The 137380-nt window shown below is 38.9% G+C and overlaps 3 protein-coding genes and 1 long non-coding RNA gene across 7 annotated transcripts; 3 read left to right on the forward strand and 1 right to left on the reverse strand.

The window, feature by feature from the left end:
• Positions 1-507: 507 nt before the first annotated feature.
• Positions 508-64903, forward strand: FAM184A (family with sequence similarity 184 member A). Its single transcript, XM_061460032.1, has 18 exons — positions 508-696; positions 23492-24346; positions 26796-26931; positions 29169-29350; positions 29962-30159; positions 33371-33493; positions 36938-37099; positions 38932-39057; positions 39255-39401; positions 50276-50488; positions 51459-51612; positions 52020-52147; positions 54406-54590; positions 55066-55212; positions 58145-58262; positions 58933-59037; positions 62596-62798; positions 64534-64903. Exons 1-18 carry the CDS (start codon positions 529-531, stop codon positions 64613-64615), a joined length of 3432 nt encoding a protein of 1143 aa, XP_061316016.1. The 5' UTR covers positions 508-528; the 3' UTR covers positions 64616-64903.
• A 6379-nt stretch (positions 64904-71282) lies between these two features.
• On the forward strand, positions 71283-116822 carry MCM9 (minichromosome maintenance 9 homologous recombination repair factor). 3 transcript variants are annotated; one of them, XM_061460033.1, is made up of 12 exons: positions 71283-71619; positions 75729-76045; positions 78097-78178; positions 79108-79308; positions 81799-81924; positions 83225-83344; positions 103122-103296; positions 105280-105482; positions 106480-106683; positions 107849-107931; positions 112791-112936; positions 114668-116822. In XM_061460033.1, exons 1-12 carry the CDS (start codon positions 71307-71309, stop codon positions 116229-116231), a joined length of 3534 nt encoding a protein of 1177 aa, XP_061316017.1. In that variant the 5' UTR covers positions 71283-71306; the 3' UTR covers positions 116232-116822. The 3 variants fall into 3 exon arrangements, with proteins under 3 accessions (XP_061316017.1, XP_061316019.1, XP_061316018.1); XM_061460035.1 differs by lacking the exons at positions 103122-103296; positions 105280-105482; positions 106480-106683; ... (1 more) ...; positions 112791-112936; positions 114668-116822 and adding an exon at positions 95367-95487; XM_061460034.1 differs by lacking the exons at positions 103122-103296; positions 105280-105482; positions 106480-106683; ... (1 more) ...; positions 112791-112936; positions 114668-116822 and adding an exon at positions 95124-95250.
• Positions 90731-100836, reverse strand: ASF1A (anti-silencing function 1A histone chaperone). 2 transcript variants are annotated; one of them, XM_061460037.1, is made up of 4 exons: positions 100365-100836; positions 96672-96787; positions 92194-92370; positions 90731-91148 (listed from the first exon to the last, which is right to left on the reverse strand). In XM_061460037.1, exons 1-4 carry the CDS (start codon positions 100471-100473, stop codon positions 90936-90938), a joined length of 615 nt encoding a protein of 204 aa, XP_061316021.1. In that variant the 5' UTR covers positions 100474-100836; the 3' UTR covers positions 90731-90935. The 2 variants fall into 2 exon arrangements, with proteins under 2 accessions (XP_061316021.1, XP_061316020.1); XM_061460036.1 differs by lacking the exon at positions 100365-100836 and adding an exon at positions 99344-99722.
• A 12100-nt stretch (positions 116823-128922) lies between the features above and the next one.
• On the forward strand, positions 128923-131306 carry LOC133273408 (uncharacterized). The gene is made up of 2 exons (XR_009744776.1): positions 128923-129506; positions 129745-131306. It is a non-coding gene; the product is annotated as an uncharacterized LOC133273408 (long non-coding RNA).
• Positions 131307-137380: the final 6074 nt, after the last annotated feature.

The following is a 137380-nucleotide window of genomic DNA, read 5'->3' on the forward strand; positions in this document are numbered from 1 at the left end:
ACTCACCCCGCTCCCCCTTGCCCGGAGCAGCGAGGCCGCCGGTAACAGATCCCAGCGCCAGCGGTCGGCGCAAGCGAGGCGGGGGAATGCAGCATAGCGCGCTCACACCTGCCGGGGTAAGGGGAAGGAACCGAGGCTCCTCGTGGCGGCGCGCGCGCTGTCGCCGTGTGGCGGTCGCGGCTCCGGCCCCTCCGGAGGCGGCGGGCGGGCCGGCCAGTGACGTGAGGGCTGCGCTGAGTAAACAGCCCGGCGGCAGCCCGGCAACCGGGCAGCGCCGCTCCCCCCGAGGGCCGGGTTGGCCTGGGCTCCCCGCCCGGTGTCGGGAAACGGACGGGGAGGAAAGGTTGGAGCCCCTTCGCTCAGCGGCCCCGGAAGGCAGTCGCCGCAGCCCGGCGTGGCTGGTGGGGGACGGTGGCAGTAGGGAGCAACCGAGGCTGGTCCTGAGGCGGGAGAAGCCGCCTCGGGCAGCGTTTCGCGTAGGGCCGGTGCCAGCGGAGCCCGATCAGCGGCGGCGGCCGGGCGGTGAAGATGGCGACCCCGGGGATGGGCTGGCAGCAACCACAGCACGGCTACAGCGGCGGCTCCGCGCCCGGCGCGGGAAAACTCGGCTCGGGCTCCGCGCAGCCGAGTCCGGGCGCTGAGCACAGCCCGGACCTGCATTTCAAAATGAGCAAGAAGATTGCCCAGCTCACCAAGGTGAGCTCCCGCCTCCAGGGAGGCGCGCCGGGTCCTGTGCCCCCTGAGCTTCTCCCTCTTATGCTCTGTTTCCCTTTGCTTCTCGCCGTCACCCGTGTGCCTGACGAGGCCGGCTCTCCTCGGGGGGGGGTGGGGGGGTGGGGGGGTGGTGTTTAAACCCGGGTGGGCTGCGGCAGGGATGTACCCGAAGGCCAGGCCCGCGGCTGCCGCCTTGCCCTGGCAGCGGCCCCGGGCCCAAAGATGAAGAGCGCCGAACCGGGGCCCTGCGGTGAGAGCTCCGGCCTGGCGCTGCGTGGGGGCAGCGGCCGCGCGGACAGGCCGGGCGCTGAAACCGCCGCAGTGCCGGTCCTCGGCTGGTTGTGTCCGAATCCGGCTGGCATGGCCGGGTACCGGGTTGTGCGGGAGGCGATCCCTGGCGCGCTTGCGGTTTATTCCATGAAAACTGTGGCTTCTCTTCTAATCCTTTAATGAGCAGTTCTCCGAGAACGGAGAAATAACGGATAAATAGAGAAATTCAAGTGATGCTTGCTGTCCTTTTGCTGAGGATAAATACCCTTATTTAAGGTATCTAGCAATATTTTAAAGCCTTAGGTGGTGAGAGCGAAGTGTTAAAATCTCTCTGATCTGTGCTTCTCACTGAACAGTTTTTCATTCTGTCATCCCCAGTATAAAAAAAAATACCTTGCATCTTTGTTAAAAGTTGGGATCAAACTACAAGGTGTTTTGAAAGCACAGTGTTAAGGCTGGTAGGCCCCATGTTTCAAATGTAGTCGTAGCTACGATTTACTTGGAATAGCTTAAAAAAATGCGTTGATGCTCTAATCTCTCTTTTGTGATGCTCAACCTGAATGTGAATAGCATTGTTTAGGAAATGAAAGACAGGCTTTCTTTGTTAAAGAGAAAGCAGAAGAAGTAATTTCTGTCAAGAATTACATGGTTAAAACATTTAAAGGTAATTTAAAAGCACTGTGGGAACTGCTGGTATTGTTCAAATATATGCAAAATGGATGAAAGTGACATTTCGTTGGAACAACTAAGAGTGAAGGCTGCTGGCAGTCTCGCAGTGGAGAAAGTTCATATTTATGCACAGTTGATGAACTGTTGACCAGTTAAAAGTAGTATTTATTGTGGCACACCTTGCACCTTAATATATTGGAAAGCTGATGACTGAGGGGTATTTTGTCTTTGAGTTCAGAGTCTAATTTCTTTATATATTAACATCAGTGGAACAAAAGTTGTAATTTCATAAGAAGACAAGTAGAATTAAGATAAGATGAAGATTCTCTTCGTCTTTACTTCATGTCCACACAAGTGATTAATTAAAATATTGAAGATATTACTATAGACTTGTGCTTCCTGAAAGGTGCAAAAACCTCCTGGAGACCATAAATGTATCTTAGACTTACCTTAAGGCCTAGTGCATATGCAAAGTAATACTTTCAAAGAATATTTTTTATTTCTGTGTGTCCTTTGATATATTTCCTTTCCTTTCTCTAGGAACTTACTGAGCAGTTTATAGATGATTTCAGAAACAGAGTTCCGCTTCACAACAGAAGTCATTTGTGTACGCCCATGAGTTCCACATCACTTGGGCATGTGCCCTGTGCTCTTTCAGTTATTATGTGTCTAGTATCTTGAGGTGGATGAGAGTTAAATATGGATTTGGATGTGTGCTGTTGGACTATTTTGAACTTCTGTATTGGAAAACATGAAGAGAGTAAAAGTAAATACTGTTTTGTTTGGGGGTTTAATTTTTTTTTTATGGTGCATAGTAGAGTTCTAAAATTGTAGAAATTATGTTCATGTCTGTTCTGCCAAAGACTTCAGAGTGGTGCAAGTAAAAGCTATGAATTGTCTTCTGCTTATGTGTTTAAAATAACTGTAAACTATGTGTTTGTATGAAGAATTTGTATGTGAATTAGGATTTTGCAGGATTGGAATATTGTATTTGTTTCCCAATGACTTGCAGATTCTGGTAAAGTTTTAGGGAGAAAACTTGGAAAATCAGCTGATCTTTGTACTGACTGATAGTCTGGAGCAAAGAATAGTATTTTTGGATGTGATACAGGGTGTGTAATAAAAATGCTTGTACCTATTGCAAGAATAAAATTAAGGGAAATAAAAAATATTCTATGACATTAATTTAATAGAGGTAGAAGTGCAAATTTTGACAAGTTTGTAGTTAGAGGGCTCAGGACCTACATTTCTGTTTACTTGACCTTTCAGAAAGGAAGGCTTAAAAGAAGTAGAGAAACTTCTGGGTAAAGTATAATCAAAACTTTCTAACCTGCCCTAGAATCTGAATCCTGATTTGATAATAGCTGCAGAAGTTAATCCTTGAGAAAGGATTCAAGCTACAGGGGGAAAATAGAAAAACAATGTTTAGTTTCTGTAAGTGAGAGTTAACTTTCAGAGAAGAATTAACTTCACTTTGCAGAAGATTTCTGGAAATAAGACCATGTGAAAAAAAATGTTAGGGTATTTGTGCTGTTCTAGCTTTGCCAAATGCTTGCTAACTTAGGTCTATAGTGTTTCACTTCAGTAATCTAGGAACTTCTTATCAAGAATGACACTTCTTAATCGTGCTTCTCAAATTGTTTAGTGTCTTATACATGACACGTCTCACACACCTTCAGTTGTTTTCCCTAATATTTTTTTTCGTCTTCCAAGTCTTCCCTGTGACGGTCTTGAGGATATATTCAGTTTCTCAGTGGATTCAGAGTTCAAGTCAGGTGCTTTACCAGGTCAAAGCAAAACCACCAATATAGTATAGGAAAAGGAAATTGAAATATGCACTGCCAAAGGGATGTACATAGTTAAATTGCCCAGACAGCTTCAGTCTCTGACAAAAAAATTGTGACTCAATAGTTTATTTTTGCTCACCCTTGTATAGTTTGTATTACAAGCTGTGAGTAGCAGCAGCAGAAAATGCTTTCCCCACAGAAGATGCTGGTCACTCCTGAAGTAAATAAGAAAATTCACAATTAGGATTTCTCTGTTTTTCTAATGCTTTCACATTACTTAGAATCTGATGTTTCAGTGAAAACAATACAGGAACTCAAAGAAAAAGGTGAAATTTGTTCCATAGCCAGATTTAATCAGTGATTCAGAGGGAGGCAAAATAAGAAACAAATCCATTTCACTAAGCACAGCATTTCTGAGGTGCTTGACTATGCTGTAACTTCTGACAAGGAGGGGAAGACTTACTTGATTTAACTTTAATATGCTTGATTCACAGGGGAAGGTAAAACAAGTAGTTAGACATGCAGCTTTAAAAAAATAAGAAGATACTCTATGTCCTGTTTAAAGACTGTGGTAAATTGTAACTGAAGCAATTTTAGGTTTTCCTCTTCAGCATAAGCTCCTTAGTTTTAGGAGTTTTGAAAGATCTGTGTCCTGGTTTGGGGATAAAGTAGCATCTGACACAAAGATTAAAGCCAAAAAGAAATAAACTGTGATTATGAGATTGCATATATATGTTTCTGCCACTGCATGCTGGAGTGCTAATGCAGTGTTGAATTATGCCTGCCACAGATGAAAATATGCATATATATATTTAATTAGCTTGCATAAGACAACTGGAATAGAAAACAAAAAGTAAGTTGCTGCTATGCCTACATTAGTAGGGGAGAATGGGATTAGTTTTTGCAATTGCCAAAAGAGTACAAGTTCAGGTGTTTTTTTTTTTTGGTGGTGTTTTTTTTTGTTTTTTTTTGTGTGTGTGTGTGTGTGTGGTTTTGATGTTTGTTTTAGCTGTTGGTTGGTTTGGTTTGTTAGATTTTTGGTGGTGTGGGTTTTTTTTTCTTTTTTTTTTTCGCTGTAGTTTTGTAGTTTGCAGATCTAGCATTTGTGATTGCGAAATCCATATCCTAAATGTGTCTGCAAAATCTGTTGTGCAAGCCTTTTGACATCAACATAAATCTTTGACTTTTATGGAACACAGCTACATGATCCACACTGGGATTATGCAATGAGAATCTTCAGCATTGATTTGGTTGCATATTAGTTGCAGAAATTTTACATTAGCTGGAAGAAGAGTCTGCATCTTCTGCCTTGCAGATGATATGTACTTTACAGTGATCATTTCTATCTATTGAATAAAAATTAAAAAATGGTACAGAACTCCGATGTTTTCTCTTAGCTGAGAGCTGGAAGGTTTTGTTCTGGAAAGGTTCCAAAAAACTGGACTAGTTCAAAGGCTAAGGCAACAAAGTTATTCAAGGCTTGTTATAATTCAGTAAACAAGAAACTAGAATTTGGGACTCCTGGGACCAGAGTTCGGTTCTCAGCTCTGCCATCAGCTTGCTGTGTAAATTTGGGAAACTGTTTTTTTTTTTTTAACAGCAGCAACAAAAAATAATTTCTGCTTTGTTTTCCTGTCTTCCTCTGTTAGAGAGAATTACTTAGAGAATAGATGTCAGTGTAGTAGTTAACTGAGTTGAGTTGCTTGAAGATGTAGATAGTAAATCCATTTCAAGGAATAAAGAGCAAGTTTTATGATCTCTAATTCAGATGGTTATGCTTGTTATTGTGTGGAATTTTTGTCTGGAATAATTAAAGGTGTCCCTCAGCTATCACTGAATGCACTGCTATGGAAGTAAGAGCTATAGGGTTTAACTTACATTAACAATTCTTAACAAAATGTTTCCAGTGAAACTTCATCAGTTTTTATTTGGAAGTGTTTTACCTCAGGGATGCAGGAGGAGAAACCCAACTTAACCTCTTGCAGAATGTTCATTTTACATAGAATTGGAATAAAGCATAAAAGAAGAACGCTTAAAAACAGGGAAGAAATGAGTGTCTAAACCCCTTGTAAAACTGTTTTGATATTACCTGTCATCATGTGGTATTTGATGCCATTAACAGTTTCATGAAAACTTGGGGTTTTTCAAGCAGCCTTATGCTATCTCTCCAATGTGTGTTAACATTGGCAGTAGGCCAGTATTTGCTAACAGTTCTAGGATTGCATGAAAAGAGCTGAAATTTTGAGGCGGGAGTGATTTGAGTACATATTTGATTCCAAAATTTTTGCATATGCTTCTGACTGGTAATGTGGGAATAAATGTTATGTTTTATTGTTGCATAAAAGTAGTTTTCAGGGACCAGAAAAATATGAAAATATAGTATCAGATATTCAATTAATTTACATTTTTTCTGGAGATACTTAATTTTGGGTTCTGTTAATTATTCTAAAGGTAGCTGAAGTAAGCCCTCTAAGAAGGTAGAGACCTTCTAGGAGGAACTGAGAAAGTTCTGAAGTTTCTGAAGCGAGTATCTTAATATTTGGAGGTTTTAATATGCTAGAATAGGCTCTCCATCTTCCCTTTCTGGCTCTGTCCATGGGGTGTTTTGTGTCCTCATTCTGCAGTAGTTACGGTCTTCACAAGGGATATTCATGGAAGGGAAGTTTTCTGTACCCATGGTGGTATAAGGACAAAGGTGGGACAGAGTGAACATGGCATGTCTTTAATACCATCTGATATAGTTCAGATAAAATAAATAGGGCTTTCAGACTCTCAAAATCATCTTCGGACCTTAAAGACAATAACTGCTGATTTTATTATTCTGAATACTTGGTAGTTGAAGCACTTAAAATTACTTTAAAGCTGCTGTGGCTTCTAATTTGAACCTGAAGAGGTCTTTCTTACCTTCCATGTTTTGTAGGACAAGAATTATGGAATTTTATGTTACAGTTAATATGCTTTTTGTCTCTGAAAGAAGAGATCAGGGATCTTAAAAAATAGAAAAAAATTCATCAGTCCTATTATAAAGCCTGGGAACTCTTGTTTTATCATGGCTAGTTGTGAAAAGTTAATTGTTTCGATGCTTGAAGACCTTAGGACTGTGTATACCTCAGATGGTTCTTTGATTTGTTATCATTGCACATCTGTAATGTGAGACTTCAGGGGTGCTATATGGACCTGATATGGGTATCTTTTAGAGCTCAGTGTTGTGGTATGTGTGAATTAGGTCAATAACTTTACAGTCTGTTGTCACAAGACATCAAGAAGAAAGAAGTAGGACAAGAATTAAGTATTTTTAATATTAAAAAAATTACTCAAATTAGATACCTTTGCTCTCCACCTGCATAGTCTTAATGGTTGACTACAAAGTTGGAGTTCTTCTGAGACTGCTGACAGCTTAATGTTCTAAAGATATTTTCTGGATATGCATGTAATTGAAAGTGGGATGTTGTTGAAAAACTGTCTGATCGCACTTTCACATAAACTACGAGTCTAAAATGCCTCTTTAATATGGCTGTGCATATATTGGCTTCTCTGAGACTGCTGGGTGTGGGTTTTTTTGTGTTTTATTTGTTTGGGGTTTTTTTGGGGGGGGGGTAGGGTGGAGGAAGGGTTGTTTGGTTGCTTTTTATCCCCACATTTGTGAGGCACTGGAAGAGATTTCACAGAGAAGTTATAGGTGCCCCATTCCTGGAAGTGTTCAAGGCCAGGTTGGACAGGGTTTGGAATAACCTGGTCTAGTGGAAGATGTCCCTGCCTGTGGCAGGATGGTTGGAACTAGATGATCTTTAAGATGAACCCAAACCATTTTATGATTCTATGAATAATCAAAATGAAGAGACAAATTAGGATAGAGGAGAAATAATACAATGTGGCACTGAGGGACATAGGTTAGTGGTTGACTTGGCAGTATTAGGTTTATAGTTTGATGGTCATAAGGGTCTTTTCCAGCCTAAACGATTCTATGATTCTATACGTATCCTCTTGCTCCATGCTTATACTTATTTATTGCTATGGTTGAATAATACATAGTTACAAAGAGCTGGAAAACTGTTAGATGTTATCGTCCTGATATGTACTTCAGCAGTTAAATCTGACATATCAGTGCATTAATGATGTTTAAAGACAACCTGAAAGACAGGGATTTTAGTACAAAGTTCAATGTTACTGACATGTCAGAATTAAAAATCTAAAGAAGAAAGAACATGCAGGCCATAAATGTATCCTGGTGGTGTAACATCCATAAAGTTTGAAATCTGTGACTCTTTAGCTGCTCTTTACATGCAATGATATAGAAGCTATGGAAAAAAAAAATAGAAATAGTTGAAAACTGGTTTGATTTTGTTTGTTTTGCTATTGTTATAGTTTTCAGTACTGCATTATTAAAGGAAGCTTTTGCTATTATCTTGATTCAGATAAGATCAAGAAAGTGTGAGTTCAGAGCTAAGAATATAATACTAAAATGCTTTCCTCCAGATGGGAAAGTTGTAAACAGGAGAGTCTTTATGTATATTTGGAAAAAAAAAAAATCAATGGTTGAACTCTGTGTGTTTGTACAACGTATTTATAGGTTAATTTTTTTGTGCATTTGCGAATTGCTTAAACCACGACACATGGACAGAGCACTTTGAAGTCCTCAATCCTGCCAGGAGATTTGATTTGTGAAGTCCTATAAAAAGTGTATCAACAAAAGACAGTTGGTTTTTTTTGGTATTGAATCCCATGAATGCATGAAGAAGTTGTTCTAAAATGATGAGTCTTATAGCTTCTTTAGAAAAAGTTAGATTGCAATTTAATTTTAGTTGTAGTGGTTCTGTACTCTCTTCAAACGCTGTAAAGCTGTATTTAGTTACAGTGTTGTGTTTGGATGTTTCTGTATTGTCATGCAACGTATTGGTCACACATTTTATTTTTTATATATATATCTGGAAGTACAGTTAGATGTATACTGCATCCAGTACGTGTGTAGAATACATGTTATTTGTCATAAGTCATTGTGTTGGTGCAGTAACTTCCAGCCTTAAGTAGCTTCTAGCCGCTGAAATTCTTTCAATATCTCATTCTCTAAACTCAGGCTTTGGCTTTAATAAAAACAGTGTTGTCAGTGATCCCAGGGTTTCCCCACCCCTGCTAGTCTCCATTGAAAACTTTGCTCTCCTGTTAACTCCATGGACGAGGGGGGCATGCCTTGAGTAATTGCTACCTTTTTCTTACTGTTTGCAGGCCAATTGCTAAATAGATCCATCAAATCTCAACATAACATTATGAAATCAGATGTGTATGTCTTTTGGCTGATACAAATTTGGCAGTAGTAAGCCAGGTTTTTATGTATTCTTCTAATGACTGATGTCATACCAATAACCAAAGGCATTGCATTCTGCAAATAACCAGAAGAAACAAAATCAGTTTAAAGCTATTCACCATCTTGTCCTACTTAACATGTATTACCTGGTTCTGTTTCCTGAGTTGGGCTTTTTTAACTGAATCTAGAAGGCTGTGAGGAAGAGCAGCCTTTTGCTGATGTTGTTACTTGGCTGGGCTCAAAATGACAGCCTTTAAAAATAGCTACTATTAAAAAGCTCATGAAGTCCTTCCTGTTTACGATGCTCCTGTTAAATGAACAACAACCTTTTAGCTGAAAGAAGTAGTGTGAGGTAATCATACAAAATCCTTGCTCTCTATTTTCATTTTTATGAGACTACTTTAATCTTTCCAGACAGTTTCCTAAAATTTCATTTCTGGAAATATGACCTGTAATATGTTTAGAAAACAGGTGTGTTATAATCCAGAGATTTTTTTACTTCAGCAGTGGTTTTGTTCACAACACAACTGAAAGCTATAACTTTTAGTAAAGGGTGTCTGACACTGCCTTCTCAGATCTAGTATTTTGCAGTCTGAATGCTGATGTGTTTGGATAGGTTGTACTAAAATGTCTTTCAGTAATCTCCTATGACTGTCTTTGTCCTTTTAAAACTTGAGAAATGAATATAAGGGGAAATTATTTCTGTAATAAAGATTAGGGAAAACGACTTGACTTTTTTTTTTTTAATTTATCTGCTTTGTGTAGATATGTGTTTCACACTTTATAAAACAGTTTATTTGTAGCTGCTAGTAATAAATAATCAAGGATGTGTTTACAGATTAAAAAAATTTTTGAAACACCTTGAAATCTATGTACATTATTCTTTCCAGCATTAACCTGTATTGCCAACATAGTAATGTATACTGCTTACATATTTATTTAAAAAAATACTGTTTGTGTTTTGTCACCAAGTGGTAGAATTTACTTTTGAAATTTTTGATCCATTGTTTCGGTTGGGTTCTTTACTAACTTTCCATGTCGTATCTCAAATAGCATTAACATCTAGTTCCATTCAGTTCCTGTGCTATAAAAATCAGCCCTGCCCTTCTCCCACTCTTCACCTCCCTTCACTACCCACCTCCCCCACTCCCCTGGGTTTTGTTTTTTTGTTTTTTTTTTCTTTTTAAAAGCATATGGCCATTTGCTTTATGCTGAGATAGAATTTGCAAAAATATGTCCTCAAGCAGAGACTGGACTTTGACATGAAATCAGTTTACGTATTCTTTGAGCTGATCTAGTTATGAACTGTTCTCTCTACTCCCATGGTTCTTGTCTTGCCTTTCTATATTTCTGTGTTCTCCTTCACGCTTTGCCATGTATTTCTTTTCAGTCTACAGCGTAGACCATTCACAATTTGGTGTATTTAGTATATTCTTTACCTCCAAATACCTAATGCACAAGATGGTAATTCTTGTAATTTATGTTTGAGCAGGCAGTGTTTTACAAAGTATCTTTGTACCTTCTGTACAAGTGAAGAGCCTGAAGCAAGTTTATCTTCTGTTGGTTTTCATTGTTTCCCATAGCCAGGTGTTGGTACTCTGGAATAAACTATATTTGAAATCCCAGATTTTTTTTTTTTTTTAGTTTATTTTACAAAGCTGTTTATGTGATAGACATTATCCTCCAATGGCAATTGTAAAATGTTTTGGGTGTTTTTGCTGTTGGTGTTTTTTGCTGTTGTTGTGGTTTTTTGGGTTTTGCTTCTTCTTGGTTTTGTGTTTGTTTGTTTGTTTTCTTATAGGCATATGCTCACTGATCCTGAGGGAAACTGAATTTCCTGCTTTCAGAAAACTGCTAGTTTGGCAAAATGGGAGAGAAAAGTAACATGTCCTCTCAGTATATAATATCAAAAAAAATTACATGTTGATTATGAACTGTAGCTTCTGTATGTGCCTGTGTGAAATTCTGGTAAATGACCCTTGAAGAAAATCTTACTGAAGTCCTGACCGATACGCTGTATTTGACTTTAGATTTGCCACTAATCTTGAGCCTCTTCTTTTCTTATATATAGGAAAGGTATTCTTCTAGATTCTTACAGAAAAAGAAAGATTTTTTTTTTAAATGTGCAAAAAGAAAACTTTCTCATCTGGGAAGCATAAAAAAATCCCAGTAGTTTGGAAAAAAAAAAAAAACAGGCAAAAAAAAAAAAAGCAGTAATTTCATCTCAGGACTGATTTGAACAAAGAATGGGATATGTATTTCAGTGAAGTCTGATGCTGTACGTGAATGTCTTGGAAGCCGTGTGAAGCGGAGCCTTGTCTGACGTTCTGCCTGTCGGTTGTATTGAACAGTTGTGAAGTTTTCCCTTGCCCTGTTTTGCTCTGTTGCCACAGAGGTGGAGAAAGCCGACGTCCTGCCGCTCTCCTTGGTGCTGAGCAGGGCTTGCCTTTGGGGCATCGTTTGTAGCTCTCCGTGGTGCTGAACGTGGGGCAGCCTCGGCGTTTTAGCTTAACTGGCACTGATGTCAAAAGCAAATAGGTTTCGCTTCCTGTTATGCAAATCAGTACGTTTCCCTACTAGCAAGATCTCTTGCCCAATTTACATAACTATAGTTTCCCAGTCCTTGTATGTAGTCAGTGTAGTGAGCTATAACTTTGATTACACTGAACACTATGGAGGCAAGTGCAGTTAATTATTTCTCTGAAAATGTGTGCCATGCCTTTTTGCAGTAGCTTCCCAAAGGCCTGACAAAAAGAGCAAGAAGTGAAAATTAAAACAAGCACTAGTATTTTTCTGGGTGTTCTGTCAGTTAGCAGATTACAAAATGCTCGAGAATATTTGAATGTGCAGCAGCACTTTATCCATATTGTCAGGAGTCTAAAAGAGGGGTTCAAGTTTGATTTCCCAAAGCTGACTTAGGGAATATACAATACACAACTTGATCATTTCTTTTAGGATTTATAATTGTTTTAGTTCTGTTCTTAAAATATAAGAATACAATTATTTCAGGGTTTTAAAAAGTAGGAGATGCAGCTGTCTTGTTATAAAATTAATTAAAGGTATGTATTCTATTTGCAAATGTTGCCCAAAGTATTTGAGATTCAAAAGCCCTTGTAGCCTCAAAAAGAAGAGGAAAATGCAACTTGGGTATTTTATACTGCTAAAAAAAAAATCTATTTTGGTGCTTAATCAAAAACAGTGATACAGATGTGTAAAGTTACTACCTTTTTCACCCTGTTTTTCCACATAGGTGTTACTACTTTTTGTTTTGGGAAACTCTGAATGTACTATCACTCTGCTGAGAGAATTTGTTTGTGTATGGAACAATTCTTGTAGAGTGAAGATCTTGCTATTTCATTTGTTTTGCCAAGAGCAAACTGCTGTTATTTTCTCAGTGCAAAATCAGTTGCTTAGCTCTGAGAATTTTCCAGTGCATTGTTTCACACCCAGAAACAGATGCAATACAAACATGCTACCTTACCTTCCTGTAGGGATCTCAGTATTACCTGAAAGACTAAAATATGCAAATATTCAACAAAAATCTGTAAGGAAATAAGCTTTGAAACTGAAACACAACTTGGAGTAGCCCTTTGGCCTATCCTGTTTTCCTTGCAGCAATTTAAGGTCTGGTCATATCACACACATATGACACATCATATAGCGGATGTGTCAACTATATTCTAGATAGATGATTAGAGGGTAAATGGGGTTCTTTCTCAACAGGAGGCAGATTGGGGAATTTGTACATCTGTCACTAAATCTTTTTTTTCCCCACTTTCTTAATTTCCTTCAGTATGCTTCTCAAGGTTTAACTGTTTGAGGAAATTGCCTAAAGCCAACTTTGCTACAGATTTGTAATGGTTGTTTCTGGCATAACCTGGTTGATAAAGGTTAACATCCCAGAACTGGAAAAGAGTTTTGACTGGGTGTTGGTACTGCCACATCTCTCACAGCACAAGGGTATTGAGTTGCAGTTACAGGTATATACTAAATCAGTCTGTAACAGGAGGAAACAGATGATTCAAGTTGTATGCAGAATGAATACCTGAACTGTTCCTGTTCATTAGAGGGCTGTGAAAGACACTTTCACAGTCTGTTTTTTATTACAGTGAAATTTAATGTTTTTTTTTTTTTTGTCCATTAATGTCCGTAGTGTCATATGTCCTTTTTGGTCAATTCTCATATTCTTTTCTGTGAAAATAAGCAGACTTGAAGTAATTTGATTGATTTGACTTCCTAATTCAAGTCACTGATTTACTGCATGACAAGTTGAGGCTATAATGCATAGCTAGTCTTCTCCTACATGCTTACGTTTGCCCCTAAAAATGGTGGGTTACCTGCTATCTGAGTGTCCCAATAGGCTGTATCAGACGTTGAAACAGATGAGTTTCCTGTTGGTTACACCTATATCTCTGTTTATACCTTCCTTATGCTTGTTTTCTAAAGAAAATGGTTATTTTCAAAGAGAAATCATGTATGGTACATTGTGTAGCTTATTTTTAAATAATTTTTGTCTGTGCTTAGGCAACTGGGCCAAGGTGGAAGCTGAAGCTGCAATGCTGATTTTGGTTTTCAAAATGTAGATGATATGGGGGTGTGGATTAGAGGGCTTCTGCATTAACAGCTCATTTCATATCTTGTTTTCTGAGATATGGTATAGTATTACCAGACATGAATCTTCTGTATAATGTAGCTGAAAGGCCTTACGAGGCAGTTTGTATCACTTCCCTTGCAGATGTTCACAAAGCATTGAAAACTTTATTTTTCTTTTTTAATGTAGCCTGAAAAACTCAGATGATCAGGTTTCTTTAACTCATGTCACTGTTTTGTTTGTTTGTAGGTTTTTGTTTGTTTATGCATTTGTTTTGGTTTTTTATAATGGAGTAGAAAGTAAGTTTAATTCCTGGTAAGTGCCGGTGTGTGTGTGTGGTGAGTTTTAGTTTAGTACTTTGGTAATCAGTCCATTACTGTTTTTTGCCTCTCTTTGAAGTATATATGTTCAGGTTGGGGGGGGATATTCTTTCTTTATTGTGATTCACTGGTATCGTTAGTGTTCCACTTTAAAGGCACTTCAGTGAATTTGTTGGAAACTCTGCATTGAGTTCTAGTGTCTTTTATGTCCTCATTCCATGACTGAAGACTGTCCAAAATATAGGAGGCATATGAAGAACTTAATGAAAACCCAATGGCAAGCTAGCAAGTGCAAGCATTAATTTAACTTTTTATCTGTAAAAGGAAACTTTTCTGAAATATAGTTACCTCTGTTGATATGCATCAAGCTTAATTTTTAATGTTGGGGTTTTTTGTTTGTTTGTTATATATAACTTTATACCTTCGTGGGAAAGATGTTGTTTCAGAAGCAGCATTGTACACAGTCTTTTAATCCTTAAACTATAGGTAGGAAGCCATGGAAGTTCTCTTAAAGTGTAGATTAGAATTAGGGAGAGGATCTGCTAAAAGCAGAACAAAAATCTAGGTATCAAAATCTATCCTTTTTATCAGAACCTTTTCTAACCATGTTAGGAGGAGTGCATGAATTACTGGAGATACTTGGGCTTATATTTTGTTAAGAGTATTGTTGTTAAAAACAAAACAAAATAAAGACAAAATACAAAAAAACCAAACAGGCAAACAAACAAAAACAACAAAATGAACCACAGCATAAACACTATTTGCTTGCTAAATTTGGAATTGAGCTTTGAAAAAATACTTGAAACTTCAGCAAATTTGTTGTCTGCTTATAAATGTTTTAAATTTGCAAAGCAAATTGTTCCATACTGTCTCTTAACAAGTTAAGAGTTCTGCAGATGTAAAATTGATGTATTGGAAGCTGCATTGTACATACAGTAGTCTTAAAATGTGCCTCAGAAGATTTTGTCAGTATTCTGTTCTATGAGTGTGAAAGAGAGATGGACATCCTGGAGCAAGCCCAGCAAATGTCCACCAAGATTATTAAAGGAGTGGACCATCTGTCATACTAGCAGAGGCAAAGAGCTGGGACTGTTTAGCCTGGTGAAGAGAAGGCTCAGGGGTTCTTATGAGTGTGTATGTGTGTGTGTGTGTGTGTGTGTGTGTGTGTACCAGATGGTAAGGAGTAAAGAGGACTGAGCAGGCATATTCTTAGTGGTGCCTCATGAAAAGACAAGGCAATAGGCAAAAACTGAAACAAAAGTAATTCCATTAAATGTAGAAAAATACATCTTTTGCTGTGAGAATTTTTCAGCTACTGGAACAGATTGCCCAGAGGGGTTCAGGAGTCTCCTTCTTTGGAGGTATTCGAAACTCATTTGAGCAAGGCCCAGTGTAGTCTGTTCTAGCCAACCCTGTTTTGAGCAGGGAATTTGGACTAGATGATCTCCAACGGGGCCTTCCAACCTCATCTCTTCTGTGATTCTGTATACATGTTGTTTCTATAATCAGTAAGGTGTTGAACCCTTAAGTTGTTGGTGTGAAATTACAAGACTAATAGCCAATATTGTGAAAATACTGAGATATAGCTAGAAATTATAAATATTTTCATTGTATGATAGATACCTGTAGGTTACTAGAAAGTATCCCAGTGGGCCACTGCAAACTTATTCTAGATTCATCTCAGGGTGAGCTTTGAGAATAAACTCGAACTGTCAAGTGATTTGATTTGAGCAAAAGTGACTGTGCCACCTTCTTTGCTTACCTTATGGTTTTGCTTTTATAACCTTAAAAAAAAAAAAAGAAAAAAATTAGTTAGTTATCAGTCCTCAGTTTGAACATCTTTTTTTGTTGTTGTTGTTTTTGGTTGAAATCTGGATCCTTTTTTTTTCCAGAGAAAAGGAAAGAAATTACTTCAACGTACTATGATATTTCTAGCTAGGTGGTCCAAAACCACCTATAGTTATTAAAAAATTCCATGAATAGACAAGTTTGTTTTTTTCATTGTGGAAAGTAAGCATTTACCATTAAACTTCCAGGGGTGATTTGTAGTTAAGGCCTGCCAGAAAGTGAAAAATACTGTAGATAAACATACCAAGCTGTGAGTCTTGTAGTGTATACTTTTCACTAATATTTCTTTCTTGCATAGCTGCATATTGTTTGGAAGGCTTCATACCTTTCCTTCTCTTAAACAAGCCTGGAAATTAGAGAGACGGTTATGAGCAAGGAATGGACTTGTTTTCCAGCATGCCATTCAAACCACTCATGAGGAATTGTTTGCTTCTTAGAGCATGGTACATTCTTGTCTGACTGGTCTCTTCTGCTGTGAGGAACCACTAGATACTGGAACTGTGTAGAATCTGCAGAAGTTCTTGGGGAAATGGAATGGAAATAGATCAAGTGTTGAGAAGAAAGGACCTGCAGGCAGAGAGAATGTGAAAATGAACTATGTTTTGATGGAGAAGAGAAACTGGGAAGACTTTCTCTGGCTTGTCATACAGTACTGCCATTTCTTTGGGGAGACAATGCAAGAAACCTTTTGCTAAAGTTTCATCATCTCAGTGCTCATCAGTAAGAATTAATAGCCTGTATAGGTGGTAATAATGCTGACTATGCCTTGCTTTCAGGTTTAAGCAAACTAGGAGGAAAAGAGATCATCTTTCTTTAATTTCAGCTTCATTTACAATTTATCCAAAAATACTTGTGGCATTTTCTGGTGATGACACTCAAAAGTATCACTTTGGATATCCTGTAGAGCAAATTTAGAAATGGAGATGCTTCATTTTACTTTACATTTTCACAGTAGTTGTTCTGTCTCTACCATCCCTGCTTCCTCCCACCTTGCCAAACAGAACTAAAAACAAATCCCTTAGGTTTTTAATTCTAGCTTCAGTTCCCAGTATTAGTGAGTACTTCCACAAAAATTAAATTTAAAGCAAGACAACTTGTCTTACATACTTTTAGTTACTTAAAAACTGTGTGTTTCTAGGTAGGCTGTGTATGGAGAAATCCAAAAACAGTCAATGGCCATACAGCTTTTCATCATATACATCTACTGAAAGCCAAATGTTTAAAGCCATGGCTCTTCAAACGGTAAAAGTTAATAGGAGGGTCAATTTGAAGATGGAATAGATTAAGATTTAAGAATAAGCTTTTAGTCTTGAATTATGATGAAAGTCAGCTTTAATGATAAAGCAGGGAAATAGATTTTGAATGAAGCAGGACAGCAATTTTTTGGATTTTGAGTCTTAGGACTTATTTTTCTGTCTAGGACAAATAACCACGTGACTTAATTATTTCTTTCTGATTAAAATAAAGTCAGTGAAAGTCCAAATGTGATTGTATCAGGAATAAATTAGCCACGTATAGTGGAAAAAAAAAAAAAAAAGGAAGACTTAAAATAGCAATTATGTTGACATAAATGATCCTGACTGTGTTAGACATTTTTATAGTGGCCTTTTCAAAACAAGGATTGATTTTTAGAACAAAATAGAGGAACTTGAGCTTTGCTTTCAGGCAATAAATGGAATCAGCTGACTAATATTACTCCTTTTATGTGGATGGTTTTTTTCACTCTAAATTAAGAATCTCTAAGTGTGATGGATTTGTTGAAATATTTTTGCATAAAATTTAAACTGTTCATCATTTTAGACTCTTGTCAGTTCAATATCAGTGAATGTCATCCTTTAAGCCATTTAATACCCACTGAAGAAAACTCACTTTTTAATTGCCATCTCTCATACATTTTACACCGAAAAGCTGGTTTTCTTTTCTTGCATGGATTGTCTTTTGGAGAGAAATATGAATTGCTTTTTATTAAAAAAAGGAAAATTTATGCAGTGATGAATTAGAAAATATGTTTTCCCTCAAAAAATATACAAATGCAGGGAGGAAGGGAGAGAAATTTCTGAATGAGATTAAGGGTGGGAAGAAAATTCCAGCTTCATTAACTGTGGTTTGAATAACCATTAAGATGTAATTTGATGATATAAAATACAGATACTGAAAAATGAAAGGAGCAACATACTGTGGCTAGCAGGTAATTAAAGCAGATGGAAATACTGTGTCTGTATTTTCTTCTGAAACAATGCTGATGATATAGGAAGAATCAAATAATTTTAAGTCATAGTGTTGAAGTAGCCTGAGAAGCTTTATGAAGAACTACTGTATTTTGATAACGTTTGTATAGAAGAGCTCTCCTTGTCAATTAGGCAAATAAATGGTTTAGGACTAGCTTGATTAGCTAGTGGTTTAGGTTTAGCTTGATTTACAGGTATTGGCCGAGTTAAAAAGTAAGTACTGGTTTCCAAGGAGCCTTTATAAAACAATTAAACTATTTCCTGCTGGTATTTGCTCCCATTCTGATTAACTCTTGAAGCAAATTTGCTATGAACATCCTGAAAACCAAGTTAGGATAATTTTCAGGATAGAAGGCCTGCATGTTGTATTTAATGCATGTTCTATCTAATATTTAATCTCCTTTTTTCTGTCTTTTTTATCTTCTTGTCTTAGTAGGAATAGCAATTTCACCTGTTCCCCAAAGTGACAATCTAAGTTGCATATTGGCAAGTAATATTTCCTCATTTTCCCTTCCATCAAACTTCAAGTGCCTTCCATAATTACTACCTTGTTTTCTGGAAGAGAAAAGCTAGAACTAGGGGCTCCTATTTTTTATTGTATTTTGCTAAATATTTGTAAGTGATATCTGCCCTTATCTCCTCTCTCTATTCTTCAGAAACCTACCTTATCTGGCATGCTTTAACTCACCACTGGTACAAATTCCTTTCCTCTGTTGTAATTTGTTGGGGTGAGGAAATGACTCCACTTGCCCGTTTTCTGCAGCGCATCCAAGGATACCCATGTAAGGAAAAAAAAAAAGAACTAACTGTAGCAGGATGCCATCTGTTCTGCAGTGGACCCCACCCATCTACTCAAAGACTTTGCTCTACTGAAAGGAATAGGGTTTCCCCCAAGCATCTGTTTCTCATGTATGCACTAAAGTCTCTGCCAAATCCCCTTTTGCCCCCTAAGGTAATATTTCACTTTTGAGACCCAGTCTTGAAGACACTCAACTGATAGAGCTGGAGCATCGTAGCCTGACTTCCTCCTGTGCCCATTGTAATGAGTGAAGTGTTTCTCAGTTCACCAGTAATTGCTGAAATCATTTGGAAGGTATCTGTTGCTGTCCCAGGCCAAAGACCTGAGGTCTAAACCACTCTGGACTCCTGGCAGCAGACTGCATGGCTGCTGAACTTGTGAACTCTGTCTTCCTGTTGTTGTTCAGCATGTTGGGCTATGAAGTGTAGTTCAGGTAATGTGCTCCCTTTGTTGAATCTTTGATTGTGGAGTGCTCTACAGCTGTAAATTTACCTGCTGGCATGCTTTTAATTTCTGTTACCTGGTGGGCTTGTAATGGCTATTCCTGTTCCTGGATTTGGTTGAAGTGCATATTTCCAGGATAGGCTATTATAACATAAAGGTCGTGATTAGTTCCCAGAAGGCCTGTCATTTGTTTTCTGGTACAGCTCTAGGAGAAGGATAAAAGGCAACAGTGAATGACCAAATTGGACACACTGGCCATTCTCTCCCTGTGCTGAGACATGCTCTGTATCTGTTCTTCAGGTGAGGAACGTGTTTAGAAGCATGAGGAAAGTGTCTTTAGGTGTATGTGCCACAGTGACACTATATGCCTTATGATATGGTACTTACCATCAAGAAATCTAAAAGTACAAAATAAGTATTTTTATTTTCTCCTTTCTAATTATCAGCTTAGAAGTTAGTGAGCAGAGCATATCTTCTGACTTATAAAGACTTCTCTTTTATAGAAAATTACACATAAATGTTTAGCAATAAGTGTGAAAGTGAGAAATAGTTGTCATTTGTTTTCATTCAAAGGTTGAAAGTTAGGTAGAAGTGGAAATCTGATAATGTTCTATTCCTGGAAACGAACTGTGTTGAAGTTCAACAGCAACAACATGGCATCATTCTGTAAATAATTAATTGTAAATAGAAGATATTAGAGAATACTTTGGAAAATTTGTTGCTATAATAAAAGTAATTCAGTATTTGTTTTGAGAGTTTCTAAAGGAATAAATTGAGCTAATGCATGAAGACTGTTGAACAGTTAAAGGATATTTGTAAAAGTAAATTTTCTGTGGAAATATATTTGCTTTGTAAAAATTCTCAAGTTCTTGCCATCTGTGGATTTTATCTCAAAGGAAGACTGGTATAGTTAGACCATCTTTTCTGGGGAGATGGTATTGGCAGGAGACACTACTTTTACAGCTGCAGACCATATTTGTCTCACCCCTGCTCATCATGCTGTGCCCCTAATGCACTGGCCCAAGCATTTAAGATGACTTGCAGTGAACCAGTTAACCAATCCTGGCCTAAAGTTCTAGGCTTGTTTCTGTTGTGTTGTCAGCAACACAAAAGACTGGATTGACAAAACACCTGTATTTGCACTATTTTTTGTAAGGGAATATAAGGTCTTTCTAGGAAAAGGGATTAAAAAAGAAAATAATGATTTTAAAAAGAAACATGGGCATACATAGTTATGGGGTTGGAATTTCTTTTTTTTTTGTATACATAATGTGTTTTTTTAAAGAGGAGTTTCAGATTTAGCAGTACCTTGGTTTTCCCCATAAATCCTCTGAGTAGAGTTGTCTCTTGATTAGAATTTAAGGAGGAAAAAGTCCTATTAAAAAAAATTAAACTTCAGAGATTATTATATGAGAGAAATCTTTAGAGCTTACCAAATGGTAGACAATGTCTGGCTGGTGATGCATGACAAGGAATGAAATGTGATGTTATAATTGGCTGTCTACTTTGTATGTAGTAGTGCAGTTGTGGGAATTGTAAGAATCACTCTGTGATTGTGGACAGGTTTCTAAAAGACTGTTTTGAATAACTTTGACATTTTTCCTATATTACTATGTTTCTATAATATAACAAGGAGCAAAATTTGTCCAGTAAAAACAAACGCTTTTTGGATTTTAAATTGGTTCATTTATTTTGTCTGAAATTGACCTTTCATTGATCATAATACATACATTTTAAATGCTTAAATATAGCATACTTCTCATTATTCAGTCAACAGGAAGAAAAGGGAAAAAATGAATGCAATACCTATTGTAACAGAAAATGTGATCATTCTGGAGTATAGGAGAGGATACATTTCTGCATAAAATTAATTCATAATAATGCCTGGGAGAACTTTGATGTTTCTTGTTGATGTTGTAAATTAAACTTTTCCATTTGCATCCCACTGTGTCTGTGGGATGTGACTTGTCCCTAGAAAAAACCTTATTACTGTTTCCCAGTATATCTTAATTCTTCCTGTGTCTAACAGTTCTTACCTACCCATAGATAGCAAGGGTAGGTCAGGCTCATTGGTTCATGTATTCCAAATCATTAACAGATTATGCACGAGTAACTCCTTGTTGGCACTGTAGTTTTGTAGTTCATTAAATAGGTGTGCAGCACTCATGTAGTCTTAGGATGTTTCTGGAGGCTCTCGTGTTTCAGACTGATGGGTACAACAGCACCCTAGCAGCACCAGGAGCAAGACACTTCACCTGAAGTAGGCTGAATATAGTGCTCTGACCCAGGGTCCCACATGTTAAGTCTAAAATGAAGGTTTACCAGAGAGAAAATGTTAATATTTGTGTAAGATAATGTTGTGTTGGATTTGTTTTTTTTCCTCATAGGTATCGGTTCCTGTTTCCATGTAAAATTAGAGAGAATGAATGACATTTTTGGAGATATTTTCTGTACTGCAAAATATATTTGGCACATAATGCTAGTATTAGAGGTGAATTACACATTTTTAATTAGAAAAGCATTCCATCGTGACTAAATTGCTGGCAAAGCAGATCACCAAATTGCAGCTGACCACGCAAGAGTTGGTCAGCTCTCCAAACCGTAACATCTGATTTGGAGTAAAAACTATTTCTTCGCCAAATACTTGAACTTCTTCACCTTTCAGACAAAATGTTGAACACCAATGTTTTGGTTGTAGTCCATGTAGTTCAAGACACCAAAGCTAATGCAGCAGCAGACATGCTTAACCTTACCACATAGAATATAACTAAACACTCTAATAATTATTGGCATAAAAAAAGTTTGTTACTGTTACTAACTTACTGTGTTTTACTTCTTCAGACCAAGGCATATAGTATTCTAGTAGATTCTTATTAATAATTATATCACTCTTTTGCATTAAAAGTATTGTGGCCTTTAGCTGTCTCGTTCAGTATTCTTGGAGGCAATATGGTTCTGTCTGTACCTGTGGAATGATATGCTAATTGAAAATACAGTAAAGCACAATTTAACTTCTTTTTTTCTGTCATCTGGTAAGAATTGTTATGTGTATGATGCTGTCCTGGGTTCAGCAGTAGCAGTCATTTTTCCCCTTCTTGGTAACTGGTGCAGTGCTGTGTTTTGACTTTCGGCTTAGGAACAGAGCTGATAACAATGATGTTTTGGTTTGGCCAAGGACTTTGTGAGCCTCATGCTCTGCCAGGGAGGAGGGGAAGCCGGGAGGAAGCAGAGACAGGACACCTGACCCAAACTGACCAAAGAGGTATTCCATACCACAGCACGTCATGCCCAGGAGGTAACTGGGAGTTACCCGGAAGGGCTGGGACTGCGGGGCTGGAGGAGGTATTGGTCAGTGCTTGGTCGGGCTGGGGGAGCGAGTTATCAGTCAGCTGGTGGTGAGGTGTTCTCTTCCCTTGTTACTTCCTCTATCATTATTATTATTGGTGGTAGCAGTAGTGATTTGTGTTATACCTTAGTTACTAAACTGTTCTTATCTCAACCCGTGGGAGTTGCATTCTTTTCGATTCTCCTCTCTGTCCCTCTGGGAGCAGGGGGAGGGAAAGAAGGGGGGGTGTGAGTGAACGAGTTGCCTGACTGGATTTAAACCACGACAGATGCATTTAGAGTGGAGATGGAAAAAAGGTGAATTGCTCAAATGGGAAGTTTATACTTCTGAGAAATATGCAGTTGTACTGGAAAAGCTACTGATACTAAAAGCATTTTAAGAAGCATATTTAGGAAATGGCTGATCCGCTGGTTTAAAAATAGAGAGTGCAAAACTTATTTTATCTGCCTGCCTCCAATTTTTTGCAACCTTAATGCCTTTCAGTTTTTGGAAACTTACTTGAGCAGGAACTGTTTATTTCAACTAGTAGAACTTTAAATGTATTTCAGTTTCTGCTTTAATTTTGCTGAAATGCTGCTAGGCTGATTTTGCTTTAGAACAGGCTATTTTTTTAATATTTCTATGCTAACACAATGCATCAAATTTTCCATCTGATATAGCTATTCCATTACTTTTAAAATACTGAGATTTATAATAATTTGATAGAGCTGGAATTCAGGCTGCTGAAGAATGTATATTATGGCACCACATTCAGTTGCATGTTCCAATTTAATTTCATGCTGTAATGTGTACTTGGTGTGTGTTATACTCCAATAGAAGGCCTCTGTTCAGATTTCTTCGGCAATGCTTTTAATTCTTTTAAGTAAATGTTTTGTTTTTCAATGTGTTGAATGTAGTATTTACAGCAGCAACGTGTATATAAAGGCAAAACTTTCATGAGGAAAATCATAGGATTAAAAAGTATAGAAAACTATTCTACAAGATATATAAGGTTGTCATGACTAATACAGCATTTATGCAGTCACATTCATAATAATATTTGTTGATTTATTTGTATTATGAAATCATGTGAGATTGCCAAAGTAACTTTCAGAGTACCTAGGTGATTTTCTTACAATTTAACAGATAACCGGAATGTCTTTTCTCTAATATAATATTGTTTCATGTTTGTAGGTAATATATGCTTTGAACACTAAAAATGATGAACATGAAGCTGCTATCCAAGCCCTTAAAGATGCTCATGAAGAAGAAATTCAACAAATCCTTGCAGAGACCAGAGAGAAGATCTTACAATATAAAAGTAAAGTTGCAGAAGAAATGGATCTCAAGAGAAAGATCCAGGTTTTAGAAGAGTCACTGGAAGATCATAAAAAGATGAAACATCAGGCCTTGACAGAATTTGAAGCCTATAAGGACAGAGTTGAAGATATGCAGCTTTGTGCAGAAGCTCAGCATGTCCAACGTGTGGTGACCATGTCAAGAGAAGTGGAAGAAATCAGAAAGAAATTTGAGGAAAGGTTACGAAGTTTCATACAGCTGCAAGTGCAGTATGAGAAGGACAAGCGTACAGCTCTGGAAGACTTGAGAGCTGCCCACAGGCTTGAGATTCAAGAACTTCTGAAGACTCAACAGACTCAGAATGCTACTTTAAGTAAGGGTCAAGAAAAACTAGAGGAATTGCATAGGCTGGAGCTGGAAGACTTGAATAGTAAAGTTGAAGAATTAAGGCTGGAAAGAAAAAAACTCATTGAGGACTATGAAGGCAAACTCAGCAAAGCACAGTCCTTCTATGAGCATGAGCTTGATTCTTTGAAAAGATCTCAGCTTTTTACAGCAGAAAGTCTACATGCTTGCAAAGAAAAAGAAATGGAGTTAAGAAGAGAATTTCAAAACCAGGAAAGTATGTTACGGAAGAATCTGGGAAAGCTTAAAACTGAATTGCAAATGGTCCAGGATGAAGCTGCCAGTCTACGGGAAAAGTGCCAAAAACTTCAGGTGGCTCTTGGCACAGCAGAAAACAATGTTCAGGTGAGACTGATGATACGTTGTTCCCAAGATTATGAGTTTTCTGTTTCTATTTGTGCTGCATGTCCAAGAGGCTGGTAGTTTGAGGTCATTAGAATATGTAAAGTTAATTTTATGTCACTCATACTTGATTATCGTAATGTAAATTTCATTATTTATTTATATTTTGAAGTTACGTGTTTGGTTACGCTGACAAACTGAAATGCTTGCTAGAAAAGTTGACAAACTGCTTTACTGGACTGTACAGTTTCTTGCAGAAGTGTATTCGACAAGAATATCAAGTAACTGACAGTATAAATACAATGAATATTATGTATTCAGTGCAGTCTTGTTTGTAGAGTTCATTAGTGACTAACTTGCTTAACATGTTGGGTGTTAAGAAAAGGTTTGTAGGAGGTAAGAAAAAAAGATGGCTTTCTGAATGTTTTAACTTTTTTATTTTAACATCTTCAATTATATTTTTGCAAGCAGTAACAAATACTGCACACATTTTCACTTTTGGGCTGGGATAGAGTTAATTGCCTTCATAGTAGCTGGTTTGGGGCTATGCTTTGGATTTGTGCTGGAAACAGCATTGATAACTCAGAGATGTTTTCATTACTGCTGAGCAGTGCTTACACAGAATCAAGGTCTTTTCTGTTCTTCACACCACCCCATGAGCAAGTAGACTGGGGGTGCAGAAGAGGTTGGAAGTGGACATAGCTGGGACAGCTCACCCCAACTGACTAAAAGGATGTCCCATGCTGTATGACATCATGCCCAGCAATAAAAGCTGTGTGAAGAGTGATGGCATTTTGCTTCCCAAGTGGCATTACAAGTGATGGAGCTTTGCTTTCCTGGAGATGACTGAGCCTGCCGATGGGAAGGAGTAAATGAATTTCTTGTTTTGCTTTGCTTGCGTGCTGTCCTGGGTTCAGCAGTGCGTGGCTTGTGCTTTACCTGTTAAACTGTCTTTATCTCAACCCATGGGTTTTCTCACTTTTACCCTTCTCATTCTCTCCCCCATCCCGCTGGTGGGTAGGGAGTGAGCAGCTATGTGATACTTAGCTGCATACTGAGTTAAACCACAGCACAGTGTTATTTAGAAACAGAAGTTTCTTGTCCCTAAGAAAAGACATCAACTGATTTATTTTTTGTTTTTATTGTCAGCAAAAAGAAAAGGACTGGACATGCTGGACTTGAAGGAAAAGATTCTGTGAAATTTTTTTTGGTTTTTGATAGCTGTTCTGAGGCCTGAAGAACAGTAATTTCAGTGGATAAGCTTGAGTATTATCTTGTCTTTTGCATTTGTATTAACTCGAGTTTCAAAGCCAGAAATACCTTAAATGTGCTGGTCATAGTAATTTTGGAAGCATCACTGGGTAGAGCTGAGATGGGCCATGAGTTTTTTCCATTTACAGTCTAATTCCAACCCATCTTTTGGGCTATCCTTCCTTTCTGTGTAAAGAGTACAGGGTATAGTGAAAGAAGACTGCTGCCTTTATCAGACGTTAAATTCAGAGTATCTTATTCCAGTTTCCCACGGGGCCTTCCAAAAGTTCATTCCAACTCTGTTCAGTTAACAAAGCAAAACTCTTGCCTTTCAATTGACTGCGTCAAGAAGATGAGTTTCTGGAGAGCTGCAGTGAAGAGGAAACCCACTGTATGTTGATCATACCTGCAATAATGGAGTTCCAAATAAGAGGAAGTCTAGTACAGTATTCGCAGCAGATTTTAAAAGTCAGATCCTACTCTAATGATTATGGATGAGGTGATGACATGCTTAATCTCACCACTTCTGGTGTCCATGTTTTATTACATGTTCTGTCCAGTGTTTTCCCCACTTCTGTTAATTGAAATGACTGCTATTCCAGTGACTTGAATGAAGAGAAATCTAGCTTTCCTTTTAAAGTGGAACAAGATTTCCTTTTCCTTCCTGCATGGCTGAGGACACATCATCAGCAGCACACTACCCAAGATAAAACATTGTGAATCAGTACATCAGATTTAAAACATACAGAAACTTTGATTTAGCTAATTGCCTAGCTCTCGTTTTATGTATATCCATGTGCAGCTTAACTTGTGTTAGTAGTAAACTCAGTTGCAATGAAGGACACTGTAAACTTCTGTGAACACATAGTGTATTCTTCCATGTGAGGAAACTAGGTTTCTCACATTGACCCCCAAACTGTGTAGACCATTTTATTGTTTTTATTTTTCATGTAACTTTTTGAACATTGTTATATTTTTCTTGTGCATTCTTATCATGCTGTATATCCAGTATCTTGTAATGCTTCAACAATATTTTTGGAAAAACATGTAATACCAAATGAATGTTACAAGATTTCATCTTTTGGATGAATAAAACTTGTTTGCTGAAAGGTCTTTTCTGTACATTTTGACTTAATGCTCATTTAAATTTACACATGATTGTGTATGTAATGATAACAGCATTATATTATGCTTCCTCTAGGTTCTTCAAAAACAGCTAGATGATGTGAAGGAGGAGGAGATGTCATTGTTAAGCAAACACAAAGAAGTGGAAAGTGAGCTAGCAGCTGCTAGAGAGCGCTTACAGCAGCAGGCTGCTGATCTTGTTCTCAAAGCCAGTATGTATGTTAGTAACTTAATCTGAAAATGATTTTGTACTAGCCTTTCCTTTTTCTGTCTTGTGCAGGTTTAGAGTGCCTCAAGACTGTTCAGTTGTGGCCATAGAAATTTCTGACAAATCTGGGGGTTAACTGTTTTGATATTGCATGCATTGTACTTAAGACTCCTGGGTTTTTGTTTTTTTTTTGGGGGGGGGGGGGGGGGTTGTGTGCGTATGTGTGTACTTTTGTCCAAATATTCTACTTTGTGTGGCATGCATATACCTTCCAGGCCTTGGAATTTCTTAAGTGCACTTGTACAGAATGCTTCTGCTGTGTATCTATCTGTTCTCCACATAGTCATTGAGACATCCTTCCTGTTCCTCCATCCTGTCTCAGTTGCCTTGTCTTTTTTGCTAAGACTGTGGTACTTTGCTTTACACTTACTGTCAGAACACTTGCAGCTTACTGTATAATAAGTCCTTTAGGGTGTTCCTTATAGCTGTTTTCTTTGCTTCTCTGTGCTTGTTGGCATATGGAAAGGCATAGAAAACAGTTTAAAACTTGGCTGTACACATGCAGGTTTTCCCTCATTGGCATTGTGTCTCTTGTAAACTGCTTAGTAGTAGGGCATGGGCCCAGATACTTGAACTAGTATACTATAGGTAGGATTGCAGACTAAAAATAAGGCCCTGGCTTATCTTTGGCCTTGTTCAACTGCACCAATTTTAGAAATACCTGATTGTTTCCATTAATAATTAGCACTAGCCCAGGGCTCTTCCCAAAAGTCTGTTTGAATAAGATCACCTTGTTTTGAAGGCTGGGATGTTGCTAGACTGTGTCGGTCCACCATAGGAACAGACAATATTTTACAGCGTTAACTTGCTAATACTGTAATAGTTTACTATTTATATTATATACTATATGTAATATTGTATTATTACTGTATTAGCTTACTACTAGCTGGCTACACATGACCAGTTCACAAATTGGCTATGTGGATGTGGCCTATATGAAGGCGTTATTTGGGTCCTTCAAATAATGAAGCAGTTCTTACAGATAATTTTCCATGTGCCAACAAGCATGGGGAAGTGAAGAAAACAGCTGTAAAGGAAACCCTAAAAGACCTATTAATAAAAAAATTATTCTGAGTAAACAATATATTTTTATCTGGCTGCTTTTTTAATGTGAAATTGTTAAGGATCTTTGTGTAATCCTTGGAAGTCTGTTTAGTTACCATTTCATTCTATCATATGATAATTTTTTTAAGGCATATTTCAAACATGCAGTTTATGAAACGGGTAGGTCTGGGTCATGCAATTCACAAAAAGGATAGTAAGGTTTTTCTATCAAAAGAATCCATTCCAATGGAATGTCAGCCCAGGTATGAATTCATGATGCTTCTAAAAAGATGTTAAAATAATGGGAGACTATCCTCTCTCGTCTTTTAATGAACAAAACTAGGAGAATCTTCTTTTCCAAAATAGTCTTCTATCCTCTCCTAAGGCTCTCCCAGAATAGCAAGAGTTTCACTACTATAGTTAGTTACCTAGTAGTAGTATTTTCAATAGTACAGATATAAGTTAAGAAGAACAGGGACAAAAATTGCTGAAGTTATAAACCTGTTTCCACTTGCGATGCTAAGGACAGGTGTTTATACTGTCTAGTTTTGTAGATATTTTTTTTAATATACGTAAAGAAATTAAAAGCAAGCCTCTAACCCGCAAGGCATTAGATCACACTTTAGAGAGAATGAGTTCTGTTACATCTCTTGGTCATATCCCTTTAGCAAAATTAAGTGTAATACCATAAGTTTTACATAGCTTTAGCTGCTACACCTGGCAAAATTATGAATTTGCTAAAACAATAACATCTTTACTATTGTATGTCAATGTTTTGCTTCCCACTGTGTAGCTTATACTGGGGAAAAAAAGATGCTGTTTTAGGTGGGGTAAGTTCTTCAGTGTAGGCTGTCCATATTCAAATTGTTACCTGTGTCTGCTTTCTTTTGGAGTCAGTGTTCAACTTTGAACCAGAAAAACAAACTAAAGGAGCCCCAGCACCAGGCACTCTACTGTTGCTGGGCATTTTACAATAAAATTAAAAAAGGGAAGAGTGGAGGGGAAGGTGGTCATTGCAGTGAAGATGATGGAGTTCGATATGAAAGCTTCCACTAGAGCTGTACTTCTAGAAGTCACTGAAGTATGAATTACATGAAACCAATGCTGTGAGCTTTTAAAGAGCTGTTTTGTTTCTAGGTCACATTGGAATGCTTCAAGCTACTCAAATGACTCAAGAAGTTACAATCAGAGACTTGGAATCAGAAAAGTCTAGATTAAAGGAAAAACTATCCCAATTGGAAGAGGAAAGAAACTTACTACAAAGCAAAACACAGAGTCTGGATGAACGACAAAGGCAGCAAATTCTGGCCTTGGAGAAGGTTAAACGGCTTATTTGCTTCAGAAAAAAATAATTCAGTTTTGATTTTTGTTTTATATGACTGGATTAGGACCAGCAGTGTTATGTTCCAAGTATATCTCATGTAACAACGTAGGATGACTGTAGATAGAATGTACATATAATGTAGAGTCTAAAGTGAAAGTGGAAGGAGGTCAGATGTTTCTCAGACTGCTTTGAACATATTTAACAATTTCATTGAAGACCTTGTAGTTGTAGCTGGATGTCTAGTATCTGAAGTAAAGAGACATGTGAAATGGTTAAAGAATAATTTAAAAAGCCATTCTCCGAAAATGTGCTTAGCATGTTTGAAAATATTGAACTGAAATTTTCTACAGGCTTGATACCTTATTTCTATTTCCCCAGATTAAATAGAGCAAAAAGTATATTTTAAAAAGGATATATTGCTTTGCAGAGATATATTGAATCTACCCTTTTGGTTACTGAGTGATTTAGTCAGTGCTTAGTGTTTGCTCAATTTGTTTTATAGGGAAGTTAATTTTTGTAGATTTCTGCCATCAGTAATATTTTGTATTGCTACTGTTCTGAATTTTTACCATTTCATAGAAATTATTTTATTTTTGTTTTTTACAGAAAGTAAATGAAGCAAGAGAGTCACAACGTGAATATTACGAGAAGGAGCTGGTAAAATTGCAAGCAAGATTGGAAGGAGAGGCTGCACAGTTAAAAGAGGCTCATTCCAAGACCTTAGAAGAATTGGCATGGAAACACCATACTGCGATTGAGGCTGCGCACACTAATGCTAATAAGGATAAGAAAAAACTGCAGATGGTAGGTTTGTGTTTCCTTAGTAATAAAACGTACTTCAAAAAGCAGATGTTGCAGTTTGAACCTTGGACTGCATGGTTTTGTTGCATGGCCAGTTTTATTTGGAGTTACCTGCAGATCTGCTGGACCTCACTGAAGAAACTTCTCAGCCTTTATTTAAATAACATGTATCTTGTGGAATACAAAGAGCATTTGTACTGTCATTTGTCTGCATACAGAAGGGAAATTCTCAGATTACAGAACTTTCTTTTTCAGTAGAGTAGGTTGTGTTTCCCCAGGTTTTGTGAGCCATATTCAGAAGCCTTGGTATATCACTTCTGAAGGAGGTGAAAGATTATGTTACTCTGATATTTAATTTTTTAATAAACAGAAATACAGAAGTTATTATATTTGTACTTGGCTACATGTATACTTAGACAACAACAGCTGTTCCTAACTTACCTTATTACATAAATTATGCTTACTGTGTATTGTCTATTTATTTACCTTTGACTGGAATGCTGCAACTGAAAGGCTTTCTTTGTTTCACAAAATTGGCCTCTTTTTGTTGGGATGAATGAGAGGACCAGTTTTGACTTATTGTTTCCTAATCTGCTTGCATGTACCTGAGACATAATTTTTGCCTTATATAGTAAATACAGGCTAAAATTTAATTGTTTAATTTAAGGGTTTGTTATGCTGTTTAATTTAAGGGTTTGTTATCCTCCTCTGTTCACAGGAAATTATACTGAGAAACACAGCTGTAGTTAGAGGTGTGCATCTTAGACTGATTTTATTTTTTTTAATTACTTTACTAGTGTGTTGCTTCTTAGTTTTATTTTGAGCAAATTCCAGTGAGTTTTTTCATGTCTCCCAGTAATGGAAGTAGTTCTCTGAGACATATATGCATCTGATCTTTCAGGTCTAGTTTCTCTGTAACTTTAAACATACCAGACATTAAAAAAAATGTCTCTTAAGGGTTTCTGGGAATGTTTTTCTTTATTCTTTTGTTATCATGTTAATCTAGAGAATAAACCAAAGGATACCACAGAATGTTTGTTCTTAATTAGTTAAAATAGGGAACACGTCTATAAACGTGACGCATGTGAAACTTGATTTTAGCGAGGGGAAAAATCAGCTATGAAAAGATATCAGGGACAAGATAACAGTAAATCTTCATCAGTGTACTGTCTCTTCTTGTCAAATGTATCTCACTAAGCACATTTTGTGTTATTTGAGTAATTCAAGTAAGAAACAGTAAGTCTCAAATGTAGAGAAGAGTTTAATATGAGGAAGAAGCATGGTACAAGGAGCCTTGGGATAGAGAACATGAGGATTTATTGGGACTGGAAGACTGGGAAAGGCATCTGGGGTTTGGAAAGGTTTTAAAAAATAGAAGAGAATTCTAAAGAATGAGAAAACGACTCAATGGATTAAATATATCTCTTTGCTTCAATTCTTCCATCTATAAAATGAACTGCAAAAATGGCATCAGTTCATAGGATTATGAAAATAGAGCTGCTAATAGTTTTGCAGTACTGCACAGCTGTACTGACAAGTATCATAAAAGAACTAATTACTTAGTTGTCAGAATAAGGTCTAAATAGCACTAGTGAAATTCTGCAGACAGCAGATTTCACAGTGCGAACAAGAAAAATTGAGCAAGTTGCATTAAGCAAGTATCATTTGTCTCGGGTGGTGATCTGGGCTTGGGAAAAAACATGCACTTGTTGAGTTACATTGTATAGCAGTGTATAACTGAAAGTACAGTAGCCCTCTCTTTTGTCACTGATCAACTTCTACCATGAACAGAGATTATGCAAGCAGTTTATACACAAATTATTTATCGGCTATTGCACACCCTAACAGGAGTGCTAGAGCAAGCTACTAAGCTTAATATGCTTACCACCCCCCGCAAAACACTTGAGGAGTCTCTTGGTTTGGTTGAGGAAGTGTTGGCCTCCGTTGTTTCTTGGATTGTATGTTGACACCAAGTTGCTGTCTTGTAGCTCCCCAGTTTTCCTGAGAGTTTTACACCTTTTCGTGACAGTCTTTTTCCTCTTGACTTCTTGAGCCTTTAACTCTCCTGCTATCTGCAACCTCAGTAATGCCTGTAGTTGTACTTTTTGTTCCATGTGTGGCTCTGGTCTCTGTTTTCATATCTGCTTCTGAGAGATTACTGATATCTCACATATTTGAGCTCAGGGCTACACAGTCACTGAATCGATGCTAAGCCTTAGGAAGGAATTAATAAAGAAACCTCTGTAGCTGCACAGAAAATCCTGTTGTATTACCTGGCTCTTACTGGAGCACCTTACTTAGCAGCCTTAATCTTCTTGAAGAAGACATTGTTGTGAAATAAGTTGTGTAGTATATTCCACTAAATATGTAATAATGCCTTTAATTTTAAAGTTTCATGTTACGTATTTTGTGACAGAAATTGTTATCCTGAAAATATATTCCAAATATTAGTAAAGCTGAAGCATGAATTTATAGTTTTCCTTAAAAAAAATTCTAAGAAATGCATGTACAACATAGGCTCATGTAAAAGAAATGTAATTTATCCAAAAGAGTTAATTTAAGAATTATGTTGTTACTCCATAGAGATTGAATCAAAACAGAGGTGGTATTTGATTCTTTGTGTGTAGTTGAACTTGAAGACTAATGGTTAATTTCTTTTGGTTCTGCATACATTTTATAGATATGGTGTGGGGCTTTCTTTCCTTTATTGTAACAGCTTGAAAAACTTCCCAAAGCTCAGTCTGGATTTTTAGGATTTACTGTTTTCTGTGGGGATTATGTGTAGGAGATGGATGAGTAAAGGCTGAAGGATAAGCATATTATCAATTTAATTCTATGAAAAGTGGAAACTTCTGCATTCTTTCAACTCAGATTGAAAACCTGTAAAAGCAGATGTAGTTTTAATGATTTGGTAAGTAAGTACAAAGTGAGACTAGTAATTGAAAAGAAAGCCCTGTTTGTCTTTACTTTGTGATTAATCAAGGCTGTTAGATTAGAAACTAATCAAGGAATAAAGTAGAAAATAAACTGAAAAGAATACTACCGCCACTGTGGAAGGAAATTTCATGTTTTAACACTTTAAAGAAAGGACAATTCTTAGTTGAAATCAGAAATGTTTATGCCAGGAGGAATAATTTTCACGTAGTACGCCTGTAGTTTGTGATGGCTGTATGACAAGAATTTAATATTTCTTCCATACTTTTTGTTTCTGAAGGAGTTGGAGCAGCAGTTTGAGAAAGAGAAACTACATTTGGAAGATGATAAGAATCAGCTCCGACAGCAGCTGGAAAACCTCAAGGAAGAACTGACAACAAAACTGACTTCTGCCAATCAGGAGGCAAGGGTTAACTTAATTGTATCAGCTAACAGTCGTGTGCACTAGACCACATTTTACCAATAACGATCTTGTGCTTAAAGTGGGGTATTCTTCATACATGATGTTACTTGACTGCTTCTGGGCAATGATTTTGTTGTCCTTTGCAAAATTAACAAAGCAAAAGAGACTGAGTTACAAAACAGTTGATGTAAACAACTTTTCTTGTGCTTATCTACTCATTAGGTACCCATACCTCTACACAAAATATATCAGGAGACAGAGGGAAAATTAACTATATTTAAACCTGTATTTGGTTACAGTTAGCATATTGTAAATTCTGGTCAGCTTCCTGACTTGCAGACGATCTTCATATATTTCTATGAAAAGTTGATTTGAAATACTTATTTCTGGTAAAACTTAAATTATTTGCAATGTTTTGATACATGCAGTCAATGTTAAACATATCATATCTCAATGCGGTTTTAATTTCTTGATTTTGAAATCACCACCTTTTCATAATGTGGTATTTTTAAAGTAGAAATACATCCATTCATCAAACCATCAGTCTGTTCTTGCCTGGAACTTTGGCTTTTCTTCAAGAAAATAGTTCATCAGTCTCTTTGTTCAGCAGGTCAGACATATGATTTCTGTGTGAGCTTTAGATGGACTCAAGCATTAAGTGATTTTTTGCAGCGGTACTTTTAATCGCCATTTTCTATACTGTACAAGTTCTGGAGATGGTGGCTGTTTGTTGAATTCTGGTGGCTTGCAAATTGCACAAATGTTAAACTTGCTTTGTTTTTACTAAAAACAAAACTTCTTGTTTTTAGTAAATGGGAAAGGTTGTCCTTCTGAAAGTATATATTGAATTATTACTATATTAAGGTATATGTTATATTGATATATACTGACATATTATTAGTATATCAATACATTACTATATTAATACACATATTAAGGTATTGAAATACATTAGATATATATTCTTAAAGTATGTATTAATATAGTTTCAGTATATTAAGATATACCACAAGAGTAGTTGAATCTACAGTCTTTAGAGCTCGGTGGCACTGCTGATCCGTCAGTCATGAGTACCTGTGAAACAGGAGACCATCCTTCCTTCTGATAGTTGTGAGTGCATTTGCTGATACTTGGAGATGGTGCAAAGTGAAGCTGGAACTGCTCTTGCTCTTTAACACTATGCTTGATGAAAATGTATTTGTTATGTATGTTAACAAAATCATACATAGGTTTATTTTTCATTTCAAAATTACAGAGTTTAGTTATTTCTTTTTAGCTTTCTCTGCTGTATGTTAACTTTCTTTGTTGCTAGAGAGATCTGAGGAGAACACTATTGTCATTCAACACTGCAGGCTTTATTTAGTTTTACTAAATAAAGTTCTAAATTTAAATTTAGTTTTTACTTCTCTTTGGCTCGTGAGTCATAAACTTGTTCTTTCTTTGAAGGTAATCAAATGTTTTAACAATGAATTGTCATTATCTAACTGCTATCAAGTTCAGGTGTGGAAAATTCATCAGCACACTAAATTCAAAAATGGGCATAGATAAGAAATGTATAACTGAAAAAAAACTAAAATAGGGAATTAGGGCCAGGTGCTATTCAGTATTTGAGCTTGTATACATTCTTATGTTCAGGATAAACGTATTACAGTGTATTTTGTATATTGAGAGAATGAGAGAAAGCATTTCTGGTGGTAAATTTAGAGTGTACTGTAAATCCACTCCATGTAGTGCAGAGGAGATGTGCTTTGTTTTATTACTATATTTATCTAAATCACATGAGAGAAGTGCTTCGCTTGCAATTGTGGCTTACCATTTGAATCCCTATTGACAACTGACAGCAGTTTATCAATGCCTTCATTGATTTGGCAGAAACTTCCCTGTGAAATATCTGGCACATCTTTAGCTTAGCTCTCACGTTTTTACTGCTGCTTCCTTTTCTGTTTGTTTTGTTTAAAGTTGCAGATGTCAACAGTAGGCTTATATTTATTACTTTCTGCAGATGTTAGCTTAGTTCTAACTTCTCTGCTGAGAAAGCTGTTTTTGAACACATCCTATTCTCTTTTCTTCTTGACAGACTTTTTAACAGCAATTATCTTAGTATAAGGATGAGGAAGATTCAAGCCTCATTTGGCTTTTCCTAGTACAAAGCTATTTAAAAACAGTGTGATCTTAATTACTTGCCAGACACTTTTTTTTGAGAGTTCAGGTTAAGTCAAGATATTTTCTCACATGTATCTCAGGATGATAGGATGATACTGGCTGTTTACTCTCTAGGTTTGCTTCCTTTCACTGCAGACCAGCCAAGACCTTTTAGAAAGTCTCCATGTCACCTGACAGAGTAGTCTAAAGACTGGCCATCTCCATGCAAAGCATTTCCAATTACATTACTAAGGATCATTTTAAACAGCCTCCAGTGTTGCTTTGTCATCAGCAGAATAGACCTAAACCCTGTGAGAGGCATTTCTGCATGTTTTGTGTCCTTCAGATTGACAGGACTGCTGTTTATGTTCCATGCAATAGTGCGCTGCAACCAAATACACAGATTCTCCTTAAGGTAGTTGTGTTTTGTAGGGAATTGCTAGTTGTCTGTATATAGAATCATAGAATAGAATAGGACCTTAAGATCATCTAGTTCCAATGGGCAGGTACACCTCACACTAAACCATGTCACCCAAGGCTCTGTCCAACCTGGCCTTGATGGAGCAACTGCCAGGGATGGAGCATTCACAACTTCCCTGGGCAACCCATTCCAGTGCTTCACCACCTTTACTGTGAAGAACTTCCTCCTTATATCCAATCTAAACTTCCCCTGTTCTCAAGATTACATTAGATTTCTCTGCAATCTGTCTTCCAAAGAAATTTGGAATTCCTTACTGAGAGGCAAAGAGTCTTTTTTGTAAACACTTTATGGGTTGCATACAGAGGGAGAGAGTTCTGGGAGAGCATGTGTGTGCACCTGTGTATGTTATAAACACTGTTTGCATATAATTATGCTAATAAGCAGAAAGAGTAGTTATAACTGTTACCTGCTCATACCTGCAAACGAAAGGTTAGTCTTTTCTTGCAATGAATAAACTCAGTGTGAATGAATTTATCTCAACATACAAACGAAATGGCATAGACTTTTACTAATGCCTGAAAAGCTTCAGTTCCCCTTAGCTGTTGTCCTTTGGTCCCCCTGCCTCCAGTTATTCTGTTTTTACCAGCCTATGTATTTAAAAAGTTTTCCACGTATAGCTGGTGAACAATGCTCAATCTCTAATATTTTTACTTGAAAGAAAAAAATACAGTATCATTATTTTATAGATGGGGAGCTGAAGCGCAAACAGATAGAAAAAGGTGTATTGTTGTACAATACACTGGAAGAAAATGAAGCCAGGATGACTTAGCTGCCATTATTAATAAGTATGGAAATCACGTTTATTTTTTTTAATGTCATAGGTGTCTCGTCTGCAAGACCTAGTACGAAAAAGTGAGCAAGGCCTTGGTACTGCAGAAGGGCATATTTCCAGTCTTCAGGAAGCTCAGGAGATACTGCAGAAAGAACTGGAATTAACTAGAGCAAGACTGCGAGAGACCACAGATTCATTGTATAGTGTTGAGGTAACCATAATGTTGGAGAATAAATTGTGCAAAGTACAGTCATGGTGATTTTGGTCTTCTTTTTAAAATGGCAAGAAGTATTATAGTGTACATGTTATTGAAAGAACTTCATATGGCTTTGTTAAAAAAGAGATTTCTCTTTATTTTAAGAGAAGAGAGAAAGAAATGGAAAATTAAGATGGGCTGGTTTGGGGGTTGGTTTTTGTGTTGGTTGGTTTGGGGTGGGTGGATTTGGGTTTTGTTTGTTTTCAGAACACTTCTAGTATTTAATGGGTGTTGCTGCAAGCACATCTTTCTGTGGTTAATATGAATTGTGCTAAAGTGTGTCCAAAGAAAATAAATCCAGAGGTGGATTTTTCAGAATTTCCTGAGAATGTAAAAAATATCTCTGTTAGACCAGTGCTATTCCAGACAGTTTCATGGTTTTGTGAAAAGCAAGATCCAGAGCTCACTAGCTCTAGATTCATTTTTATGCGCCATGTTTTCCTCAAGTAATGAGCATGGTCTTCATTTCAGGATCAAATCTAGAATTTCGGAAAATGCTCAAGAGTGCTTTAAAGATATCTATTATTATATCTTGAAAGATAGCAGACTGTCATCCAGAAAATATGACCACTTTGTTTAAGCAGAAATATATTGCTGTTTCAGTTGGCCTAGGTGGAACTGGAACTGTCAGTTAATCTGTCAGTAGCTCATTCAATTTAAGTATAACCTTTCCTTTTTCTTTCCTCACTAAACAATGTACATTTACAAGATCACAGCAATGTTTGAAGTAGAGCAGCAAATATTAAAAGAAATAATAATAGTAAATCCCTGGATCTGTTTTCATACTGGTGATATTTTCTTAACAAAACCAACCTGAAACAGAATATTTTGGGGTTTGTTTGTTTGGGGTTTTTTTGGTTGTGGGTTTTTTATTATTATTCATTTCTGTGGCTATGGTCAGTAGGTGGGCACCCTATTGCAGTTTGTATTTCCTCTGTATTTTTTATAATTTCTCTAAGTGTCTTTATAACCTAATGAGTTCTTCTCTCTTCATCTATTATAACATTTAAATATTCACATATAGCAGGTTACAGGCAATAACATTTATCTTAATGGATTTTAAAATCCATCCATGAAAAATCCTACAAAAAAAAATCACTTTAAAGAGCCTTAATTAAATGTAGAGGGCCATGTTTGCTTCTCATGGATGAAGCAAGCACTACTGAGAAACATTCATGTAAGTATGGTTTCTAGGTAGTACCTAATACTGTTCTAGTAAAATTTGACAGAAATTGATAGGAATTTTGTATTTTTTTTTTCTGTGTTCAGACTATGAAACCGTGTTTCTAGCAGGTTTGCCCAGTCAAGGAACATAAAGAAGGTACATGAACTTTATATCAAATCCAGGTAGCCCAAGGTTTGAAATTCAAATACTGAATATTTGCTGCTTTAAAAAAAATAATTCAAATCATGCTTGCCAAAGAAGCTGAGCAATTCTGAAGTTAGTCCTGCAGTGAACAGGACTTAATGACCTTTTGAGGTTCCTTCCAACCCACATTATTCTGTGATTCAGTGTAACCGTATTTGAAAAGATTCATTCCAGAATGACTTATTGGAAAATTGCTTGTTATAGATTTTTATAGGAGTGCATAATTCTGTTCTACAAGTAAGAAATATCATCAGATGTATAGGCATTGATTGTGCGTAATTAGGAACCACACACACTGAAAAAGTTCAAGTTTTACAAGCCAGCTGTAACTGACACTTTTATTATAAATACACTTATTTAAGGTTTGAAATACCTTTTTGCTGCTGATCAGTCTCTATTGTGAAGTTTGTGTTTTCAGGGAGAACTAGATCAGGAGAGACAACAGCATGAGGCAATGATTGCTAGCATGAGAGAAGAGGAAAAGTTCAAAGTTGACAGAATGGCTCGTGACTTGGAAGTAAAATGGACAGAAAATCTTCGGCAAGTATTGATTTTTTTCATTTTACTCTTTAATAAGAAATGAAGTATGTATTACACGCAAATGTAATAGGAAAGGAAATGTAAAGGAAGGGCTTCTGTTACTACCTAAAATTTTCCAATTATTACAGAGTTCTTAATTCTCCCTCATTTCTTGCACAAGTTCCACTGCATTTTAGTTATTTCACCTTTGCTTTTAGACAGGAATGTAATAAGCTTCGTGAAGAGCTGAGGCTGCAGCATGAAGAGGATAAGAAGGCAGCCATGACTCAGCTGCTGCAGCTAAAAGAACGTGAAAAAAAAGCAGCAAGGGATGGATGGCAAAAAAAAGTTGAAGATCTTCTAGACCAGGTAACTATGGTTTCTTTGAGAATTAGAAGTTACAGTTTAGTTGCTGGTGGTTTATTACCGATTAACAACATGAAATTGGCTGTGACATCTGTCTTTGAAATGTAATTTGTTAGCATAATGCTTTTTAAACCTAATAATTATCAAACTTTAAAAGTAATATAGCAAATTGCTTTAAAATAACTATGCCCTTTCTTTACACTAAATGTGAATAGAACCTTTTACAGTTTTGTTTGATGCAGTGGGAGGGTGTTGGCAGTCTCACCTCTTCATTTATAAGATTTGTTTATCTGGTTATTTATTTTATTCTTTGTCTGCTTACCTATTCTATTGTAAATATTTACCAATTCTAATTGTTTGCACTTAGAGGTATCCCTTATCTTTGCAATAAAAACACTGCACAAGTCACTGAAAGTCAAAATGTCCCTTGGGTTCTACATGTTTGTTGCAGCTATGTCTGCTCTTAAGTGATTTTGAACATTATTTTGGGTTAATTTTTTGTAAGTACTGAGTTTGTTAATTGCAACTCATGTTTATAAACACAGTTATGTTAGCTAATTCACAGAAAATACTTGCTTTGTACTTTTTCCGAACCATAAATGCTATAGAACTGGTTTCATTGACTACAATTTGGAAGAATAGTTGATAATGAGCAAATACATTTTAAAGAAAGAGAAACAGATTTTGAAACTCTTTAAATGACTGCAGTTTCAGGGTGTTATTGTGGGATGGTTTTAATTTGCTGTCTAATTTGAGAAGTCTAATAACAGAACATGTGCTTGATTATACAGTTTCTTACAGCAGCATAACAATTTATTTTGTTGACAAGGGAATTTAAGATTGTAAAATCTTGTGGCTTAGGCTCATAAAAGCTAAAGGCTTTCAAAGTTCTTGGTCTGTTACTTTTTACAACATGAATGCAGTAAGACTTTGACTCTGATTTTACGTTTCTCTTACTGCCTTTACTCAAGCTTCATTTACTCTGTTTAAGTGTACCTATAAATATCATTTTCTCCATGAAAGTACAATTTGAAAGGTATGTGTTAAGCTTTCTGTGGTTTTAAACTTTTAAAATACTTATGGTAGCCTCTGTGAGCTGCACTGACCTGAATTATAGAATCAATGACTGACTTATTTTGAAAAAGAGCTCAGGAGGTCATCTACTACAGCCTCCCGTTCAAAGCAGTCAACACTGATTTTAAACAAGGTTGCTTAGGGCTTTGTCCAGTCAGGTCTTGAATAACCTGCAAGAATAAAGATTCCACAGCCTCTCTGAATAATTTGAGTGCTTATTATCTTCATAGTGAGATTTTTATTTATATTTAGACAGAACCTCTTCTGTTTTCATTTATGGTCATTGTCTCTCATTATCGTTTTGTGCATCACTGTGATGAGGCTGGGTCACTTCCTCTGTTACCACCGCATAGCTACTGCAAAGCTATTAAGTACCAGAAAACCTTCTCCTCTTTAAGACTAAATAAACCTGATTCCATCAGAAGGATATATGCTCAGCCTTAGCAATCTTGGTAGTAGCTCTCCACTGAAGAAGTTCAAGCTTATCAATGTTTGTCTTGTACTGGGGCAACCAAAGCTGAATGAACTGGAGGAGGAAACAGAATGTGCTCCCCCTAAGGTGATGTACACCAAGTGCCAAGTCAAAGGAACTGATCCCTTCCCTCAAACTACTGGTTGTTGCTTCAGCCTAGTATACTGCCAGACTACACTGCAGATTCATGCTTAGCCTACCATTAACTAGGTTATGCAAAGCATATATTTAACTCAGTATGAACTAGTGCAGGGGTTTAGTACATCGCATGTAAAGGACTTTGCATTTGTTCTTGTTGATTTTTGTGGCAAAAACTTTAAAAAAATAAAAATCCTAAATAAAAAAATTTATGCCTACAAAGTGTACTAAAAACTGGCTTGTTTTTGTTTTTGTTTTATTCTGTTATAGTAATCTGCAAATTTCTTCCCTCTAGTTGTGCACATTTAGTAGGTGAGATCTAGCTTTTGCACAACAAGGAAATGTTTTTACTTTTGTACCAGTAATGCTAAGTGACCCCTCATATTATGCATGTAGGATTATTGTTATTCTAACGGTATAGCTTTATTATGAGTAAAATAATTCTCTTGAGAGAAAATGCTATTCAGCTGATTCAGTGCTTAAACACATTCTTACTAGTTGCAAAGCATCACTTACTATCTACAGTTAAATGTGGTTGGTAGGTTAACTAGATCAGTATCTAGAGACCAAGTGTGTAGTTTTTATCCCTGATAGGAGAAATTATTCTAGAAGACATAAAAAGAAGTGCTTTCCCATTTTTTCATGTAAATTTCTAAATCCATGTGAGAGTTTCTTCATGAAATATGAATTCAGGTGAGCTAGCTCTTCTCCATTTCTTTTAGCTGTGTAATGGGTTTTTAACGCTTTTCCTAACAATATTTTACTGCTGAGAGGGCTTCAGCCATGGACAATATAGCAGGAATCTTCTTTTTTAAAGCAGCTTGTCTGTGTTGCACAACTGAAATGTACAGGTTAAGACCTGTATTAATTTCAGTTAGTGCTCTATGCCTATGTGGAGGTGCTTATTGCAGAGCTGACACGCATCCACATTTGCAGAACTGGAACACCCTACTTTCTTTCCCCAGCACAAGGATTACTAGCCTGTTCCACAGCCTGTGTAATCCTTGCTTTAGAAGATTTGCTGTCAAATGGATTCTTGAAATTTCTATGAGAAGTAACTTGCACATACCCTAGATCAGTTTCCTGAAAGGAGATTAACTCTCAGCACAGAATCATTTTACTCTGCCTCCTGTCACTTTATATTGTCCTGAACACACTGTCTATCAGAAAGAGAGAGGAGGTAAATTTCAAGTAACATCCCCTTCCCACCCAAATTCTCTTTCATTAGTCTTGTATTCAACAATACTGGTAAGGCTACTGTGACATCTAGTGGATAGTAAGGGATTTTGGGCAAGATTTAAAAAGCGCTTTGAAATCTAAAATGCTGAAATGCAAAAGAATGAAAAGAAAAAATGTACCAAAGAGGGAGCAAAGAATAGAGACCTGGAATGCAGCTGAGGGTAAGGTTTTATGCTTTTTCTTTCATCTGTAAGTATTTGTTGCTTTTCCAAAGGAGCACAAATTTCTGCAGCTCTTGGAAACTTTCACAAGTGACTACAGTTCTCAAAACTGTGTTCTTAATGGGACTGTGCTCCTGCAGGCCTCACAGAGAACTGGGGACCTTTGCGAGTTTCTGCCTAGATCCAGTGTCCACACTCATCCTGCCACTCACCACTGATTTAAAAGAATTAGTACCCCTGTATTCCAATGGGGAAGCCTAAGCTTTAAGCAAGTCAAAAACTATTATACATGAGCATGTGAATAATCATGTAGTCCAGAGTCACTGCAGCCCTCAGAGGGCCGACTACTGAGGGTGCTTCACCCTGTTTCATGACTGTCCATAGTTCTTAATAAAGAATCCCCCTTGTTCTGGGTTCCCTTGTCTATGCAGAGATGTGATCCTGAAGATTTGTTCTACCTACATTGGTTGTTGTAGTTTTGTCTGAAGCTTGAGCATGAAAACAAATGCCTAGCGTTCAGCTCCACTATCTCTTTTACTGAGCTTTTAGTTATGGTGAGCCCATTCAGCTCATACTGTGCTCTCTTCATTATGTTACTCTTTGTTTAAAATATTCTGAATGTAATGGAGGCAATTCATTAAAGACCATTTATAATTAAGGGTTACTCAGCAATTCAGACAAACAAAAGCAACAGAACAAATGGAGTTTTCTAGGTGTTTCCAGTAGGATACATTAGGAATACTAACAAATGTTAGCTTTGTTCTTTTTCATTTCTCTTTTAGTTTCTTCATTTAATTTTCTTTTCTCTCATGGTGTTGTGTTTAATTAAATTTAAAAATACATCTAGACTGATGTTTGAGGTTACAGTATCTTCATATCAAAAAAACTTGTCTCTCTGATTATAAACTTCTAATTGGAATTTTATATTACCAGGTTTTGTTTGACAGTGTTTCAGTTAGTAAATCTGGATAAGGCTGAAAGACCTTTTAATTCCACCTGTCAATGGGTGGAAAAGAACATTAAATTCTTGGTACAGTATGTAATTAATGATGCCTGAGTCAGAAAAGAGTTTAATTTGATGTTTGGAGTTAAGGTTATACTTCTAAAAATGGTAAATAGAAACCTAAGCCAAATCCAACAGTTACACCATTGCCCAAATAAAATTATATTCCTATATCAGTACATGTTTTCCCCTTAAATGTAAGGTAAAAACTCTGGCAAGAATCTAGTTTTAAAACATTACCCTTAGTCTCTTTGCTGTGGCAGATAGTTGCTCAAGTAGCTTTGGCATAGGTCCAAAACAAACAGTGGACCCTGGAAGGAGTGAGACATAACTTAATTAAGTGGGGCAAAATTTGTTTGAGATTCATCAGATCAATAAAATTCTAGATTAAGGGCACTTCCTGAGCTCCAGGAAGGATTAGCCAAGATAAATAGTCTTTAAAGTCCTGACAGCATTATGACAAATAAGTAAAATTAAATGCAGCTTTAGTACCATTCCAGAAACTTTAAAAAATATTGGGAGATTCAAATGATAGTCTTCTCCCCAACCACTGAACCTGAAGTTTGTCAGATTAAAAACATATAATCCAAAACCCAAATAGGTTAAAATGTCAGAATACATTGGCATTTTGCCTAGCAGTTTGATAGACTTCTACAATTGGAAAAAAAACTCATCTTTTTAAAGCAACAGGGTAAGTACCCTACCCTATGATAGCCTGGACACAGCACCTTTACTCAAGGTTGCTACAAAACCGTGAGGAAATCAGGACCAATTAGATTCCAGAGATAGTTACACATTTCAGAACACCTGATACATAATTCATTTTCCTCAGTAGAAAACTGTTGGGTTTTGAGAGAAAGGGAAGGGGCTGTAAATGCTGCTTTTCCTTACCAGAGATGGCAAACTTTGATGCAGCTTTTCCATTCCAAGCCTCAAGCCAAGTACAAAACATTGTAGTGGGAAACAGCTGCTTTCGAAATCTCTCCAGGGTCATCTTGTCACATAAGCAGCCAGAGACAGTACATCTGCTGACAAATCAGTCTTTCTCTTCAAAACAAAGACATATCTTGAGGGAGTGTTTTGGGGAAGTTGTTGTTGTTAGCTGAATAAAATGGACCTATGCCAGTGGTCCTCCAGCTTCTTCAGTCAGCATCTTGGAAACATTTTTATGCTAGCATGTGATGGATACACGTTTTCTTCTTCAGAAAGGTTAGCAGTCTTTGCTGGAGATCATTCTTAAAATGAGGCAAAGACTGCATAGCAATCTAGATCTGCTTTGATATAACAGATAAAGCTGGACTTTCCCCATTTAGTGTCTAGGGTATTAAACAAGAACACAGTTCCTGTTAGCCAGGAGTAATTTGAAAATTCAGTAAATTGTATACTGAAGTCAGATCTTGATACAATCAATCTTTTGAATAGCGATACGATGTTTAGACTTCAAAGTACTTGTATTTAAAGTTTTGTTAAAAATCAATAAGTTGTATTTACTGTATGTTCAACATTTCTGTGTGTGGCTTTAGAACACAATGGAATGTCAAATAAGTAAGTCCAACTTTATTGAAAAATAACCTTTTTTCTTTTTGCCAATAAGATCCAAGCATTTAATAGTTAATTTTTTTGCACAAGATAATTATGGTTCTCTCGCAATCAGGAAATGTGGATTGCAGAAAGATTGCTCTGAGTGAAGTAGCCTAAGAAATCAGTAACAAACTGAATACTGAACTTAACTGGAGGGTTTTAGTGCAGGACCTTCATCAAAAGTTCATTTTGATTCCATCTGGTTTTCGTATCTCTGGAAAACTTTTAAGTTTGGTGAAATCACATATATTAAAACTGATTACCCCATCTTAGTATTTTTAATTATTAGATTAGTTTGTTTCTTGGTGAAAGCAATCTGTTACTCTGCAAGTAGCATGGGGCAATTCTCACTTTCATAAATGGCCTTTTTAATAGGGTAGACTTTGGAATCTAGTTTCCAAAAAAGTATTTTTACTCGGAATTTCTTTTAGGTGTAGAACACTACTAACCTTACTTCTACAATTGTAAAATCTAAATATTTCTTAGTTGTATTACAGTGGTGCCTAGATACGTCTGTCAACATTAAGTCCCACAAGTTCTTGAAACTGAACATTTATTTAGCAAGAGATCATTTCTGCATTTAACAGTTCCCCCCCCTAAACAAACCAGACAGATGGGAACAAAAGCACATTAGAAAACAGGTGGATTTGTTCAGATTGGCAATGTTGAAATCTGGTGTTGAAATCGGAGCTGTTAGGTGCTGGTCTGTCTTGTCAGGTGAAATAGGGTGCCTCCTAGTGTTACGCCCTTGCGTAGAGAATTGTTGCTTGTAACCTACTTGTGGTGTTAATTACAGACCTTTGGACATACCACAGTAATGTATTTTTGTGTCGTGCCTTCTTGTAGATTCAGGAGAATGAATAATAATTTCCATTTGTTTTTTGACAAAGTATTATCTAAAAGTTCCTAACTGTAGGCTTCCAAGCTGATGCCAGAATACCTGCTGTCTCCTGGGGAAGGCCATCTTCTTGACTGATCTGTGGCAAAAGTGGAAATTGGTCATGCTGGATTTGAAATTGCTCTCACTTCATTTCTGATGACTCTATTCTGTGCATGTATGATTCGTATGATCAATAATATTTCATGTGGAACATTTACTTGGTAATATGTTTTTATATTTTGTTTTACATTACTAATCAACTATAGTGTAAGTGGTACATGAAGGTTTTTTGCTGGAGACTTTCAGGAAGAGTCTTTTATGTAACCATCTAATTCTGAATTTAAATTTAAGAAGAATAAATGAAGTGTTTTAATATAAATCTGTCTTCACTACAGACTAAATTTGTTTTCTGCCTATTAGCAGTGAAATTTAATCTTTAATATGTGTTTAATATGCTTGTGATATTTCAGAGACACAACTGACTGATATAGTCCTTACACGACATATTTTCTAATAGTAATGCAAATGGGTGTACTGAATGATTTCTTCCCAAAATTATTTGTCATACAGGAGAAGAGGAAACAGTTGGGTAATTTGAAAACATTTCAGCTGCATAATATATGAGTAAAGAGTAACATTATGTTGAAGAGATAATGCTATCCTGGATGTTTTCAAAACATAACATAGGAAAACACATAATTCGTTCCGTGTTCAATAGTATATATATATATATAGATACTAAACCAAAGCAGCATATTTGTATTTTTTCCAGATAGTTTGCAACGTAGTTTTCCCTGATGAAATTATAATTAATGTTCTATGTTTTACTCTCCCTTCCTTATCCTTTTTTTTTTTTTTACTTAGCTGATTTCTGAATGTTTCCCTTTATTCCTGTGATCTTTTCTTCATAGCGGCACTGTCTCGGTGAAGCTTTGCATAAGTCTATCAGCAATGTAAGTGATTTGCACTTACAGCTTGTGAACAGGGCATGTTTGCACTAATAAAACTGCATATCCTATAGTACTGCTTTAAAGCTTTAGCCTATGAAACAATACATGGTAATACTTGAGAGGAGAACGTTTGCCGCTAGTTATCAAAAGCTTGTGTACCGCATCCATTCATCTGTGTAAATGTGTATATATCCCTGGACATCAAACACTATGTACATGGTCATAATATAAGCAGCATTTTTATGTCATTGTTTAAGCAAGCAAGCTTGTGGGCAGTGCAAATGTGTATTGCAGAGCTTTCCTTAAAGCATGAGGTTGATGTATTATAATTTGCAGTTTTGCAGTGCAAGTCATAATTGTAGCCAAAATATTCTTTCTTTCTATACTTATTTATTAATTTACTTATTTATTACATTCTTACCAATGTTTTTAGTGTCCTGAAAACCTTGGATAAAAACACTGACATTTCAGAGAATAATGAATGTTTAGAGCTGTTTTCTTTTGAGTACTCAGTTCAGGACTATATATAAGGGATGAGCCAAAGACTTGCAAAGGGAGGCACTAATGTTCTCAAAATTGTGCCCTTAAGTATATCAGTTTATGTACTGAATAATGAGAATAGTGTTAAATTATGTACTCTTCTAAAAATAACTCAGATTTTTAATACTTGATGTACTTTCAACCAAAAAAAGAAACCGAACCCACGTATTATGAGAAGGGTAGACTAATCCGATTTGCTTGTTAGAATCACTTAATTCTCATTGTCCTTTATTTTCTGTACAGTCTATTGATGCAAATAGGCATCTCCAGACACTGACTCACTTCAGGCTCTGGTTTTGCAGTCACTTTAATCTGGTGGAAGTATGAACTGCTCTTGGGAAAGGTATTCCTGATCTCTTCTAAGATGGCTTCCTGGCCAGATGTCAGACTTATCTTGATCATCTCAATTAAAATGTTTCCTGCATTTCCAAGAAAGAAATTGAAATTGTTTTGCCCTTGGCTTATGCTAAAAACGTTTATAAATTTTATAGTGAGAACTGTCAGAATTTGGAGCAGGACTTTAAGTGAGAGACGGATAGAACTTCAAGCAAAAATACATTTTTCCATGTCATCTTAATAGAAAATTGGCTAAGATTCCATGGTTGACTCCATTTGAATGTTACTATTGAAAGGCTTTTTAGAGTATAATGTTTATATTACCTGAAATTCTGCAGGACTGAACAGGACTTTCTCCCAGAAAAGTTCTGGGGCTTCTGAGGAAACAAGAACTTCACAATATGAGAGGAATGTTTTTGTATAAGTAACTGGTTGAAAAATAGGTATGAAATACAGTGTTATCAGCATGCAGGTAGATTATCGGTGAAGTTATACTGATGTTCAGCGTATTTTCTTTTTGCAAGCTGTTTGTGAATAGGTAAAGTAGGAAAGTTTGCACCTTATAAAAAGTTATTTAGAGTGGAAAGGGCAAAGACTGTCTGGAGAGTTACAGAATAGCTGTAAAAAGTCAAGGGACTGAGCAGTAAGAAAAGGGGACTGCTTTTGGCTCCTTTCCATTACAAGTATTAGAGGTCATCATGTCCAAGTGGTACACCTATATGAAACTTACCACAGGACACTGGATACTAAAAGCTTCTATAGATTCACATAGTGATTGTATTTAATTAATGTTTCCATGAATTTACCCCAAAATACCTCTTCTGATGTAAAAAAGATTTCTGGATGATCGGTATCTTCAAAGTCAAGATCCCTACCTTTATGCCTTGGTTTTGTTTACCCTGGGTAACCTGGGTTGGCCATTTCTGGAGGCAGAACCAGAGATCAGACAAACCTTTGTTCTGACACTGTACAATTTGTGTGTGATGTTTATATTTTATGTACTTAGTAAAAGATTTTACATGAATAGTACAGATTACAGAAAGTAGTATAGGCCTTCACTATACTCCTTCAATTGTAACTAATCTGTTTCAAAGGTACCTGAAGTAAAATACTGTTGATAAAGTACACTTAGAAGGCAGAGTATAAATGCCCAGACACAAAGACCTGGTGAATTTGAAATGCAATGAGCCATGCTCATTTCATTCAAATTAATTTGCTTATTGTGTTTTAGTGCTAATTTTCTTTTGTGTAGCTTTTTTTCTTTCAAATCTGCTTAAGCTGTGCCCTTCTGAAAAAGAAAAGCCATATGTTTGACATTAATGTTCATGCTGCAAGTTGTCCTCGGTATGCTGCTATTAATTTTTTGTTACGTGGTGGGTGTTAATGTTCTGTAAATCAAGAAATTGATGTGCAATGTAGTTATTAATTTGTAATAATTAATTTTATGATATGCTGAATCAAATGACACTATCAGACTGTCATTTATAATTCAATTATATGTAATGCTCTGAGGCTTGAAAAAGTATCCTTACTGATTCAAATTCTTCATTTCATGGCAGTTTTATTTTTCCTTCTTTTGAGTTACTGTAGCAAAATTCTCTTTGGTTAAATCTTGTTTTTAAAACTGGAGGGTTTATCGCTTGTGTTTGTCTCAAAAGGGAATACTGGTTTAGTATTTTCAGTCTGAAAAGATGCTGAAAATATGCAAAAAAGATTTGAAGAACAAATATTATTAATATAATAACATTAGTATAAAATGTGACTTTTTCAAGGATTACAGAGCATTCTAATGTATTGAAATGCTTGTTGGGTGAAAAGCATAATTTGTGAAATCACGTATTTCTAAGAAAATAAGTATTTGTGTCTCAGATTACTTAGATCTTGAAAACCAGCAGAGAAATCACTCTCATAGCATTACTGAGCTAAGAAAAAATGTGTGTGTGTGGAAATCCATCAAGTGTAACATTTTATTTGTGATGTAGAGTGGTATGCTACCATTTCTTTTTAAATAAAAAAACTTATCAGTAAGATAGTACCATATTGTATCAAAAGATACAAAAATCCATCAATCTGGATGTCACAGTCTGTCCTTCCCTGTCAGCTGCAGGATTTTCCTTACAGAACTGATGTGATATTCCGCTGAAAATAGTTTAACAATCAAGTGTTTGATTTCGAACCTTGATAGTGTCATTTTAATTGAACTTCATGCAAAACCTAGAAATAAATTTTGATTATTGAGCCATGAAAAATTGTGTTATAGGTAGTGCTATAGTGCAATCTGACACATAAAGTAACCCTTACATAACTATTTAAAGCTAATTATTATATCTCTGAGATATAATATTAACCACAAGTTCAGTAGATGGATGGCATTGCTTGTCTGTCTTTTAGTAAATGTTCTGGCTTTAAAATTTCAAGTGTTTTCTTCTTTTGAATGGTTTTTCTTCGGAGTTGATGTTAGTATGAATGACTAATGGATATTTGCTGTTCTGTTGTGGGTTAGATCTCCTTACTGAAGCAGAATCTGGAGATGCAGCTTTCCCAGTCACAGAGCTCTTTGCAACAGCTACAAGCACAGTTCAGTCAGGAGCGACAGAGGCTGACTCAGGAGATCCAGGAATTAGAAGAGGAGCACCAGCAAAGGCATAAGTCACTTCAGGAAGCCCATATCCTTGCCTTTCAAAACATGGAAGAAACAAAAGAGCAAGAGCAAAAGGCATGTTTATCTGAACAAATTGCCATTTCAGCAATTTGTGTAAAGTATCTGCATAACTACTAAGTTTCCTTTCAGCTGATGTCCGACAGTAACATTTTTGTTCAGCTAAAACTGATTAAGACATTTTGAAAAGCATCTCTAATACTGGCATTGTTTCATGTCTTGCTTTAAACTCTACCAGTATATGCATATACATACACACACATATATATATGTGTAAAATTATCAACACATGTTGCTTTACAGTAGTTTGACATAGTTATCCATAACATGATATTCTAGTTATGATTTGCAATAGGTTTCTCTGTATTTTCCATTATAGTTAAATAATTTCACATTTGTTTCCTGGTATTTCCTGTCAATTTACTCCTTTTATAATATATTTTTGTTATGTTAAAAATTGTGTAAACTATGTTCTGCAACTTGCAGGATAGTGTTCATGTCCAGAACAGTATCACACCCAAGATATTTTTTTAAAACCTTGCCTAAACCAGCTTTAGGACTGAAATTTTGGCAATGTATAGTACTTAAGATGGTGTGTATCGTAAGCTTTTTTTAAAAATTCAGATCTAGAATGTACCTTCGCAATCAGTTTTCCCATTGCCTCCACCTGATGGGGACAAAAGTCCCCAAATGCATATTGTGTGCACACTAAACCCATCTATGAATTGTACCTATCACATTGCTTGCTATTGTAAATATATCAATAGATTGCTGCGTTTTTTTTCTCTTTTCCAACTGTGAGCAGAACGAGGGTTTGTGCACAGGTAATCTTGATAACCATCAGCCACTACAAAGAAAAAGCATAGTGGGATAACTTAGAGAAGAAAATAAGAGCAATATTTGTGCATTTTTAACAATTTTTGGAGTATGCTGATGCCTGTTTTTTGTTGCTAGTTCTTTTTTGTTTAATATTATATAAATTCCCTAAGCTGTTATGGATATTTTTTTTCCAAATTTGATTTCATAGGAATTAGAAGAACGTTTGCAACAGAAGCACTCGGAAGAACTTCAGGCACTGAAAGAAACACATAAGCAAGCCATGGAAGGTTTCAAATTGGAGATGGAACAGGAACTTCAGACTTTACGATTTGAGCTGGAGGATGAAGGAAAAGCTATGTTAGGTATACTACTTTCAAATTGCAAACAGGTCCAAAACCATTATTTCTACTCATACAAACATATATGCACATGCATGTATGTATGTGTGCGTATTGTAACACTGTAGTGTATCCTCTTAAAATCAGTATATGTTTTAACAGGTAACACCACATTGTTCACTTCTGAAAAATCTTATCCATAAGTTTTTGGGGTTTTGGTATTTTTTATTTCTTTTTGGAAGGACTAAGCAACCAAAGCACATGATGGAGAATGTTTCAGAAAGCAGCAGGAATAAAATGACAGGACAGTTGCTTGGCTGATGTAAGCTGTGTGTGTTTCCTCAGTGGCAGTATTTGAGGGAGCTGGACTGTTATTGTTAATCAATGTAAACATTTGCAAATCAACTGTTCTTTCTGTTCACGGTAACTAGCTTCCTTGCGCTCAGAGCTAAATCATCAACATGCAGCAGCAATTGACCAGCTAAGGCACAACCATCAGCAAGAACTGGTAGCTGCCAAAATGGAGCTTGAAAGAAGTATAGAGCTCGGCAGGCGACAGGTAGGTGGCATTGCTGCAACTTACTGTAAAACTGCATAATCAGTATTCACTCTCTCTTAGCTGGAGGCAGGAACCCTTGTGAACAATCAACATATAATCCTTCAAGGTCAGCCAGCGCCAGCAGATAATGCATCCCTACTTGTTCACCTAAACTTCCTTGCTTAGCTTTTTCTTCCTTCAGCAAACTTCATTCAAGCCTAGTAATGTCTCCCATATCAAGGCACCTTCCTCTCAGAATTGTGTGGTTGCCTGGGAGCACACTAGACTGTGTAAAGTGCTGATTCTTACAAAGTACTGCTTGTCCTCAGCTGCCCTCAGGACTTAAAAAGGAAAAAGCTGTTTATCTCTGAAGCCTAAGTGATACAGCTGAGAAGTGGTTGCTTAAAACCAAATGATTCTTCAAACTCAGGAGGTACCCAAGTTGGTGGTTTTTTTTTGTGGGTTTGTTTTTTTTCAGGAGGCAAATTGGAAAAGATAAACAAACATCTCAATAAAGCAAAGGTGATCTAACATCTTGCAGCTGCTTCTTATAAAAAACACACTCAAAGCCCAAAACAAGCCCCCAAAGCCAGTATGAACTTCCTTTGCTTTCAGCAGCAAAGTGATTCACTCACTTTTATATTTCATTTTTCACTTCATGCACAATCAGTTTTTCCAGTAATAACTAAAAATTTAAAGCTTGATCTCTATTGAAAGGAAGCCAGATTCTTGGAAATAAGATGATCAGGAAATTACTTCTTTATTTGCCTATACAATAGGCTTTTTAGGATTAATTTACTGATAGCCCAGCACCAGGGAGGTGGAACAGTTTTAGAAGTATGTTAACAGAGGAAAGAGAGGAAACAAGTTTAGTTGGATATGGCCTTTACACAAATAGTCAACGGTGAGACCTTCTTTTTCTCTTCCCTGCTGGTGTGAAAGTGGCTAGAGGCAGAAATGTGGTGCTCACGGCAGGGAATGAAAACATGCAGGATCTGGGAGGATACAGATAGTTTCAGTTGTGTGTTGCTTAAGCCTAGAGTGACACACCTAAAGGAGATGTCAGAAAAAGAAGTTTAAGTTACAAGACTGAGTCTTTGATCCAGCCACAAATTCCATGTACTTTTGGCCTCTGTACAATGATCTGCTAAGCATAAGCTTTAGTTGTACTGAGGGCAAAGCAATTAACTGTGTTTTCCTGTGTTTGAATGCTCATCAGTTCACAGGGTCAGAGCTGAACTGGATACAGCGAGTTCTGAGCAGGATGATAATATTTGCTTATATTGATGATGAGCAGGATGATTATATTAAAAAATATTTAAATATGTGGGTATAAATTTTCCACTGCTTTTCTTACAACTTTAATATAGCCTTCCTATAGGGAGCTAGAGTTATTTTTAAAGGTCTATTCTTAAAGATGTCCTATAAAAATTGTACCTTAGTATATGTTTATATTTCCTGGGTGCCTGAAGGCACAAAACACATAAACATACACATAAAACTACTTTGAAATATCTGCTGATTTTCTATCTGTGCAAACTATATGGTCATCAATTATTGTGGAACTCTAAGAAGTGGAATAGATGGAAATGGAAAGCTGAAAAAAGGTCAATTTTATTACAGTCTTTTTCTAAACTGAGGAGATTCATTAATAAAACCATTGGGATGGGTTACAGATAAGTTTCCCAGATATTTGGAATTATGCAAAAAGAATTATTTTTATTGATTTAATGGACACAACAGAAATATTATGTGAACTATCGTCTACATATTCTGCTATGAGATATTTATGACGCTTATATATACCTAAATTAGGAGCCTTCTGAAGCACTTACTTGTGCAGGGCATATATCTTGAGTTATTTTGTCCCATTTGTAGGAGCCTGCAAAGGGGAAAACAGTTTATGCTGTGTGTTGAAGAGGTAGAAAGTCCTGAATGACCTGGTTCTTAGTGATGATACCTGTTTTTTTGTTGTATGTGTCATCAAAAGGAAAATGTGATGAGCTATAGAAACTTTTAATAGGCAATGACAGGTTTTAAATGTTCTCATAAATGGAAATTGTTTGTTACAAAATTAAGATTTCTTCTTTATTTGTACATGTATGCAATTAAAAAAAAAAAACAGTTTTAATTATAACTTGTGTCAGCATCAAAAACTGAAAAAAATTGTCCATTGAGTGGAAAATTCTGCTCAGCTGTTACCTCCCAAAAGCAAGTATTGTGCTTTTGAGAGACAAGTCTATTTAAAATACTTTTTGCTGCTGCTACTTATATCATAGGAGAAAGAATTTTTATGCCGAATATCAGATCTACAAGATGAACTGAGACACCGAGACCATCATATAGCTGAACTGGACAAAGAGATTCTGCATCTTCATGAAAATATAAGTGCATTGACCAAGGAATTAGAGTTTAAAGGGAAAGAAGTTCTCAGAATACGCAGTGAATCCAACCAACAGATCAGGTGTGAATTTTTCTGAACAAAAATGTGCATTTTTACATGTACTGTTTTACTTAAGAGATTTTACCATTTTCAGCTTCTAATTTATCCTCTTAATCAAGTGATGTTATAGATCATGTAGTCATCTTTAGAAAATGCTGTGTCCATTAGTAGTTAAGTTAGTGAATATTACCATACGGTGAAGCTGTACCTCAGTGATACATTTTGGCATGTTTTAGTAACAGGGTTAGGTTTTGCTTTTTGGTTTTGTTTTATTCATTGTTTCTTTATTTTAAAAAAGCATTAAAGGAGATGCATTTTCCATGAAAAAAGCTAGAAGGTTGGAGGACACTAAGTAGTGGAGTTCGATTAATCAGTAAATCCTTCTGTGTTGTTTGATACTGTGTAAAAGCCATTAGAAGCATGGCAGGAAATCATGATGAGCAAACAAGTCTGATTTTAGAATAACTCTCTTTTTAACAAAAAATAAATTAAACAGGATGCATGAGCAAGATTTAAGCAAGAAACATGAGAAAGAGCTGGATGTCTTGACAGCAGATCACATCAGAGAGAAACAAAGCATGATGGCAGATTTTAATAAGACCCAAGAGCTGCTCAAGGAAATTAATTCAGCTTTACAATTTTCGTAAGTTTTGTTGCATTAAAAAAATTGTGTGTAGCTCCGTTGATTGAATAATTCATTCTGGTGTCCATAAGTTTCTGAAGGTATTGCAGAGATGCAGATGTGCAAAAATCTCAGTCAAGTATGGGGCCTAACCTTGCATTCTTTAGGCAACACAATTCTATAAGCTTTAGGAGAATTTAGTACACTGTTAGGGATTTGAGACAAAAACAATGCAAGTAGGAAAGATATTAAATCTGTGCAGTTTGTAGGAAATTGGAGAAAACATTGTTTCAAGTGCTTTTTCTCAAACTTTAATACATCTTTCTTGAGAACACAAGAGTTTCTTCAACAGGTTTATGAGCAGTATTTGCTATTAAGAAGTCTGATTATAGCATGAGTGATGCAAACATTTTCAGGTTTGCTAGCATAAGGAAAATTAGTGTCTGAAATGGATTATGTGAGCATAATTATAACAGCATACTTAGAGTGTCTCTCAGTGAAAATGCCACCTGGGGTTAGACCACCTCTGGGCAAAAATGCCTCTGGGCATGTCATCTAGCCAGTGTTTTCCTGTCTTCCACATCTTTACCTCTTGTTTGTGATACGCCATTTTTGGTCAGGGTTTCTGGCTGAGGTTCCATAGCACATTGAAGGCTTCCTGACACAAAATTGTCACTGAAGCATTTCTATTTGCAGTATAAAAGATTTATGGCAGAGAAAATAATTGGTCCTAAGTATACGATAGAAATCTTTTACAGTTAAATATCAATGTAAAATGGACAATAAAGCCCAAATGGATCTAATTCTTTCTTGATGATGAGCAATCAAAAATTGTCTTCAGATAAGATGGGTATAAAATTCTCGTTCTTACTCTCTTGTAATCATCCAGATGCACACTGTTGTGCCCTGATAAATATGATAACTTGCCCTTTGGTAAATTAGGCATACCTCTTGACTGCTGCATTCATCTTGTACAAGAAACATGCCTGCAGGCTGCCACCAGAACTAGGTTTTGGAACTGTTTACCCCAACTTTTTCTCCCATGAAGTTGTTGGGTTTTCAGTGTCCTGAAATTTTCTGAGTTTAGTTATTTTTCCCAGCTCCTGGTTCTTGCTCAACTTAGGACTATGAGGAAGCAACCACTGGCCTAAAGCGAGCAAATGTTCCGCTCTGCCTTTCGCTGTGTTCTCTCTCTCCTTAAACTAAAGCAGGGTACTGCCAAAACAGGAAACAGTGTTAAAAAAACCTCACAAAGTAGTTTTATGCAGCCGTTCCTTAAGTAACTCTTTCTCCAGGTTCAGCCTTACGTAAGGCATGGCCTTGTGAACATTTATGAAATGGAGAATCTCTCTTACAGTAGTTGAGAGTGGGTATCATTAATTAGGCTCTACAACCAGAGTCTTGAAATTACATATTATCTCTTTGAAACATTAAAACCCCACAATTCTCTGAAATATCTGAAAATAAAATGACAGCTGTGTGTAACCATGCACTATTCTCTGGGGATCTGTATACAATAGCTTAAGCCAGCAGAAAATGTATACACAAAATTAACCCAGCTGAGCATATTTCTGTTCTGCTGAGTCAAATGCCTTTTCTGCAAATAAAGCCATGTTGTTCACATTCATGTTTTATGTAAATACATTATATAATCTACTCAGGTTACATACAGGTTACTTGAAGATTATAAATGTAATTTAATGTGAACTGTTTCTTCAGATGTAACTCAGTAAAAAATCACATAGCTGCTTCTGAAGGGAAAACATTTACCTGAAGTAAGAAAATATGTCTACTTCTGAGTGTCTGGTGGAATTAAGTCTGAGCTGATTTAGACACCTTAAATTCATAGATTTTTTGAGAGTTTGGGACTTCTTTTTTTTTTTTAATAATTCCTTTTTCATTGTATTTGTTAAATTTCCTGAATCTATTCTGATGCTTGGTTCATGAATCCATGCGAGAGCTGAATATGTGAGAAAAGTATTTTAGTAATTTTCTTTTGAACATTATTTAGCATCATGAGCATTATATTTATGTTTTAAGGAGACGCAACCATTTTAAATCATCCTGTTCTCAAAAGTTGTTCTTCCAGAAGAAGCAAGGGTATTTATGTAGTTACTTGTACAATTCCTCTCTCAGTTGGCTTATTTCACTTCTCTCCTTTAATGCTTTTCCACCAGGCATTTAAAATTTCCTCATATTTTTTCAAATATTATTAATTGTTACATTTCTCTTAATCCAGATATCCCAATATCCAAGTGTTATTGCTTTTCTTTTGCTCATTCCTTTATTTCATCTCTAGTGTACTAAGTTGCCTTTGTGGAGAGGAATTATTTACCTATTAGTCTTTGCTGTTCTTGGATATCTTTGTTCCAGTACTTTCCACATGAACTGAGGAAGACTGTGCCAGCCTTGGCTGTCTATCCAATTTCTCCAGTCTCATAAGCATTCATTAAGAACAGTCATCTATTACAAAATATATATACTGTTTGTTTTCTTCATCAAGAAAGCAAATGGCCAGCTTTCAACATTTTTGTCAATATTAAATGTAAGACAATGTAGTCCCTATATTTTACATAAGAATCCATCTTAGCTATGTCACCTGTAATTCTCCTGTCTGTATGATAGTATTGAGCACCTGATTTTCAGTCTGACTTCCCAGAGGCCTTTTTTCAAACCTATAATACTACATGACCAAGAGGAATGCTAAGGTTTTAGACTTTTGCCCAGGTTATTAGTTACTTGAGCAAAAGTTATGGTCAGTGTTGAATTCATTTTTTTTCAATAACTAGGTAAAGCTGAATGGTAACATAGAAATTGATTTACTTCAAGGTTATAAGAAAACCATCTTCTGTTTTTTCTCCCTGAACAATTTTATACTAATCAAAGATGTGACTATTCACTCATCATTTTACACTGGATCAGGCTAAAGGGGGTATTCTTCTCTCCTATAAAGTTTAGAAGAAATGGAAGAAAAATATAAAAACAGAGAATCAAGACCAGAAGACTTGCAGCTTATTTCAGAACTGAAAGACCTAATTGCAGAGCGGGACCAACTCATAAAGAAATTGATCGTAAGACTTTTGTGCTCTCTTGGTTTAATATCTCAACATATACAAAAGTTAATCTAATTCAAAGTGTTTGAAATGTATTTAAAGAACCAGTCCTGCTAGCATGTTATTCGTGTTCTTTATCACATTACTCCTGTGGTTCTAATAACTCATAATGGTTAAACTAATTAGATACCTAGAGGTTTACAGTCAAGCATAATATCATATTACAAAAACATATTTCGGTATGACCTTGATAAGACGTCTCACATCTCCTGTCCTGAATTAAGCCAGCCATGTAAGCCATATAAGAAATAGTTTCCTCTGTGAGGTTTCTAAGCTTCCCAAATTCAGAGCACAACACAACAATCATATGAATCTGATTAGGTCCTGATTCAAAAGCAAGAAGGAATGAGGAGATCAGAAGTCAGCCATACTGAGTTTCCCAGTGCATAATCCATTAGGCTAAGCTCACTTTCAGGAACATATAACTGCAACAGAACTGCATAAATAGAAATTATTTAGATTATTGCATATAATAACATATATAACATTAAGTATAAAATGCAGGTTTTAGAGTTACCAATTTCTTTTAAAATGTAAACATAAATTTATTTGAGATCAGTTGTAGGCAGATTTGGCCGCTAACATTGAAAACGCATAAAAAGAAGTTTCTATTTTTTCTTCTTTTTAGGAAGACAAAAAGTTCTATCAGCTGGAGCTAGTTAACAGGGAGACTAACTACAACAAAATGTTTAATGCAAGCCCTAATGTTGGTGTTATTAATCCATTGGTCAAGGTATGTTCCATGGACTTCATTGCTAAAGTGAAGAAAAAGAAATCTAAACTTAGGATATTGTAAAAGAAGAAATATAGGTGTGTGTGTCTGTGTGTATACATAAATCACTCTTAAAAAACATGTTCAAAACAAGGAACATAGTTTTCCATTTGTCTCTGTTTTTGTGTAGGTTTGTTTATTTTGTGTTGTTAAGAGATCCATTGATATTGTTGCCCTGGCTTGCTGGACATGTATGACATAAACCAGTTCCTTCTCACAAAACTGCAAAATCAAAATGGAAAAGTGAAACAAAGGCAAGAGAGGGCTGGACTGTAGTGTATAGTGAAAAACAGTGATATCTGCGAACAGTGGTAGATTCCTAATTTTTCTTGGCTATTTTGGAAGGTGCAAGGGCAATTTCACTTTGCAGGTGGTGCTTGGGATGGAAAAGCATTAGAAAGGGAGAGGGAGAGAGGACACTAAAGGAAGAAAATAAAGGTAAAAAAAGGAAGAGTGTGAGAAGGGCATGGAATGAGTCTGAATGGAGAAAGACACAGTAATTCTGGAGAACTGAAGTGACAAAACAGGTATGAACTGTGGGGACAGCAGGAGATAGAAGTCAGACTCTAGCCTTCTCAGTTACTGTTACCGTCTGTACAAGTGACAACACTTCAGCAGCAGCCTTTTCCAGCTCTCTCATCCTGCTGAGTAGCAGCCAGTGAAGGCTACTGTACATGCAGGTGTAGTGCCTCCCTGTCACTTCAAAAGCCAGCATCATTTCTCCATGAGGAACATGTATAGACTGCAGTAGGGTACCTTAATTTTATGTCTTTTCACCACTTCAGGAGTAAGATTGAGTCCTCTGACATTTCCTTCCTCCTTGTGATAACCCATAGGTTGTTTCACCTGCATGGAAAGGGAAGAGATTTGTCCCAGCTGTAGAGGCAGAAGAACTCAGGAAGGTTCTGAAGCAAAGGGTAACCCAAGGGGCACAACACGAGCAGCTCAGATGCCCGAGAGCTCCAGTGATCAAGGTCCAGGCTCTGTTATCTGAGATCAGGCTGCAATTTAGCTAAACCTCATTGTAGTTTCACATCAGATGAGTGTACTTCCCACTTCTGCACAAACTCTGCTGTAAATTGTCAATATTCCGCTGTGCCTTTCAGCAGCCTAGCAGCTCCCACAGGCCTATATGCAGCTGCCTGACTTTTATGCTAACTGCATAAAAGACCTTAGCTTGGGCCCAGTAGAGACAATACCAGGATGGCTGGATACAATTTGAATGTTTTGTTTTTGTATGATAAAGGTTGCTGGAAAATTCTGAAAGTTTGACTGAGCCACTCTTTTTATAAAGATGTGAAATGTAACCATCAAGTATATATGCCTGTGTTTTGTGTGAAATCTGAAGCAATTGGGAAAAGTACATCATCAGATTTCCATGGTGATAATTCATATATTTTTATAATATGCTTCCATCACTTAAAACTGTTTGGACTTTAAAACTGTCTTGTATGCCGAAACATTTTAATCTCTCATTTCATGAGTTGTGGACTATGTTACTTTATTTTGTCAAAGCACATACTGTGTTACTGGAGAATGAATTACAAAGAAACTGAAAAACTCATTCTCTTTTATTTTTTGTGATGAAAAGACAGAACATGAGTTACTACAGGCTTTGCATATTAATGCAAAATTACACCCATTGCAGTATCCATTATGGCTTCTCTAATTTGTGCAATGGATCTGTTTAGTATTACATTGTTACATCTGAAGTTTCTTAATACTTTGCGTGAATTTCATGGAATTATACACACAATTTTGTCTCTCCAGATTTGACTGCTTCGGAAGCATAGATTGTTTTACAGAGAATAAGATAGAAACTGTAGGGTTTTTCTAAGCATTTATGTGGCTAATACACATTTTCCAAAAATGAGCCGCCTGTGGAGCAGAGAGATTTAACTACAGTGTGTTGAACACACCATGTTAATTACAGTGTATATTACCTTGAAGATGTAAAAAGACGGTTTTACATAGTTGGTTACTTTTACCAAATTATTTTTTTCCACCATAATGTTATTTCTTGCTTCTTCAGCTCCTACAGAAGTGAAGTGTATGGGGCAGTCTTGGTTTAACCCTTAGTTTGACGATCTTTCACTGTAATGCTTATAAGACTTGTTTTTTCTATTATAGCTTTCTCTTAAATCCACAAATGTGTCTCCAATTAGTAGCATTCACATCTGCGAACCCCAAAAAGGTCAAACAATGAAACCAAAGCTAGAAGAGAGAGCTAGAGAAGTACAAACAACAGGACTCACGTCTGCCTCTGTTTGAACTCATGCCCACCCTTGAATAGAGCAGCTCTCCTGTTTCAAGTGGAATTCTGGTGAAAAATGCTCTAGCAAAACAACATGAGATTCCACTTATTTTTCACTTTATTTAGTTCAAATTTGTGTAGTCCACAAGCCCTTGAGAGGTTTTATCCAAGATGCTTTGTTAGGGTTGCATATATGTATTTGAATGAAAGTATTTATTATATATTCAAATAATGCATAATTCAGGAGAACAAGTGGATCCATTAATTCAAAAATCCTATTTTTGGAAATAAGGTTTTTAAAATATTAATGTTTTATTGTGGACGTGGAATATTTGATAGAAGGTAGAAAGTACACATGGTCTCCTGTCACACAGCTGTTTTTAAAAAGCTATCAAATTCTTTGAAGCATCCTTCTACATTGGAATATCTAGAAAGGCAGAGAGAGTAAATACTGATTCCTTTCTATGATGTGTTATGGAGAGTTAAATAGTGATATAAAATTCTTCAGTATTTGGAGTCGCTTGAAGTACAGGCAGTAGAGCATGGAGCGTTATCAAGAAAAGAAAAATGCTCAGTTGTGCCATCTGGTGCCTAGAAGTGGTAGCTGGATTAGCATTAGAAGACAGCTAAGAGGCCTTTTCCTTGTGCAAGAAAATGAGCTCCTGTACAGTACTCTTTTTGTCTTTAGCAGTATTACTGTAACACTTGCAACTATGAGGGCTTAATTACTGTAAGAGAGATGTAGCTGCTTTTCTAGCTTCCACGTTCCAGTTACCAAAATGTGCCTCAGTGATGGGGTGAAACCTGTTGGAGAGATTCACTTTTTTGTCTCATTGAAATTTGCTGCAGTTACAGTTAACAGCAGACCTGTGTCACTGATACCAAGAAATGATTTAAGTACAAATGAAAAATTGAACAGATTAATTGACAATTTAGTGAAAAATTTCTTATCTCCAATGTCTTAAACAGTGCAAAATGTTACATTGGAAGATCTCATAAAATATACAGAGTGATTATTAAACTAAGTCTCAATAACTTAATCATCTTGATCAGAAATTTGATTTTTCTGCAAAAATTCGTGGTGTTCAGGTCTGATCAAAGCAAACAGTAAAACTACGACTGGAAAAAAAAGAGCCTGATCTGTCCCTATTGCTCTCCTTCATAAAAACCCCAAACCTGCCGTCAGGTAAAACTTTTACATTTGCAAATGTCCTCATCTGTCCTGGTGCCAGATGCCTTCCTTACATTTGTTATTTTTAATGCAGCAAAAGAAGAAGAATGATAAATCAGCAAACAGGTTTGTGAGTGTCCCCAATCTAAGTGCTCTGGAATCTAGCGGAGTGGTGGGCAATGGACATCCTAACCGCCTGGAGCCCATTCCTAACTCACCCATCCACGATATTGAGTTCAACAGCAGCAAACCACTACCACAGCCAGTGCCACCCAAAGAGCCCAAGACGTTTTTGAGGTGAGCACTGCCTCACCAGTCTTTTTTTTAATTCTTTTTGCTTTTGCTTATGTCAGGAAAATTTTGCATTCCCATTGAGCTGAACCTCACTTGCTTTATGAACCTTTCAGAGGTACAAGTACTCTGATGGCATTTTTAATTTTTACATTGCATTTGTAACCTCTTTATAGTATTCCTTTTTATTGCAGACCTGATTGAAATGTGAAGTATTCTTTCACTTTTTTATAAGTCTTGAACTTGGAAAACCTCTTTAGAGCCTTTAACAGAATTCATGTGCTTCCAGTTGTTTACATATACGAACAATTGTTTTAAATGTTTGTGTTACTTGCTGATTGTCATTCAGGAATTGCACAGAATTTCTGTTATTCAGTATTATGTGATAATGGTTTTTATGTACGAAAACTATTTTATGTGCTATGTGAATGTTTTACGTTTTTCCCCTTTCCTCACCTAGATCAGATTGTTTCATAGGAGTTACTACTAACCTTACTATAGCAACAGGAAACTTCCATTCTTGGATGCTTAATGCCGAGACTCTAGCAATCAAAACTAGCATTAAAGTCTCAAGTAATTCTCTCACAAAATAATATAGTGAGCTGAATAACTTAAAAATGGATTTTTGGAGCCAGGATTTTAATCTTTTGGCTTTATGTGCTTGCATATTAGATACACTGAAGTGCTGCACTCTTATTTAGTGGGTGCTGAACTCTTACCTCTAAGTTGGCAACAAAGCAATGTGTAATTATCAGTTCCATATATGGTTATTTACTCTCTCCTTTGGTTTAATGTGAAAAGCCACATGCCTAGCAACTACATTAGTAAAAGGAAACAAATAATAGAATCTAAAACAGATAAGGGAAAACAATCTATTTCAAGAAAACAATCCTTAAAAGAAAACCAAACAAGTGCTGTTGCTCGTTTTTTTTCCTGAGCATGTGATGTGCATGAGTGTGCTCAGATATCTCTTAACATGCATGTGCATGGACTCGTGGACTGTGATGCCAGAGTTTCCATTCCAAATAGTTTTGTGCTCTGTACTATCCAGTAATAGTAGGAATTATTTTTTTACTGATTTTTATTGATAAAGGAACTTAGCTGTGTAGTTGAATTTCAATTATTCTCTCTTGCTCATTTTGTGACTTTTAAGTGTTCAAGGGGGAACCAAATCTTGTTTTGCAGTGCGGCAGTTTCTCTTTTCCTGGTATTTTAAACGTGTGCATGAACGACGACACAAGTGATATCTGTGATCAGTGTCAAGTATTAAAACTGTGTATTTCTGTTCAGTTGCCAACCAGTCTTTGTGAGCACATGTCTACAAATATGATGCTCGCATCATATTTCTGAAAATGAACTTTACCACAGGAAAAGGATGCTAAAAGAGGACCTTCTGCAGTCACGCTTTTCCAAGAAAGCCCTTTTTGTTCTTTCTGAAACCTACAGCTATTGATGAGATTTTAAATTGTTTTCCAAAACATTCATTGCCCACCCTGTTAATGTGGCTTCCAAACTGACTTGTCTGTGCTGCTGATGCTCTCCAATGGAGTGGATGATCACAGATTCTATAGGGAGACAGTCATGTCCTGAGGCACACTGATAATTAATCCATGGAAAAACAGACTGTGTTCCTTACTGCATATTCACTGTGATTTGGGTTTTTTTTCTCCCAACATTTGTACTTTGTGTGTAGTTGTGGGATAATTGTGTTGTGTTTTTTTTTTCCTTTCTGTAACTTTAGCCCTCCTCAGACTGATGCTTCACCAGTGGCTTCACCAGATCCCCAGCGCCAGGAGTGGCTTGCCCGGTACTTCACGTTCTGAGAGACGATTTGTTTTTGTGGCACAGCGTGATGTGGACTGTTTATAAGAGCATGACCTTAAGTAAACCCCCATGTGAACAAGCATTCCCGTAATTTGTCAAACACTGTGAATGAGAAAGTATTTGTCTTTCTGATTTGAAACTGCACTGTATTTCATGTTATATTTGTTGGAATCACTTGACATGGTACTATATAATGTGTGTAATTATAACTATTATTTTTATTTAAAATGGAAGAATCTTTAAACTTTGTAACTACTACATAATAAATTTTGGTAGAACAAACATAACACTTTCCCCCTTTTTCCTATAAATGTGTTTTCTTTGATTTCAGGTAAGGCTTTTCCCCCCAAAAATAACATAATTGCATGGTTACTATAAATACAATTTAAATTGTTAAAGAAAAGTGTATCTCTCTCTCTCTTCCCCAGTTTGGGCAGGATGTTTAATGCATCCCCATTTATATTCTGTTACTTTGTAGCAGTTTAAAAATTGTCTCTTTTTAACACCTAAGAGGAATGTGAAGTAAAGCCAGGGTAGCTGCTAGCTTTCAGAGCAGAGGGATTTGGAGGAGAGATGAAGACAGCCACAATGCAGAAGCTGTTCATTGGGGTGGGGGTTTGACTCCTTAATCTGCTGCTCATGAGACTTTGCCATCTAGTTATAATCAAACATTTTCTCGTTAAGCAGAAACTGTTTCTACAAGTTATGTATTTCTTTTTTGAATATTAACAAAAACAAACGCCTGTCATATTTCGAATAATGTACCAAGTATCTCTGCATAAATTGAAAATCTACATTTGGAGCAAATAGTCCTGCTTTGGATAAAATTCATGTCTGAAATGAAAGGGAAGAAAAAAGAACAAACAAAAAACCACCCAACTTTTTCCCATTTATACATACTACAGATACAGATCTTTGTTAAAACTTAATTACCCTCCCTTGTCTATATTAAAGTTTTTTCTTCTTCTGAAATTGATATATGGCAATGTTTTTTTCAGCTAGTGAGCATGATTCTCCAATCTACACCTTTCATGATGCCAGTTTTACTCAAGAAATGTGCTGCACCATATAGAAAACTAGAACTTACTGTCTTCTTTTTTTTATATAATTTTTTCATTCAAAGATTACCACAAAATAACTCACACTGGTAGTCTCAGGGAGAAAACTGTCTCTTTGTTTTATGAATGTATTTTTAAGCTGAATCTCTTCATCTTTTAAAAGCAGGAAAAAATGTTCAAGTTATTTGAATAAGATTTTAGCATATACAAAGGTCTGAACTTTAATATTTCATCTGAAGCCCTAACTACATTCTTTTTTTGCTATATGCACAAAGGTAAATACCCAGATTAAGATACTTGCTAATTACAAGGAGTTTTATATTTAGTATATGTATAAATGAAAAATTTGTATGTTTTCATATAAACAATATAAAATCTTCTAAATGAACATTTTAAAACTTACTATTTTAAAACTTTATCTTCTAATTCAGCTTGAAAACGCCACTGAAAGCTGTACTCTGGTGATGCTGCCATGGATTAAAGATGTATACAGCATAATTTCTGTAGCTGGTGGACTCAACTGGAGGTATATGGAACTTTTTAATTTTAGAAGAAAGCCATATTGGGCAAAATGTCAGATTTCTTGGCTGTTACCCAAAATAAAATACACTAGCTCGTTTTGTTATAATGCTCTGGAGTGAGTGTTGTGTATTTTTTCTTGCATGCTTTGCAAGGGCTCAGCCTTTTTCTATCATCCTCCATGTCATTTGTACATTTTTACATACGGAATTAATAACAGTAATGTGAAGATGGTAATATCTGCATTTATTTATTCAGTAAAAGGTATGCCCCTTGGTTTTTTACTAGTAAGCGCTTGCCTTTCGGAAGCGACTCAGTCACTGTATCTGCCACAGTCAGCAGCTGTTCCATTATTGAATCAGGCTCTAAAGACCAACCAAACAAAGGGAGTCCCAAACCAACCAGAAGTAACTAGGAAAAAAAACTTGATTTTCTCACAAATGTTACAGAGAACTCCGTAAAATGTATTCATAAAAAAAAAAAAAAAGTTAATATCTGGCATTTGGGATTGGAGCTGGCATTACTGCAATACCATGGTGTTCCTGGTATTTGCAGTATCTGGTATTCTGGAAAACTCAGCTATGCAGAGTTCTGCAGAGCCTCTGTTCACACATGCATTTGCTCTTTCCTGGCTCAACAGACAACTGAGTAAGGAGGTAAAGAATTATCCTGAAGATGCATAGTATGATTTACAATGGTGGGAAAATCTTTTGGCTCTCAGGAGCTCCCTCTCTGCGCTCTGACACATTAAATCTCATTATCAGCACTTGAAGTAACTAATTCCTTTGACCCTTTACATTTATTGAGAAAAAAAAAACAATAAAAGGTCAAAGAGCAAATAGTAAAGAAAAAAATATTTGAACCTTTGCTGTGTTTTCCTGTGGAAGAAGGAAGTAACAGGCTATACGCAATACAGGGCAGAGAAACAGGTTGCCCAGAGAAGCTGTGGCTGCCCCATCCCTGGCTGAGTTCAAGGTGAGGCTGGATGGGGCTTTGAACAGCCTGGTCTAGTGGAGGAGGCCCTGCGCAGGGCAGGGGGGTTGGAACCAGGTGATTTTTAAGATCAGTTCCAACCCAAACCAGCCTGTGATTCTATGAAAATGCAGAAGAATCCTTCATTTCAGAAGAACAGCATTGTAATAATCAGTCTGTACTTCAGCATATGTGTACTACATTTACCTGAGGCTGCAAGGAAAACACTAGTCCTATGAGAAGTACTGGCAATAAATTACATGGGTCAATGTTACGGAATTTTTAGCATTCTTATTTTTTCTAAATAATTTTTCACTTCTGCTTTTCTCATGATCTGTTATTTTGGAAGAATAAACTTGGACTATTTTCTAATTGGTTTGAGTAGTTCTACATTTAAAATATCTAAATTAAAATTAAATGTCTTAGATTTGTAAACTTTGATCACTTTAGAGTAAGAATACAGATGTATTATAAAACTGAAGTAAATAGAATAGGTTGTTTTTTTTAGGATATACTTATCACCTTTTCTTCCTAAATGTTTCTGTAATGCTGCAATAATTTTGTTTTCATTCTTAGATTGTAATTTTTTCACTCTTGATGTAGGTGGTCTCTGGACTTTATTGCTCTTTGAGACTAGAAAACTCTTTCCAACAAAGGACCTTTTTGATGAGTTGTACTTCAAAACTGAAAGCAGCCGTTTCTTAGGGAAAAAAATGCTTCTGTTCCTGTAACTGAACATGGAGGGATTTTGAACAACAGCCCATGTTGCAGCACTTGCCTTTCTGGTGTGGCAGCTGAAGAACACGGGGGTTCTTTTCTATAAATTGTTAACAAATACACTGCCTCACTAACCATAGCTAGAAAATCACAATGGTAATTTTGGACTAATGGTCACTCACTTTTTTTCAAGTTTTAGTCTTACTCTGAAACTCTATTTAAAAACTGTAGGACATAAGGAATTCCTAATGAATATCAGGAGACTTCACTGTTAATATTAGAAGTCAGACCTGATCATGGTGTCAGAGCAACCCCTTGCTTGTTTAAGGTATAAGTTATATGTGAATTTTGTTACATGATCCCAGTGCTATGTACAGGTAAATGTCACTATTTCTGCATTGAGAAAATGAGACCCCAAGTTTTTCTCCTTTGTGGTAATTTATTTCCTTTAGAAAGGGAATGGCTGAGTCACATCACTTAAGAAAATAGTGATCTTCAACCTCCTCTGCAGTCAACAGACTGCTTCTCTCGTGATTGCATGAAGACTTCAGAGCAGCAACAAATTAAGTGCCTTGGTTGCCTTACATGTAGGTGTGAGGAACCCAGCCAGGAATTTTATTTTTATAATTTTTATTAACCAACATTTGTAAAAATATATCAGCTTTGAAAGATACAACTGACTTTCCTTACAAGAGCTGTGTTGCTTATTTCCTGGTATGTTCAATGTAGTCCAGTACTGTTACTATTCTTCATGGGCAAATGCTAAACCTTTTTTTACTATAATGAAGGCAAATCTCTAATTCATAGTACTGTTGCTCAGCTGATTTTGGGTGTTGGGCATTGTATCAGTTTTACTTAGGTATACATTCCTTAGCAAAAAGCTTTAAATGGAAATATGACTTATTTCCATGTACAGTTACACAGAGAAATCAGCTAATTTACTTTGCAGTGCATTTTGGTCATATAAACACACACATCCGTTTCTTTACATATGCTATAGTCATTGGAAGTACCTGTGGGATCCCAGAACAAAACCAGGCAGACAAACTGAACCAGAACTTTTCAGTGACAGACCACTGAACTCCATTTCTCTCAATGTACCAGCCACCCTGACCACAGCATTAGCAGGCAGTTCTCATACTCTCCTAGGACTCTGCCAAATATATAAACAGGGGGAGTCACCCGGAAGGCCCAGATCGCTGCTCGGGTCAGGCTGGGTATCTGTCAGACAGTGGTGAGCAATTGCACTGTGCACCACTGTTGTTTGTGGGGCTTTTTCTGGTTTATACATTTTCTTTAGTTTCCCTTTTCATTATTATTAGTTGTAGCAGCACAGGTAATATTATACCTTACTGTAATTATTAAACTGTTCTTATCTCAACCATGGGGTTTACTATTTTTCTGATTCTCCTCCCCATCCCAGTGTGTGAGGGAGTGTTTGTGAGTGGCTCCCATGGTATTCAGTTGTCAGCAGGTGTTAAACCATGACAGAGGGCATTTGGTTATTCTCTGTGATACCACAACACTCAAATGGATATATGAAAAACGTATTCAAATATACTATCAGAGGTATTGAGAAAATACATGTAGTAATCCAGAAGACAGCTTACTTACACTGAACTCAGTGGGGGCAAAATTCACACTTAACTGGAAGAGCACACATGCTGCAAAGTAACCAAAGCGAAAAGCAACAGGCATACTTCTGGGGCCACTGGAATCCAGCTCCACTCCATATGCCTGGAACTCAATTTTGAAACAGAATTAATTATTTAAAAGATAAAAATATTTCACATAGTTAAGGCACATCACTGGGTTGTAATACATGCTCAGAGAAAACATACAGATATGAAACTATTCAAAACAACACCACTGTAAATTCCAGACAAAAGCGAAAGCCTCCAGCAAACCCTATTTTCTAGCTACATTAGAAATAAAAATTCCCAAACTCCCCAAGACTTTGCTGTGATCTACCCTCCTGGAGAAGACGGAACTGACTGCTTTGTTAGGCAGCTCGCTTTAAAGAGGCCAAATTTAGATTGAACGGGATCTGTAAATTGCGCAGCGGTTGGTTGCAGGAAGCATCAACAAATAGGAGCTTCGGGTACCTTGGGGCTACCCAGCTGCGCAACACCCGTCTTTCGCAACACCCGCAATCCTGCCGTATTGCACACGGGAGCAGGGTCCCTTTGTAACGGGGGAAGGAGACAGAGACGTTTCGGCAACAAACACCGTGCAGCACCGTTGAAACAAGAACCTTCTGTTCGCGAGCAGCAGATCACCCGAGACACCCCCGTCCCCACGGAGCACCCTACTCCACCCGCAGGGCTCCGCGCTGCTCGGCGGGCAGCCAAGTCCGCCGCCCTCCACCTACTCCCGGGCGTCCGGCCCTCCGCGGTAGCCCGGCGGCAGGGGCCGTCAAGGCACCGGAGGGAAGCGCCACCGCTACCCCACCGGGCCCGGCCCCGCATGCAGGCGGCTCCGCTGCCGCCCCTCCCTCCACTGCCCCGCTCGGGGACCGCCGGGCCCGGGCGTGAAGCGGCGCGTAGGGGGCGGGGACCGAGCCTCTTCTGCTGGGTGAGGAAGCTGCAGCGGGAGCCCGGCTGGAGGATCAGCAGCGTCCCGTGCTGCAGGTACTGAGCGAGAGCAGGACGGCCGCGGAGCCCTGCCTACGTCGGCCTGGAGTAGACTGGGCCGCCGATGCAGGCGCTTGGAGTGCCGCCGCATCCAGCGCTGCCCGGAGGCGGCCCGGGACGCGCCGGGGGCAGCGCTCAGCAGGCGGGCGGGCGGGCGGGCGGGAGAGGCAGCGCAATGTCGGCTCGGCCCCACCTCCCTCCCGCGCAGCGCGGGACATTGCCGTTCAAACCTTGCCGTGCTGGTGGCGGCTTGGGTGGGAGCGGGGGGCCTGGCTCCGCGCTGCAGAGCCCCACGCCTGCTACCGCTTGGGGACGGGTGGGGTAAGTCGCTGCAGTGCCCCCAGGCCCGCCTCCGTGCGAGGGGATGGCCGGGCGGTTGCACTTTCTGGCCTGAGGGCAGGGGAGACCCCGCCCGGTGCCGCCCTCCCCCGCGCGCCACGGCGGGCGAGCTTGCGGAGCGCGTCACCGCCGCCGGGACGGACTGACTGACTGATTGACGGGGTCAGGCGGCGGGGCGGCGAGGGTGACTGACAGGCGGCGGGAGGAGCTGATTGGCTGGCTGGGACAGACCGGGGCGGAGCGGCTGGTTGGCGGGAGCTGTCTGAGAGCGGCGGCGGCGGCTGTGGCGTGCGCCCGGCGGCCGGTGCGGTCCCGTCGCTCACCCGCCAGCAGGTCGTGAGCGGGCGGCAACGAGGGGCCCCGCGCTGGGCTTTTCCCGAGTGGGACAAACGCAAATTTCCCGTTCGGCTGTGCCCTCAGCACCGGTGCCCGCCGTGTCTCGCAGGCGCACCATGGTGCTGGGCGCGGATCAGGTGAACCTCGTCGGTCAGGTGTTCGAGTCCTACGTGCTGGAGCACCACAGGGACGACATCCTGGGCATCCTGAGGGAGGCCGACGATGAGGCGCACTACCCTGTGGTCGTTGACGCCTTGACGCTCTTTGAGACCAACATGGAGATCGGGGAGTATTTCAACGCCTTCCCCAGCGAGGTACTCACGGTTTTTGACAGCGCGCTGCGCCGGGCGGCCCTGGCAGCGCTGCAGGATGCTGCTGCCGGCTCTCCGCAGCTCAGCCTGAAGCAGAACCTCCACGCCAGGGTGTCCGGTGAGTGGCCGTGACTGCCGAATGTCCGTACGCCATAATAAAGTGTGGGGATGTCACGGGAAGGAGCAAGTTTCATTCAAGGCCAGGCAGGAGGGGGCTTTTAGCAGCCTGGTCTAGTGGAAGGTGTCCCTGCACGTGGCAGAGGGATCAAGAGCTAGATAACCTTAAGGTTCCAACCAAAACCGTTCTAGGAGTCTATGATTCTAATGCTTGTGGTTTGGTAGGGAATGCATAGTGTTTATTAAACAGAAAAGAACACGTGCAAACACACAAAGTTGTGCAGACCAACCTGGGAAAAGTCTGTGGCCAGCCCCAGTGGCATGTGTGCAATGGCTGGCATTGGATCAGTACTCATACCAAAGCCTATCCATGGCATAAGGACTCCTCAAATCAGTGGCTGGTCTCACACGATTCCTCTTCTAGCTAGAAGGTCTAAAGGAAAAAAAGCTTTAGTGAAAGATACGTAGTTCATGGACCTTCCTGCAGCTTGACTTCTTTACTGTGTCACTTGGTTCATAGTCCTTACTGGCTCCAGCCATCTCCCAGAAGAAGCAAAGTCTGAATTCTGAGTTGTCTTGTAACAATTCCATCTGAAATTGTCAAATTTTGCGCTTAACTAATTGTTCTAAAATTTCTTGTTACAAAATGGGAATGAACTGTAGAAACAATTGATCTTTATTAGAGGATTTTGTCCTTTTTTTTTCACTACAAGATGATATGCCGTTATTCTTTATTATTAGGAAGCCTTTAGTAGTTTTGAGGTATAGTAAGTGTGGGGTGCAGGTTCTGGGGTTAAAATGCCTGTTTTGCCTGTTGTAGGGTGGCACAGTGGTGGCACTGGTGACCTTACCAGTCACTTCTGGTCATAGCTATTTGAAGCAATAGTCTGCAAAACTAGGAGCTGGCAACTTCTGTTTCCTTCCTCTGCCCTGTGTTGGAGTGGTTAATGATCATTCAGTCTCTTGACAGCTTGAACTTGGATGAATCACAGTTGTTAAACAGGCCTGTGTTTCATCCAAGTAAATTTATTAAAAATATTGTCACAAAAACACATCAGAAATTTAATCAGCCTGCATCTCTCATAGTGCTACCTTCTCCAGGGTTTTAGGGAAAGACTTGCTACCAACTCATGTGTTAAGGAGCTTGTACAAAACAGCTGAATATGTGGTGTACAAGGATGGCTTCTTTGTTGTACTAGAAGTTGAAATGTTGGGCATCAACCTGTACCTACAAAAGTAGGAGTAGTGTTCTAGGATGCATTTTCATCATTCAGGCCTTCAGCATGAAAACAGGGTTATTTATATTCAAAGTATGATTAGTTCATAAGCTACCAGGAAGTATTAAAAAGGAGTACAAGAAGGGGAAGACAATCACTGCATGAGTAGTGGTGGCTTTAAGACATTCTTGCTCCTGTTATCAACCTGCTACTGGAGCTGACCGTTCCTCCCAGAGTGATGTTTTGTCTGAATATTCCCTAATCTACCTCAGGCAAAACTTGCCATGTTTGGTCAAATAGTTTTAAGAACTGATAAAAACAAGTCTGACTAGTGATTGATGAAAGAAGTTAATCAGCAGACTCACACATTACTCCACCACTAAACCAGAGGGAAACTGATAAAGAACAGAGGGTGGTTATCCTTGTGTAGTCCTGCTGGATCAAAGTGACATCTGTCCCTGTAGTTTGGTTTATGTTCCGTACCACTGGAAGGCCGGCTCCTGAAGAAGCAAAAGCAATAAGATGAATGATCTGTAGGCTTTTTTTTCTGCCAAGATTTTCCCATGCTACTGTTATCTTTTTAAGTGGATGTTGGGTTCTGATTACCTTCAGGATTCTCATCTTGGAGTGCCACTTCCCAATCCTATGTCCAACAGGAATGAGGAGAAGGTGATGCACTTTTCTCAGTGGGAGGAGCAGGCAACTACCTGGAATGGGGCTGAGGGTGTCTGCATGTCAGGCTTGGACTGAAGTGAGGAAGTGTTTTTTCTTGTGCTAGGTATAAGAGTGGATTCTGAGCATGCTCATGCCAATATGGACAGGGCGCCTGGGAGTTCAAGGAAGGATTTGGGGAGTTTGAATATGCAGTGATTAATAATGGATGATTTCCCCAGGTTTGCTGAAGAAAGTAAAAGATAAAGTTCTTTGCCTGAATTAGCATTGTAGAAATTTGACTGTATAATTTCTCCTTTTCTACAAATCTGTTAAAAGATTTTCCCTTACTCACCATTAGCCTGAGCACTGCTGTGTCTGTTACTGATGGCCAAGCGGCTTCTAATAGTTATTTGTTATTATTAATACAGTAGAGCTAATGCAAAGAGGGACATACTCAGTTAAAGAATTTGTCAAAGAGTCTGATATGACCGGAATGAAGGCTCTTTGTTTTCCACTCAGACGGTGGGCTCTTCAGTAGTCACAGAGATGATGTAACCTATGTCCTGACAACAGTGCTGCAGCTCTCTATTGTGAGATGTGTTGTATTTTGCAAAGGTTGTTGAGCTGCACCAATACTGAGCTAGGAAAAAAGATTTTTAATTTTATTTTATTTTTTTTTTTTTTTTAATACAAACCTGTGGGAGAAAAAGAATTTTCGGCAGGTTTGGTAAAATATGTCACCAGCTTTGTCACAATCAACCAGAAAAATCCGTTTGCAGTTCTACATAATACCTCATTTCTTTTCCAGAATATTTCATTCCTTTCTACTTTTCTGTTTCCCTTTTTTACTTTATTCTTTTACCTTTTAAAATTAGCTGAATATTTTAAAATATTTTCTTTAAACAAAAGCAGAAGTTCAAACAATTGGCTTAAAAGAATCAAAATGAAATGTTTCAGCATGCCTGAAATCATATAGAAATAGAAGCATAGAATGGTTTGGGTTTGAAAGGACCTTAAGATCATCTAATTCCAACCTCCCTGCCCTGAGCAGGGACACCTCACACGAAATCATGTCACCCAAGGCTCTGTCTAGCCTGGCCTTGAACACTGCCAGGGATGGAGCATTCACAACTTCTTTGGGCAGTCTGTGCCAGTGCCTCACCACCCTTATAAAACATTTGGTTTTGGAAACACCGAAATAATTACATGTTGTCCTTTTTTTAGCAGACAAGGCTACTGAGAAGATTTGACTTAAATGCACAAATAGTTTTGGTCCCATTAGAAACATTATTTTGGAAGTAAAGCTAAGAAATTATTTTAAGAGCAGGCAGTGTCTGCTTAAGTCAATAATCTTTAGTATCTTGTAGCTCATATACTAACTTATGAAGAGGCAATATTTTGATGCTGTCCTCAGGTGTGCATTTCAGAGATCATTTATTTTCATAAAGACTTTGTAGGCTGTTGAGGTGGATGAACCTTCCTGAGGATTTCAGTCGCTGTGGTGGCCACACAGGTGAATGCTGGAGTGGGATGGGTACACTATAGAGCTGACTGCTGGGGTGGAATTAAAGGAGAGCAAGTGGAAAGTGTTCTGTCGCTGTTCATTTGATCGTAAAGTGAATTTGCTTTTGTTGCATTCGTAGCCTCTTTATATTCTTTTTATGCCATCTTCCTTGTGCTTGAGGTTTACTGGTATGCAGGGTCCCTTCCAACCCAAACCATTCTATGATTTAAGGTCAGATGCTCACAGACTAGGAACTTTAGATTTGCCTAGACCTGAGAATTCACATAAAATGAAGAGTTACACTTGTTTAACTGCGGGAATAACACTGAACCACAATTAAGTACCATAACCGAAATGTTGCAATCCAGATAAACCAGTTGCAGAATAAATGGTATTTGTCTAAATATCATTTAAATTAATTAATAGATCTAAGAACATCAGTATCTCTTTCCATGACTGGAAACTCTTTGTGACTATTCAGCCCTTGGCAAGAGTAGGAGAGTAAAATAGCAACAATTTCTCTTAGTGCTCAGTGCCTGATGATTTTCACTAACTGAGGCCAGTGAATCAGATTTATTTTACAACAGATGAATTGTTGAATCACATTTGTGAAACAGCAATAACAATGTCTACTGTTAATATGTCTGGCATTTTTTCTAGTCTTTCTGTTTAACTGCATTATAACTCCATGTTTTATAAGCATAGCCTTATGGTGCACTTACTTTTATTTAACAGGTTTGCCTGTTTGCCCAGAGCTGACTCGAGAGCACATTCCTAAAGCCAGGGATGTGGGTCACTTTTTGTCTGTTACTGGGACTGTCATACGTACCAGTTTGGTGAAAGTTTTGGAGTTTGAACGGAGTTATATCTGCAATAAGTGCAAGCATGTGTTTGCTGTCAAGGCTGACTTTGAGCAGTACTACACATTCTGTCGTCCATCAGCCTGTCTGAATGAAGAAGGCTGCAACTCAACCAAGTTCACCTGTCTCTCTGGAACAACCTCTTCTCCTGCTTGCTGCAGAGACTATCAAGAAATCAAAATTCAGGAGCAGGTAAAAAAAAAAAAAGGGGGGGGGGGGGGAAGAGGAGGATATTAAGGTATAGGTGTGCCAAGTACAAAGAGAATTAACTCAGGGAGGCATTTGAGGGCTCATTATTTTAGTGATACTGTTGGTGCTTATGTCAGAATTAAATTTATCCCATTTCCACTGGAAAGTTTTACATGCTAAGAGAAGCAGAAAAATTTTACAGGTTCTGTTGCTGTTTAAAACAAATGCCTGAGAAAACCGAGAGAAGCCAGATAGCCTGCTGGTCAGAGATCTCCAGTCAGAGTTAAAAATGTTAACTAGACTTGCATTATTAGGTAACTCCATTAAATACTGTATGAAACACCCAGGGTCAGTGCTTAGATGAAATTTCCATGTCAAATCCTTACAACACCAAGTGTGCATTGTTTCTCTAAGTGTTTATAGTATACGATGCTGATGTTCAATGCTGCTTTTAAGGACTAAAGCTGGCCCAGTGGTAGCCAAGTCCAGCTGTGGTGCAGTGTGGTCAGTACATGGTATCTGCAAATGTCTGTTCCCTTCAGCCAGTACTGAGTTCAACAATTATTGAATATGTGAACCTTACAGAATTTGCATTCATTTTTCTGAAGGTAGCCCTGGGTGAAAGTACAGCTAAGCTGGAGGAGAAAGAAACAATTGGGCCTCTTCTTACAGTAGTGCATAAGTGAGATAAAACTGGCACATGAAAATCTACACTGTATGAATATTGAGAATAAGCAGGCTATATTGCAGGCAACGTTTCTGGTTTTAATGCGCTCAGTATCTCTTTCATAAACCTTTTCTAAGATATTTTCAGTTGTTTCAGGGTTTTAGTTTTATAGATTAAGAGGATAGTGTTGCCAATCTACATGCAATGTATGTATGAGAACAGAAATGTATGAAATTCGAAATGAAGCTCTTAAAAGTTCAGAATAGCAAAAAAATAAGGGAATAAAACTCTTTCTAGTAAACAAGCCCCATGTTACATGTTCATATAATGATTTTTTCTGACATATGGTTTCTAGACCATTTCTTTTTTGGTTTTCTGTGTGACACACAGATCTCTATGATGGGAAGGATTTTCAGCAGCATGGGCTTATTAAGCACAGTAAAGTTAAACCTGGAATGAATTTCACTTGTGCCTCCTGTTGAGCTCTGCAAGTACCTGTGTATATGCCACCAGTACTGACAATGATGTGAACTATTTGTGGCCATTTAGATAATATACAAGGGGAAAATTAACCTTCCTAGGCCCTAGGGAGTGAATAAATCTAGAATTCTAGCATGTATGACCATGTGCTGCAGCATGAAAAGGTACTTCTTATTGTTGTAATTGTGCAGTGAATACTGTAAAAACTATTGCAGCCTTTAAGTGTAAATGGAAAGATTGCTAGCTGGAAATAGATGGTGACAAGACTGTATAGATTTTGCCCCGGAGAAAAGAAAGAGAATTACAGGTCTTACTGGCACATTTGTCAATACACGTTTTTCTGGTTGTGTGTGATTTTCCTTTTCTGTTGTTGATTTAATCCTTGACACCCAGGTGTAAAGTTACATCTCAGGCTGTCAAATTATGGTTAAGCACCAGAAAGATACATAGAATAATCTTTCAGTATATACTTCAGTGAAAGGTTATTCTAACCCATGGATGTGCTTCAGCACCCAAAGTAAACTTTGCATATTGAACAGGTACCTAAAACTATCTCAAATTATTAAAAAAAAACCAAACCAAACCAACCCCCCACCTCTTTCAGATGAGTTTGTTTAGTGAGCTTTCTTCAGCAAGATATTGAAATAACACAGCACCTCCCAGGTTTAAGCACCTTCAGCTAATTTAATACCCAATCCTGTTCTCATTAACGTAAGCGTTAAGCTTCTGTCAGTAAGTTCATGGCAGCAGTGGCATGTATACTGTGCATACTGTGTAAATTTTCTGAGAAAAAAATGGGGCCTGACCTCAGTTTCAGGAAAGGAACGTAGGTCCTGAAGCCAGAGCAGCTATAAATGGCTTTTGAAAGGTGCTGTTTTTAAAAAGTGCTTTTCCTTCCATTTCCTAGGTTCAAAGACTGTCTGTTGGAAGCATCCCTCGTTGCATGGTGGTTGTTCTAGAAGATGACCTAGTGGACAGTTGCAAATCTGGTGAGGATACAGCATGTATCTCATATGTTTGTACTATACACATTTTTATTTTTATGTTTGAGGTGAATCTTTGCCAAGTAGGCTGTCAGTGCTGAGGGCTTCTTGAGTGAGCTATGTTCATTTCTCACATTGCTATTTCAGCTTGGATGTTAGCATGGCAGTTGAATAGTACTACAGAAAGTGTCATACATACCCATGTTACATCTTGACTGTTTGACAGACCAGTTTCAGTAAGTAATGTGTTGTGCCATACAGAAAGTATATTAAATCTTGTTAGTGTGGAAACACCAAACCTCTTGAGGAGATTGGTCCATATTGTCACACAGCATGTGGTGTGTCTCTGTAGGCTGGAGAGCTAGGTAACCTGACCTCCTATCTAAGGAGTGCTGCAGGTGGAGAAAGCTACTTGGCATTCAAAAAGGAAGCTAATTGTCAGGAGGATGTATGAAGAAGTGACAAAAACCTCTCAGATAGGCACATCCTCAGAAGAAATTAATTTCTGGTTGTGCTTTCTCAGAAGAACACTGTAGCCAGAATGTTAATGAGTGATTCTGGAATTCATTACTGAAGTTACCAGAAGTCAAGTAAATTTTGATTAAAATTTTTTATAATAAATCTAATTGAAAGAAGAGCTTCTACAGTTTACCATGAATTCCTCTTTTCTAAAAGAGGAAACAAGCAGAGCTATACCTTTAAGTATTCACCTCCCTTAAACAGAAGTAAAAACACATAGCAGCTTCCTGCTGTAGACACAAGCAAGCTGCTTAATGTTTTAGACTTGCAGTAACTGCAGGTTTGCTTTTTCTTGATCTTTTTAACCTTATTAACTGTAACAAGAGGATCTCAATTGCATTGCTGTGCACTGCAGCTCATACATCTATGTACCTCAAGTCAGGTGTTATTTTACTAATTTCTGTTGTTACTTCCAGGAGATGACATCACAGTGTATGGAGTGGTAATGCAGAGGTGGAAACCTTTCCATGAGGGTGCACGCTGTGACTTGGAGCTTGTTTTGAAAGCCAACTATGTTAAAGTAAACAATGAGCAGCTGGCAGGGGTTGTAATAGATGAAGAAGTCCGCAAGGAATTTGAAGACTTCTGGGAAAGGCATAGGAATGATCCCTTAGCAGGTTAGTAGGTGAAAGCCTTTAAGTAGGACACATGATCAGATAGAGATTAAATCAAGAGTGAAAATACAGAAACTAAACTCATTTTTCCCCCATTATTGTATCCCACAACTCATTCATCCGGTAATATATTTTTCCCAGTATGGGAATATGGGAATATGAAATTCTTACTGGAAAAAAAATACCAAACATACTGCATTGATCTTCCATCTTTTGAGACTTCTAGTCAGGTGTTTTGTGAAACATTTATTAACAAGAAATGAGAAATAATATATTGATCAGGGAAAAAAAAGAAAAGCATTTTTTAATCAAGAAAGAAGCAGCATGCCTTTTAGAAGAAATAGCGTGGACTGGATCTGCTTTTAGTCAGACTAATCTGACTGGGTCTGCTGTTGACTCTGGGGCAAGACATCTGACTCACTGTCTCTGCATCACAAATTAAGCGGTGAATCTTCACCAGAGAGCTTAGTATATCTCATCTTTAACCTAACTCTTGGATGCCTAAACCTTTGACTTAGGTGCTGCAGAGCCTTCTATCAAATATGGCGTCTTCCAATTCACAATGGCTTCCAGAACATCCAGAGTGTTTAGTGTGCCGGTTCCTAAACTTACCATGGTCTGCAGTTAAACACCTGAGAGTTAGTATGAGTTGTGCCTGGAACTCTGTCCCTCTCCATAATCTTGAGTGCTTCCTCCTGAACAGCATGGAAGTTTGATGGATTTCTGCCACTAACCTGTCTCAGGCTAACACTGTCTTTTAAAACCCTGAAAAGGGCTCAGTCTTCCTTCCTAAAAGACAAACAGGAGGAAAAGTAGGTGAGAATGTTCCCCATGTCAGCTTAAAAATTAGTACACTCACATAAGAAATTGGAGATCGTGTCAATGACAAAGATTCTTTCCTGGAAATGCAGTTTAATTTCCTGGAAAGCAATTTAATTGCTAGCTTCCTGCTGTTTGGAACAAGAACATTTCTTCTTCCTGCTGTTTGGAATGAGAACATTTCTTATCACCATGGATAGAACTGTTCAGAAAGTAGTTCAGGATCCTCTTTGAAGGTCCTATTTAATCTTCAGTTCTCAGGACAATTTTTGGAAGCCTGGAGGGAGCAATGTGGGTTTAGGCAATATTACCCATTCAGAATAAAAAAAATAATATGAGGTGGCTACCAGAAAACTGAGGTGGAAATTGGAAAGACCCTGGCTGCCCAAGATGTCTGTTTCAGGCTGTTTGTCTGAATTAATGTTGAAACTGAGGGCAAGATCAAATTTGACTAAGGAGTTAAGGTATAGGCCATTTCACAACAGGATGTGTGTACATTTACTGTTTTTCAAGAGATAATAGTAGCTACTACTGCATTTTGTGTCAATCAGTTCATGATGCTGTGTATTCGATGTCCTGAAAAAGACTTCTACGGCAGGCCTCTGAGAGTACTTATGCAAGTGACTATTTTTCCTGCATACTATCTAGGAAGAAGCAGATAAGCTGCTCAGCAATCACAAGGCAAATGAATCTGAAGTAAAACAGAGGCAACTGGGGAGTTAAATCTCAAGTTACACTGTTGCTGAGTGAAGTTTTTTAAATCTCATTTTTGGACAAAGATGTTAATTCCTTCAGAATGTCTCCACAATAAATACATACGCCTCGAGTCATCTTTTAGGTGCCTACATATTTTGCCAGTACCATGTACGTGCATCTAAATTTAAAACATGAAGTTAACAACTCAAAAGTGGTCACTCTGTTTATTCCCTAGCAATGGGAGTTATGTATAGCATTGAATCTGTGATTCCTTACCGTGCTGCTAGTGTCAAAATCTCAAAGGACAGAACTAATTCTGTCACAGACCTTCTAAGTCAACATCATTATGGTAGAAGACTGAAATATTGTGTTGCTGGGAAGAGACACAGAAGGGTGGGAAAAAGGAACATTTGACACAGAAGAGACAAAGAAGGAAATTCAAGATGATGAGAAAATGAGCTATGCTATGGGTGTACAGGTTTAGGGCAAAGCTCTTCAAGTGTTAGAAGGTTTTTTAGTTTTCTTGAATGCACCAATACACTGGTATTCAAGGAGATATTTTGAAGTCTGGAAGATTTTGTTTTATTCTTTATAGACCCTACACTTGATCTGTGAAACAAAAGAATTTGCATGATGGCATTTTGTTAGTGCCTTTCCTCATGATGTCGAGACCATAGATTCCTTAAACTGTGATAGGATTGGCTTTGCTGCTTGTGACTGTGGAAGACTTAGCTCTGATATAATGAAGGAAGTTTGGATCAAACAACTGCTTTGGGTCCAGTTTCAAAAAAAAAAACCAAAACCCCAAAATCTCCTCCCTGCCCTGTTGCTCTTGTTCAGGAAGCAGGAAGCAGACCCAAATTATTTCTGAGTGTACACAGAACTGTGGACATAGGGCAGTTATTTGATCGTGTACATAGGAGAAACCGAATTTTACTCGTGGGGCAGTGCTGAGTGCCATTTTTTGTTCTGTTTTAGGGAGAAATGAAATTTTGGCTAGCTTGTGTCCTCAAGTTTTTGGATTGTACCTGGTGAAGTTGGCTGTAGCCATGGTGCTTGCTGGTGGTGTGCAGAGGGCTGATGCTACCGGAACTCGAATCAGAGGTTAGTATTGTTTCCAATAGTATCATATCTTTTCTAACAGTTGTTTCCATCACTGCCTTCTCTCACATGCCTCCCCCCTCCAAAATCAAACCAGTGGGGTTTGTAGCATGATCATCCCATTTACTTGAGTGAGAGCAATTTTTGATTAATGCTGAGTATTATTCCAGAATTTCAGAGAAATCAAGTGGGTGTCTAGACTTCCTCTTTTTATTTTAATTTTTCCCAACTAAAAGTAGGCATTCAGGTTTCCATTAAGTAGAATATTAAAGGCAGTTGTTTTAGATAAAACAGAAACTCACTTTTTATTGTGTAAGTAACGTTTTGAAATGATTTCTAGTAGAATATTCCCGGCAGTATTTGGCACCGAAGGATAGAATATTAATGTTTCCTTAATGTGGCTCACTATACTATATTGAAAGGAAAAATTAAAGGATTCATTTTACTTCCTAATGCCAGACTCTTCCATCTGTGATTGTCAGCACATCTCACTTAGCTCTGTTATTCTATGTTATCTGCCTGCTGATTCTCCTTCTGTTGTTATTAGATCGCAAATATGCCATGTGCCAGGTGGTATGCAGGTTGTAATCAATGTAGGTCATAATGATTCTGAAACAGTATGTCAGTATATACAGATACAGGATTTTCTGAATGCTCCAGCAGCTAAGTAAAGTTATAGACTTTATGTCTGAATTGAAGTTGTATTAATATTTTGTGGAAGACAGTGAAATCATTGTAGAGCACTTCAGTGAGTTTGTTGTAGCCAAATTACTCACTTCTGTAATTTCATTGTTTTGAAATTATTGAGTTGTGTAACCATTGGCAGTGTAACAGAATTAGTTAAGAAAAACAACCTGCTGGTTTTATTAGTCCTTTTTGCAATAATTCAAGTAACTGAATAGTGGAAGGATAACTAAAACCTGCTATCCTTTTGTTTCATGTTGAAGAGTAAGTTGAGCCTGAGAAATATGTACTCTAACATGTAAGAACTGACATTACAGATGTACATCAAATTCCTGCTGCTACTTTTAAAATATTTCATTGTAAAGATTTGGTTTGGATGCAGCAATATGACTACATCCTTTTATTAAACAATATATTTATCACACCAAATAAATAGTGCAGTCTTAAACAGGATTTTATATATATAAAATATGTGATTATTATAATATGTATATTGTAATGCATATGTAGTGCTAAACTTTAGGTGAACAATGAAAAGTATTATGTGATTCTGAGCATTCTGTGTATATCTTTCTCTGTATATGAACTGTCTACTCCTACATCAACATTTTCCCCCAAGGTGAATCGCATCTTCTGTTGGTTGGAGACCCAGGTACAGGGAAATCTCAGTTTCTCAAGTATGCAGTAAAGATCACACCACGCTCTGTGCTTACTGCAGGAATTGGATCTACAAGTGCAGGTATGTGCCTCTTCAGCTGGAGCGTTTTTTTCACACGAGTATGTTTATACAGCGGCCTTCTAAATATATGAACATATGTGCTCAGGTTGTATGAACACAGCTGAAGCAACAAATTGGTGTGGAGGCATATGAAGCCTGATAGGATTCTATGCAGAAGGACAGTCCTGCCCCTTCTTCTGTATCAGTAGAGCAGTGTGATGAGCTTCTAATAGGGAACCTTAAAAGCCTCATCCAGAGGTACCTCACACTGCTTTGCCAGCAGAGGATGATCTGGACCTGTATTTTTAGTGTTCTTCACAGTTATGACAAATACGACATCTTTCCAGAGCTCATACTGTGATGGGCTAGCATCATTTGGTTTCTCCTGAACAGATACTTTGCTTTCTTCTGTTACATGTTCTGGTCAGGTGCCAGTTTGATTTCTGCTCACTTTCTGGAAATTCACTCCCATGCTGAGGAATTATTTCTGGCTTATAAAGGTGGTTTCAGGATGGTTTCAGAGAGCAAGCTTTCTGTTTGTTTGTTTGTTTAATGTAGGCATGGCCCAGCTGGCTCTGAATACCAGGTATCTTTACAAACTCTTCTGGGGACAATGTGCAAGCTGTCCCTAGACTACACCTGCAAATGACTTTATTTGGGCAAATGACTATATTACTAGTACATTCAAAATCACAAACTAATTAGGGACAGACTCCAGTGTCTCAGCTAGCATGTGTACCTTGAATGTTTCTCGCATAGCGAGTGCTGCTTTTCATTTTATGTCTGGGAAGCAGCATTATTTGTACGTGGGAACAGCAGAGGATAAATCCTTCCTAGTTCTGTAGCTATGTGTACATGTGTGTAACTGGGTCTTTTGTAGCTGCAGAATTGGAACGTGATGTTGAACATGTACCCTTATGTGCAGGTAACTTGTTAAAAAACAAGTTTGATTTTCCATTCAAACTGTTGACAAATAGGTCTGGAGGGAAGCCAAAGAGAACATTTTGGCTCAACATAACCTTTCTGTTCTTTATAAGAACTGGATTATTTAAGTTTTGCTAGGGGACAGTTACCTGGAGTGAAATTCTGCCATGCATTTCAATGTAACTTTGCCCACTTTTGCCAGTAGTAACCTCCCTGTGTCAGCTGCTCTTGGCCTCTGATATTGCTGTTGTCTCCTTCACTTCATCTCCCTCCTGTGCTTCATTTTCCATGTGATGTGGTTTCCAGCTCAGCCGTGATAGCCATATTCAAAGACATTTCCCTTCCTGAAAACCAGTACTGCAGTTTACAAGCTTACTGGGTCTTCAGATCGTCTACATTTCACTTAAATATTCCTTACATTTAAAAGATCTTTTGCTTCCCTCTTTTCTCCCTTCCCTCCAGATCTGACAGCAGGTGCATCAAATTTCTGCCTTAAAATTCTTTAGGACCCTTATCACAAGTGAAACTTGAGTCTCTAGCAAGAAATCTTATTAACCCTAATTTAACTTCAGGGAGTCTTTCCATGGAACTTTTCCATTAGAACTGCTGGACTAAAGCATTAATTTCTAGCTGCCTGCTTGCTGCAGATAGCCTTACAAAGGACCAATAATCTGTTCTCTGGTTTGGAAAAACAGAACTTTACCTCCACTCCCTGGATAGCGTTCCTGAATTTCCTTATTTTATTAGGCTGCCTTTCTTGCAAACAGTAGAAATTTTCTGTTAGGAGTCCTCTGCAAGTTTAGGACTTCTATGATGATTTGTTCCTCCCACATCTCTTTAATGAAAGTTGGCAGCCCACATTCAACAACTTATTTGACCACTATAGGACTGTTTTGTAAATAGAAGATGGGGGAACCATCTGTCCCGTTGTCTGGTTCTGTCTACAGTGTTCAGTTATTTTAAAGGCCTGGTTCACTCTCCCCCACTAGTCTCTCAACTGAGAATCACAGGGAGTCATTTGAGTACACTGACTTTATAGAAGTTGGTAAGAGTTTTCCAGAAAGGTAGAGACTTAGTGAGGTTTAACAAAATCTTTCTGTGGATTCCCACCTTCCTCGTGAATTTAACTTGTTCTTAAGTGTTCTGCAGTCCCCAGAGCTATAGTGCTGCTTGTGCATATTTGGATGAGGTAATCACTAGTAAGAAAGTATTTAATCCACCCCCAGAGCTTGAGATCTGCAGTGATCAGTTGAGTGGTGTGTTTGACTCCGTAAGGATGGGAACCAACACATGCGTGCTGCCGACACTTGTGGACATCTGGGCCAGAGTCATTCTGCTGCTTGCTGGTGCACGTTTGGCTGTTCACATTTCTGCAAAGTTGTGCTTGGTGCTGTGTGCCTCTACAGATGGATGCTTAATGCTGCTTAAAGAATTTTCTGAACTGCATTTACAACAGCTTGTCTAAAAATCTGGGAGAGGATCAGCTGTTTCTCCAGTTCTGTGCAATATGCCTTCCTGAGGTGTATGAAATGCAGCCTTCTGGCCCCTCCATAGAGAGCCTCTATTACAGAGTCTTGAGGGTACTGCCTTTTGCTGACATTTTGCAATGTGTAAGGTTGTCGGTATCATGCCAACAGCACTTTGCTACTATGTTTTTTTTTCTTGTTTCATTGAAGGCAACTAGCTCAAGGGGAAAGGGACATTTTTCACGATAAACCTTTCCCTGCTAAGCAGGCTTCAGGTGCTAACAGTTACCTCTCTTCTGATCCATTAGAAACCGAAGTGGCTGATGTGAGCCATCCAGCCATGAATATCAATAGAGTACATGGTGTCAGTATCCTGAGGTACTCAAGACACTGAAACTAGAGACCTTTTTCTCTGTTTGTAGATTCCTCAAACTGTCCCTGGGCATTCCCTAGTCCATACAGGCCAAGGCGATGCCAGGGAACAGTTTTCCACCGTGGATCCATACTCTTGCCCTGATAAAATTATTAGTAGAGATACAGCCTTTAGCCCATTCTTCTTGCATCTTCACTTCTACCACATTCTTACTTCATATATAATTATGATTGTTTAGGGAAAAAAGTATTTGCTATCAGCATGTACCTTGAAAATAGTTTTCTGAGAGCATGACTTCGTTGGCTGTTCCTTAAACAGCTGGGCCTCAAGTTGAAGATGCCTTAACTCTGTAGAAACTGTGTTAGACTCCTTAAAGGAATGAATTTTGAAGCTGTGATCAAACCTCTTCAGAGATACATCTGTAACAATGTCTTGTCTCTTGTAGATACTCGAGTTCTCCCTCAATTTCCTCTCAGTAATGCTGCTCCAAGATGGCTTTGTCCTGACACGTAGCTTACCGTAACTACCTGCATGCAACAGATTATATAGTCAAGTAGGTATCTATCTTTGGAAATATTGCTCTGTTCTTTCATCTATATTTGAAGATAGTTAGGATGGACAAGGAATTCTGCAGGAGCATAATCTTTGCAATGTTGATTGGAGGTCTCAGGTCTTGCGCACATGTGGCAAAATACATCCAGGCAGGCCTTCATCAGACTTTTTTATCCTGCTGCTGAAATGGCAGGCATTTCAAGCAGTTGATTTCTTGGATAGATATCACATGTCTTCAGAATTCCTTTTACCATATCATAAAGCCCCTGCTTCTTCCCAGGTCATCTCAGTGCAGGTCTGCCAAACCTTTCTAGTGAGATAGGACAAAAAGGAGAACCCCCTTATGCTGAAAATTAGGCCTCTTCATCTCATGGTCCAGGAGTGTTAAAAATGTTCCTGACATTTCAGCCAGTTCATAGTGCTGCTAACACATAGCTGTCATCTCTTATATCTGTTATAGCCCTTCTGCAGCAAACACACCTCCTTCCTCCGATTTTCTGTCTTCAGGAAACCCAGTCACATCCCTCAAGCCACAGACAATGAGTACGCAGCCATGCCTCCAAATTAGCATAAACAGAAGTTGGAAATGTTGAGGTGTATCCTCACTCCATCCCCTCCTGAGGGCCTCTTTCCTTTTGAAATTCCAGATAGAAACCTGGGGTTTGCCTTTAACAAAGCCTCCCTAGCGACTTCAGCTCTAATATCACACACTGCAAAACCAGCTCTTAAGAAGCAGAACTTTAACTGGAAACATAAACACAATGGGATGGCCTAGTATGAAGACTCCCACATACACTGCCAGCCCTTACATACAGTTGTCAGTTTTGTTGCATCTTCCCTGTTGGCACCGAGTAGAGCTCCCCAGCTAGCAACAACAGCCACAATTAACCCATCATCTCTGGACCAATATTCTGTGGCTCTCACAAAAATGAGAGAATCTGCAGGCTTGCAGATCATTTTCAGATGGCAGTGGCCACTCTTTTTCTAGCTGCAAGTGGCCAGCCTCCAACCTGAGCCGACTTCCAGAAAATCAGCAGTTGAGTCCCTACAAAGAAAATAACACTGTCAGATCATCAGATTTCTTTGTGACTTTGTCACTCAGATCTCGGGAATACACATAGCCTGCTGAGCTAGAAACTCATATACGGTGGTTATTGTGGAAAAGTTGAGTTGCTGCAGCCTTGAAGATTGGTGGCAAAGATTGGCTTGTTCAGTGCATTTTTGTAGAGCCACTGAAAAGGTTAAATTTCGCCAGCCTCCATTACGATGGCGCTTCAGCCTTTTTAGTTCCTTCAGACTCATAGTAATTCAAACCAAAGGTGATGCATGAACAAATCACAATGACTGTAGAAGGGACAAATTTGTTTTCAAGCTAGATATACAAAATCCCACCTGTGTTTTTCATCCATAAATGTTACCTTGACCAATCTGTCCACTTCTTTATACAATAACCTGAAAAGTGTTACGACAATCTTCTCCTGGAACTGAGTCTATCATCTGATGTAAAAATACAGTGAGATGCATCATCAGTCCTGCCAGTAGGAGTTGTAGCACTCCCCTGTGTCTCGGTGGTCTCTGCAAGTGAAGGTTCGTGGGAAGGTGAACTCATCTTTGAAACTGTAATACTGTGCTGTCTGCACCAGCTGCCACTATGTCATATGTACAGTCTCCCATTTCAAAACTTTCAAGACATCAGGGACAAGTCTCTACAGAGATGCCTTATATGCACTGTATCTTTTAATACCACTAAGTCTGTGCTGTGATGTTGCCTGCTGATCAGACCTGAAGCCTCTGGAGTACTAGAATTTGATTTCTCTAATTCCATGTCTTGGAATGTGATTTTGCCAGGAAATGTGATATTCAGAAGACACCATGTAGGGCCTGCTAAGATCTGTACATATGCGTATAAGACTGAGAGGCATCCAGTCTTTCAAAAAGCAAAGACAGACCATTTCTGTTGCAAAGATCATGAGGTGCTCTCCTGAGGTACAGGTGTCCTCCAGTTTCACCAAGCACAGCAGGGTGATTCTCTTCCCTGTAATTAGTGGGCCAACTGTATCTAGGATGTGTTAGCGTTAACAGGTGATGTGGTGCCGAATGCTACTGCAGCCTCATGCACAGGTGATTCTTCTTCCTTCTAAACAGAAGAACAGATCTTCACTTTCTGATTAACTGGTTTGCTGGGTGACAGTTTTGCCGACTGTATTTTGTAGTTGATTCTACAATAGCAGTAATAGCAGTAATGGAAGCAGTTTACTTTCATCACTTTGTGGCATATGCTTTTAAGAAACCTTCATGCATGAATTCTGGTTACAGCTTGCACTTGCTTCATGTTTTCATTTGAATCTTCAATAGGTGCAAGGGTTTGAAATACTACTACAATAGCCTTAGCTCAAGGCACACTTCATTAGCCTGCCAAACTTTAGGCAGATAACCAAGTTATTTACATGCTTATATTTAAGAGATATCTTAGATTTACAAGTAGAACAATAAAGTGCATGAAAAATCTCAAAAATGTCACTTTACACCTTAAAGTTGCAATATAACTGAAAATCAAAAGATCTTTCTTAAAAGTCCACATAATTTTAACCCTCAAGTGAAGCAACTGCTGTTTTGCTGGACCAGTTGTGTTGTTATACAGATATTGGAGTGTTAATATTTCTGAATTGCTAATCATCACTTTAAACAATTAGAAAGATTTGTAAGAGCACACATTAGAACTAAGGTTCCAAATATTAATGGGTTTCATTCAGTCAGCTACCATAGGTACTACTGGGTTTCCAAAGAAGAAACAAAACATATGCAAGTACATGTATATTCAGATCAGGTCATTCCTTTCCAATTTAAAAAATATACATGTTAGAAATGAAGACAATTTCACTAATGACATGGAAAGACAGAAGTGCTAACTGCTTGGAATGTCTTCATTCCTATTACAGAAGGCAAAAAGGGCTCTGTTCACAGCTATACTGTTAGTCATATGAAATCTCCCTCATTTTTTTTAAGGGTCTGGAACCTCCAAGGGTTCACAGTTTGGGTGGCTACTAGTAACTAGCAGAACTATATTCCTGTATCTGACATGACAGATCACAATTTTAAATGCACAGTCACAGTAAATGCATGAGGCTAAGGAGGACTGGAATGAATAAATTCTTAGTGTCATAATTATGTCTGAAGTCTTTACAATTTACTGCTTAGCTCATTTTATCTTCAAGGATGCCTCAGGTACTAGGGTGTCTCTGCAAGAACTTCAGGGCAGGCAACGTAATCTAGAGTGTGTCATGCCTGCCACAACAGAGTTTGCATTTTGATTTTTACCAATGCATAGGATTGCCTTAGAGGGTAGAGAAAAAACAGAAAAGCATTAAATTTCAGATGTTTCAAAAAAACAGAAAGCAAGCATCTAACTTCCTTATTACTGAAAAAAAACTACAGGAATAAAGCACACCTGAAAATAAATTTACCAATCTGCAGTCACACACAATCTTACATAAGAGCTTTTTTTTTTTTTCTCCATTTGTGCTACTCCTTTATGCTGCTTCAATTTTCCAGTAATTGCTTGAACCCTTTCACCAAATGGTGTATGGTATTAGGGTGGCTGAAAAGGGTTCTTTCCTGAGATACTTGCCCAAATCCACGTGAAACACTGTCCTTAATGAACCACAGTTTGACTAAGCAGCAGCAGGATATATCCAAGATAGCAGATGGTAAATCTCAACTTGCATTCTTTAAGTAACAAGTATGTGCCTTGAAAGGAGAAGAAGCTTGCACCTAAAATTACACTGTGTGTCTGCTTTCACAGCAAAAGGACATTTTTGGATTTTTTTAAATGAGATACTTCTTTCTTTGAACTCCATCTAATGACAGTTTTGTTCTTAAGCTGCTATTAAACAGCACTTTATATTTGGCAATCTGTGTATCAGAGCTGAGGACATAGCATTATTCCTTCATTTTGCCTGAATGCTTTAACTTTCAGGGTGTTTTTAGCCTTTAACAGTGCTTACAAAGTAAAGGGGGAGGGGGGACAATATGTATACTTTAATCAAGTTTAGCTTAGACCACATAGAATAACACATTAGAGAAAAAAGGCAATTACTTAAAAATAGTTGTATTTATATTCCACAATTTGTTCAAATATTGTTTGTTTTCTTTTTTTTTAATATAAACTTTCTACAGGATGTTTTAAAACAAGTTCTTCACATTGCATGTCAACTATGTACTTATGGAATTTGAGGGAAATAGTTCTGGTTGTTTTTACAGTTTAACACATGTACAGTACCAAAATGATGGTGGTTAGTCACATGCAGTCCATATGAGATTCTAACATAACATTTAATGAATTTTCTGATGTTGACCACCCCTTTGATGCTGAAGGTAATGCATCTGTAGAAAGCAGTGACTGTAGATTTGGGTTACTGCTCTCTGCATCTTCCAGTTTTTCAGAGTTGTCTTCCCAATTAATGTGGAATCTTGTGACTCTGGGATTAGATGCCAAAATATTCCTTTGAAGCTGGGAGAGAAGAAAATATATGGATTATGTAATGTGTACATCTTAAAGTGAAGTTCACATGTATATAGATTTTTTGCCTTTTACTCTCTCCATAGCCTTGTATGCGTAAAAAGAAAAGGTAATTCACGTAAACCTGAATCTACAGCTATCATTGGGTCAGAAACACACCACTTGTTCATTTACTCTAACATCCTACTCAGAAAAATAACTGCTTTCTTGAGAAGGTATTTTAACTGTTCAGTGAGTTCAAGGCTGTATGACAGCTCTGCAAGTAAAGTGCAACTGTTTATTATTTTAGCCAGCTTTTAGTAAAGCAAATTACCCCCACAAAGATTTTACAACCACAGTACTTCACAAAATTTCACATTGACTTTATGGTGCTTGCAATAATTGTACCAATTCCACCAGCAGGCAGTTTTCATTTAGGATCAACAACCCCTCCTTATATGAGATTATCATACCATGCTTTATATTAACTAACTGAATTTTAATTTGTCTACTAAAGTTTTAAAAGTAGAAACATTACCTAGATTTAGAAGATATTTATACTGTGGCAGTGGACATGCTTAGACATTAGTCACATTTTATTATCATGACTGGCCTTCCTCCTCCTTTGAAAACATGTTGTATTTATGTATGCAGCAAAAAGGAAAACACTTTCTCTTAATCTTTCACCATTTTCAAGATAATACATAGCTAACTGGAGGATGGTACCTTATCACCATTATGAAAGTTAAGATTGATCACAGGAAAAGTTTGCTTTGGTAGTAATGCCGATTTTGTTCTCCAAGGAAGCACACTCTCAGTAAATACTTCCCAATCACTTAGGCAAACTAACAAGTCCAGCCAAGGCTTCAAGACAGTGGAAGCTGTTGTAGGTTTCAAGATGTTCTGCATGTCACCTGTAGCTTGTTCCCCCAGTCTTTTCCATTATTTGATGCCTCATTTCATGCACTTTATGGGATCACTTGGGATTTGGCTTCATTTCTTAAAAGCCTCTTTCTGTAAGCATACCTTTGTATTACTAGAACAAAACATGTCTTACCTTAGAAAAGTCAGGCTTTACTGGTGGGTTCTCTCTCAGTTCTGTTTCAGTATATTCATTGTTTACATAGTAGCCGACTCTAATAAATTCTTGACCTCGATAGGTGCATGTAATTAGCACAACTGTTACACCTACTGCATCTGCATCTGGAATAAGCCCTGGGTTAGGTGCATCCGCCTGGATGTGAAAGGGGAAGATGGATTAAAATAAAATTGATACCACATACCTATCTAGCAGGTGAATCTTAAGTATTTGTCTTAACAGTTGAGTAAGGACTGTATTCAAAATTATTCTTCAAGTTAACCAGACAATATACCTGCTCTCACAACATTAACCCTGAATTTAGGACACCATACCCTAGAGACAGAATTACTTGGAATACAGTAAGTGTGCTGACATTTCTCATACATGATTACAGTTTTGATACAAATCTGCTTTTAAATACATCATCAGTTGAACTGTTGTTTGAGCAAGTGTACTAACTCACTGCTCTCCAGCCTGTCTTGTAATTTAGTAAAGTAGGATTTTTTTTTTTTGGTTGAATATGTCTGCTGCATGTGTTTTTAAAAAGACTAAAGCCTTCAAAATATAGAATGTAACTTATACTTCAGTAAGAAAAGCAGGAGCAGGCTATGATGAGGCTTGAGCTTTCTCAGAGAGTTCTAGGAAAGGAATAAACTACTCTCTCTCACCTCCTTCCACTTGCCTACATTTGTTAAAATGTATGCAGTTAAATGCATCATCACAGAGACATCTGACATTTCCAGCCAAGATGCAATACTAATCAATAGACAACTTTTATAATCTTCCTCAGTTACTTAACCCATGGCTTGGCAGTTACTAATAATAAAAATTGCCTTGTAAACATGGCTCACAGTCCCTTAAAATCCTTCCAACTACACATTTTTGATAAAATGTGATGCCTCATTCTCCTACAGGATTTAAAGTAGCAGCAATCTAAGCACAAATGAAAGAGCTTCATGTTTACAATTTTACATGAAGCTATGAAACCAACAATGAACACCTGTGTTGCAAGTACAAGTTGGTATTAACAATGTATGTTAGAGTGGTTTGAGTGTAACAAATCTTAGCTAAGGAGAGAGGACAAATACGATTGATTCCTGCTGCCCCTCTCATCCATAGTTTTCTGTAGTCTTTATATGCTCCAGCACTGTGAAACTGGGAAGCTAGTGGTCATGCAGCACTGCCTTCTGCTCGTTACTACCTCAATTCTAAGCCTCCAAACCAATCTAGCTTTTGATAAGAAGCTGTAGGCACTTTGCAGAATTAGATGACTCGGACCTCTTAGACTAGTGGGAGAAGCAACCAGGGAATCAGGTAGAACACAACTTCCTCCACCCCAAAGGGAAAGAAAGTGACCAAGTAGCTTTACCTCTCACATAGGGGAATAGAAAAGATGACCAAGGAACAAGGCAAATATAGAAGCTTGAAGAAATCACAAGAACTGCCAATCCACATTAAATCACTATTCTAGTTAAGTAGTCTTGTTCTAACAGTGCCCGGGACCATTTGATTACCTTAAATTCCACAGTGGGCAGTTACAGACTAATACATTGCAAGAGGATACTGTTCCATTTAACCCCCCTGGAACTCAACTCGCTCCCTAACAGTGACTGTAGTTCTTCCAGGTTCCTACTGGCATCAATTCTATGATACAGTAGTGAACCCAAGGAAATACTCTGTTTTAATTCTGCTTAACTACCAAGTATTGTTTTGCTGAGTGGAAAAGACACTGAACACTGTTTGAAACTGTTTTCTCAAATTTTGAACTTCCTGCCTTCGACATCAAACTTATTAATTGAATAGGGAACAAATGATCATACACAGGTGGGAGAAAAATAATATGACATTGATATGATAAAGTGGTAAGTCAGCAGCTGCAAACTTCTTGGTAGGCAAAAAGACAGTAGATTAACTTTTGCATAAAAACCCTGTCTTAATGTCATTCTTATTCTAGAAATTACTTAGGAATTTTATGAAATCACTCAATATATTCGTCTTGAATTCTCTTGCTTTTCCACAATACAATTATTCACATACCTATTACTGCAGCGTAGGTAGCTAACATCATATCCCCACTTAAAGATAGTAAGTTACTTATATGCTTATATTCTCAAAGAGAAGTTTCTGTGAAAATCCTCAAGTGCACAAAGAGAAAAAATAAGGTTTCACTACTGATATATCTTGGTATTTAGAAACAGAAAGGCCAAGCTCTGGGCCTTTAATTGAACCTTTTTTTTAATATTTAAAAATATGATTGTTTTAAGTCTGAAAGCACAATGATTTTCCATCTTTTCTGTATGTAAGGCTGACTTCCCAACCTGATACACAGCTTCTTTTCAAAAGAGACAGTTTTATTATTCCTGGGATTTTATCTGTGTGAAACTCCATTTTACTTGCCATTTCAGCAATTTTCCTATTTAGAAAAATATACCGTGTACATATTAGCTGGAAATTTTATACACCTCTGCAAGGGTCCTTTTCTTGTGCTATCCCTAGTGAGCACAATCTCTTTATATTATATGCCTCCTGCAGTTCTGTGCTTTGCCCCATTCTGCCTTCCCTTGCTAGCTCTCTCCATCTCCCAGGCTGCTTCAGTTTGGTGAATAAAACAGCTTCAGTCATCAGCAAAGACTTATTGCATCCCTGTTTTGGTGGTCTCCTGTGTATATATTAGCAGAGTCCTACCCTCACCTAAAATCCACTGCTCTTGAAGTCTAGGATACTTCGACCAACAGTACTTCCATAAGAAATAAAAGGGATACTTTATTAATATAACACAGGAGTACTGACTCTTATAGGACTTACTCCAATCTAAGCAAAAAGTCCTCATGTCGACTCTCAATTTAGCTGTAGTGTCATCTATAACAGGGATACAATTGATAAATCTATCCTACATGCCATTTTAGGCACCTGCCTCCTGCTCCTTCCCATCACCATTGAGTCCTCGTAACTTTGAGAACAGTGCATCTTTTAAATTAGAAATGTTAACACCAGCTGATTTTTCTGGATATAGTGCTACAAGATAGCCCTTCTGAGGGCAACAGAGGATCACCTATTTCCAACCAATTAATGCCACAAGATTTAACAGCTTGATAATGGAAGAACTGTTAATAAATGATGCATTTGTTACACATCTCCTTCACTTGCAGTGTAGAAAAATTTGGCCCAGTGCCAAGCCCAAACAGAAGTGTTTCAAGACCAATTTGCGCGCATGTGGTTAATAAATGTAACCTCCAGCCTAATCCTGTTCCTTTAGCCTGGCCTCTAAGGAAAAACAACAAACCATTTCCTTGAATTTATAGGATTAATCAAGATGGCTCAAAAAACACCGATACTGTTTTAAAACTGTTACAGTAACTGAGAAATACGGAAGTGTATTCATTAGCAATTTTTAATGCTCATACTTCCTTCATGCATTTACCATTAGATAGTCAAGTGAATTTATAGCATTTAGTTAGTCGAGTGGTTCTTATACAATAAATCATACTCAAGTTTCAATCTTATTTTTCTGCTGATAGATTTTGCTCTCAGTTTACAATACTAGTATTTGATAAATACAGAAAAAAAGTCAGCCAAATCATAATTTTGGTTAAAAAAAAACACAACAAAAAAACCCCAAACAAACAAAAGACCCACTTCTTTAGAATTTAGGCAGGTCTATTTCAGTTCTTCCCCCCCCCCCCCCGACTTAAAATGGAAACCAGAATAGGCCAGTAAGCCACCTTAGTACTGCTCTTTTCCTGTTCTCCTTCCTCCTTCCCTTCATTATTTCTTCTTAGTAATTTTTAGCTTTAACAGCAGTATTTCACAGGACTGTCATATGCTCCAGTTTGTTGGACAGTCTTGATCTACACACTTGTATCCCAAATGCCTGCTACCTACTTGTTGGCATTCTGTTTTATCTTACAAATTGCTGTATTTTTATGTAATTTAGCATGCTTAGCCAAATATAATGGTTGAACATTTACTCTACCAAACAGGAATGAACTCTTTACTGTTCTAGTTGAGTTTTAAAATTAGTTTGTTGGCCTGATCTTCTAAAGGTGTTGTCTACCTTAACATAGTGCTCCTCATTGTCTCAAAACTGCCACCAGCTGCAGTAGAGTTAAGCCTGATGGTGCTGGTGTAAAACAGGTTAACAAGTACTCTTGATTACAGACTGATCTAGAATACATTTATAAACCAGACTGGCCAAAGTTACCAGTAGCTACAGGAACACTACTTATACCACTGTCTCTAATTATTGATGCCACAAGTGAAAGTATTACCATGGAAATACCAGGAGCAAGAAATAGCAGCTCATGAACAGATCTTAAAGGAAAGTGTATCATACCTGAAGAGCTGACTGAAATACTCTTCTAGCTTACCCTTATTTTTCAAGTGCCTCTTAGTTTGATAGTCATCTTTAAACAAATTAACACAACCGTTTTAGGAAAGAGTTAAACTAAACTTACCTGAAATACAAACATGTGTCTGCCTGCAGGAACAGGTCCTACTAAAACAGAGTCTAACACCTGGTCATACTCTTCACTTTCAGCTGAACCCACATAAATTATTTTCCATTCCAAATCTAGAACAAAACAAACAAAACCAAAAGCTACCATTATTTATCATGACAGTCAAGGGTACTCCATTCTTTCCTGTCTACAGTGTTGCATAACCTAAAATCAGTTCTTTGACAATAGGCCTAAAATAACAAGGACCTGTCTTCACTGGGGAAATTTATCAGTGCCTGCCCCATTCCTCATGGACCATCCCACCATCTCTCAGCAGGCAGGCAGTACTGCAGGAATCCCTCCATTTTCATAGGTTAATTTTCAAGAGGACAGGGCCCATTTACTTGTTGGAAGCTGTGTTCAGCATCTTCTCAAAGTCTGACAGAATGGCTGCAATACAGCAATGATGCCTCTATACGCCTGTAACACACTGCACACCTTGAATACCAACTCACCTCCCCAAAAGAAATTCTCACCTTCCATGTATACACCTCACAGCTTAAGGTAGTAAACAGAATAAGAAAACTCACTGTGCAAGCACCAGGCATACACTAGTGTATGCCTCCATTCCTTCACATGTAACCTGCATAACCTGAGAAGTATGTAAAATTGTGATAGCATGATTAGATCATATTCTCAAACATATTGGTGCTTGGATTTTATTCACATCCTGAAATAGATCTACAGGAAAGAAAAAAAAGAAGTAGCATTTTGCTTCTTAAAATAATGCATCAAAATCAAACATTTCTTATAATTCAGAGGGTTTTTTGTAACTCACCCTCTCCACCACAGGTGTTTGAAAGCTGAAACTACAAATGCTGAAACTACAAAAGCTGGGCCAGCTTTTCCCTTTCACTTTTTGATTAAAAATCACATGTATAAGTACACAAAGAAATCTAATCTTAAATACAGATTTTTGTGTTTTGGGTTTTTTTTAAAGCAGAGGAAGGGAAGATCACCATTACAGAAAACTATAACTGACTTTTTTTTAATTACTGTTTAAAAACTGTGTCTTAAATAACTTACATAGTATATTTTTTCCCCCCTTATGAACAATGCCCCGATTGTCTATGCAAAAGCACAAACCTGGACCTTATTACATCTACTTTATTACTATGCTCTGCAAAATCCAAAAGTCTGCATTATGGTTTCTTGACACAGAAATGGAACTTAAGCATAGAAAAAAAAAATGCACTTTAACTTGAATTCTTCTTGCTTATCATGTTTATCATCAATGCAGGTTTGGGGGCTTAAGGAATGTAATTAACAGGGCTTGGGAAGAAATCTTACTCCTTTATACAGCACAGTGAAATTGGTCTGGTACTGTATTGGAGGTTTTATTTACCTTTTAAGCATGCAGTACTAGCTACTGCAAGTACTAGTAGTACTAGCTACTGCAAGTACTGCAGGCCACTTCCCCAGGACAATTAAGGACCTCTTTTGTCAGCATCTTCGAGTAAGTTAGTACTTACAAGAAGCGAAGATTTTTAGGCTAAACTGTTTAAGATTATCACACCATCCTGTGCCATTAATCTAGAACAGTGTAAAGTTCATTATAAACCAGTAGTATTTAGTAATAAAAATGGACTTTCTAAAAATAAGTTTTAAATCATACATTTAACGTTGGTTAAGTACCTTGATACTGAACAACAACTTTTTAAAAAAAAAAAAACAATATGGCTGGAGTTCAGTAATTTGGGGTCAGTGGTGTACAGGACTGGCTGAAAAGAAAACAGCACAGTAAACAAATGAAGGCTAAGGCAATGACAGCAAATTTTTCATGGAGTATACACAGGCAATGTTTAACCTTATTTTTAAATGTGAAAGATAGCAGTGCTCATCCTGAATTTATCCTGTAGTCTAATCTGCTTTTAGGTGGGGGCAAGAAACTGAAAATTTTGCATTAGACCATCTAGAATTCTTGTCATCCCGACTGTCCCAGATTAACCCCAACATAAATCCAGAGAGTGAGAGGCACGGCACATACAGCTGTGCACAACTAGAAAGAAAGGCATAACGCCTTGTGCGGAGCCTATGTGACAGGCTCTGTCGCCTCCCACAGCGGTTGCCATCGAGGGGTCTGATACGGTATCTCAGATGAAGCCAGACTGACTAGAGATCCAGTCAGCTACCTGGAGATGGGCACGAAGCACATCCTGGTACAGATAGCTCCGACTAACGTCTCGGCCGGTTGTAAAGGCGCATGAGACTAGCGGCAGAAGCCTAGAGGAAATCCCAGGCTCAGACGGGACTTCCTATGAAGTTCCCGCCAGCGCTACCGTCCCTCCCAAGGGCGATGGAATAGAGCAAGCCAAGACGTTCCACCGAGCGCGCTGTCACAGGCCGCCGGCACCCACAACTATAAACTGCTACAGAGACAGGCAGGGTGAAGCAAGTTTAACCACAACGCCAGACAGCCTGCCAGGTGTTATCACTCGCCAACTCCGGTTTTCTGTTTGCCTCCCCTCGCCCCTCAGGCCGCTGGGGCTGCCCGGCGAGCAGGCGGCGCTGGTCTCCGCCGGGGACCAGGCAGCTTCCCTCTTCCGCTCGCAAGCAGCCCCAGCAGTGCGGCCTCGGCTACCAGGAGCTCCCCACTTGCCCTCCCGGGCCGCCGCCGCCACCTTCCTCACCCCGAGCCGGGGCGTTCAAAATTCCCGCCCGAGGGGCGACGCGCGGCCTCTCGGGGCGACTCTCGCGGAGAGCCGCGGCGCGGCCTACCGGCGGCCCGGAGGCGGCGCTGCCGAGCGCCGCCGAGACGAAGGCGGTTCGCGGCCCGCCCGGCTGAGGGGAAGGCGGGAGGAAGCCCGCCGGCGGCGTGGCGCGCCCCTCAACAGGGAGCAGGGCCGGCACCCCGGACACCGGAGGGGGGTCGCCGCGGGGCGGCGCCGCCGGGGCCACCCCCTTCCTCCGGCGGCTGCCAGTAACTTTCGAGTGACTTCCAAAAATAGTGGCTGGCGGCCGGCCCCCTCCCCCACCGGCAGGGCTCCCGCAGCCAACGTGCCGTGCCATACAGTACCGCGCTGTGCCACCGGTCCCCCGCACCTACCGCGCCGCACCCCGCCTCGGCAGGCAGCTGCCGGCACCCGGGGGCGAGCCCGGCCGCCCATACCTCCCCACAGCCGTAAAAAAAAAATTAAAATAATTAAGTATTAAAATGGAGAGTGAGGCAAATGAACCGCTGTCCGCGGAGCGTCTTCCGCGCTTTGAGTAGCGTAGGGGCGCCGGCCGCGGAGCAGCCCCTCTCCCCGCGGGTGCGGGGACGCGCGGCGGCCGAGCCCGGTTAACCCTCTCCCTGTCGCGCTCCCCCCCCCCCACGCACACACAAAGCTGGCAACATGGCTACCACCACTCAAACAAGTTCCTCGCAACTTGAGGCTCGGCTCGCCGATGGCGCGGCGGGGAGAGGAGAGACGGCCCAGAGTCGGCGGCTAGGGCGGGCGAACGCCGCCAACTTTCCCCGCCGGGCTCGGCGAGAGCGGTTTTCCGGCGGCGGCTCGGGCCAGCCCATCCATCCCTTCGCCTCGGCACGGCGATGCGGCGAAGGAGAAACTGGTAAATTGTAGAAGCAGGCCTGAGCAAAGTTTAAGCCTTAAAACCCCTGAAACGCAGAGCCCGGGGTTACAAAATCCGTATCGGGAAAAACGTACTCACCTTCAGACAGGTCCTCTATGCACTCAAATGTGATTTCGAATTGGAAAGGATTGTAGAAAGGAGACGGATTATCCAACACCACTACATTGTTCACCTGAACCTTTGCCATATTTTGAAAAAACACAAACAATAGGAAGAGCGTGCTAACGCAGCACAATAAAGTCCAGTGTGTTGGGCTTTTGCGACGCACAACCCCCCGCGCCGCTGCCCGAGCGAGGCTGCAAAGCTGCGACTTGCAGAAACTTTTCTTTTCCCCCTTTTATTTACACCGGGAGCACTCCACACTGTTTGCAGCTTTCCTATTTCACTAAACTACAGCCCATTCTGCCCTGCTCGCCGCCAGCGCCCGCCCGGATTGGCCGCACGCCGGCCTAGGGCCCTCCTCCCCGAGCGCGGCCGACGAGCGGCAGCAAGATGGGCCTCGCCGCTCCCGCTCCGACCGCGCCTCCTCGCGGCGGCGCCCCCGCCCGGCGCGAGGCGGAAACGGCCTCACAACGGCCTCGCCGGGCGGGCGGGGCTGTGCCAGGGCGGCCGAGCCCAGCCAGGCGGAGCCGGGGCGGGCGGGACTGACGCCGCGGCCCTAGACTCTCCGCGGTTTTGGGAGCTGCGCCGTGTTCTGTGGGGTTGTCGCGAAGGGTGGTGTTTCTTTAAGACTTTTATTCCCCCCCCCCCCCCCCTCTTTTTTTTTCCCTTTTCCCGTTTTCTGTTCCCAGAGGTGGCCCAGGTTTCACGCTGGGTCAGAGTGTTGAAGGGGCTCTGGGCTCTCGAGGGATGTTCATCTCACAAGAGCCCAACCCCTCAGGGGGGCTGCACTGTCCTGGTCAGCACCATGGCACCCAGCACTTGTCTGAAGGCAGTGTGCCCAGAGGCAGTGTAACAGCACTTTGCTCGCTGGGGTACACCCCAAATAAAGAAGGGTCTGCTAGTGGGGTGCCCTGGCTCCCTGCATGGGCCACAGTTCTGCTATGAATGCACCTTGCTGCTGCTCCAGAGGCCACCCACAGAGGGGCTGTGTAGGGACCAAAGCGTGTCTTTTACACAGCTGTGCTGTCAAGAAGCCATTGCATTCCTGTATTTGCAAAGAAAGGCTTAAATAGCTTAATAAACTACGAAAGAACACATATCCCTGTGCAGCAGGAGGCCCAGTGGGAAGACCACCCTGTGCAGCAGCATGAGGGCCATAGAAGAAGCCATCTTGTGTGGCAGCAGGAGGCCCTTGGAAGAGGCCATCTTGTGGCTGCCATGCATAAGGGATAGGGAGGAGTGGCAGCACTGTGTAGCACCGGTTTTCATTCCTCATGTTTCTGTAGCGAAAGAGCAGAAGGTGCTCGGTACTCATGGGGTGTGGGTTGTGTACCGTCACCACAAGAGAAGATTCTGTGTGGAAATAAACACACAGCTAGGCACCAGTACTGGCTGCAGGGAACCCTTGACCGCAGTGGAATATGCACTGCAGAAAGGCATGTAGGAGTCATCTTTCCACCTGCGTGGGAAGGCAGAGCCCTGCTGGTGGGAGCAGAATGCTGCCAGCTCTGCAGCAAGTGAGAGCGCAGGGCTGAGGCACAGGGGCCTTTGGCCTTCAGCAAATCCCATGCAAGGTTTGGAAAGGTGATGACGCTTTTGGTTATTTACAGAGAAATGTCATTGTCAGACACTTGCCTGATCTCTTGCTTGCTATGCTTTTTAACAGCATTCTCCACATCTGGCACAAGGCTAGAGGTTATTTTTCATTTTTATTATTATGTCATATGACTGACTGCCCAAGCTGTTCAGTGCAGAGGCCAGGAAGCCAAGAAAGATTGGATGCAGTGGAGTAGATTCCTCACGACAATCTAAAGTACGTGTTGTGTTATCAGGAAGCATCTATTTCAAATAACTTTTTGCTGGCCATTTATGAACAAGTGGCTACTCTGGTGGGCTGCACAGTGATGAGAAGGCTTCTGCAGACTGTCCTCCCCGAAACGAACAAAGCTGGCTGATGGGGGGAGTATTCTTGGGCAGGGTTTACTGTAGCATTCAAGGAGATTTTTGGCTGGTTGCAGCTTGTCAACTACTAGGATATTTTCATCTGAACACTGGAGTAGAAAAGAAGGGCTAAAGATAGAGAAGAAGCTGGGAAATAGGAAATAAGTTTGAAAGGATCTGCACATCCTTAATAATGAGTGGCCATTCTCATAGTTGTGCAAAGTTTTTGAGCTGCCATGCTCCCAGAGTTGTGTATCATGTGTAGATTTACTGGGATTAAAAGTGAGAATTTGTCTTGCACTTCCTGGGGCCAGGTGTTAAAAGACACTCAAAATATTTTATTCCCGCCCCCCCCCCCCCCCCCCCTCCCCCCCCAACTTTGTTTTGCAACTCCAAAATTTTGGTCTGTTTTAGTAGTTGGTGGGGAGGAGTTGCTAAATGTCATTTGCCCTAATTTTCAGTTGTATCTGGTAGGTTTAGTCTTCTTACCCTAATCTGTTTTGTAATCTCTTTTGCTCAATTAGCAAAGTCCTAAAACAAGTCACTATCGAGCATGGGAAGCTTAACAGAGTCTGCTCCACAGGTCCAGGCTAACCTGCCAAACACCAGTGGGATTTCTTACCAATAGGTGTAAAGTGAGTTACATGGCAGAGGTGTGTGGTGGAGTTAACCTGCTGTTTTGACATCTGTCCATGGCACAAGCCAGTGGACTGGGTCCTGGGTCCCTTTCTTTCAATCAAGAGCATTCCTGCATGTTAAGGAAAAGACTGACTGAAGTAATTGATTCTTCAGGTCTGACAGTGACTGCTGTGAAGGACTTTGGGGAGTGGAACTTGGAAGCTGGAGCACTGGTACTTGCAGATGGAGGCCTTTGTTGCATTGATGAGTTCAGTAGTATCAAAGAACATGACAGAACCAGTATCCATGAAGCAATGGAGCAACAAACCATCAGTGTTGCAAAGGCAGGGTAAGTCGGATGTTAACGTGATAAAAATGTAAGATGTTTCTCTTGTATTTACAAGTTGGAGGGAGGTTTGTCATGCTGATTAAATATATCTGTTTTCTTTGCTGTACTTAATAGTTTTGTTCTTAGCAGTATTATTAAACTAGATGAGTCAACATTTCAAAGAACACTAGACCAGAGACTGCAAGTGATCAGAATGAATACATACCCATTTCACTGTTCGGTTTTCAACCTACCACTGTAGGCCAGGGCACGTTCCTAAGAAGGCTTGGTGTTCTTTTTGTTGTCCTTTACTGAAAGTGCTCATAATAATCATATGTGAAATGAGGAACTCTGTGGATTTTTTATTGCAACTTGGGAAGTAGGACTTAATTTCTCTAAAATCCAGAATATTGCATGGTAACAAAAGAAGACCAAGAGATTTCCAGGCTGGTGAATTTTCTGTGTTGCGCATGACATAAACTCCTGCTTACTTTAAGTTCTTTGCTTTCTTTTTCAAAGTAGTGTGTGTTCAAGTCTGCTGTTTCCTTCCCTGCCACTTTGATTTCATATCTTACTCTGTCAATCATACACATCTCTTGTCCAGTTCCATGTCGTTTCCTGGCTAGTATTTCTGGAATTGCTGCTCAAACAGCATCATCCTTTCCATATTCCACCTTGTCACCTTTAACTCAGTTCTTACTCCAATCACATCTTCTTGGTTTCTGTAACTGATCATGTCCTTCCTCTATTCTGAGCATGTCCAGTGGAGCTCTCTTTACCCTCTTTGACAGACAGCAGACGAGTCATGTGTCACTCACCTTAGTGATTATTAGCCCAGTAATGCAGCTGGGGATAAATACTTGGAATCAGCACGGTCCTATCTACTTAATAAGATGAGGATGTATTTTAGCTGTGTTCTTTGTTGCAGTTGGCTTGGGTTTATAGACCTCAAAGCACAGTTTGCTAACTTGCACATGTAGCCTCAGTTGCTCACTTTTAAGGACTACATGTGTTGAGGATTTTTTTAGTAGTAACTTTGCACAGACAGGTTAAGCACTTTGTTGATTTAGGTCTTATTTTGATGCATAGGAGATAAGACAAGGTTGTATTTTTTTCCCCACTGTTTAATAGAAGATCTGTAGTCCTTCCTCTCAGTTATAGAAGAATACAGGATGTGAGGGAGCAGTTACTCAGGAGCTGACTAGAAATAGCTCAGTGGCAAACCAAAGTTAGAATACCTCTGCTGCTGCCTTAACCAAAAAGATTACATTTGGACTACTAGAATAAAAATAACCTCTCCCTACATCTAGAAACACATTCCAGGATAGCATGGTTAGGAGGAAAATGGCTGTTTCCCTGGAGGAACAGTTGATATGGCTGCCATCATCTGGTTTGGTTCATATTCATAACATGTTTATATACAGGAATCACAGTTTATATTACACTTTATTTTGCTTTCTTAAAATATACGTCAAGGTAAAATGTTGCTTTCCAGCACTAAAATGCGTTTCTATACTGTATAAATAAAGTAATACTTATTTCTGAAAAGTTATGTTAGATTTTACTATTTAAGGACCAGAGAAGTTGTGAATGCTCCATCCCTGGCGGTGTTCAAGGCCAGGTTGGACAGAGCCATGGGTGACATGTTTTAGTGTGAGGTGTCCCTGCCCATGGCAGGGGGCGCGGAACTAGATGATGTTAAGGTCTTTTCCAACCCTAGCTATTCTATGATTCTATGATAGCTGTGTATAAAGATTACTCATGGCAATATTGCCTAGGTACTTTTGGCATCCTGATAATTGTCTTTCTGTATAGTTTCTATTCTCTGAGGAATGCTGTATATGTTATATATTAATACAATAATTGTGTATATTGTTTAGCTCTTATGATCTTTAAGGTAAGATGTGCTCTTTATAACATAAAAATGTGATCCTTTTTAACACTTTAGAATCATTCTCCTACCCAATTTAATTCAGCCATAACATTCACCATACTTTCCTCTAGCTTGGTCTGCAAGCTTAATACAAGGACAACTATCCTGGCAGCAACAAACCCAAAAGGCCATTATGACTCTAATGAGTCTGTCTCTGTCAACATAGCTCTTGGCAGTCCCCTGTTGAGCAGATTTGACCTGGTCTTAGTATTGTTAGATACAAAGAACGAGGAATGGGACCGCATCGTTTCATCCTTCATTTTGCAGAATAAAGGTAAAAGTAGTCTTTTTAAATTATAAGTAGTTGGGGGAGTGGAGTGATTTGGGGGGGGTATGCTTTTTTTTTTTTTTTATAACTTTCCCCATTTTTCAGTTTAGTTGGTTGTTCTTGAGTCTTTCATACTAATCAGTGCCTAACATTTTTGCTATGCTAGTTGCCTGTGGTATGGTTGTTTTTCAAGTAGGAATAAGATAGATACCACTAATTAATTAACAGCAGTGAACTGAGAACACTTTATGATCATTTACAAGAGATTTTGGCCTGGACTGCTCAGTAAGTAGATAGTTTCCATCTTGCACTTTTACATTGCTTCATATGCAGATCCTACACACCATGCAATTGTACAAACTGTTAATAGGAAACTTAATTCAGACAGAACAAATCTGAGCTGCATGTGCTTCATGGCTCAAAGAATGAACAGTAGTGTTCCCTATATGGAGCTCTGTGCTTTGGAATTAAGGAAGGCAGTGTGATACAATTTTAACCAGCTCCTTCTCCGTCCACTTCAGCAACATGGCCTTGATCTGTGTTTGGCAAGAAGTGATTAGAGGAAACTTCTTCAGCTAGCTTCCTTTGCTTCCCAAATGTTTCCCTACAAAAATGTTCAGAATATGGCAGGTAGCTTTTTGCTCCTACAAAGTAGAACACCCAGAGGAGATACATGCATTCAGTGTAGCATTTTAACATTTTAAGGAATGCTGGAGCACTTGGTATTGATTGTACCATCTGGTGGGCAGTAAGTCTGACAGCAGTTCTGTTGAAATTACTGGAGGCTTTACTGTAGATTTTGATAGGAGAGGAATTGGATGCTGTGTAAAATTCCACACTGGAATTTGACCAAGTCCTTGAAGGCGAGTGTACAGACAACTCAGTATGCCCCAGAAATACGGTAATGCGTCTTTTATAGTCACCTGTCCATTTAACATGAATTCTTAGGAAAAAGCTTAATGTCTATTGTTACAGAATTAATGACTAGACAGTTGTAACACAGGTTGCCCAAGCAAATCCGAAAAGCTCTGGAGCATGGAAAAGATGAAAACCTATTTCTGCCTTATCAAAAATATACAGCCAAAATTGTCTGGTGAGAGCAACCTGATCCTTGTACGCTACTATCAAATGCAGCGTCAGAGTGACTGCAGAAATGCTGCCCGAACTACCATTCGCTTACTAGAGAGTTTGATCCGTCTTGCAGAAGGTAAAGTGGTGGCAGTTTTATTTTTAGGCAAACAATTAACCTTCATAAAATAAATAGATGTGGAGTATAATTACAGCCAGTAAGCAGAGTAGCAGCTTTTCCATGGAGGTAGAGATAGGTGAGTCTTGTATTGTTTTATCTAACGTAAAGAGACTTGGGGAAGGGTATTGCATTTAGATTATCAAAATCAGTTTTAATTTTGCTGTTCTCACACCCATAGTAAAAACTAAAACCACTGGAAAAAATCGTACTTGAGAGAAAAATCTCAGAAGTTATTTGTATTGATGAAAAGCAGTCTCAGGATTTAGTTTACTTCATTTGAGCTAAGTATTTGCTTCTATCCTCAAATTGATAAAACATCAAAAATAACATCTTTTTGTTTTCTAAAGAGTCAATAATCAAGTCGGTATTTTGCAGTGACTTAAGCATTTCCAACTCTTGAATTCAAATCATATTTCAGTTATATGAACAAAAACAAAGGAAGCAGTAAGTCTGTGTCTTAACATGACTTTGTCTTATGAAATGGCATGTAAACTATTTTCAGGATGAATTGAAAAGAATGTACTGTATTTTTGTATAGCAATCATAAATGGTCTTTATACTTTTGTATGCCAGTCAGCAATGTGATGCTTCCTGCATCAGATATTTACATTTTGTTCTCCATTTGGGGGGAGAAATTATTTAAGCGGCATTCCTGACTTTTAGGGATTCACATGCTATTTTCACGTTCGGTGTTTCTTCTATTCTTATGTGTTCACATGATTGGGGCTTTTAGTAGCATTTAGTTCTTTCGAAGTATTATATAGATAGTATTAACTAACCTGCCTTTCTCTTACTGATAAAGAACTGTGTGTGTTTCTACAGCCACTTAGGAGGAGAGCCTCATAGAGTAAATTCTTTGCATTATGTCCATTTACAAAAATCTGTTTTGTTTGGTGACTTAAGGAAGGAAGAAGAAATAAAATTATTGTAGGGAAAAACATTTTAATACAAAATATGTAATAATATAATATGAAATTTGTGATTCAGACCAATTAGAGGAAATCAGACTTTTTCTGACCTGTGATGAAAATTAGACTGAATTTTTTACTTTATCATGATGATATGTACCTATGTAGATAGAGGTGTTTTATATCACACTCTCTGTTTCATTTATTTTCGATAGCTCATGCCCGGCTGATGTTTAGGGATACTGTGACTGTGGAAGATGCTGTAACTGTGGTATCAGTGATGGAATCTTCTATGCAGGTAAGGTTTCTTGCAGACATTGCCATTGCTGCAGTACCACATTTATACGATTCAGTTTATCATGTAGATATATGACAGTCCTCTTTTTCTCTCATGGAAAGTAGGTCATCAGAGACCTTGACAAGTCATTTTCAGTCCATCTTGATTACTAAAATTCTTAAACTAAAAAATCTGGATTGATGATAAAGGCCTGGTACCTTTCTTTTAATAGACTGCAGTCTAAACGAAGTTTTGGCATCCTATTGACTTTCATTAATTTACATTTTAAAGACCTTTAGAGGCAGAAATTGTGTCTATGTCACTGTGTTTAATAGCCTTTTATGGGCTTTTCTTCCATGATTTTATCTTGTCACTCATTAACTAGGTATGAGAGAACCAAATCATTTTTTGGAGCATGTTTCAAACAGTTGCCAGGATCATTTTAAAATATGCCACTGGTGATACTAAAACTAAGAAATTTTAGAAGACTATTTTACCCTGAGAAACCTTAAAATTCCAAAACTTTGGTTGCACTGAAAGTTGTGCATTCCAATTATCGCATGGATTTGTGTAGTGTTTCTATGTAAAAAGGCATTGAAAAAATGTGGAAGGTTAGATTTTAGTTTAACATTATTAGGGTGTTGAATGTAAAGAAAAAACAACACATTAATAAAAGAAATTAAAATCGAGTGGATGCTATTGTTAATGGAAACGCAGAAAATAATACAGACACTATTACTTCAGATAGGATACTTTTAAGGGAAATAAATCTTCATGCTTTGGAACTGAAAAAAAAAAAAAAAATTACCTGGAGCAGATTATCCAAAGTTTTGGATGAGGTTTTCTAGTATGTCTGAAGTATTTGGTTTTGGCTCTGTCAGAGATGGTGTACTCCACTGCGCAGATGACTGGTCTGATCCAAAATGGTATTTCCTATGTTTCTGTATAGGTTGATATGAATATAATCAAATTAAAACAGTTTTATATAGCACGTGTTAGCTCAGTGGACCTGAAAGACCTTTGCAGGAGTAGATATGACAAAGTCACATGGCAGGTAGGCACTTGTGATCTCCCTTGTTCTTTTAATGAGAGTTGAGAGACTAATTGCAGCTCGTGCCACAAGTAATGCACTGCACAGTATTGCAAATGGAATTTGTCTCAAAAATTCTGCAGAGCCTGACCTTATTAAGTAGCAAAAGATTATTTCACTGTCTGCTGCAATTCATCTTGCACTGTTGTGAAGAGCTAAGCTTCTCAATGACAGCACTGCATCCAAGTTAAAGAAGCAGTGCTAATATATCCAGTTGAAATAGCAGAAGATATCACTTAAGTGTTCATTAACTGTAATTAAAACTGTAATTAGCTACGTGGGAATTTGATGGGATGGTGGTTTCAAAGCAATATGGTTTTGGATGTAAGAAATCTGTTTCATAACTGTTCAAAAAGTGGAATGTATGTATATAATAGTTATGAATATGTATTGTCATCTGTGTATCTCTCTACCTCATCAGAGTGAATAAATGTAAAAGAATTGGTTTAACTGTGGGTCACTTTTTCATATTTATGCAGCCCTGCCCTGAAGGGCTGCAGTTTGCATAACAAGCATCAATCTAATAAGAGTCAGTAAGAAATCTGCCTGAATTATGACTGCAGAAGACTACCTGGGAGTAGTTGTTATGCTTGTCATATTTGCTCCACTCTTTGCTATTCATGAGCAAGTAGACAATTGTGTTCATTTTTGCTAGGAATTTGAGATCTATTTGAGGCCAAATTCTACTTTCCTCCTGGAAAGTATGAACAAATCACCAAAGCAGTTTCTTTTTCAAGGAAGTAATTTAACACTAAAACAATAGAAGTAAGATGCAAAAGTCCGGTCTAATTGTCAGTCTGTAGAATGAAGTTGTAAATGGGGAAGTATCAATGCCATTCTTGAAGGACTGGCTGCTCAGCAAACCCTACCTTCAACATGTCTTTTCAACGTCTACAAGATGTCATATTCCAATATGCCAATAGAAAATAAAAGTTCACAGTTCTTAGGTCAAGTATTTCTTTTGAGCCACCTTGGGAGGAAATACTATCACATTTTCATCACCAGCCTAGGTTATTGCGGGGTTTTGTTTCATCCTCCAATTCACTCTTATTTTTCTCTTTCCTAACTTGGCTTTGTGAGTATATTCTATTTTCCCCTGGCTTGATCTTTTCATTTCCCTCATTTCCTTTTTGTAGACATTGTCTCCTCTCTCTCCTTCTCTTGGTCATGTTTTGATCCTTGTTTTATTCCCTTTCCAGTCCCTCTCCTTTTACTCCCATTTTACATTTTACTGGAACAAGTTGCCCAGGGAGGTGGTGGATGTGCTATCCTTGGAGACATTTAAGGCCAGACTGGATGTGGTTCTGGGAAAGCTGCTCTAGTTGAAGATGTCCCTGCTCATTGCAGGAGGGTTGGATTAGATGGCATTTGAAGGTCCCTTCCAAGCCAAACTATTCTATGATTTTGTTTTCCCATCCTTAGGCACTTTTACACTCTTACTTTCTGGTAACTGTCACTGTAATACTTTATTCTGTGTCTCTGTTATAGATCTTCTGCCCTCAGTTCCACAGCATGTGGATTTGTCGTATGGCTGCCTTCCTCTATTCAAAATCATATCTCAGAGGGACAGATATCTCAGAGACATAAGCAACAGCATAGAAATGAAACTTTACAGACACCTTAGGCCCATCCCACTTAGAATTTCACACACACACAAAAGAATATATGAAAGAAACTCATTGTGGTGGCCAAGTAAAGCAATGAAAAGTCAGTGATGGCAAGATGTAGTTGTACCCCTTAGGTGCATATCTCAAGGTATATAATAATGTATTCCTTTTTTTTTTTTTTTCCATTGGATCCTTAGGTCACAGGTTGACAGTACTCGAGCCAAATGCAAATCCTATGTTAGTGTTTTGTTCAATGTTTTGTTTATTATCTGCTGTCGTAAAGGTGGAATTCTCAATTTCTTCATTGTTTTTTCTATGGAATTCATCTCCAGTGCACTTGAGTATTTCAGAAGTATCAATTCACTTATCTTCATGCAGTCCTCAAGAAGTGGTGGAATGGTGCTACTCCTGTTCTAAATTTGGAGCTGAATTATTACTTGTCCTGAACAAATTGTCTGCTGGAGCATACCCCATGAGAGACTGTCATGGTTTAAGCTTAAACCATGACAGAGATGGTTAGGGCCCCAGTTTCAGAGTAATAGTAGCTCTTGGAGTATTTGAGCACATTTCCTGTTGACTGCAGTTTTCTTCTTTGCACACACCGCATCAGGATTCCAGTTACAGCTTTATTGCCTTTCAAAACCTTTGCTTAACTGGCTCATTCTGAATCACAAGAACTAGAAGCTGGTGTCAGAGAGAGTATCTAGTTCTCTTTGGCTGTTTTCAGGTGTCCTAACCAAGAGACTAGACTTTCTGCAGTCCCTGCATCACTAACTATGAATCTTCTGGTCCTAAAAACAAATATGACAAGAGGTTCTACAGCAACCTTTTCCATGGCTACAGACTAATGTTTCTATGTTGAACAGATCTCTCATGTTCCTGAAGTGATACGAGTTAAAAAAACAACAAAAACTTCAGTACAATGCATTAATGGTTACATGGACAGCCTTAATTTTAGCACTGTGTAGTTCTAGAGGGCTTTCATTAGCCACCAGAATAATGTTTATTCAGTGTTGGGTTGATTTTTTTTTTTTAATTCAAAATTTTAAAATTTCAAAATGGAAGAACCAGAAATTGCCATAAATGAAAATAAAATTTCATAAAATGAAAAGGAATTATTTACTGTGAGGGTGGTGAGGCACTGGAATGGGTTGCCCAAGGAAGTTGTGAATGCTCCATCCCTGGCGGTGTTCAAGGCCAGGCTGCACAGAGTCTTGGGTGACATGGTTTAGTGTGAGGTGTCCCTGCCCATGGCAGGGGGGTTGGAACTAGATGATCTTAAGGTCCTTTCCAACCCTAACTGTTCTATGATTCTATTCTCTGATTTCTATTATAGCAATTTCTGGTTCTAGAGACTCCACTGACTTTCACTATTGCTCTCATGGCGCTTGATACGCGTCCTGTTCATTAGTTGTGTTGAGCCTTATGGATTAGACAGGCATGGTAAAGGCTAGCCAGTCTGTGGCAAAATAGAGGGTTTGTGCTGTGGTTTGTTGTTTTTTTTTTTCCCAAAGAGCGATTATCTGCAATACTATTCTAGATTATTTATTGTGGAATTAATCATTTTGTGCAGATGCTCTGTTCAAAATACTTAATTTTCACAAGACACAGCAAATTTGTCCCAGATTAAAATCACTTGCTTTCTAGAGTTATTCCTGAACAGGTAGTTACCCTTAAAGAGCTATTCAGAAATATTTTTGCTGGTCAATTTAACCTGTGCTGACAAGTCTTAATACCCAAGTCTTTCAATTTAAATAATTAGACAAAGCTAATGAAGGCTTTCAACAGTCAGAACTTCTTCAGTTATAAAAGTTGCTCATGTGGCAGAATTTTGACAAGGTATTTGGAAAACTAATTCAATACTAATTTCCATTTTTAGTTCTGATGTTCTCAAGACTTAGGTGGATTTTCCATTTTTTATATGAATAAAAATAAACCAGTGCTTGTAAACTGTAGATTTGATAATATAATTAATTGCTTTATGTGTATGACTAGCTTTGCCTATGTGGGCAGCCCTAACAGTGTGAATAAAGTTATTCAGTAAATACTTGATCATTTAAGCTTTAAAAAATCCGGGGAAGAATTTTTTGTGAAGTGGCCTCTGCTGTTAAAATTTGGCACTGATTTATAAAAATAGCTTCTTTTTATTATTTTTTTTAATATATATCTTTTTGGTGACATAGGGTTGTGCACTTCTCGGAGGCATCAATGCCTTACACACCTCATTCCCTGAAGATCCAATGGCTCAGTACCGTATACAATGTGAACTCATATTGGAGCGATTGGAGTTGCAAGGTCTTCTGCACAAAGAGCTGCAAAGACTTGACAGGTATAATGTGCAAAGCAACAAAATAATTCAATAGCAAAGAATGATTGTTTGACAATAGTATCTGGAGAGGGTCTAAAAGTAGAATCTGACATTGGGAAGGGACTTATTCTTTAGGGGACATGCATAAGCAGGGAGAGTGTTTTAAAGTAGCACTCAGATCATTGCAGGATCATTTCTCCTTCTGGGTTATGGAATTTATAAAGAATTTAAGGATGTTTCAGTCAGTTCCCAACTCATATCTCAATTCTGTGCTCGGATAAATTTCAGCGGAGCTTCTTAGGGTCAAAAATGCCAGATTCTGTAGCTGAGCAAATAATTTTATATAACCTTTTGTTACCTGCTTGATAAAATACAACAGATCTGCTTCATATTTTTTAAGCTGCCTTCTGTGTTGAGCAGGTCAGGCTGCTTCCCTTTCTGTTAGTGGAAAATATAAGCCTGATTCAAAGTTCGCTTCTTTTGATCTTTCCTTTCTATACACTGGAAGTTGTCCCTGTCTGCTCCTTAGTTTTCAGGTCACAGCAATAATCTTTAGAAAGTCTATTTTCTGTTATTAATAGGAAACTTTTAATATATTGAGGCTGAGAAGAAAACACTAGGATTGCAAAGGAAATAAAATACAAAAATATTTCTTTTGTTTCATGAAATGAGATTAGGCTCTACATGAACTCATACTTCTCATTGTTAAAGGAAAAGATGAATATTATCAAAGCTAATGCAAACACCTGGGAAAGTACACTTTTCCTTTAAATATTTTTCAGACTTATTTTGTAACTCATAATAATATTTTAAATAACCACAGAGGCAGTAAAAGCAGATCAAAGTGGGATATCTCTAACAGACAGACAAAAGCTGATTTTAGTAAAAACAGAGGTGTTCATAAGAGATCATAGGTAGGATGGTATTGGGGGTCATATAGCAGAGGAACTGTTTACAGTGCATAGGAATCATTTCACCTACACTAATGCAGTCACTTTTGGAATGGAAAGTGACTGTTCTTCCCTCATGAGTAGAATCACTGTTTAGCAAGAAGTAAAATGCTATCTCCCTTGGAAATCATATGTTTAGGTACATATAATAGATAGAATATCAGCTATACTGAGATTGGAGAACCCTTATTCTAGCACCTCTGTTGTTTTGGAGGGCCCTGAGGACATTAATAGCCACAGACAGTGATAATTAAGTTTTGTAGGTAATCTGTGGTGTTTTTCCTCTTATCAAGTGGAGGTTTTGATATGTTGAGTCCATAGTGATAACGAGAGAAAACCACCAGCAACCACAATTCCAAGTAATACCTAGGTTTTCCATTCTGATAACTCATATAAGGCTTTGCTTTGCTCAGGATAAAATCCAATGAGGTTCTTGTTGTAGAAGATGTGCTTATAGAATGTGTAATCCCTAAGGGACTCTAGCAATGGCTGTAAGTAGTGCAAAGCTGTTAGTTTCTTTCTCTGTCTCCCAAGGAAATGAAGTTTATGTGGTTGTTTTCTCTGTCCACCTGCCTATTGTTTACTGGGGACACTAAATTCTGCTGCTTACTGTAGAAGGTGCTGAAAGATCACAGACTGCAACACCAGCTTTTGGAGCTATATGTGAAACTTACTAATGCACTTTCATAGCCTACATTATTTGTAGCTCTTCACCAGTCATATATACCAAACATCACTAATGCAATAACGAAAGAAAAAAAAGAAAAATAACTGTTGCTTATTTTTTGTTTTCAATCCATAGATTACAAAAGGAAAATCCATGCCAGCTGCAGCCTGAACAGACAGGTTTCAATACTATTACAGGATGCTTGAACAAGGATACATTTGGGCAGTCAAAGCAACTGCCTCAGTCAGAACCTTCAAATCAACAAGAGAATAACTCCAAGGCAAAGCCTTCTTTGCCCGAAGACAACTGTGAAGGGAGTATACATTTAGAACCCTTGTGCAGCCCAGCATATGGTAATAATAAGAATGCAAACCACTTGATCAAACATAGTAAGAGAGGTGGTGAAGGCAGCTTGGCTTGGTTTGACAGTTTGGAAGAGCGCAACACTGATGCTGAAGAAACTTTTCAGAAAAAGTCTCCAGTGCCCAAGATATCTCCAAATAACTGGACTTCAAAAGCCCTGTGTAAAACATCCTCTTCTGAAGAAAGAAGTGCTTCAGTACCAAAAAAGGAAAATGGAATGAAAGAGACACTAGCAACTGTGAATCTATATGCTCCTTTGGAGCAAGACAAAGTTTCCAAGTTAAGCAGGACAAGGACTGAAGAACACAACTGTTCTTCAGAAGCAAATATTGAAAACCCAGCATCACCAAGTGCTAGTGTGCAGGATTCAGTTATTACACAACGGGTTTCAAAACGCTGTCAGAGACTGCACACTGAGAAATCACATGGATTCTTTACAAGTACAGAGGACCCTGAGGCAAAGGCCCTTCCTTCAGTATTACGTGCGTCTGGCCTGTCAGATCTTTCAAGCGACACCGATTCTGTGCTACAGGAGGAAAAGAACAGTGTATGTGTAGCAGCAAAACCAGCAACAGTTTCCATGAGAAAGCGAAGTAAAGGTCAAATAGTGAAGGAAACAAATGTAGCAGGTTCCCATGAGCCAGAAATCCTTGACAGTGAAAGTCCTCCAGCCGCTAAACTAGCTAAATTTACTTTCAGAGCAAGGACAAAACTTAATCATTCTTCAGAGAAGAAAAATGAAGACTTTTCTCTTTTTCAGAGTGAAACTATTTTTAAGCCTGGAGAGCAGCTCCAGGGAGAGCAGCTGCTAGAGGAATGCTGCCCCCCTGAGAAATGCAATATGAGATTGAGTCGCTTAGGAAAAGCTCGTGTGGAAAAACGATCAATTGATAATAAAGAGAGAGAAGAGCAACAGAATCAGGCCTTAGGGAAAGAGATCAGAGGAAATGCAACAGTACACTCTCATGTCAGGTTTGATGCTGTGTCATCTCCACCCACTGAAAAGAAAAAGGAGGGAGAGGAGAAGCTGAGTGGCCCAAGCACGGGGAAGGTGGGCTTCAGCACATTAGCCAAACTGTCAACATTCTCCTTTGCACCACATCCTGAGTCCCAGTTGACGACCTCATCTACCGTTAAGGTTGACACTAACAAGGAAAGCCATAGCCACTTGAAGGTGCACATGAGTAATCCTAGCAGAAGGAAGAGTTTTGCATTGGAAAATGCTAGTAAAGCCAGTGTGATCACACAGAAATCTCTCTTCTCAATAGCAGAACTAGATGATGCTACCTTAGATTTTGATTGGGATGAAGAGGTTAGGAAAGATCCAAGCACATAACATATATATCCTCCAAATTACTTAGTGTGCAGTTCTCCTGAATCTCCATCCTTCTGTCAATTGTATCCATAATTTACAAAGTTTTTAAAACCAATCATCCTGGACCTCTGTTGATAACAATGAACATACTTTCTTTAAATGCTGTATACTTTACATCAGACTGTGTATACTGCAGGACTGATGTGTCTTTCAGTTCCCAAGACTCCATATATCAGTTGAATCCTTTGATTGACCTGATGTAACCTGAAGACTTGTATGTTCATTTACCTGGAATATAGTGAATCTTGCAGAAAAGCAGGCTTAATTGACTGTTATCCTTTAGTTCCTGTAGCAGTTAGAACTCTGCGTGATTCATGTTGTCCTTCCGAATGACTGTGCCACTTCAGAAAAATGATGATGCTAAAGCTATGTCATTATATTTTGCTTTTGTATATATGTTGTTTGTCTCAGTGTGGTTAGCAATATCATGATTTATCATCATGCTATGGTAAGTATTTCTGTATTACTGTCCTCGTGACAATTTTGCTGTATCTCTGGTTACTGTGCTGGTTACAGTTGTCACACTGCTGATGTTGAAGACATGGATCAAGAGCTTTTTGTTTCTGGAGTTTTTTCGTTTGGTTGGTTTTGGTAGGGTTTTTCTTTTGTTTGTTTGGGGATTTTTTTATTTTAAATGCACTGGTTCAGATCTGTGTCTGTATTCTGGGTCATTTTATCAGAACCCAACTGTGTAATAAACATACGGTTCTCCACTGCAGAGACACAAAACTCAGGTGTTTGAAGGGAGTCCTTAGTAACTTAACTTTCACACATATAAGCTACACTTCAAATCTAGCAGCATGGTGAAGAGCTACCCTAGTATAGCTTGGCTCTGACTCAGATTGTGTTTACTTGACTATTTTAATTGCGATTAGAGTTCTGCTGTATCAGATATGTAGTTCATCTTCTGTAGCATGCTGCATTCTATGTCATTCATTTGCTAATGGAAAATTAATTTGCTAATGCATTACATGTTTACAGAGAAGGGTAAGCCTTACATTTCTTCCAGTGACTTGCCTGGTATGTTTCTTCTGTATTTGAATTCTCCACAGAATATTGTTGTTATTACCTGAAAGGTAAACAGAGAATGAAGTGATTGCTTACAGCACAGTAAATCCTTTGAGTGGCTTGCTAGCACAAAGAATATTTGATTCTCTCTTGATTTGTGCACACCCCCCCCCCCCCCCCAGGCTCTCCCCTTCCCCGCTCCCAAAGGGATGGGAAGGAGAATTGAAAGAGTGCAACTCCCACGGGTTGAGACAAGAACAGTCAGGCAACCAACGTACAACACAAATCACCACCGCTACCACCACCACCACCACCAATAAGAGAAAATAACAAGGGAAGAGACTACAATACTAGCCGCAGAGAAATGAGTCCGACCCAGAAGCCCATGTCCTTCTGGGTAACTCCCAGTTACATCCTGGTCATGACGTGCTGTGGTATGGAATACTTCTTTGGCTAGCCTGGGTCAGGTGTCCTGTCTCTGCTTCCTCCCAGCTTCCCCTCCTCCCTGGCAGAGCATGAGCCTCACAAAGTCCTTGGTCAGGGTAAACATTGCTTAGCAACAACTGAAAACGTCGGTATTATCGGCACTGTTTCCAGGCTGAAGTCAAAACAGAGTGCTGCCCCAGCTACCAAGAAGGAGAAAAACTGACTACTACTGCTAAACCCAGGACAACTAGTAAGTGCAAACTTTGTACGTTCAGTCTTTAATGCTTGCCATTTCAAGGCCTGATTTGCAGATATCCTGAGTACTTAACAGCTGCAACTTAAATCAATGAGACATGTAAGGTGCAGTGTAATTATAATTTTGCTCTTCTGACTTAATTTCTCTCATATTCTTGGTTGTGAAATGGCCCCTTCAAGAAGAAATGGTAGTGAGTGGTCTCACTTAAGATACCATGTGTTCTGGGGGTGGAGGAAACAAGAAAGTGATACAGGTTCAAACCTGTTCTTGCTGAGAACATCTGAGAACTGAAGACCTCCCACATTCTAGCACCTCTCTTTACTAAATTACAAGTCAATCTTGCACCCTTCAAAACAATAGTTTTGAGCTCATCAGGACAAGTTTGATAATGCCAAGGAGACTTTTCCAGATCAGCGAAGGAGTTTTGTCTGCAGAGCTTTGCAGCCCTGGAAAGAGCATGGCTGGGTTGCTATCTGCCACTTTGTCGTGGTTTAAACCCAGTCAGGTAACTTGTTCACTCACTCCCAGTGAGTGGTGCCGAGCTGACAACAATCGAGGTCCGTGTCCGTCTCTCCCCCACCCCCCGCACCGGGGCTCTCCCCTTCCCCGCTCCCGGAGGAACGGGGAGGAGGATCGAGAGAGTGCAACTCCTACGGGTTGAGACAAGAACAGTCCAGCAACAAATCACCACCGCTACTATCAGCTAAAACAATGATAAGGGAAAATAACAAGGGAAGAGAATACGATACCACCGGCCAAGAAAACGAGTTCCACCCGGAAGCTCCTGTCCTTCCGGGTAACTCCCAGTTACCCCCCACCCCGGGCATGACGTGCTGTGGTATGGAATACCTCCCCGGCTAGCCCGGGTCAGGCGCCCCGTCTCTGCTTCCTCACAGCTTCCCCTCCTCCCTGGCAGAGCATGAGCCTCACAGAGTCCTTGGTCAGGGTAAACATCACTTAGCAACAACCGAAAACATCGGCTTCACCAACACTGTTCTCAAGCTAGAAGTCAAAACACAGCACTGCACCAGCTAACACAAAGGAAAAACATGACTGCTACTGCTGAACCCAGGACACACTTCTATATGTTTTAGGTATCATTAACAGGAAAAAAGAAAAAAGCACTGTTGTCCTTTCAAATTGCCTGCAAAGAGGTCCTGGTGACCTGAGTGTGTTAGGTAAGCAACCAAAGAATAAATTTGGAAGAGCATACTGCTGAGGTCTTTCTTTACCAGACCAGTTGAAATACTACTGTTGTGGTATTGGTATTGCTTCTGATTCATAGCATGAATTCAGAGCATTCAAGATAAATGGGAAGCACACAGTAATAAGAAAATTACACCTGCTGCTGATTTACTCTCTCCCTCACCGTTGCCATTGCTACAGAACCCATTTATCAGTGCCTTGGCAGGAAACATTGCTAACTTCGTTTGCCTTTTAAGCCAACTTCCCCTGCAAATAATCACATGCTTAAGTGGTTTTGGAGTGCTAGAATAGCCCAGTGATAGGAGGATTTAATCCATTCTGGCAGTGAGAGTCTTCTGGGCTAACCTACAGATTAATTTCCTCTGCAGATGATTTGTGCAGTCCAGTGAGCAGTTAAGTCACTTCCTGCCAGGCTGCCTTCCTGGCCAGGCACAGAGCCATTAACTTGCCTCTCTTGAGTTTATGATCTTATAAAAACCTGTCCAATGTGTCTTCTCAGGGTGACTGTATACAAATATATATCAAGCCAATTATTACTGTTGAGTACACTATCTTGTTAAGCTGTGTTTTATCTTTATGAGTGTTGTTCATTAAAGGTAAATATAAATGTTACTGTCTGAAAACCCAGTTGAACCAAACCTTGAAGCCACTGGTTCTAGCAGCACGTTGATCAGGTCCTTCTTTGTGAGCACAATGTTGTTAGATGTTCAGTGGCCAGACTCCACTGCCTTGGTTGAAACCAAATTTTGTCAATTCAGCATGGGACAAGATCACAGTTTTGCTGTCATTGTCCCATGGTAGTGTTCTACTGGATGGCCCATGCAGACATGCTGACGAGTCAAAGGGAGGTGGAAAGCAAGAAACCCAATAATTTAATTTTATTTTTATATCATTTAATTATATTTGTCTGTAAGAAATAATGCTTCATCATAATTCTTTTAATCCTCCTGAATGACATTTTTGCTGGAGAAGGCACACCCTTGGCTGAAATGAGACCAGACTTAAGTGAGACCTGTGCTCCTCTGAATTAGGAGCCTAGGTAAAATATTCTAGACAGTCATGAGGTAGCGCTGCTCAGTGCCTGCATCACTCCCTGTTTGCCAGTACATGGGAAGGGGGAGCTGTGAGTAATCATTCTCTGTTACGTACATCACTGGTTGTTTTATAGAACCCTCTGGTGGCCTGTCTTCTCACTTCTTTCATAGCTGAAAAGTCCTGCTGGAAGAGACTCCTTGGGAGTCTTCCTCTCTACTTCCCATTTACAGAAACAGGCTATTGACCATGCACAGGGCTCATTTTCCAAGTTTGATGCTATGGACAGCAGACTTTGAAAGCTGAAGACAAATTAAAAGCTGTTCCTGGTTATACAGCCACAGGCTATTTCCAGATCTCTACTGGGGCCTTTACCTGTTGGTTTGTTTTGGGGTTTATTATTACTATTGATTTATTTTGAAATTCCTTTATTTTAAAAAAATCTTTTTAGTATTTTTTATTTTCACCTTTATTCATCTCTGCATTTATGGATTACCTCACTTGCAGATGAGTCTCAGCATGCTACATACAGCAATCTAGTATTGGTCACCTGTTCATTGCAGGCATCACTGCAAAAGTGACATTTAAGACAGTGCAATTCATAGACATTTATGTAAAACTTCCCTGGAATTAAAAGGCAGTAGAAAGAAAGGCTGATTTTCTATCCAGAGTTCTTATAATGTTTTTGACCTCTTTGACTTAAACAGCTACACTACTAAGTTACACTTAATGATAATTTCTTATCCTTCGGGATCACTTGAAATGGTTCCTAAAGACTGCAGGATATGTGAGTATTTGTTACCTTTCAGGATCTTACAGCAGTTACAAGTACAAAACTGTGGTTTGCAACCTTCTTCCAGTCCAGTCTTGCTGGGAAACATTGGCAATGCTTTATCAGACATGGCCTGCAACTGCTGCCATTGCTTCCTTACCCTCCCTTTGGTGAACCTACTCACCTCCTCCCCTTCCTCCCAGACCTTTGTCACCTTCTTTTTCAGCAACTCTGGTCTGTTATTTACATATATTTATATAAATTAATATTATGTTATTTAAGGCCCTTCTGGGATACCTAGTTCTTAAACTTGTAAAACAACCCGTAATAGGAATCTCTTGCCTGTAAACATCTTACAAAACCAGCCTCCAGTTCTTCCCAGCATTATGAAAAGTTTTGATATGACACAAAATGTGGCAGAAGATGAACTGTAAAAGGGAGTACATGCCCTGTGTATGAGGTGCTCTGCTAGCATATCCTTATGCTCAATGCCAGCTAGTCTTACTCCAGTTTATATGCTGCATTTCATTCTAAATAACTAGTAAGCAGAAAAAAAAAAACACCTAAAATTTGCTCGCTGCTCCTATTATTCTCTGGACAGTAGTTTTTATGTCATGATTCTTGTCAGATATGAAGATTAATGTGTTAAATATCATACTGTGATGTGCACTAGGATTACAAACCCAAGTAAACTAAAGCCAAAGGCAAGGCAAAGTCAATGTAAACTGAACTGAGACTTCTAATTAATGGACGCCATGTGAACAGATCTCCCAGGTGGGGATGTGTAACATCACATTCTAGAGGGAACGTATTTGTTGATGAGAAGATGAGGTAAACAGAGTATTAAGTGCTCTGTATTTCATGAGAATGAGGCAATAGCTTCATTAATAATGAATGCTAATTATGTCATCTCCCTTAGGTATCTGGTATGCCTTTGGTTATCAATACTTTCCTTCCTGTTAGACGGAAGATTGTTAATAGTTCCGAGGAGTAACGCTGTCCTTTTCTGAGTAAAGAGCGCAGCTATTTTAGAAAAAAACTGAAAAAATGTTTCTTACCAAGTTTTATTATTGAGCAAATACGTGTAATTACGATTGCACACGTAAGAACTATATGTACAATTGTGTAACTGTATATACACCATAATATATACATAACAAATGCATATTGTGTAATCAAATACTATTGTACAAATAAAATGGATGATTGCAATGCAATTTAAGAAGAGACAGCTTTTGAAGCAATGTAATCATGAGATAGTTACAATAAGGTTATATAAAAAGGCAAGGAAAGAAGTGTATGTGTCACTAAAGTCATCAATGGAAAAGCTCATAGAAGTAAAGCCTACATGACTGTGATCCCTCGCAAGGTGTCTGACATCTGAAGAGCAGATACAATGATATAAATCCCTTTGATGCTACTGTCAACATTATTATAATTCTGTACTCCCTGGCAACTGAAGGCAGGGGTGAAGAACAGTGGGAGCTGCATGTTCCCAGATGTAGTCGTCTTCCATGTTCAGCAGCATGCTTATATTGTTCATTTTCAGTGCCAAATGCTAGGTGAGCACCCCCCATATTTCCCTAAATGTTACTTGCCTTCGTTCTGAAGTGTTTTGCTTCTCTATTCAGGGCACCTACTTGCCACAAGGCATCGTTCATCTGTCAGAACAAAACATCCCACAGAAGAGAAGCAACACCTGCAGACCTTCAGCGTGAGAGAGACAGCAATTTGAGCAGCTGCACCTGCAGTTGTGCTTCTAGCACGTAGCAGTAGACTGAAAGCAATGATTAAGTTCAAGGAAGCATGCAGCTTCACTTGCACTCTGCACTACTAGTAGGACAGCAGCTTTATTCTAATTCCCTGTTTCATGGAGATGTGGAGGTGTAAAAATATCCATCTTTGACAGCAAAGGTGTCTGTGCACTAGAACAATCATTTTTTAAGAGGTCTTTCAGGTTACAGATTGATCTCAGAAACAGAAGGCTAACTGTTAGGAGAGAACAGTACCCACTAACAGCTCTAAAATTCATCAGGGTGAGGATCCCACAGTGGAGAGGAACCCAAAGCGGTGGGGGATGCCAGCTGACATAGTCACTCACACATCAGCAGAAGCAATGTCATGTGTTCCAGCCCAGCCCCTGGATTTGGACCCACCCTGTGCTGTCAAGTAAGCAGGTGGGGACAGATGTGTGCTGAGGACTATAGCATGGAAGCCTTGCTGCAGCTGGAACTGTTTTCTCACAGATACTATACTTAGGCAAGCAGCCTTGGCTTTCATCTTAGCCAGTTAGTTATGGCCATGGGAAACTTCAGAACTATTAAACATGATAGCTAAAACTACAGGAAAAGCTGAAAGAGTCTGCTTTTGTATTTAGAGGTAGGATAACACACACACACACACCCCTCAGCTACGGCAAGTTAACTTTTTTCTTAAAAGAATACTTTTTATGGTGTCTGGTTTACACTTTCTGAATATTTGTGACCATCAGCTCTGCCCCACTATATAGCTAGAGATAACAGCACCACTGAAAGATCTTTGCCCTGTTTAAATAAATAACAAAGACCCACGCCAAACTAATTTTAAATATACCACAAAATATTAGGAAGATAGCAATCCCAGGCACAGCTACAGGTTGGGCAAAGAAGAGATTCAGAGCAGCCCTGTGGAGAAGGACTTGGGGGTGCTGGTCGATGAGAAAATGCACACAGAAAATATAAGCGGGGTTTTCCCCCTGTATTAGTGATTTAAAAGTATAAATTAAATTGTTCAAAAGTTGAAAGTTAAAGTTCCATATCCAATCACCTCTCAGTGATGTCACTGGAATGATGATATAATCTAACATAATCATTAGATTTGAAATTATGTTCTCCTGTTAAATGCTATCTTGATTTAATCAGCTGTTCCTGTAATTACATTATGGCTCTCCCATTAGTTTTTGACAGGCTCATTGAGGGCTGTATACCTCCCCTGTTAAATTTTTTTATAGGCTACAATTTGATGTGCAGACCGCAGGTTAGTTGGAATTTATTGCTGCTTAACTGCAAAAAACAATGGCTTAACTATAAGAAAACAAGAAAAGTTCTATAATCTCTTTTCAGACCCTTTGAATCTGTTCAGAAAATACTTGAGCATAATGAAATTTTATCCTTTAAAACTATTTTGTATTAATCACAAAAAAAAAAAAAGGTCAGAGTAGAAAACTGATTTTTGCAGGGAGGGTTGTTGCATGCATAGCAAAAGTATGCCCCAGAAGGGCTTGAGCCTCAGATTTGATCCCATGCACTTTGGAGCTATTCTGCAAACTCACATGTGGATAGCATGCCTGGTGCAAGGCAACAGGTGATAAGCTGCTGCCTATCAAAATGGAGAGGTTCATTTTAATCTCTGATAATTTGGATTAACAGCCCTAAAGTTATAAGTGAGAAAATTGATACCCACCCCCAACCCCTGAGCTCCCTTTGTAATGAAGACAAAGACACTTGAGCAGTACCTTGAGCATAAGCTCTTTCTGACGTCTGCGTTTTCTCTCATTTGTTTGGTTGTTTTTTTTACACGTGCACCTGAAGTACCCATGTGATTGTGTTGTGTGGCACATTCAGCCTGTGTCGTGGTTTAAGCTCAGGCTTGTAAATCAGAGCCACGCAGCCCTCTCGCTCACTCTCCCCCTTTCTTCCCTCTGCCCCCAGTCGAAAGAATGTAACTCCTACGGGTTGAGATAAGAACAGCCCAGTAACAGGTAAAACACAAATCACTGCTGCTACCACCAATAATAATAATGATAAGGGAAATAACAAGGGAAGAGAATACAATACCACCCGCTGATACCGATCCTGACCAAGCAGTGAACCAGCCCTTCCGGGTAACTCTCAGTTTACATCCTGGGCATGATGTGCTGTGGTATGGAATACCTCTTTGGTCAGTTTGGGTCAGGTGTCCTGTCTCTGCTTCCTCACGGCGTCCCCTCCTCCCTGGCAGAGCATGAGGCTCACAAAGTCCTTGGTCAGACTAAACATCTGAGCAGTAACTAAAAGCATTGGTGTTATCAGTGCTGTTCCCAGGCCGAAAGTCAAAACCACAGAACTGCACCTAAGAAGGAGAAAAAAATGACTGCTACTGCTGAACCCAGGACAGCCTGGTTACAGCTTAGTGTAACTAACTCTGAAACTCTGTAGTGCCATTTACATACATGGCAAGAAGGAAATACTTTGAATGAAAGTGAGGGAAGTTTTAGACCACATAATACTTAATTAAATAAGCTGTATGAAGGTGTATAAAACCTAGTTTCTTGGTGGTGTGTGCTTGCACTGTCTCACGCAGCATTTTCACAGTGTCTTCTCCTTGGTTTACTTTGTCTGTACTTAGTAAGGCAGACTGACAGGTATGTTAAAGTAGTCACAGAACACGAGTGCACACCTATTAGGAGTTCAGGGAAGAAAGGAGCAATAGGGGCATATGCTTCCATTAAATGCTTCCACGCATGCACTATGCATGAAACTAGATTTAGAAGAGGAAACATTTTCTCTCCTTGTTAGAGAAATGACAGATTTTTCTCCAATGCAATATCAACTATCAGAGACACATGCTCTAATAAGCAGTGTAAAACCTTCTATGTACAACATCCCGTTAAATGAGTTAAGTGACAATGAGCAGTCGGAGAGAAGAGCAGGCCGTTGTGAGTGAAACCTGATGTAGGACCAGCAGAGGGAGCTCTAAATTTTTTTTCTTTTTTTTTTCTTTTTTTCTTTTTTTTTTTTTTTTTTTTCCCTGCAGAAAGAAACGTCCTTAGGAACCGACTGCGAAAAATAGTCGTCAGTTACTGAACACAGTGGCTGGCTGCACTGCTCCCCCTCTGATCCCAGGAATCACAACTGCAACATTATGTCCCATTTCTTTGGGTAGGAGTACTCTCCTGGCACGTTTAAATTGTAAGTTAAAAGGCCTTTGTACCGTCACTGTTTGTTGGAGAAAATAATAATAGTATGCTCGTTAGATCCTCCACTCATCAAATGATTTGCTAAGCTCTTTCTTAATATATTACATGTCAGCACTCTTGACCTTTTTACCTGGATCCATTGCACTTAACAGGAAGCCACAGTGAAGTGCCAGACTATGATCTCTCAACAGAGTGCCCTGGCCTGGGTCACAACATGTTTTCTTATTTTTAGACTAAGTTCCAAGATGATGGGTGCCAGGACACTGAAGGGACATGGAACATGGAGTCAGCTACGGAGTACTTTTTTCATGGCCAGGCAGCAAACTTAATATGCCTCAGCACTCCTCCCCAGCAAGGACTCACACAGAAGCAGAGCCTTTTGGCATTACACCTTCCTCAGCTCAGGGTGAGAAGCTGCCCTGGCCAAAGGGAAATGTTACTGGAAATCATTTCACTGTCAAAATCCCAGACTGAAAACCAGCGCAGTTGTGGAATGAGCTGCTCAGGTGCTCTCCAGATCTTTTTGGCTAAATGTAGTCATGGACTGCTTCTACCTTCAATTATTTCTTTCAGCAAAAGAAACTGGAGAGAAATTAAATACCCTCTCAGCACAGTGTATTATCACTGACAGCAGCACAATTGAAAGCTGCTTGTCAGCAGTGTCCAAGGCAGGGATGACTCGTACCTCTCATCCTTTCCTCAGTAATATGCTTATGTATTAGCATGAGCATTAAGCTGATTAACATTAGCTTAATTGGTAGCAAACCGGGTTTGAGATGAACACTCTTGAAAACTTTCTTGAGTATCATTGTGAGAGACATTTTCTCTCTCTGTGAAGCAGGCAAGTGTTTTATTCTCATTCTGTTTTACTGACAGCAACACACCAATCTTCCTGAATTGTAAACAAGCAAACAGCTTTGACCAGTACTGTAATACCAGTAATTACAAGTATCTGCTAGAAAGACATTTTGAAGATTTCTCTCTCTTCTGTTTCTCTGATCATTTGAGTGCTACTGCTAACTTCCTTGTATCACATGCATTTACTAAACCCCTTCCAAATTCAGACAATAGGTGAAGCCGCAAGCAGGAGCAGGGCCTGACCAGCACTTCAGCACGGGTTCCAGACAGCTTGACATCACACCCAGGAGAAAGCCTGGGGATACTGCAGACCTGCCCACCAACAAGTACCTTAGCAAAGCTTCGTGCAGGTGCTCTGAGCTCAGAGTGCAGCAGGCAGGGACTGTAGAGAGACTGGGGAAGCTTCATCATTGAAGGTCTTAAAGGCAAATTAAACAAATATAATGAAACACTAGCCTGTCCTGGGACAGAACAGTGCATCACTGAGGTCGCTCCCGACATTCCCTTCCTCTGGCGCTATGATGAGGGCAGAAAGGACACATGTCACAGGTGTCTATAGTCACAGAGGTAAGCCAGTGGTGATATAGCTACAGGTCTTCTGTCTCATTGTGCTGTGTATTTGCCAGCTGTGTGCCTCATACAAAGTAAAGAGACACAAGTTGCAGTTTTTAAACGGTTCATTATCCACTCACTGAATAATTGTGTGTCAAGGAACTGTTTCCACTCACTGTACAGGACTCGAGATAGCATGGTTTCTTTTGTGAACATAAGTAAAATGAAGTGCTTTATAAATTCCCCATATATCTAAGTTAATATTATGTTTCCAAAGGGCTTTGTTATTAGAAGTTGATAAATGATGCATAGGTAACTTCAGAACTCTAAGTAATTTTAGAAGATAAATTCTATAAAACGTTTATCTAATATGCTAAGAAATTTGAGGCTTTTAAACATCATACAGCTGTTAAAAAACAAAACCACAAAAACCAAAGAAAACGAGAGGATCTTTACTTTTACTCCTACCATGCTGAACTTGTATCAGTTAACCTCAACTAAGTAAAGATATTTGTTTCATGATTCAGGTTCCTAAATTGATATTGCTTATAGACTTTTAGTTCAATTTAATCTTACTTCTTCATCCAAACTGCCATTGTTGGAGTCTCTTAAGTGTCCTATTTGAGATGCTTACAATACAAGAAATATCTGGTTCCTATTACTGCCACAGAACCTCCATCCTCCCTAGGTTGAGAGTGTTTGTGATGCCAAAAAGCTAATTAGGTCAGTGTGTCAGTTTAAATTATACAGGAGATGAGCATTACATGTTTACTAAATTTAACTGTTTCTGGATCTGGAATGTCTGTTTGCAAGGACAAAACAGGAGCAGAGACACTGGGCTTTAAATTAATCGAAAGCAGTGTACTTAAAAGCATGCAGAAAATGAAATGGCAGACAGAATTACAGTTTTATTGTATTATCTAAATTATAAGGCCAAGTAAAAGCTGAAGAAAAGGATGGCTTCCAGAGTGGATATTCTGCAGGCATTTAAATGGCTTGTTCAGCAACTGCCTGGGTAAGTCATCAAATAAGTAATGTGAAAGAACATTTTTGAAGTGCATGCAACATGAATTTGCATGCATTAAGTACCTTCAGCTGTGTCTAAATTAATGGTGCATGGAAGTACTTCCTAGGTCTTGAGTCTAGGCACACGTCTCAAAGGTATCCCATCTTTGTCCTGTTTAGACTTTAACATGTCATCCCATTTCCCTAGGCCATGTGCTTACTTCCCTGGGAAAAATCTGGGTGCACACCCCAGAAGGGAGTACTGCAAGCTTCTGGCAGGGACTCAGCTGTGAAATCAGGAGTGCTGTAGAGTGTACCTGGCCCAGAGCCTAAACACATCCTCTTTGCAACTGGGATATACAGCCTTAAGTGTGTCTTTAGGCTTTTAGGTTATCAGTATGTGCAACAGTGCACCAGCTCACCTTTCTTCCAATAGAGGAAGTTATGCACCCCTCTTGCAACACAGGGATTAGCACACTCCCTCATAAAGTGACATCTTGATTACATATGCTAATCTTTAAGATTACCCTTATTCTTATGCAGTAGCTGACACATCCACCATTACTTTTTCTTTTGGGAGAGATGAGTTTGACACTTAACAGTGACTGGATTTTCCTCCCCAGTATGCCTGAAGTCTGATAACCCAGTGACTCCACTAGGAACCTTCTGGTTCATAATATTGTAAGGGAAGGTCATGGGCAACCTGTTTCTTTCACTTCAGCCCATAATATCTTGGGATGTGAAAAGGTTATGCTTTCATTTTTGGTTAAGTTTGCAGAACATTCTGGTGATAAAGCTGGTGATGTTCTGGGGAGAGAACAGGGGAGAACTTGTGAGAAAAAGACTGGAAAGGAAAAATACCTCAAAACCAGCTAACTTTAGTATTCTTCTTATTGATCCCACCAGTAAGAATAACAGTTGATGTGCTTTTCCTGCACTAAATAGATGGATTTATTTCTTGGTAGTAAACAGTGTCTATGGGATTATTTTCAGATGGCATTGTGAAGTTTATGCTTACTCAAACAATAGGCACTGGAAAGTTGATGTAAAAATATGGTTGGAGTAAAAATAAATGTTTTTCTCTATATTCTTCCTGCTTCTTGGAACTGGATGTTTCTTAAAGTGCTGGTGTGAAAGCAAACACTGCCAAAATGAAGATAACAGCAGATACCATCTCCATTCCATGTAAGCTAATAACCTGCCTAAGGTGAACTCTTTGTTATGTTTTCTTCCGATGTATGTTGCATACAGTGTAGTCTCTCAAGACTTGTAATCAAACAGAAGCTGCTGAAATATCAGCATATCAACTTCCTAAAAGAGCTGTTGTCACCTATTGTCACACATATAGTCACACTGTTTTGAGTATAATCCTTATTTTCATCAGTAAATACCTCGTGATCAAGTAGGTGCCCTTTTCTTCCAGGTGTCTACAGAACAGAAAGGGAACTGATGATAAGAAAGAAATCAACTTTAGCTGTTGTTGTTTAATATGACCACCAGGAATGTACCCCCAGACATGATAACAACAGCATCTGTCATTGAACTGTGCAAGCTCTATCTGCCTCCTGGCACATTTCAGATATAAACAGTGAGGGCCTCAGCTGATCTCTTAGGAGTTTGCGCAGCTAACAGCAGCAGCAGAGCTTGAAAATAATGCATCCTCCCTATGCCATGGCCTCTCTGAAGAATATCCCTCTCCTCCCCAAAAAATTAAAAAAGGAAGGGTGGATCAGCAAAGGAGGAGAATACAGATGCATACACAGACACCTGGATAGGTTTAAAGGCAGGGCCATCAGTTAAAGCTCCAGATCATTTCCTGTGCTGTCCCACCCACAGGTTCGATGGAACATGGCAAAGTAACTGCTGAAGCTATGTGTGATGGAAATGGTCATGCAACAAAGGAAGTGGCAGCAACAGCAAAAAATATACTTTCCAAGCAAAACTCTCTGAGCCATGCTTGTATGTTGGAAACGCAATCTGGGGACAGGAGGTTAGATGAAAACACACTTGTTTGAGAACAGCAGCCCTCTGTTCCTCAGGGCTTGCTCCTGGCCTTGCTCAAGCCATAGTCTGCTCAGGCAGCTGCTGGCAGCTGCAGCCACCAGCTGTATCCAAGGGGATCCCAAGGACAGACCCAGTTCAGCAGCCATGAAAACAGTACCCTGAAGACATGAAGCAATTGTTGATCTGCATGCCATCAAGCCCCAGTACTGAATAAAGAGAAGAATAATCTCTTTTTATTCACTTTATCTATCCTGTTCTCCTTATTAGATCTCTTTCCTTGTGATTAATTCTCAACCTGGTATTTTTAATAACTGTGTATTTCATTTGCATTTGATACTTAAAGAGGGAGGGAGGATAAAAGGATGAAACTCCTAGAATTAATGCACACCAACCCCTAACCTTAAACATTGGTATTACCCTTCTGTAAGACTATCCTCTGTCAAGTAACAGTACCCAGGAAATAAATACTAGTCTCTTAACAGCTGTCCTGGAGACTACATCCCTATTATGACTCTTCTTGAACAGAGTAAACTAAATAAAGTTGAATGAAGTTATCAGACATGATCTCATATTCAAAGAGCCAATGTCACTAAAATAACATTCTAAATTCCACAGTCTAATGTAATTATTAAAGTGGAATGTGGTCTGTTTAGTACTGTATTGATTTAAGCAGCTCTCTCTCGATTTGTAGCAACCGTGCCACTGCTGGCATTGAGTTAGCCCTGCTGGTATACTTACATCTTGGACAATATTTACAATATAACATCTTGAACGATATTCACAATATAGCAGTGAATAATGTCAATGGCCAAAATTTATTATATAGAGTTCAAGATTTTCAGCAAAGTATTTAAACCTAATGTTAAAAGTGGAAGGCTTGTGCTTACGGGAATAAAAGATGAGAAATAACAAGAAGGTATAAAGCATCAGACACTTCCTTTGCCTGTCTGGAAAAAGCAGTAAAAGTGACTTCTCATCTTCCTTTCTGTGTTGATTGATGCAGGGGGTGAGGGGGGAGTTCTCAGAGAAAGGATTGTAAGATGTGGTAGCGGTCTTCCTTTGTTCCTACAGTGGTGTCTTCTCCCCAGTCTGTGATGTTAAGCCTTCCTGCCTCCTTTGCTCTCCCACCTTTGATTCATTTTCAGTGGCCCCATTCTCATTTTTAACTTTTTTCAGTGCTGACCTCACAACCTCCATCACTTCTTTTCACATAGCTCTTTTCACTGCCATATCTCAGCCTCCTGAAGGCAGAGACACACATATCCCCAGGAGTGGTCTTTCACTTCTTACCTATTTTACTGTGAGTTTGTAGCCATTATATATGAATGGAATGCCTACATATATATGTATATAAATGTCTATATAAAACTTATGAGTGCTGGATCTGGGACAATAAACAGGTCTTATTTTTGCTTTTTCATGTCTGTGAAGTCCTGTGTGTCCAGGCTTGCCAACAAGCTGTGCCAAGTATGTTCCACACTAGCCTGGTTAGGCAGTCGCTGAGCTAAATGATTGTACTATAGCAGAGCAGCTGATACATTGGAGTAGCTGAAGCCAGAGGTCTTGCCTGTAGGCAGACAAAAGGCTGGAAGAATAAAGGAGCAGAGGTGATAAAAACTGACAAAAGACCCCTTTGAGGAAGGCATTTAAATGCATTTTATGGTCGGTAAAGAAAGCAATCTCCTTCCACAGCATGCTTTGTCCCATCCTAAGGTGACTGTTTAAAACGGCACCCTGCCTGAACTGACACACTTCTGACATGCTCCAAGCTCCCACCCCAAAATGTCAGTCTTGCTGGGCACCAGGAACTAAACCAGACATTTGGGGCACTGCCCAACTACACCAACAGATACATTTTTTGATGTGAATTTATCATAACTGTGTCAGCTTTGCTGCATGTGTGTCATGAGTATAATAGCACTGCCTCTAAGGCTTGTTCCTGCTGCAGTGTTATTGAGAATGTCCTCTTTTATTTTTTTAAACAGTAATTTATTGATTCCCCGTTGATTTGGTAGCGAGAAAAAAGAGAACAAAGGGCAGGGGAAGCTTTGTTAAGTGTGAATTCCCTGCTCAAAAAAAGAGAGAAAATATAGCGAAAGAAATCCCACCAGTAGCACAGTCAACCTTCAAATCCCACTTGTGATTTTTTTTTCCAGTTGTAGAGCAAGCAGTACTGGTTTACATGCATTTTCTTTTCTTATGTAGAGGAAATAAAATCTCTTCTTCCTTGATATCACTTGTTCACGGGAAATGGTGCAGTTTATTGCTGAAAAGGTGGTCGTTTTTTGGAAGTTTCTGTGCGAGATGTGCAGAGGAAAAGCAAACCCAAAGTAACTGCGTCCAGCAGAGGGAGCTCCAAAATCTGGTTTTCTTTCTGGGGTGCCAGATGGCGCTTTATCTCTGGTAGAACCGTGTTTTCATTCCCGTTTGTTAGGAATTCCTGTCTTTCTCTCTCACAATCCCCTAACATTCTAAAATAATTTTTATGTGTTTCATTTCAAATTACATTTTAATGCAGCAGTTGGCATATTTTTTCATAACATTTATTTATAATACTTCCCTTCAGCTTTTCCAGAAAAAAAAAAAAAAGAATAGGAATTATTGCATGTGTATCTTCCCAAATTTCCACATGCAAACTCTTTCAGCAGCTCAGTAAACGAGCAATGCTTTTTCCATTATGTTAAACCTATACCTATAAATGGCCATATGTTTCAACTTCTGGTCAAGCCAGCCAGCCCCAAATGAAGGTTATATGAGTTCTAAGCCATCACCTCTACCAGCAGCACCTGCTCTTCCCTCACTGTTCAAACTCATTAAAGAATGGCTGCAGATTCTGATGCCACTTTGTTGCTTGTGATAACACTGAAGTGCTAATCTAACAGGTATTCGTCTCATTTGAGGTGTGAAGGGTGACATGTATATGCTATTGCCCTCACAAGTGACATCTAGCAAGTATGCTTTATTTTGGTTAACATGGGAAAAATAATCGCTGTCTGTCTCTTGCTCACGGTGCTTAAACCTTTCCCCTCTGTGGAGAAGTGGATTCCAGGCTTCAGTGGCCCAGTGGTAGAAAGTGAAGTGTGGAAAGCAAAACCATGCTTAGCAATCCCTTTTGGCTTTATTTTATATATTTATTTAATTAATTTCCTGAAGCTTAAAAGCCTCAGGAACATGTAACAACCCATGTCTGCTGCCTTCAACATTTATTCTTACAAGTAAGACAGAAAACATATGGCATTTAGCTCCTGGTCATGTCATGCCACTAAAATATGCAGTCCTATGGGGGCTTTTTCTCTCTCTTGGAGGTGAAAGAGACATAATAGGAGCAAGCTTCAGAGGAAAAGGAACTGCTGTGCAGTTCTTCAGCAGCTGCTCTGTGTGCACAAGGGTCCAGATAGTTGTGTGTGGGATGAACACCCTTCTGAAACAGTGTGGCATTGCCCTTGATATAACTCCTTGTTCTGCCAAAGAATTACTGTCATGATGTACTCCTTCACATCTCTGTTCCTGCTGCATCAGGCCCCAGATGCAGAAGAATGTGTCATCATTCATTTTGCAGCCAAGAAAGAAGTAAATGTTTGTTTGCTGCTGGCTGCTTGATTTTTGTATTCTCTGCTATACAGACAAGAGAGCTGGAAGCCATTTGTTCATTTTGGAGATTCCCATTACAAAATCCTGGGTGTGTTGTGGCTGTGTTGGGCCCAAGTAATCAGAAAGCAGGATCTGGCTCCACAATCTGTTGTGATCCCTTCTTCCCCTCCTCTTTTTTGATCTGCTTCCAAGAGCTTCCTCTGGAGTCAGTGATGATGGCTGGGCACCTTGGATATCTGAAAAGCAAGACATTGATGTAGGTGCAAAAATAATGCTTTAGGCTTATTTTTTAAGAAGTTTACTATGCCTGGGTATGCAAATATTGAAACATTATTTGTCACACTGTGAAGAATAGTTACTAAACAGATAGATTCAGATTTATTTGTGCATTTTTAATATGTTCAAGTTGTGTCAAAAACTACTGCTTATAAATATGGTGCTTTCCTAAGTCTCACAGGGGACAGAGAAGCAAAACCTCCATCTGATACCTTCAGCTTAAAGCTCACCTCTGAGCTCCTTTCCTTCTGACATAATGCCAAGCAGAGATGGGAGATCAGATTAATTCCTAGAAGGCCTTGTGCTCTCAAACCACAGCTGAATTTCCTCTACAAGTACTTTTCAGCAAGCCTAATTTCAGGGATCTGTTCTTCAGATTCACTCTGTCATGTCATGCCCACCCAAAGGAATATTCTCTTCCTTAAAAATCAAGGTGCTCTTACGATAAGGCTTTTTTCTGTAACTTTTCCCTCTTTCCTGCTTCCACCATTCAGAGTCTAACTTAAGTGTTTAAAAAGGTAAATCAGAGCTTCATGCCTGATTCTTACTTCATTTGCAGCTGCGTAATCTCCAGTACTCCTATTCTGCAGCACGCTCTGTCTGACATATACTTCAAAAGCTGAGATCTGAGAGAGAAACAAACAGCACAAACCCCGCTTTTGATCTGGTTCCACTTCTTTTACGTTCCCACAGCCTGACCTCAGCATGTGACAAATGTGGGCTTCATGCTCGGCCCACGCACACACACACACACACAGAGTGGTAGCCCCTTGTCTCCAAATGCACCTCTGTGCACACCCCCGGCTCACTTTCTGGCCCCCAGTGTCCCCAGCCCTGCTGGCTTCCACTGCCCGGCTGAGGTGCTGCCATCGCACTCGCCTCAGCCTGGTCAGGGTAAATGAGGCAATGGCTGAAGCTAGGGAAACGCTGGGAGATGTGGGCACAGTTTCCTCCACAAAGGAGAGTGCCTCCATTATTTTAAACAACTCACCTCACTTGTCTTTGGTTCCCTTTCTTACAGTTGATCCTCTGGGTTTCAAACCGTGAGGAGGACAGAAGGGTGTGTGGCCATTTGCCCAGTTTCCGTGAGATAAAATGGCTGCCATCTCAGGCCAACACCTGTGGAGCTGGTACCCACAAAATGGCTGTCCAGTGCACGGTCGTGAGTCTTCTCCTCACAAAAGTGGCTGCCATCTCCCAGTGGTGAGTTCAGGTTGTGTGTGCCTGTGGACTGGCTGGCAGCTGAAGGGCTGCTTGGGATGTGGAGTGTAAGGAGCAGAGAAAACAAGGCAATGAAGAGGACCAAATTTGCAGAGAACAAATGGGAAGGCTGAGAGGCTGTGGAGGTATGTGCTGGCTTTCGTTAGTGGTCAGAGATCCCTGTGGCATGAACAACTATCTGTAGGATACCAGGGCAGCAGGACGTTTAATTCAGATTGAAGCTGGTGTTCCATATACTTCAGATGGAGTATTTTCTGATTTTTGCTTTTCTTATTTTCTTCCCCCGCATACCCTCTTAGCCTGGAAACATGTAATTTAAAAGCTTTTAGTAGCCCATAAACCATTGCGCTAATGTGCATCAGGCCTTTCAGTGGAGAAGGAATTGCTCTTCCTGAGGGGATATGGGTTGTGCCCGTGGCATCGGTGCTGGTATCATCAAATCCTAATTGAATTGTGCAGCTTTTTCCAACTGAAATCAAAAGGTAGATTCAAAACTGAGCTGACCCTTAATAAATGTAATTAGGCACATAGTTTCTCTATTATTGTTCTCACTATTTTTAAGCACTAAGTCAAAGAAGCCTAAAGCTCATAGATGTTGAGGTTTTCAAAATGTGCATGTCATTACTTAGGACACTGAGGCCATTTCCTTTGTGTTGAATTTCCTTTTAAATTCAGTGAGTGTTGGATCCAGTCTGCAATGCATATGTTAGCAATAAAACCAGGAGAATGAGAGAACTGTATTTTATCCATACTTATTTCTGGTCTGGAGAATCACAGAAAGCTGAAATTTCAGAAATATTTCAGATTTTCATTTGTTTTGTTTTTAACTTTTTACAGTTTATAGGACTATGCTATTGCAAATGGTGATAAAAACATATGCACAACGTTAGTGTGTTTTTCCAAAACCAACATTGCCTAATATCACAGAGAAGGAATATGCCTTTGTTAAACATGGCTGGGTTTAACAAACCAGCTGGGGAGGCCCCTGCCATATCCCTGGAAGGAAGAGGTGAATGGGGATGTCTCTGATGGAGCTCATCATTATGACAGGACATCCTGTCCTGGTTTCAGCTGGGACAGAGTTAATTTCCTTCCTAGTAGCTGGTGCAGTGCCATGTTTTGGCTTCAGTCTGAGAACAGTGCTGATAACACATCGATGTTTTAGTTGTTGCTCAGTAGCACTTACCCTGATCAAGGACTGTTCAGTCTCATGCTCTGCCAGTGAGGAGGGGCACAAGAAGCTGGGAGAGAGCAGAGACAGGACACCTGATCCAAACTAGCCGAAGAGGTATTCCGTACCAGAGCACGTCATACTTGATATAGGAACTGGGGAGAATTGGCCAAGAGCTGCTGACCACTGCTCAGGGACTGGCTCAGCATCAGTCAGTGGGTGGTGAGCAATCATATTGTGCATCTCTTAGGGTTTTTGCAGGGATTTTTTTGTTTATTGTTCCCCCCCTTTTATTATTGTTGTTGTTCTTCTTACTGTTATTTTACTTTATTTCAACTATTAAACTGTTTTCACAACCCACACGTACCTTTATTCTGGGTCTTCTCCTCATCCCACTAGAGGCAGGGGGAGTGAGTGAGCAGCTGCATGTTTAGTTGCCTGTTGGACTTAAACCACAACACATCCTCACCCCAGGATCCACTGGGGACTTTTCCCCCAAATTATCCCATTTACCTCTCCCAGTTCCTTCTCATTTCCAAATCCTGACACAAATTAGGCAGCCATGGTTATTAGTTTTGTTTTGTTTTCTAATATAGTTCTTTGGTTGTTTGACATGGCTAATGTGCTGTGTTACTTTAGAAATGTCCATGGCTCGATGTTTCCAGGCAAAGAAGCCTTTTACCTATTTTTTTACCTATTTGTAAATGAGGTGCAGAGCAGTGCTGTTTTTCTCTGGCAAGGCCTGAGGATGCACTGGGGTAAGCAACTGAAACAGATAAGCTGGCGTGGCCCCAGA

This window comes from Pezoporus flaviventris, unplaced genomic scaffold, assembly GCF_033815535.1.
Source record: "Pezoporus flaviventris isolate CSIRO_AGI_PZ_B2104156 unplaced genomic scaffold, CSIRO_AGI_Pfla_v1 ptg000031l, whole genome shotgun sequence".
NCBI lineage: Eukaryota > Metazoa > Chordata > Aves > Psittaciformes > Psittacidae > Pezoporus > Pezoporus flaviventris.

Bases quoted from the DNA above. Each gene is read 5' to 3' on its own strand.
- FAM184A (XM_061460032.1), top strand. From the start codon at position 529: ATGGCGACCCCGGGGATGGGCTGGCAGCAACCACAGCACGGCTACAGC. The intron at 30,160-33,370 runs GTAGGTTTGTGT...TTGTTTCTGAAG, and splicing joins ATAAGAAAAAACTGCAGATG to GAGTTGGAGCAGCAGTTTGA. The intron at 59,038-62,595 runs GTATGTTCCATG...TTTTTAATGCAG, and splicing joins TTATTAATCCATTGGTCAAG to CAAAAGAAGAAGAATGATAA.
- MCM9 (XM_061460033.1), top strand. From the start codon at position 71,307: ATGGTGCTGGGCGCGGATCAGGTGAACCTCGTCGGTCAGGTGTTCGAG. The intron at 83,345-103,121 runs GTATGTGCCTCT...TTGATTCTTCAG, and splicing joins AATTGGATCTACAAGTGCAG to GTCTGACAGTGACTGCTGTG. The intron at 112,937-114,667 runs GTATAATGTGCA...TTCAATCCATAG, and splicing joins GAGCTGCAAAGACTTGACAG to ATTACAAAAGGAAAATCCAT.
- ASF1A (XM_061460036.1), bottom strand. From the start codon at position 99,722: ATGGCACGGCACGTTGGCTGCGGGAGCCCTGCCGGTGGGGGAGGGGGC. The intron at 92,371-96,671 runs GTAAGTTTAGTT...TTTCACATCCAG, and splicing joins GACACATGTTTGTATTTCAG to GCGGATGCACCTAACCCAGG. The intron at 91,149-92,193 runs GTAAGACATGTT...CTTCTCTCCCAG, and splicing joins TAAAGCCTGACTTTTCTAAG to CTTCAAAGGAATATTTTGGC.